Source organism: Bidens hawaiensis, unplaced genomic scaffold (assembly GCF_021521415.1).
Source record: "Bidens hawaiensis isolate Kalapana, Puna unplaced genomic scaffold, B.hawaiensis_p1.1 tig00006397_1, whole genome shotgun sequence".
Lineage (NCBI taxonomy): Eukaryota > Viridiplantae > Streptophyta > Magnoliopsida > Asterales > Asteraceae > Bidens > Bidens hawaiensis.
Genome location: NW_027491434.1, coordinates 1090342 through 1234520, shown reverse-complemented (window position 1 = coordinate 1234520; position 144179 = coordinate 1090342). Strand labels below are relative to the sequence as shown.

At 37.8% G+C, this 144179-nt stretch overlaps 11 protein-coding genes, 1 long non-coding RNA gene and 5 pseudogenes across 14 annotated transcripts; 8 read left to right on the top strand and 9 right to left on the bottom strand.

The window, feature by feature from the left end:
• The first annotated feature begins 19249 nt into the window (after positions 1-19249).
• On the top strand, positions 19250-20290 carry LOC143632543 (uncharacterized). The gene has a single exon (XM_077101032.1). It carries the CDS (start codon positions 19250-19252, stop codon positions 20288-20290), a length of 1041 nt encoding a protein of 346 aa, XP_076957147.1.
• A 6776-nt stretch (positions 20291-27066) lies between these two features.
• On the bottom strand, positions 27067-28127 carry LOC143632542 (transcription factor MYB123 pseudogene; annotated as a pseudogene).
• Positions 28128-29034: 907 nt separating this feature from the next.
• Positions 29035-30552, bottom strand: LOC143632563 (uncharacterized). The gene is made up of 4 exons (XM_077101052.1): positions 30437-30552; positions 29594-29746; positions 29337-29512; positions 29035-29247 (listed from the first exon to the last, which is right to left on the bottom strand). The coding sequence occupies exons 1-4, from the start codon at positions 30503-30505 to the stop codon at positions 29118-29120; spliced, it is 528 nt and encodes a 175-aa protein (XP_076957167.1). The 5' UTR covers positions 30506-30552; the 3' UTR covers positions 29035-29117.
• Positions 30553-37685: 7133 nt separating this feature from the next.
• Positions 37686-40759, top strand: LOC143632562 (subtilisin-like protease SBT1.8). The gene is made up of 3 exons (XM_077101051.1): positions 37686-37874; positions 38952-39983; positions 40050-40759. Exons 1-3 carry the CDS (start codon positions 37739-37741, stop codon positions 40715-40717), a joined length of 1836 nt encoding a protein of 611 aa, XP_076957166.1. The 5' UTR covers positions 37686-37738; the 3' UTR covers positions 40718-40759.
• A 2377-nt stretch (positions 40760-43136) lies between these two features.
• On the top strand, positions 43137-43759 carry LOC143632561 (uncharacterized). The gene has a single exon (XM_077101050.1). The coding sequence runs from the start codon at positions 43151-43153 to the stop codon at positions 43748-43750; it is 600 nt and encodes a 199-aa protein (XP_076957165.1). The 5' UTR covers positions 43137-43150; the 3' UTR covers positions 43751-43759.
• Positions 43760-44317: 558 nt separating this feature from the next.
• LOC143632560 (uncharacterized) lies at positions 44318-45642 on the top strand. The gene is made up of 3 exons (XM_077101049.1): positions 44318-44414; positions 44503-44939; positions 45012-45642. Exons 1-3 carry the CDS (start codon positions 44327-44329, stop codon positions 45624-45626), a joined length of 1140 nt encoding a protein of 379 aa, XP_076957164.1. The 5' UTR covers positions 44318-44326; the 3' UTR covers positions 45627-45642.
• A 170-nt stretch (positions 45643-45812) lies between these two features.
• Positions 45813-47772, bottom strand: LOC143632541 (pollen receptor-like kinase 6 pseudogene; annotated as a pseudogene).
• Positions 47773-49858: 2086 nt separating this feature from the next.
• On the bottom strand, positions 49859-50463 carry LOC143632540 (ethylene-responsive transcription factor ERF017 pseudogene; annotated as a pseudogene).
• Positions 50464-54319: 3856 nt separating this feature from the next.
• Positions 54320-61626, bottom strand: LOC143632539 (auxin response factor 19-like; annotated as a pseudogene). Its single transcript, XR_013153532.1, has 14 exons — positions 61587-61626; positions 61042-61154; positions 60863-60958; positions 60731-60787; positions 60274-60429; positions 60107-60191; positions 57370-57460; positions 57108-57272; positions 56829-57024; positions 56614-56743; positions 55675-56452; positions 54822-55622; positions 54567-54748; positions 54320-54488 (listed from the first exon to the last, which is right to left on the bottom strand). The product of XR_013153532.1 is annotated as an auxin response factor 19-like (transcript).
• A 4618-nt stretch (positions 61627-66244) lies between these two features.
• On the bottom strand, positions 66245-70009 carry LOC143632538 (DEAD-box ATP-dependent RNA helicase 17-like). The gene is made up of 10 exons (XM_077101031.1): positions 69892-70009; positions 68918-68990; positions 68717-68826; positions 68483-68626; positions 68251-68359; positions 67843-68168; positions 67675-67748; positions 66913-67217; positions 66582-66822; positions 66245-66505 (listed from the first exon to the last, which is right to left on the bottom strand). Exons 1-10 carry the CDS (start codon positions 70007-70009, stop codon positions 66245-66247), a joined length of 1761 nt encoding a protein of 586 aa, XP_076957146.1.
• A 967-nt stretch (positions 70010-70976) lies between these two features.
• LOC143632559 (uncharacterized) lies at positions 70977-73397 on the top strand. Its single transcript, XM_077101048.1, has 6 exons — positions 70977-71195; positions 72035-72128; positions 72207-72325; positions 72981-73058; positions 73143-73205; positions 73283-73397. The coding sequence occupies exons 1-6, from the start codon at positions 70986-70988 to the stop codon at positions 73337-73339; spliced, it is 621 nt and encodes a 206-aa protein (XP_076957163.1). The 5' UTR covers positions 70977-70985; the 3' UTR covers positions 73340-73397.
• A 4264-nt stretch (positions 73398-77661) lies between these two features.
• Positions 77662-80648, top strand: LOC143632537 (putative flavin-containing monooxygenase 1). Its single transcript, XM_077101030.1, has 5 exons — positions 77662-78054; positions 78148-78388; positions 79452-79630; positions 79723-80075; positions 80300-80648. The coding sequence occupies exons 1-5, from the start codon at positions 77662-77664 to the stop codon at positions 80646-80648; spliced, it is 1515 nt and encodes a 504-aa protein (XP_076957145.1).
• A 6043-nt stretch (positions 80649-86691) lies between these two features.
• LOC143632558 (kinesin-like protein NACK2) lies at positions 86692-91918 on the top strand. Of its 2 annotated transcripts, XM_077101047.1 has the most exons (14): positions 86692-86944; positions 87158-87247; positions 87890-87990; positions 88073-88186; positions 88326-88407; positions 88483-88550; positions 88974-89033; positions 89114-89238; positions 89334-89532; positions 89696-89833; positions 90060-90134; positions 90212-90976; positions 91186-91490; positions 91591-91918. In XM_077101047.1, exons 1-14 carry the CDS (start codon positions 86698-86700, stop codon positions 91916-91918), a joined length of 2697 nt encoding a protein of 898 aa, XP_076957162.1. In that variant the 5' UTR covers positions 86692-86697. The 2 variants fall into 2 exon arrangements, with proteins under 2 accessions (XP_076957162.1, XP_076957161.1); XM_077101046.1 differs by lacking the exon at positions 86692-86944 and having other exon boundaries at positions 87164-87247; positions 88087-88186.
• A 315-nt stretch (positions 91919-92233) lies between these two features.
• LOC143632557 (uncharacterized) lies at positions 92234-94698 on the bottom strand. The gene is made up of 4 exons (XR_013153534.1): positions 94670-94698; positions 92582-92717; positions 92428-92487; positions 92234-92352 (listed from the first exon to the last, which is right to left on the bottom strand). It is a non-coding gene; the product is annotated as an uncharacterized LOC143632557 (long non-coding RNA).
• A 4-nt stretch (positions 94699-94702) lies between these two features.
• Positions 94703-109775, bottom strand: LOC143632536 (phosphoinositide phosphatase SAC4-like; the record flags this gene model as incomplete). The annotated part of the gene is made up of 7 exons (XM_077101029.1): positions 109736-109775; positions 109149-109234; positions 96251-96384; positions 95840-95950; positions 95315-95773; positions 95121-95234; positions 94703-94916 (listed from the first exon to the last, which is right to left on the bottom strand). Coding segments are annotated over exons 1-7 (1158 nt in total), but the record flags the coding sequence as incomplete, so codon positions are not given.
• Positions 109776-115269: 5494 nt separating this feature from the next.
• On the top strand, positions 115270-118100 carry LOC143632535 (uncharacterized; annotated as a pseudogene).
• Positions 118101-118213: 113 nt separating this feature from the next.
• On the bottom strand, positions 118214-128505 carry LOC143632569 (alpha-aminoadipic semialdehyde synthase-like). The gene is made up of 24 exons (XM_077101055.1): positions 128239-128505; positions 127284-127370; positions 127065-127194; positions 126415-126588; positions 125742-125824; positions 125538-125633; positions 125333-125408; positions 125039-125210; positions 124131-124227; positions 123855-124015; positions 123084-123141; positions 122853-122993; positions 121804-122145; positions 121547-121627; positions 120745-120810; positions 120502-120619; positions 120140-120269; positions 119982-120061; positions 119353-119511; positions 118992-119226; positions 118815-118923; positions 118575-118724; positions 118435-118504; positions 118214-118304 (listed from the first exon to the last, which is right to left on the bottom strand). The coding sequence occupies exons 1-24, from the start codon at positions 128488-128490 to the stop codon at positions 118252-118254; spliced, it is 3120 nt and encodes a 1039-aa protein (XP_076957170.1). The 5' UTR covers positions 128491-128505; the 3' UTR covers positions 118214-118251.
• Positions 128506-144179: the final 15674 nt, after the last annotated feature.

Below are 144179 nucleotides of genomic sequence, written 5' to 3'. Positions count from 1 at the left end.
GAAAATATCGTCAAATGAAATATAGATTAGGAACTAGGAGAAGGCCCTAGACATTCTCCTTGGCTTGTTCCAAAATTTTGATAGTTTTGCCCAATACCCGGGTATACGAGCCCAGGCTAAAATCGTCAAACGTCTCAAGCGGGTGAATCGGATCATGAACTTTGATAAGGAGATGTCTGTGGACCATATTAAGACCGTAAGATTGAATAAGAACTAGTAGAAGGCCCTAGACATACTCCTTGGCTCGTTCCAAAAGTTTGATAGTTTTGCCCAATACCCGGGTATACAAGCCCTAGCTAAAATCGTCACATGACTTGGGCGGGTGAATCTGATCATACCTCTAATATCTTCTCAAAGCGTATTAAGCTTTCTCCAAATCACCCCGAATTGACTTCGACCCCCTGATGTTCTGGTCAAAATTGATTTTTGTATAATAGAGTAGTTACTTATTTATATTTTGTCTTTGATAACAGACTGTAAGGTTAAACGTTGGACTTACATGCCATCCGGACTTACATGCCTTACATTCAGGGTGTTTAGGACTTACTTGAATGCCCCACCCCTGTAGTTTCCTTAGTGCCCCTTAAGTCATGAAATCAGATAACTTATATATTTAGATTATACTTTTGATCTTTTTATACTTTTCAATCACTTTCTTTTTCTTTTCTTTTCTGAGAAATTTGCCATATAGCAATAATTTATTTCTGCTCAAATACTTAATAAATATTTTGATAGACTAGAAACACCAACAGGCTCGTGTATGATTGGATAATAACCTTTCTGCCTATCATTCGGAGAGATATGCTAGAGAGCATACCTTATTTTCCAATGTTTCACCACATCATACTTAGCAAAGTTAAGTGTATATCACATATGACAACTATAGACTATGGAATGCTACCATACTTTGCCAATTACTGTACTCAAAGCCCTTTGAACTTATAATCCATGAGTTAGTTGTCTTAAAACAGTTTTTCTATCATTTCCCATTTTAGATTGGATTCGATTTCCACCGCAACAGTTTCTAGCTTCTTCGGAGCTGGGACCTTGGATAATATTATCATGTCTCTTATGAAATATCACCGAAAGCAGTGTTGCTTAGTCAAAAACTTTTACCATTTTAAAAACCATTTCCTTTTGAATGTTCAATTAAGAAATATTGATTTTCAAAAACAGTGTTGTCATTTAAGCATGTTTAACAAGCACACATTATCATATTATCAAAACATATTCATTCAGACAGTAGAAATCACTCAGATAATCACATGAGTCTGTCGAGCATGCTCAGAAGTTCATCGAGCGTACTCAAAAGTCACTCGAGCAAACTTAGCTGAGTGCTCGAGCAGTATACTTGTGCTTGAATTACTTGGAAAGTTTTCCAAAACACATGTCCATGCTTGACCATAAGTAACACATCATTTGTGCTCGAGTTACTTGAGAAACCTCAAGCATGATTTGTTTGTGCTCGAAGAGCATTAAACACAACATGCAACATAGAGTTATGCTCGAAATACTTAGATGAGTTTTCAAGGCCAAATTCTGTGCTCGAGCAGCTGAGCTATGACATCTGTGCTCGAATGACTTAGAATAGTCTTCCAATAGCCTTTGCTTGTGCTCGAGGAGCAACATGCACACTATCAAGCACAGATTCATGCTCGAAGTACTTAGAATCACATAAATACATCATGCAAGAACATATCAAAGTACCAAAAGCTGTAAACAACAACAGCAACATATTTCAACAAGATTTTCACAAAATTCAGTCACATACATGAGTCATGAAATTAGAATAATCATTCAAGCATAGCAATTTATCATGCATAACATTCAAGGTGAGTAACACAGATAATTAGTAAGCACCTCACTTAAGCACACATCCTAAATCAGACTTCATTAGCATTTATCATTCCTAGGCACTTTAACAGAAAATGAAACCTGGTTTTATCTAAAGGTTTGGTGAATAAATCAACCAAATTATCAGATGTATCTACCCTTTTCATTTCTATTAAACCTTTTTCCTGACAGTCCCTAATGAAATGATGTCTAATTTCAATGTGCTTAGTCTTAGAATGTTGGACTGGATTCTTAACAATAAACATAGCAGCAGTATTATCAATTAAAATAAGTGTAACTAAAAAATTCAGACCATAATCCAGCAGTTGATTTTGAATCCACAGAACCTGTGCACAGCAGGCAGAAGCAGCAATGTATTTAGCTTCAGCAGTAGAGATTGACGCTATAGTCTGCTTCTTGCATTGCCACGACACCAGCCTGTTCCCTAGAAACTGGCATCCTCCAGAGGTTGATTTTCTACTCGTGTTGCAACCATCATAGTCACTATCCGTGTAGGCCATCAAATCAAAGGAATGGTTCTTTGGATACCAAATCCCAAAATCTGGCTTTCCCTTTAGATATCTGAAGATCCTCTTGACTGCTAGCATATGTGAAACTTTGGGGTTAGCTTGAAATCTTGCACAGACATACACAACAATCATAATATCTGGCCTAGATGCTGTGAAATACATCAATGATCCTATCTTGGCCCTATATTCATGCTGGTCCACTAGCTCCCCCTTTTCATCAAGTACCATTTTCTCATGTATGTCCATTGGTGTGGACACTGTCTTGAAGTCTTGGCACTTGAATTTGTTAAGAATCTCTTGTACATATTTTGATTGATTTATGAAAATTCCATCTGCTTTCTGTTGCACCTGAAGTCCAAGGAAGAAATTCATTTCCCCCATTCAACTCATTTTGTACTTGGACTTCATCACTTGCTCAAACTCTTTGCATATTTGTTCATTTGTAGAGCCAAAGATAATGTCATCCACATACACTTGCAGCAGCAGCAGATCTTTGTTTCTCCTTTTGTAGAATAGAGTCTTGTCAATTGCTCCTCTGCGGAAACCATTTTCCAACAAATGATTTGAAAGCTCATCATACCAAGCTCTTGGTGCTTGATGCAGTCCATACAATGCTTTGCTGAGCTTGTAAACTTTGTTGGGATGCATTGGATCTTCAAATCCAGGAGGCTGAGTGACATAGACTTCTTCATCAATTTTTCTATTTAAAAATGCAGATTTTACATCAAGTTGATAAACTTTAATGTTCATTGATGCTGCATATGCAAGAAAGATTCTGATAGCCTTTAGCTATGCAACTGGAGTAAAAACTTCTTCAAAGTCCACTACTTCTTCCTGTAAGCATCCTAGGGCCACCAATCTTGCTTTGTTCTTGATTACATTTCCTCTTTCATCCTTCTTGTTTCTGAAAACCCATTTTGTACCTATAGCATACTTGCCTTTGGGCTTGTCAACCAAGTCCCATACATGTAAGTCTCTGAGTTGGGCTAATTCCTCCTGCATAGCTTCTACCCAGCTGTTGTCTTTCAAAGCTTGGATAATGTTCTTTGGTTCAACTTGGGATAAGAAGCAAGCATACATGCAGATGTTTGCCTTTTTAGAAGAACTTCTTGTCACTCTTTCATGCAAGTCTCCTATTATGTTTTCTGCGGGGTGATTTCTTTCAACAGAGGTGGTCTGCACAACTTGTTGTGTAGATACTTCTGTCTCTAGATTTGTCATGTTCAACTCAGCAGATTCATCTTCAATTCTCACTTGAGATTCTTCATTAGCTTGAACTTGATTGATCTCTGATGATGATACTTTAGTTGACCCAAATTGTGGAGAGTCAAACAAAGACTGGAACCTATCTTCAAATGGATTTATTCCTTCAGTCTGAACAGGTTGTTGACCTTGATTGGGTTCACTCTCTACTTCACTTGGTCCTTCATTTGAGACTTCCACTGCATCATCTTGTCCATTCATATCAACTTCAGCAACTTGATTGTTGTTTCTTTCAAAGTTAAATCCATGAGATTCAGGAGCAACAGATGACCATAGCTTGTCCAGATCAACTTGTCTTTGTTTTCTTTTATCTTCAAAGCTGGTTCTGTACATGCTATCATCCATATCTTCATTGTAGATTTTAAAAGATTTTATCATCTTTTCCAAGTCAAACAGCCACTTGGGTCCTTCAACATTGTTAAAATGGTTTTCATTGAATATTATATCTGAAGATTCAATTACCACCATGTGCTCCTTCACATAGACTCTATAAGCCTTTGAATGAGATGAGTAGCCCACAAAGAAACATTCCAGTGATTTTGACTGGAATTTGTTTAGATAGTCCTTTGTATTCAGGAGTGAGAATCTACATCCAAAAGGCTTTAAGAACTTCACATAAGGCTTTCTTTTGAAGATAACCTCATATGGAGTCTTATTTTGAGCCTTGTTTAATAGAACCCTGTTCTGCACATAACATGCAGTGTTGATTGCTTCTGCCCAAAACGTGACTGGCAGATTTGCATCAGCAATCATGGTCCTTGCAGCTTCAATCAATGTTCTGTTTCTTCTTTCTGCAACACCATTCTGTTCAGGAGTTCTTGGTGCACTGTATTGTTGAAAGATTCCCTTATAAGTGCAGAATTCATCCATAATTCCATTCTTGAATTCTGTCCCACTGTCACTTCTAATGACCTTTACTTTCCTTTCAAGCTGATTTTCCACTTTCAGCACATAGGATCTTATCAAATATGAGGTTTCAACTTTGCTGCCTAAAAAGTATACAAGTAAACCTTGAATAATCATCAGTGATCACCAGGCAGTATCTTTTCTTCCCAATACTTGGAACACTTACAGGACCAAATAGATCCATGTGTAACAGTTCCAAGACCTCATCAATGGTGTTTATCATTTTGCTCCTGTGTGAGGATTTGTGTTGTTTTCCTTTTAGGCAAGATGTGCATTTTTCTTCCAATTTGAACTCTCTTGTGGGAAGGCCAACAACATGTTCACCTTTTATAAGTTTATTCATGTTCTTTAAGTTCACATGGCACATCTTCCTATGCCATAGCTTAGTTTCATTTTCAGTTGCTTTGGAAACAAAGCATGAACCACCTCTTGAAGTTGCAGTATTCATTCTTAGTTCATAGAGGTTGCCATTTATTGGAGTCATCATCATTATCATTTTAGTTGGAATCACAAACTCAGGCTTCAAAATCAGGCAATGTTCATCATTGAAGGCTACCTTGTATCCTTTGTCACATACTTGAGAAATGCTCAACAGATTGTATTGAAGTCCTTCAACATGTAGAACATTCTCAAAGGATACCTTGTCATTTGTGAGTGTTCCTCTTCCAACTATCTTCCCTACATTCTCATCACTCCCAAAAGCAACTGGTCCCTCATATTTTATTTCATAATTGTTTAGTGCACTCTTGTCACAGGTCATGTGCCTGGAACATCCACTGTCCATGTACCATAAATCATTGCTGTTCAAGGACTGTTCCTGCACATACACATAAAACAGAATTAGTTGGATTCTGATTTACAAACTGCATCAGTTTGTAATTCAGTGTTAGTAGAAGATTCATCAGGAGCTGGAGCTGGAACTGGAAGTGGATCTTCATACACAACTTCACATTCTTCTTCTGTGTCTGAATCTGACCCATTCTTCACAACTTGTGATTTGATTAATTCTTCAGTTTGCTCAATCACATAGATCTTCTTTTCAGTCACCTCCTGCTTTGTCTTCCATTGGAACTCTTTTGGTTCAAACCCCTGTTTTAACAAAAACTTTTCTTCACTGTTAAGAACTCCTGGTCTTATCTTTGCTTTTCCCTTATCAGTTGACCTTTTGTTCTTCTCAGCTTTTTGTGACTCTTTCTCATTTTTTTGATTTTCAAAATGGTCTTGAGTTTCTTTTCAAGGATCTGCTTTTTTTCCTTACTACCAAATGGTTTTCTATTTCCACTCAGATATTTCTCATACATTTCTTTGTAACTCTTCATATCAAATCCACTCACCACATCAGGAATTTCAAAGGTGTCCTCAAGAATCCAGCAAGAATCAGTGTGATGTCCATAGGCATCACATTTCTTGCACCAGACCTTGGCAAAACTTCCCATATCTTCAAGCAATTTTTGGTCTTTGATTTTGTCACTGGGTTTTAGAAAGTCAAAGCCTAAAGAGGTCTTTGGACACAAAGTGTTGGAAAAATCCATCTTGATTGGCTCACTGATGTCAATTGTTTGTGGATACTTTTCTTTGACAAAAACAATTTTCTTCAGCTTGGATGGAGTTCTTAATGAGCTTCCTTCTTCTTCTCTTGAGTGTCTTCTTATTGGCACATAATCAACATCCCCAATATCAAATAACTCATGGTTAGAGAAAACCGGATAAATTGGTGGATGTGACTGTTCATAAGAAGATTTCACAGTTTCTTCTGTTCTTTTCTAGATATCATGCTTTGGTCTTGCACAGATGTCGAACACCACATGTTCTATTCTCATCTTCTCATAGTTCTTTTTCATCTTTGGAGTCATCCTTGGCAGAAGAGGAATCTTTTCTCTTTTCTTTTTGCTTGATCCTTTCTTCTTCTTGCCCTTAGATGACTTATAGCTTCCATTGCTGCAGTTACTTTCTTCACTGGAGTACTCACTCCATTTCTTCTTTTCACCTTCTATCTTTTCATTTTTCTCAATCTCTGGCTCCTCACTCTGCTTCACTGCAAACTCTCCATTCTTGTCTACAAATACATCAGAATATTGCTTCATAAACTCATCCTTATTATCAAAGACATTTTTGAATTGCTTAAGATATTCATTTCTGCTCTCCTTGTCTACTTTCAGTGGGTAGCTATTACAAAAAGGTGGTGGCACCTTTTTATACTTCTCTTCCTCAGTCATTTTATCAACATAACCCACTAAATTTCTCGTAGAAACAAGGTTCTTCAAGAATTCCATTTGAATCACTAATTCAGCATTCTTCATTTTCTCTTCTGCATACATCTTCTTCAACCCTTCAATTTCAATTGTCATTCTGGATTGGGTTTGGTATGCCATCATACAATCCTCTTCAAGCCCCTTGATTTGACTTTCATAGGTTGCCTCACTTGCTTCATAGACATTCAAGAAGACTTCCTTTCTCCCACACTCAGTTTTCCACTTACCAATCTCCTGATTTAATTCATCAATGGTAATAAGAAGATCAGAAATTGAGATATCAGATTGTACCTGAGCATTTGAGGATTCAGCCTTGTCATGCACTTTGGCCATAAATGCAACATTTTCCTTCTCTATTTCAGCTACATGATTGCTCCAATCAAATTCCCCATCCTGTGGCACCTTGGTTACAGCAACATTTCCCTGGTCTCTCTGTTGATTCACATTGTTCTGATTACTTCTGTTTTGATTTGTGTGAACCTGCATTTGATTGTTTCTTTGAGGTTGAAATGTTTGTTGACGGAGTCTGTTTGGATTCTGATAGGGGTTTTGGTTGGTGATCTGATTTCTTTGTTGCTGGAAATTCTGATTCTGGCTATGGTAGAATTGATTTTGGTTTACTTGATTGCCAGGCTGCTTTGGCATGTTACATTGTCTAGCAAAATGTTTTGGTTGTTGACAATTATAGAAGATAGCCTTTGATTTGTCAAAGCCGATTCTTTTGTTTGGTCCATTGAAACTTGTTCTACCAGTCCTATTATACAACCTTTTGCTTCTTACTGCTAGCATGGCTGCTTGCCACTTTATGTCCATGTCCTCTAATTCATCAGCATCTATTTGTTCTAGATCTTCTTGCACAATGCTTGTGTTTATCAGATTCTTGGCCACAAAGGCATGATATGACTCGGTAAACATGGAGAACAAGGCTTGGTAGTCTGCCTTTTAGGCTATTGGGCAACATTTATGCCTTTTAGGCTCCGTTTATGCCTTTTGGCCACAATTTATGCCTTTTAGGCTCCGTTTATGCCATTTCAGCACCAATTATGCCTTTCACTCTCCGTTTATGCCTTTTGGGCACCACTTATGCCTTTTGGGCTCCGTTTATGCCCAATGGGCATCATTTATGCCATTTAGGGTCCGTTTATGCCTTTTTGGCTCCGTTTATGCCTTTTCGGCACCGTTTATGCCATTTAGGCACCATTTATGCCTTTTAGGCTCCGTTTATGCCTTTTGGCCACCATTTAGGCCTTTTAGGCTCCGTTTATGCCTGTTGGCCACCATTTATGCATGTTTGGCTCCGTTTATGCCTTTTCGGAACCATTTATTCCTTTTAGGTTCCGTTTATGCCTTTTGGGCATCATTTATGCCTTTTATGCTCCGTTTATGCCTTTTGGCCACCATTTATGCCTTTTAGGCTCTGTTTATACCTTTTAGCCACCATTTATGCCTTTTAAGCTCCGTTTATGCCTTTTGGCTTCATTTATGCCTTTTAGGCTCCGTTTATGCCTTTTGGGCACCAATTATGCCTTCTATGCTCCGTTTATGCCTTTTGGGCACCGTTTATGCATTTTTGGCACCATTTATGCCTTTTAGGCTCCGTTTATGCCTTTCGGGCACCATTTATTCCTTTTGGGCTCCTTTTATACCTTTTGGGCACCATTTATGCCTTTTAGTCTTCGTTTATGCCTTTTGGCCACCATTTATGCCTTTTAGGCTCTGTTTAAGCCTTATGGCCTCCATTTATGCCTTTTAAGCTCCGTTTATGCCTTTTGGGCTTCATTTATGCCTTTAAGGCTCCGTTTATGCCATTTGGGCTCCGTTTGTTCCTTTTGGCCACCATTTATGCCTTTTAAGCTCTGTTTATGCCTTTTGGCCTCCATTTATGCCTTTTAAGCTCCGTTTATGCCTATTGGGCATCATTTTGGCCTTTTAGGCTCCGTTTAAGCCTTTTGGGCTCCATTTATGCCTTTTAGGCTCCGTTTATGCCTTTTGGCCAATTTTATGCCTTTTGGGCTCTGTTTATGCCTTTTGGCCTCCATTTATGTCTTTTAAGCTCCGTTTATGCCTTTTGAGCTTCATTTATGCCTTTTAGGCTCCGTTTATGCCATTTGGGCATTGTTTGTTCCTTTTGGCCATCATTTATGCCTTTTAAGCTTTGTTTATGCCTTTTGGCCTCCATTTATGCCTTTTAATCTCCTTTAATACCTATTGGGCATCATTTATGCCTTTTAGGCTCCGTTTAAGCCTTTTGGGCTCCGTTTATGCCTATTGGGCACCATTTATGCCTTTCAGGCTCCGTTTATACCTTTTCGGCTCCGTTTATGCCTATTGGGCACCATTTATGCCTTTCAGGCTCCGTTTAAGCCTATTAGGCATCATTTATGCCTTTTAGGCTCCGTTTATGCCTTTTGGGCACCGTTTATGCCTTTTAGGCTCCGTTTATGCCTTTTCGGCTCCGTTTATGCCTTTTGGACACCATTTATGCCTTTTGGCCACCGTTTATGCCTTCTGGGCACCAATTATGCCTTTGGGCACCGTTTATGCCTTTTGGCACCGTTTAAGGCTTTTTTGGCACCAATTATGCCTTTTGGGCACCGTTTATGCCTTTTGGCCACCGTTTATGCCTTTTGAGCACCAATTATGCTTTTGGGGCACCGTTAATGCCTTTTAGGCACCATTTATGCCTTTTGGCCACCGTTCATGCCTTTTGGGCACCAATTATGCCTTTTGGGCACCGTTTATGCCTTTTGGACAACGTTTATGCCTTTTGGGCACCAATTAGGCCTTTTAGGCTTCGTTTATGCCTTTTGGGCACCAATTATGCATTTTACGCTCTGTTTATGCCTTTTGGGCACCAATTATACCTTTTAGGCTCCGTTTATGCCTTTTGGCCACCATTTATGCCTTTTAGGCTTCGTTTATGCCTTTTGGGCACCAATTATGCCTTTTACGCTCTGTTTATGCCTTTTGGGCACCAATTATACCTTTTAGGCTCCGTTTATGCCTTTTGGCCACCATTTATGCCTTTTAGGCTTCATTTATGCCTTTTGGGCACCAATTATGCCTTTTACGCTCTGTTTATGCATTTTTGGAACCATTTATGCCTTTTAGGCTCCGTTTATGCCTTTTGGCCTCCATTTATGCCTTTTAGGCTCTGTTTATGCCTTTTGGCCACCATTTATGCCTGTTAGGCTCCGTTTATGCCTATTGGGCATCATTTATGCCTTTTAGGCTCCGTTTATGCCTTTTGTGCACCATTTATGCCTTTTAGGCTCCGTTTATGCCTTTTGGCCACCATTTATGCCTTTTAGGCTCTGGTTATGCCTTTTGGCCTCCATTTATGCCTTTTAAGCTCCGTTTATGCCTTTTGGGCTTCATTTATGCCTTTTAGGCTCCGTTTATGCCTTTTGGGCACCAATTATGCTTTCTACGCTCCGTTTATGCCTTTTGGGCATCGTTTATGCCTTTTGGGCACCACTTATGCCTTTTAGGCTCCGTTTATACCTTTTAGGCTCCGTTTATGCCTATTGGGCACCATTTATACCTTTTAGGCTCCGTTTATTTCTTTTGGCCACCATTTAAGCCTTTTGGCTCCGTTTATGCCTGTTGGCCACCATTTATGCCTTTTAGGCTCTGTTTATGACTATTGGCCTCCATTTAAGCCTTTTAAGCTCCGTTTAAGCCTTTTGGGCTTCATTTATGCCTTTTAGGCTCCGTTTATGCCTTTTGGGCACCAATTATGACTTCTACGCTCATTTTATGCCTTTTGGGCACCATTTATGCCTTTTGGGCACCACTTATGCCTTTTAGGCTCCGTTTATACCTATTAGGGTTCGTTTATGCCTATTGTGCACCATTTATGCCTTTTAGGCTCCGTTAATGCCTTTTGGGCTACATTTATGCCTTTTAGGCTCCGTTTATGCCTTTTGGGCACCAATTATGCCTTCTATGCTTCGTTTATGCCTTTTGGGCACCTTTTATGCCTTTTGGGCACCATTTATGCCTTTTGGGCGTCAATTATGCCTTCTATGCTCCGTTTATGCCGTTTGGGCACCATTTATGAATTTTGGGCTCCGTTTATGCCTTTTGGGCACCATTTATGCCTTTTTGGCTCCGTTTATGACTTTTTGGCACCAATTATTCCTTTTACGCTCCGTTTATGCCTTTTTGGCTTAATTATGCCATTTAGGCTCCGTTTATTCCTTTTGGGCACCATTTATGCCTTTTAGGCTCCATTTATGCCTTTTGCGCACCATTTGTGCCTTTTTGGGCACCACTTTTGCCTTTTACGCTCCGTTTATGCCTTCTTGGCACCATTTATGCCTTTTTGGCTCCGTTTATGCTTATTAGGCATCATTTATGCCTTTTAGGCTCCGTTTATGCCTTTTGGACACCATTTATGCCTTTTTAATTTCCGTTTATGCCTTTTGGGCACCTATTATGCCTTTTAGGCTCCGTCTATGACTTTTTGGCACCAATTATGCCTTTTAGGCTCCGTTTATGCCTTTTGGGCACCATTTATGCCTTTTACGCTCTGTTTATGTCTTTTGTGCTTCCTTTATGCCTTTTAGGCTTTGTTTATGCCTTTTCGTCTCCGTTTATGCCTTTTGGGCTCCGTTTATGCCTTTTGGGCTCCGTTTATGCCTTTTGGGCACCACTTATACCTTTTTGGCTCCGTTTATGCATTTTTGGGAACAATTTATACCTTTTAGTCTCCGTTTATGCCTTTTGGACACCAATTATGCCTTTTACGCTCCGTTTATGCCTTTTGGGCACCACTTATTCATTTTTGGCACCATTTATGCCTTTTAAGCTCCGTTTATGCCTTTTGGGCATCATTTATGCCTTTTACGCTCCGTTTCTGCCTTTTAGGGACAATTTATGTCTTTTAGGCTCCGTTTATGCCTTTTAGGCACCAATTATGCCTTTTACAATCCGTTTAAGCTTTTTTGGCACCATTTATGCCTTTTGGGCTCCGTTTATGCCTATTGGGCATCATTTATGCCTTTTAGGCTTCGTTTATGAATTTTAGGGACCAATTATGCCTTTTAGGCTCCGTTCATGCCTTTTGGGCACCAATTATGCCTTTTACGCTCTGTTTATTCCTTTTGGGCACAAATTATACCTTTTAGGCTCCGTTTATGCCTTTTTGGCACCATTTATGCCTTTTAGGCTCCGTTTATGCCTTTTGGGCCCCATTTATGCCTTTTAGGCTTCGTTTATGCCTTTTTGCCACCATTTATGTCTTTTATGCTCCGTTAATGCCTTTTAGGCACCACTTATGCCTTTTTGGCTCCGTTTATGCTTATTAGGCATCACTTATGCCTTTTTGGCTCCGTCGGAAATGCAAGAGTTATCAAACCAACTCGAAAAACTTTCCGACAAAGGATTTATTCGTCCAAGCTCCTCTCCTTGGGGCGCTCCCGTCCTCTTCGTGAAAAAGAAAGATGGCTCATTTCGCATGTGCATCGATTATCGTGAACTCAATAAACTTACTATCAAAAATCGTTATCCTTTGCCACGAATCGACGACCTCTTCGATCAACTCCAAGGCGCAACGTGTTTCTCCAAAATCGATCTTAGATCGGGATATCATCAGTTGCGTGTTCGCGAAGAAGACGTTCCAAAAACCGCATTCCGTACTCGATATGGACATTTCGAATTTTTGGTCATGCCCTTCGGGTTAACCAATGCACCCGCGGTATTTATGGATCTCATGAACCGCGTTTGCAAACCGTTTCTAGATAAATTCGTTATTGTCTTTATTGATGACATTCTCATTTTCTCTAAATCCAAAGCCGAGCATGAGCATCACTTGCATTCCATTCTCGAAGTCTTAAGAAAAGAACGACTTTACGCCAAATTCTCAAAATGTGAATTTTGGCTAGAGGAAGTTCAATTTTTGGGACACATCGTAAACGACAAGGGTATTCATGTTGATCCCGCAAAAATCGAAGCCGTCAAAGATTGGAAGACTCCGACTACACCCACGGAAATTCGATCTTTCCTCGGTTTGGCCGGATATTATCGGCGTTTCATCCAAAATTTTTCCAATATCTCTTTACCCCTCACTTCCCTAACTCGCAAAGGACAGCCTTATGAATGGGGATCCAAACAAGAAGAAGCATTTAATACTCTTAAACACATGCTTTGCAATGCTCCCGTTCTAACCCTTCCCGATGAAAACGACGACTTTGTTGTATTTTGCGATGCTTCTCATCAAGGTCTCGGTTGCGTTCTCATGCAACGAGGTCAAGTTATCGCGTATGCTTCAAGGCAACTCAAGGTCAACGAGAAGAACTACACGACTCACGATCTTGAACTTGGTGCCGTCGTTTTCGCACTCAAAATTTGGAGACATTACCTTTACGGAACGAAATGTGTGGTTTTTACCGATCACAAAAGCCTTCAACACATTTTTGACCAAAAAGATCTCAACATGAGACAACGAAGATGGGCTGAGTTACTTGGTGACTACGATTGCGAAATTCGCTACCATCCCGGTAAAGCAAATGTCATGGCCGATGCCCTTAGTCGGAAGGTTAATGTCAAATCCGTCTTGCTTCTTAGCGTCACCGTTCAAACCGATCTCCAAGCCCAAATCTATCAAGCCCAACGTACCTCTGTTGACGAAGGCAACATGTACGACGAAATGTCATGTGGAGCCGAGCTTAAACTCGAAACAAAACCCGATGGCTTATTGTATTATCTCAATCATTTATGGGTTCCCGATCGCGATGGCCTTCGTACTTGCATACTCGATGAAGCTCACAAGTCAAGATATTCTGTTCATCCCGGTGCGGATAAAATGTATTTCGATCTTCGTTCTACCTTTTGGTGGCCGGGTATGAAGAAAGACGTAGCAACGTACGTTTCGAAATGTCTTACTTGCTCTAAAGTCAAAGCCGAACATCAAAAACCCTTTGGGTTACTCGAGCAACCACCAATCCCCATATGGAAATGGGAAGACATTGCTATGGACTGTATAATGAAACTACCCACTACACAAAAAGGCAACGATAGCATTTGGGTGATTATTGACCGATTAACCAAGTCCGCTCACTTTATTCCAATTCGAGAAAAATACTCCGTTGAGCAACTTGCCCAAATCTACGTTCGCGAAATCGTGTGTCGCCACGGTTTACCTTTGACTATCATCTCCGATCGCGATGCTCGATTCACATCTCATTTTTGGCGATCACTTCAAGAAACCTTGGGAACTCGTCTTGATCTTAGCACCGCTTATCATCCTCAAACGGATGGACAATCCGAACGTACGATTCAAACACTTGAGGACATGCTTCGAGCGTGTGTACTTGATTTCGGTGGGAATTAGGATTCTCACATTCCTTACATTGAATTCTCTTACAATAACAGTTTCCATTGTAGCATCGGTATGCCTCCTTTCGAAGCTCTCTACGGTCGCAAATGTCATTCCCCGATTAGTTGGAACGAAATCGGGGAAGCTCAAATTACCGGACCCGAAATGGTCCAAGAAGCCACCGACTGTATCGACCAAATTCGCAAGAACCTACTTGCCGCTAGAAGTCGACAAAAGAGCTACGCCGACAAACGGCGAAACCGATCGAATTCAATGTCGACGATCTCGTCCTTCTCAAGGTATCCCCTTGGAAAGGAGTTGTTCGTTTTGGAAAGAAAGGAAAACTAGCTCCCCGTTTCGTAGGCCCATTCAAGATTCTTGAGCGAGTCGGAAAAGTAGCCTACCGACTCGAACTACCGGAAGAACTCACCGGTGTTCATCCGACCTTTCATGTTTCAAATCTCAAGAAGTGCTTAGCCGAAGGTAGTCTCCATATACCTCTTGACGAAGTACAAGTCAATGAATCAATGATTATGGTTGAACGACCCGTTGAAATCATGGACCGCAATGAAAAGAAAACCAAGCGAAGTCGCATTAAGTTAGTTAAAGTTCGATGGGAATCACGGCGTGGCGCGGAGTTTACATGGTAACGAGAAGACTCGATGAAGGAGAAATATCCATATTTATTTACATCATCTTAATTTCGGGACGAAATTTTCTAAAGTAGGGGATACTGTGACATTTGTCAATTTCGGGTTATTTTATACTTGTATTCTTAATGTAAACCCGACCCGTTTTGTATCCCGAACCTTTCGATATTATCAAAATGATGAATTGTATGTTAAATATTTGTTTTATAGTTGTTGGATAAAAAAAACACCCTTTTCGGTTCTTAAAATTCCCCGAAAACGTTTAAAATGAACTCCAGGGACTAAAACTACCAAAATGGAGACTTGAAGGACCCATTTGTAGTTTGTGCTTTCTTGGGTCTATAACCAACCCATTTTCATGAAACACCCTTTATGAAAGACCCATTCAACTTACCCTATATATACACACCCATCTTCTTCATTTGTGCTTGCTCATTTCTTCATTTCTCTCTCAAATTCTTGAATTCTAAGGTTGTTCTTCATAAGCTAATCTTTCATTTTAACTAACTTCTCAATACTTAAAGCTTGATGTTACAACATATATATAATATACACTCCTTGTTTACCTTCGGTCTTTCATTTCTCCGGTCTCGGCCGGTTGAAATGTCGGACTAGTAAGGCAAGGTTACATGGAGGACTTTGTAGTCCTTGTTTATATATTTAACAAATCTAACCATATAACTTGTTATACTTGCTTAAATTCTACATATTTTAGTTTATTTTTCATATTTGTCAAGTTCCATGGTATTGGGTATGTGGTGACTAGCCTCGGTTTCATCCCGAGTTGAGAACCGAACCAAAAACCGAACTTTTGTTTAAAAGCATTATTGTTAACTTTTTGAATGTAAAACTTGAGTATTATTATTTATAAGTTATTTTACAAGTTCCATGGTAATTGGGTATGTGGTAACCATCCTCGGTCTTATTCCGAGTCAAGGACCGAACCAAAAACCGAACTTTTGTTTAAAAGCTTTATTGTTAACTTTTTGAATGTAAAACTTGAGTATTATTATTTATAAGTTATTTTACAAGTTCCATGGTAATTGGGTATGTAGTAACCATCCTCGGTCTTATTCCGAGTCAAGGACCGAACTAAACCGAGTTCACTCGCTTAAGACACACAAGTGTGTTTTTAGCCACCAAAATCATATTTTTCTTCAAGATTATATTTTAAATCAATTTTAGATAATTTCTAAACATACTTGGCATGTCGGTAACCAACTTGATCTTATAACAAGTTCGAACCGATAAGGTCGTTTACTCGCTTAACGAACGTTAAGGTTCTTCACAATAGAACTACATACTTGGTTAAGTCTATTTTGATTTTATTGAGTTATCTCATAACATTTATTATTTTGGGAAGTTAACTGTGAGCTTGGTCAATTATCAAGTCTCGAACCGACAAACCCGAACACTCGATTAAACCTCGTTTTGGTATTCTTATAACCAAAGGTTTTGCAATATCGCATTTTAACCCACATTATTACTTAACATAGGTTGAGTAAAAAAAAAAGAAAAAAACTAATGAATAGAATACCGAGACCCGGTTTCGAGTAAACTTATTTTACAAAACTCGTTTCTTTAATTTCTCAAATATTTACTTTTTAAATCCTAAACTTTATTTATTTACTTTATTTGTCATGTATTTTATTTTAAACCCTTCCAAGACTACCTACTAACACAAGACCCGTTTAATATAGGTCTTGCTCGTTAAACCGATCTCTCCGATTATTCACGACACTATCTTTCAAGTTACTTGTTAATGTGAGTACTTTTTCATCCCCCGTTCTCCATCTTTCGTTTTGGGGGTGGCATTGCATACTTATTCAAATTCAAATGATTTATACTTGAGTCTTAAACCACAACACGTATTGTATATGTTTACTTAAATAAATGCTCGATTTGGTGTTATATGCTTTACATGATTATGTGCAAATTCTTGAATGCTAAGGCGGGTAGCCTCTTGAATGCTAAGGCGGGTAGCCTCATCAAAGTATGATCATACGTTAATTCCGAGTATATATGGTATCCCCATATAGAAAGGTGTCATTAATGTATTCTTATTGACGATTTCATTATTGTCGTCAATGTATTCTTATTGACGGTTTGTCAATGTATTCTTATTGACGGTTTCATTTATCTAAATTGTTGCTATTATTTATTGTTTTCATATAATAGTTGTGGATTTCATACTATATACTTATTGTCCAAAACTTTGAAAATTGCTCACCAATCTTCGTGTTGACAAACTCTATTTTATGCAATGTTACAGATCTGATGTTAGCTTGATTGGATTACTTGAAGAAACTTATTATCTTGGCTTTAGGATATTAGAAAATAAAAGAACAAGTTATTTGTGTATCTATCTATTTGGCATTTTGTATGAACAATTGTTGTGTTATTTATGATGATATGGATTTAAATGAGTGGTTTAAATATTCTAACTTTATAGTGTCATTGTGCAATGAGCAATAATGTCGCGCCTCGACGTTTCCGCCTTCATTGGTCGGGGTGTGACAAAAATGCATCAAGCTTTTGCCACTTTCATGCCGCCTTTAACATCTGACCACACACCCATCCTTCTTACGGTTCCAAGCATTAAGAAGAAGTGGAGATCCCAGAGTTTTAAGTTTATGAATTTTCTGACACGCAAGACAGAGTTTAAGGAAATTATTAAGAATGGTTGGCAGAAATAGATTCAGGGGTATGCCATGTTCCAAGTGGTAAACAAGCATAAAGACCTGAAATCACCGATCAGGAAGTTTAGTAAAGAGAAGGGTAATTTGGGAAAGAAAATAGAAAGCATTAAACATGAACTTGGAAAGATCCAATTGGAGGCTGAGACTGACTTGGGTAATAAAGAGTTGCAAGACGAAGAACAACTCTGCCTGGAGGCTCTAAAACAAACACTGATTGATGAGGAACTCCTACTAAAGCAAATTAAGAGAGGGAGACCATAACTCTAGGTATTTTCATGCTTCCGTTAAATCTATGCATAATAGGAGCAGAATTTCGTCGCTTGTGGGTAGTGATGGGAAGTATTACCAGGGGGATGAGATTAATACTCAGTTTGTTAATTATTATATGGATTTGCTGGGAAAAAGGATACCAACTACTCCTATACAACAGCCCCAATCCCTTTTTATAAACAAATTGACTCAGGAGATGGCTAATAACATGGTCCGTGAGGTTACAAATGAGGAAATTAAAAGAGCTATGTTTGGCATTGAAAATGATAAAGTTCCGAGTCCAGATGGGTACACATCCAAATTCTTCAAATCAACATGGGACCTGGTGGGGGAAGATGTTTGTAGGGCGATAAAGGAATTCTTTCTTAATGGGAAACTTTTGACACAGGTATATGCGGCTATTATAACCTTAGTCCCAAAGAAGTTAGACCCTAAGTATGTGGGGGACTTTAGACCGATAGCATGTTGCAATGTGCTTTATAAATACATCTCTAAAATCATTTGTGAGAGGATGAAGGAAGGGTTGGGAACCATTGTTGATGAATGCCAAAGTGCTTTTGTGCCTGGTCGAATGATCTGTGATAATATCCTATTGACTCAAGAGTTGGTGAGGAATTACCAAAGAAAGAGAGGGGAACGAAGGGTGGCCTTAAAGATTGACCTCCAAAAGGCTTATGATTCTGTTGACCATGAGTTTGTGAAACAATGCCTTGTTAGGTTTGGGTTCCATGAAAGAATGATTCAATGGGTTATGACATGCATCACCACTGCTTCCTATTCCACAAAAATCAATGGGGAGACACATGGCTATTTCCAGGGGCTTAGAGGATTAAGGCAAGGTGACCCAATATCACCATACCTGTTTACTCTTGTGATGGAGGTGTTAAACCTGATAATCAAGAGGAACGTTGCATAAGCACATAGGTTCAAATACCATTGGAGATGTAGTGAAATGAGAATTACCCATTTGTGTTTTGCCGATGATTTATTGGTCTTCTCCCATGCTGATAAGCACTCCTTAATGGTCATAAAAAACGCCTTAGAAGAGTTTAAGAACTGTTCAGGGTTAATTCCTAACCTGAGCAAAAGTACGATGTATTTTGGGAACGTTCCTAATCGAATTCAAGAAGAGCTAAAGACCATACTCCCATCTAGGGTGGGATAACTACCAGTTCGTTACCTTAGGGTACCTTTACTATTTAAACAACTGTATTCAAAAGATTGTAAACACCTCATTGATAAGGTAAAAACAAGGATTGGAGATTGGAAGAACAACTTCCTGTCGTTTGCTGGTAGATTGCAATTGATTAACTCAGTACTTGCCTCCTTGCAAGTGTACTGGGCCTCGGTGTTCAGCCTCCCAGATAATATAATAAATGAAATTGAGGGGTTAATGAGGAATTTTCTCTGGATCCAAACGGAGCAAGCCAAAGGCAAAGTTAGAGTAAGTTGGGTTGAAGCTTGTAAACCAAAATGCCAAGGTGGGCTGGGAATCAAATCGCTGAAAGATCGAAATACGGCCTTGATGACGAAGCATATATGGAACATTATTAATAAAAAAGAATCCATTTGGGTCCGTTGGATTAACAGATACAAGCTACAAGGCAATAACTTTTGGGACATAAGAGCTGAAAGTGGTGCTAGCTGGAGTTGGAGTAATATTTTGAAGAACCGGGAAACCATAAGACACCACTGCTGGTCTACAATTGGAGATGGTACGCAAACATCGGTTTGGTTTGATATGTGGCACCCTCTGAGCCCTTTGGGTGAAATTGTCACCAAAAGAGAGATACATAGAGCAGGGCTGGATTTAGAAACGAAAGTGGCGGACATTATAAAAGAGGGAAGATGGAAGTGGCCGGTGGAATGGAGGGAAAGATTTGCTTGCCTCTATGATTTTGAACCTCCAAGATTATGGGTTGACAAACAAGATGCAACTGAATGGAAAGCTAATAATGGGCAGTTGGTTGTGTTCTCCACGAGCCAAGCTTTTGTTGACATCTGTGGTGCATCGCCTGAGATGAGTTGGCACAAAATGATATGGTTCACACAAAACATCCCAAGACATGCTTTCATCCTATGGTTGGCTGTCAAGGAAAGATTATTAACTCAAGATAGGTTGTGGAGGTGGGAAAGGAATACGGATAATCTAAAATGTGCCTTCTGTGATAGCCAGCGGGACAGCCATGCACACCTCTTTTTTGAGTGTGAGTTTCCTAACAGGATATGGTCAGAGGTGAAGAAGATTGCTGATTTAGGACGCCCGCCAGCTGTGTGGTCTGAATGTGTACACTATCTTGGTGCTCTCCCCACAAATCCGTCCATCAAGAGCATCATTTGGAGATTACTTCTGGGAGCAACGGTGTACTTCATTTGGCAAGAAAAAAATCTAAGGTTATTCCAGAATGGTAAAAGGAAATGGGAGGAGGTTTTTGAGCTGATTAAAGAGGAGGTAAAACTAAGATTGTGGGGGCTGAAAATTCGAGACACTAAAGGGTCTATTGAGGCGAGCAAGATATGGGGTTTCGAGGTGATTCGGAAGCCAGCAACAACCATTCAGCAATGACACAACGCTATATGGATATCGAGCTCGGGGAAATGCATGGAAAGCTCGGGTATAAGGGGCTGATGCGTGCGGCTGTCTCACTTGATAAGTATGGTTCGGATGGGTCGGTGGGCTTATCACTAACCTGGTGGGGGAGGGTAATGGGTTGGAAGTGTATTTGGTTGCAGGTTACAAAGGATACCATACAACACAGGAAGGGCCAACATGGATCTGCTCAAGGAGAATTAGTAAGACTGGGGGTGGGGGTATTTTGGGATTTTGCATAAATAAGGTGGACAAAAAAACGTTTATGGCTAGAAATCCGCCTAATAAGGCTCCGGAGTGTCTCCAAACTTGCAAAAATGAGTCAGTATTTTACTTTTTCTAATCTATTAACCCGCACAAACATCAGTGTGGTTGGGGTTAACTCTGCGGGTATGGTAGGAGATTTAGGTAATGAAGAGCCTGGAGGTAGGCTTAGCCCCAAGGTGGTATGGCAGGATCACAATATTGTGCTTAGGAATTCTTTATCTACTTATCAAATTTTTTTTGTACCTTTCTAGATCTGCACAATATTGAGAAACCCTTGTTGTGTGTCTTCAAAATAGCCTTTTATTGCTTTACTTTCATTGAGTCTTCTAGCTCACTTGAGCTGATGAGATCCACTTGGATCTGGGGGGACGAGACACTTTGGGTACCAGGTGGAATAAGGAGAGAAAATAGCCTTCGGGTTGTCATCTTACTAAACATCCCTTGCCATAGAAAACATATATTTTTTGGTCTTTTTTTTCATCCTTTTTTAGGAAATTTAAACCCTGTTTTATTTTTAGTGATCAACTGTCCCGGTACATTAACCCGGTTGATTGCTTCTGCGTTACGGAATTGGTGGTTAGGATGGAGAGGGCTGAGGGGAAGCCTACAAACAAAGGTGCAATGGAAGGATCACATCATAGTGGCTAGGACATTTGCTTCCACCCTAAATATTGTTTATACGTTTCTAGAACCTGACTATGATGTGAAAACCCTATCTAGGATTAGAAACCTTTTTATTTTTCACATCCTTGAGTCAGTTGTGTCTACCTCACTTGAGGTGGGATGGTTCGGATATGGGTTGGGAATACTATATACTAAAGAAGGAAGGGACATGTATGTTTCAGGTAATATGAGTTGGGTGGATCAGAAGCTTATTAATCGAGCAAGCTGTTGCATAAGGAAAGATCCAAATATGGGAGAGATGCAAAATAAAGGGGCTGTTTTAATTGCTAAGAAAGAAGAGGTAAGGATCATGGTAGAGGAAACAAGGAACAAGGTGTGGAATGCTCATGTTGGGAGGGCTAAAGGTAAGGAACCACGGAGGAAAGAAGAGGTTTGTGGACGTGCAAAGGATATGTTCCTTGAACATGCTCAGAGTAACATTTATCATGGGATCGAGCATGCTCGTGATCGGTTTAGAACTGAAAGGAATAAGGGTGCTTAGTATGTTCGAGGATCAACTAGAATGCTACGGGTTGGATGGGTCAGGAAATGGGTTAGCTTAGCCGGTAATTTTTGGGCTAAAGTTAATTGGATCAGGACCTGGGCAGCGGCCATGAGGGAAAAATGGGCTGAAGGAAACGTTTATCAGCAGTGGGATGGGCTTGATCCAAAACTTGGGTCCAAGAAAGAGATGGGTAAACTTGAGTTGGGCTGCAGCTTAGTCGATATGGATTGTGTGACGGGTCCGGAAAGATGGGCTGGAAAGAACAAGGGAAAGATGGGCTGGGATAAAAGAAATGGTCAGTGTTTCCGTTTATGGACTGGGCCGAAGAAAGAAACCACAATAGAAGGACGGCTTATGTTCACGATTGGGTTTGGTATAGATGAACAAAAGGATTTGAAGACAAGAACTGGGCCGAGTTATGAAAGGGTGATGAGTTTACTTGTTGGGTTACAAAGGAGGACACAAGAAAGGATCCTTAATCTGGACTACATACGGATTGGGCTTCGGTGCAACCGGATTCATGTAATGAGATGGCCAAATGCGTACCTAGATCAAAAAGCAAGCTCGTCGATCACTTGGTTATATTATGGGTATTGTATGTATTTTATTTGGTTATGTTATGTTACAACTATGGACGTTACGTGATTAGTTGTAGGTTTTCTTTTACGGGACTTAGTGGTTTCTAGTTGAGGGCATGTCCTCTTCTAGCTCTAAGTTACCTTTCTTTTTGTCATTTCTCTTTATTTTAATGTTAATTTTACCAAGGGCACTGCCCTTTTACCCAAAAAAAAAACCCTAGACCCTAAACCCTAAAGTTGGTGTTTTTTTTAGGATTTTTCTACATTTTTAGTAAGTGTGAAAGATTTGGCTAAGAAGATTGAAAACCTGTTGTCGATCCATAGACCATAGCAATGCCCTAATCATTATTTAGTGTTTTGGTTAGCAATTTGTGGTAAGAAATCATGTTTTAATGTGACTTTCATAAGTAACGAGTTTTGATTATGATTAGGTTCTCAAAACCTTGTAAGAATCACGAGTGAATAACAAAAACGATTTACAAAAAGTTTTGGTATGCTAAAGATGAATGGCCAAAGAAAGAAAATAGATTTGAAGCTTAAACCCAAAGAGTTTGATAGTCCGGCGGATGATTAAAAAGGTCGTCTAATCGTTCTGATGGTTCATCTAAAAGTTACTTCAAATGAAAATTTATGTAAGTATTAGACATTTCGTCTAATGCTATTTAAACCCTAATTTTAAAATAAAATATCTAGTCGATGATTTATACAAGATTTAAGCCTACAAAACTAGACCATTTAAATGCCTAAATGATTTATACGAAATCTATGGTTACACTTAGGGATAGCAGCGGGTCAGGTATTGCTAATCTCATACCCGTACCCGGTTATAAAATTCAGTCCTATACCTGACCCATTACCTGTCGGGTATCAGGTATACCCTCGGGTATTGGGTATACCCATTAGATTATTAAAAAAAAATTCGTTAGGATTTTTAAGTATATTTTTTTTACCATTATAGTTATCGCATATATTTTATTTATATATGAACTGTTACAAACAAAAATATGACACATTACGTCTATATAAACGTTATCATAAATAAATAATAGTACCATAACTTTTGTAAAACTTTATATAAGCAAGATGCCTTTTCGGGTAATCGGGCCGGGTATCACCAAATCTCATACCCAGCCCGTGCCCGCAAAAAAATTTCAAAACTAATCCCATACTCGAACCAATACCCGCCGGGCTTCGGGTATGCCCGTCCCTAATGCATCGGGTTTCGGATATACCCGTCGGGGTTCGGGTTATTTTACCATCCCTAGACTTACACTATAGGTTAAGAAACATAAACAATTGCTACGAGGCAATATCATTCAATCTCTACTATCAGGTAAATACGTTTAATTTATCCAAAACTTGAAAAAAGGATTTATACCTTTCAGTGAATTAAAGGATTTTAAAATCATTTTATTAGGAAAACAATGGTTTAAACTTTAATCAACTTTAATGTTTTAATAATGACTTTTAGTACTTATTCATATGGATCTTTTTGGTCCTTCACCTGCTACGCCTTAAAATCGTTAACTTAACAGCGGAAGACTTAATTATGCTAATATAAGTGGTGACAAACGCTGTTTAGCCAATAATATTCACCCAGTTATCGAAACAATAACTTTGTTTAATTTACTTTTATTATGATTATTATCAATTTTTAAAAGTAAAAGTTTATATAACTCTTCGTTTTTTAGTACTTGTCTGGATCATCCGAAATCTCAAATACAGATTGATATTAATGTAATATGATATGAAAAATTAATTAGAGGAGTTGTAATGCTATTTTAATTTTTAAATTATAATCAATTCATGTGGTTAGAGGAGTTGTAATGCTATTTATTTAAATTATAATCAATTCAAGTGGACATATGTATATCAATTATTCAATTTGTTGTCACAAAATTGGTATCAAGATAAATATAGAAAGTTTATTTGATGTGTTCTTTTTAAAAAAATGATAACCACCATAAACTACTTTAATTATATATACATCTTTTCTAATTAATTCTCCCAACCTCCATCTACCTTCTTTAAATAAATGTAAATTACACGGATGATGCTTCAGGAATATATGTTTTAACTTTTGGTTTTGTTTAAATGATGTGTTAACTTTCTTTAACGAGTATGACATATCCTAAATACTCCTTAACAATAGAAAATGATAACAAAATTCCACCAATGTCATATGAAACTGACATGAGCGCCACCCTCTCCTTGAATAGAGCCACCATCAACTCCGACGCCGAGAGAGAGATACACCTTAGACGAGTCCACATTTTTCTGTTATGTTTATTCACAGAAGAGATATTGGGTTCATAAAAATGTCCGCCTCAAGTATCACTAACGAGTTTTGTACTAATTAATTATAGAGGACTGAGAAGAACTCCATAGTTAAGCATGCTCAGCTGAGAATAATCATATAATGGATGATATATAACATCCGGCTCCTCTACCACAAAAATTGTCAGTTTTGCCCTGATGGACTAGCCATCCAAGATCTTGCTCTTGCACATTTATTTTTGGTTGTCCTGATGGAGAATCTCTCAAGGCCAAAACCTATTTGGAATTCGCAAAAGGTGTTACAATGGACCATGCTCATCTTCTTTGTATTGTTATACATGTTTTCCATCCTGAATCCGTACCATGCACATTGATTTGATTTAATTGTGAAAGAAACAAAGATAGAAAGAAAGAGCATGGTTAGTAAAAGTTCACTGTTCCCACATGAAGCAAAACAAACATGTGTAATAGACTAATAGCAAACACCTATTTCTTCCCATTGACTTACTATGATGCCTGTGTTTTGTCACACTCTTTTATGTAAATGCACACTATATATCATAATTAAGGGCCCACCTATAGAAACCAATCAACCATGAATATTGAATATATGAGCATCTCCTACATCATACTCCCTCCGTCCTATTAAAAGTGTACATGTTTCCTTTTTTATTTGTCTCATTACAAATGATACTTTCAAAATTTATTAGTCAATTTCCAAGTTTACCCTTAAGCACACACAACTAGCATTAATAAACAATATGGTGGACCCATTTTCCAAGGGCATTATTGTCATTTGGTTAGCAAAAAAGGTAATCATTCAATCCACCTTAAACTTTATGTTTTTCAAACTAAAACACTTTGGCTGGGACGGAGGGGGTATATATATATATATATATATATATATATATATATATATATATATATATATATATATATAACCATCATATTCCATATTTTGATGTGCCCACCCTAGACCAAAGAAAGATGGGTAGAAGCCCATGTTGTACAACTATGGGGCTGAATAGAGGTTAGATGGTTGCATGTTTGGTACGTCCAAGCAAGAGTTCATATAGCCTAAGTCGAAAGGGCAGGATTAAATGGGGTTGTGCCACATTATGGGCTAAGTATAAAATTGTAAAATACCATTAAATGTGACATCTTTTACAAAGTAAAGAAGCACGGATCCGAGCTGGATTAGGGTTAGATCTATGCTCCAACTGGGTGAGGGTTTAGAGATATAATTAGGTTTACTGGATTGAGAAGAGACTGAGATCCAGATCTGAATCTTGGCCGTGAGCTCGTTAAGAGAAGGACAAGATGGGAGGTCTTCTTGTAACCACCTTCATGCGTGAGGATAAGTATTGTTCTTCTAGACACAGAAAGTAATATAAGTGATTGATGTAATATGGAATTTGCGAATGAATACCTCATGTTCATTGAGAAAGTATTCATAGCCGAGGGTGGGAGAGAATGATTGGTGGAGTTGTCGCTATCCAAAAGAGGCTTCCTTGTACCTGGAGGGACACGCGACTGGTTTTGATAGGGCGCAATAACTGGCCATGTGCTAGACCGTCAGGGAATATCTAGCTGCCTCTTCCTTACTAGTTAAACCATTACGTGCTCTCTATGAAGGAGGTAAACGTCGATATTAAGGAATATTTTGGTTATTAAATGTTTTTCCTTACAAGTGTGAAGTCATTCTTCTTTCTGCCTGCGGGTGCCTCCCGTGGGCTTCTAGAAGAATGTTCTTGTATTCACTTGTTATTCCGTCTGCGGGTGCCTCCTGTGGTTTATTTGATTCTATTCATTCATTCGCTTGTGGGTATCTCCCGCATGCTTCTAGAAGGATTGATTGAACTTCTACTTTTTGGCGGATGATTTACGCAGGTATTACTTTTGTAAAAATGACCCGTGGAAGCATCTAACGGGTTAAGAGCTTCAGGGCCTTTTTTCCTTGTTTTATGGCCCTACCTCTATACAAAACAACCCAATTACACTTGCTTTTCAAATTAGAGTCTTATATATGCATCAATTTTTCCCTATCATAGTAAAGTTTAATATGGATTTTATTTAATCTATAAAATTGCTAAATGTTAATGCAATGGCGAATTGCTTATGGCAAAATAAATTGTTATCAATACAATTTGATATTTTTTATTTTTGACAAGCAAAGTTTTTCGAAGAAGCTAACTCATGGGTGTCTTCAAAGGGCCTGATAGTAGCCCGTTAGTTAGCCTTTTTAATGGTGACACAAGCCCAAAACATCTTGGGGTCGTACTCATAAGACCCAATCACATGAAATGACAGTTTACTCGTAGTTAAAATCTGTATGTCCAATATGTTATAGAAAATAATTTTGGTTTGCTATATATAAGTATAAAACTACAATATGTCAATACGTAATAAAATGGATATATGCATGATACAAACATAATTCATAATCATAATCATAATCATAATCAAGGCATCCATTCTCCGCCAATTGAAGTGAAATAGTCCATAATTTCTTTCGAATACATGTGTGTTGCATCCGTAGTAGCACCACCACCAGCAGCAGCAGCAGCAGTTGAAGAACCCGATATCATATCATCTCCTTTCACCATTTGATCATTTAAGTTGAACGAATCTACGAAATCCAAATTATAAAGACCGGTTAAAGAACCCCCACCCACATTCACATCAAGACCGAAACTTGATTGATTATTATCGTTATTATTGCTGTCGTGACAAAACGTAAATGCATCTGGTTGTATAAGTTCAGAGTCAGGGTTAGCCGCATCTTGAATCCCAATAGTTGCATTGGATCTTGGTGGCTCAGATATTTGTCGTGGGTGTGGGCTAAAATGTTTCCTAGAGCATCTCGCTGCCTTGGTTCTAACCACATTCGACTCGTTCACACATTCTTTCTCTTTCCCTTTTTTATAGTTTTGTTCGTGAGCCTGTCCCGACACAGGAACAGTTTCGTGATTATGATGAAGATCGTGCCCTTTTGGCTAGTGTGGTGTTCCAGTAGTTTTTATTTCATTATCTGTTCGTCCAGGAAGCCTCCCAGCAATAAGCGACCATCTAAACACACACAAGAAACCTCAAAATGTTAATTTCTTGACATTTAAAACACACAATGTGGGCGTATATTAATTAATGAAACAAACAAAACCTGTTTCCCAAGAGTTTATGAAGCCTGATGATAAGATCTTCTTCATCATAGGAAATGTTTCCCCTTTTAATATCCGGTCTCAAGTAATTCAACCATCTCAATCTACAACTCTTTCCGCACCTCTTTAAACCTGCAAAGAAAACACACACATGCACTCAGTGTGGTGTATATGTATATGTACGCATGTGCCCACATTGGTAGTTAAGTACTAGATAGATAGATAGATAGATAGATAGATAGATAGATAGATAGATAGATAGATAGATATGTACCTGCTTTCGCAGGTGGCTGTCTCCATTTGCCTTCACCATGAAGCTTAATGTAGTCACTGAGAATCTTGTCTTCTGAAGCTAATAATTTCATGAAAACAGTTTGGGCTATTTAACCATTTCAGTTAAAAATGAATCTTCTATTACATAGCCTGTATGCTTTTAAATAACGTTACGTGACTGTAAATAAAATATTAACGGTGATCGTAAAATTTGTTCAGGAAGAAAGTATTATCTGTATGCTGTTAAATAATGTTACGTGACTGTAATTGCTAACTTAACGCAGTTAGTTGTTACGTGAGATAGTTGTAGACTTGTATCAAATGCTTTCTATACTAGAGTCGTGTCGACAAGATATAGGGATCAGGGAATAGAAATTTATTAATGAACGGCAAACTAGCATACTCCTAATTAAGCGTCATCTCCTTAGGTCAACGGGTTTCCATGAAGAAAGCCCTAATGTATGCGAGTCGTAGATCAGTTTGATTCTGAATAGCCGCTTGAATTGTAAGCCAATAAAATTAGACCAAGTAGTCTCACATTTATTGTTGTTTTGACAGCTTGCAAACATTCATGGCTTGTAGAAGGGAGAAAGTATTTTAAAAGCATGTCAAATGACTGTTTTATCCTTCCTGATATGGAGCATTGTGCATCTATGGTTGATCTTCTCGGTCGCGATTGTAGATTGTCGGAAGCTTATGCGTTTAATAAGAATATGTGGTTTAGATGTATGGGGAGCTTTACATAGTGCCTGCAGAATCCATGGGAATGTTGGACTAGCGGAACGTGTCGCGCAAAAGCTTTGCCAACATTAGTTTTGTGCAATCTTTTGGTACAGTAGTTGTGCAGCTATGTTATTCATGTCTGGTATTTAAAAACATTTAACTAATATTATTTATTAAACTAAACTAATTCCAGTTTAATATTCATGGCTAAAAATAAAAAAATAAAAATCTGATAATAAACTAATAAATCATTTTGGCTAACTGCAGAGGCAAACATATGGTTAAAATAATCACCCTTGAAAAATCAATAGTTTATCTTCATCCAAACATACAGAAGCTATACAGAAACTAAATAGCACTTAAGGAGATACATCCTCCAGCTTTGGTGACCGATCGCTCGTATGGGTTAAAATGGTCTCGATTCTGTCAAGCGACGCTTCTAATCGACCAGAGTTCATGTTAAACAATGCTTCACTAGTCCCCACAGCCCTGCAAATAACTTCAAATTCTAAGCCACCAATACGAAATACAAAAACCATCATGCATGTATAATATTAACATTAATAATAATAATGTACCCTGTAAATTCCGGAAGAACATAGTCAGCCCGCCATCCAAAACGAAGATCTACACCCGGGCACACACCAACAGACGTTTTGTTACGGATTCTAGATACACCATCTCCACCTAAGCAACTTGTAAGCTTCCATTTCCAACCGGTTGCGTGTGACTCAAAGCTATGGCCTATCCCAACCTGCAAACCGACAGATAAGTCATATATCATTTACGATATGTATGTATATTGTACAGTTGTTGACTAAACGAACAGACCGACCTGAAGGTTTAGGAATTTGGTTATTGGGATCTTCTTGGAAACAAGGCGCACATCATGATGTAACGGCTCGTACATAAATTTCCATCTTCGATCGTATGATAAAGGCTTCAAAACCAGCTTTCCCACAAACTCGTTGATTGGGGAATTGTAAAACTGGACCAGAATCATTATACACAGCTTTAAAACATTATGTTATTAAAACAAAACCTAAGTTTCATAAATAAATTTGAAATCAGGAACAAACCCTTCACTACTACTGGCTACTGCTAATTCATCACCATTTTCAATAATAATAAGTCCAAATCTTGGTGATCCGCTCGTGAGCTACTCGAGCCTCAAATAAAGCCCATTTAGTTATCGAGCCCGGTCTCGACCTTGTACGGGAAGCTCATTTAGGCTCGTTGCCTTAGCAAGCCTTGTGTATATTAAAGATTTGCCACCATTGGACTTCGTTGCATTAATTTCACACAACACAACCAAGCTTTGACTAACTTTTAAGGCACCAAACACTACGCAGTCGATACATCGTACATATATTGGTAAAATATTAGTGTAAAATATTGATCATAATCTCGGTCCCGATTTTGTTAGCGTTAAATTGCTACATATATTAAATATATATTAATATATGTAGCAATAACAAAATAACCTTTTGCAACTTGCAAAACACTAACATCCCACCGTGATAACTAATATCTTAAATATTGGTCATATCCGCTATTTTTCCGCATTAAGGTTTTTTCTCAAAATAATTAAAAGCGTATATAAATTAATTAATTAATAAACAATAAACAAGCCGCTCTAGTCGAGCTCGTTTCGGCCCCTAACTTTCAGTATTTTTACCTCCAAATTAAGGCCAACTCGAAAGCCTTGAATTTCTTCCCTGAGCTTCAAGAACAACTCTGAAGGCATTAAATCTATGGTGTATAACTCATCCCATGATTTGGGTTCTTGTCCAGCTTCCATCTACCAAAACAATAATAATAATATATTCACTAATTCTAAAACAAGGGTTTAATTTTCAATTGGAAACAGATCAAGACTCTTAATTGAACATCAAAGTTGATACCTTTTGAGTTTGCAGCGAAGAGCAGTTCTAGGAAATTGATGCTTGATTTCTTTATCAAGATGGATTTTCTTCACGTGGGCTGGGCTTCTTTTTATGATATGGGCTCACTATTTGTATCCGCATACTGGATTAGAGGGGCACAAATCGTGCTTTTTATGATATGGAACCGGGTTCGTGTATAACATGGTATTGGAAAATCAGGTATTGGTCATACCCAATTCGGGTCCAAGTATTCTCTATATGCCATACCATATGCACCGAGTCCGGGTATTTGAATACCCAATTTCTAGGTATTGAAAAATCAAATTTTCGGGTTTTTTTGGATATGGATTGGTTTTTAATGGTCCCACTTTTTGGGGGTATTTTACGGGTAATTTCTGGTTTTTAAAAACCCAGTTTCAGGTATTGAAAAAACCAGGTTCCGGGAATGGAATCGGTTCCGGTTTTCAGGTATTACTAGACACAAATTCGGTCCGGTTCCGAGTACAGATTTTTGTACTGAAATGCATACCCTATCCATACCATACGGGTAGGCTCCGGTAGTAAGAACCCGAGTATAAAAACACCCGGTTCCAGATTCGGGTTTTTTATGCACCTGTATACTGAATTATAACATTTAAAAAATAACTTGTATTTAACTCGCGTGATGAAAATCCGCTAAAAAATATGTTTCAAAAGTTATAAAATAAAAACAAAACCTTTATGAACAAACCCTTAGCGTTGCATCGAGAGCAATGAGTCGATTTTGACAACTCTACCGACGTGTACATAGGCGCTTAGCTAACTTGTATATTATCACGTGCAACTCCATTTTAAACGAAGCTTACATTGAAATGCAGATAAATAAAAGCACGTCGAAACGCTATATTCGAAATTTTGTAAAGCATCATATATTAGAAGTTCTAAAACAAGAGAGAGAAAGAGAAACTTACAACTGAGATACGTGTCAATTTGTAATAAGCAAAAATGAAAAACTAGTGTTGAAATGGTAAGTTTAAATAAGTTGAAGGAGGGCTTATTGTAACCTTTTTTAATGGCCATACCCTAAAATTTCAAGCCAATGCATTAGTTGAACGTATCATATGCTTTTCATTGTTGCAAATGATTGTGGGAAAAACTTAGCACAATAAGTCACATGGTGGAACAGTGACATGCATTAGCCAATATAACATGTTTTAGTGTGTGTAACCAACCCATCTATAGTTGACTTTTTGTGAAAGTAGGCATTTTTCATGAATAATAATCAGTATTTCATGTTAGTGGTAGGAGTGGTAAGGAAGAGACTTGGTGTTTTATATGTCTCGGGTTTGATTCTTACCTTCAGCATTTAGTTTCAGAAGCACCAAGATGATGATAGAAGACTAGGCGAGTAGTTTGCTTTCACTGATTGGATCATTGAACTGAACGAGTTTCATCTTACTGCATTGTCGTGCTTTCGAGCGGGGCGTTGGCCTTAGCTAAGGGGTTTTCCCGGATCAAAAGACGAGTACATCCCAATGTGATGAATTTAGCCAGTAGCTCATTTGAATAATTCGTTGGTCATTAAGAAAAGAGAGGATTCGCATTTCTTCCTCCAGTTTCTACCTAACAATTTAACTAAAAATTATATTTTTCAAAATTTATCTTTCATTCTAAAAATATTCCACGTCTCATCTACCTTTTTTATTTATCTTATACATAAACTTTTATTTTATTATTTTTCGTGTTTTTATACACTCATCATAATTTGATGGAAGATGAATATTGTAGTGATTTTTCAAAATGTAAGGGTGAGTAGAGAAATGATGGATGTGATGTAGTGATTTTTAGTAGATCTTTTAAAAAATAATTGAAAGGTGGGAGAAGAGTTTATGGAAGGGATGTGAATTTTTTAATCAAATTTATCTAGTAATACGTATTTGATTTAAATCAACTAATAAAAAAGAAATATTTATATAAAGTTAAGTAATAAAACCTCAATGATTTTTATAGTTATAATAAAATGACTTAATTGATATATTGTTAAATTTGGTATATTTCTAAATTTTATTTTTTATTTTTTACTTAAAAATCTTGGTATAATAACATTGCTCAAAAGTCTGACATATCTTATGGTTCATATGATATATAATGAAAAATAATTAAACATATCATATGACACCATTATGGATCAACTAACTTTTTGACAGTTAAAAAATCATATGAACCGTATAATTTTGCCATCATACAATCCATATGACCAATTACTCAGTTTTACTTGTCATATTAATCAATGATCATACGACATTTTTGTCTATCATATATCCTACGGGACAAGTCAATAAGGTCTTGATAAAGTGTTGGTGTTTTTTTATATAATTAGCTCTCGACTTAGGGATATTCTCTTATGAAATTCTATGTTTGTGTACTAGAGAAGTTTGTTCAGGTTAGCTGATCTAGGTGGTCAAGACCAACCTGTAAAATACCTTTTTAGCAATTAATTGTAATAATTTTTTATTGGTATTAGGGTGGCCGAGGGAGCAACCTGGCCACACCTGTTAGAAAACCAATCAATTTCCGTCAACTTAACCACTGTCCTTGAGGCTTGAACCCGTTGGAACCCGCTCAATTTACCCATGAACCGTCATGCTCCCTCTACCTCTACGCACACAAACATCTCACTCTCTCCTTTCTTTTCTCCCGATTTTTGTACCCACCCGGAAAGGAATTTGGGTGGGGTGGCGGCGGTGTCCCGAGCCTACCCGCACCCAACTACTCTCTCCCACCCCATCACCACTAGTTAAGAATATTAAAGAAGTTGTTACTTATGTCGTTTTTATAGTACAATACAGTGAATAGTTAAAACGTATCAAGCATTAATTGGGTTGTTTATATTCTCTCTTCTATTTGAATCAAGAATTAAACCGGTCAAATGCAAATATCTTTAACTTTTTTTTAGAACGGCGACTTTCTTATATTTAGGCTACCGTGTTCTCCAAATTTTGAGAGCCCCGATGCCCCACTCTGGCCAGACTATGTTGTCTTAACCGGGCACACGCTGGCTTCAAAGTTTGGCTTGGGCGTTCCCCCGGGAAACCATACCGCCGACTGGCACTTGACAGCCGTTGTGCCACCACAAAAGCAAAACTCTCTGGCGTAACACACGGTGGGACGAAAACCCGGGTGGGCTCAGGATTCAAACTGACAATCTTTGAACAAGGCCTACCTCAAATCCTTCATAGGCAATATCCACCCAAATATGACACAAGTGGGATTCGAACTTGAGTCTCCACTGGAGAACCCAAGCCTCTTACCACTAGGCCACAAGCGGGGGATGCAAATATCTTTTAACTAACAAACAAAAATTTAACAAACACACTATCGAACGTTTAAGAACTTTATTGAACAAATACGACATTTGTTTGTGTTTGTTTAATTTAGTTAATCAAATGAAATTCCATGTTCATGTTCGCTTATTTATTAAACGAATGAACATCGACGAATCTCCCCCAGAACAATTCAGAAACAGTTTGTCCAACGTTAAAATCGTTTACAGCCATAACTAGAATTTTAAAGACTTAAGAATAAAATAAATAAAAAAATTTTTGAATATTGTGTTGTGCACTCGCTTGAATGTTCTCTAGCTTATCGATATTGAAGATGCATGAAGTATCAACATCAAGAAAATAATAACTGTTGCCTGTATATGTTTTTCTACAAAAATAAAAGGGAAAAAGGATAAAAATAGAGATTCCTATCATGTGACCCAACACTCTTATGTATAATGAACAAATTTGGCTTATTTAACTTCTAGAGTAAAATACAAATACAAAACCTTTTGTCATGGTCAGCAATAATTGTAACCACATTGACCAGATTTCACCTTCACTTTAATTAACTACGATTTTTTTCTTATTTTTTTGAGTTAATTACCGTTTTTTTATAAGGATGGTGGGAGAGCCTAAAAGATGATAGATTTGGATGTTTACCACGTCAACAAATTTGTGAAAAATAATAATAATAATTTCGAGAGATTCAGTGTGGTCGATCACCTTCGTCGGAATATAAAAAGAAGAACTCGTAAAAATGAGAATATGAAAAGCAGGAACACCGTCCCTTCCCATGCGGTCTCGAGCGAGAGGACGCCCCTCTTCTATTTCCAATCCAAATTTGCTTCCTGATTGAAGCTCCCGAAAGCATTCTATGTGCTATTTCTTTTTTGTGTTTTAACCCATTCAATATATTCATTTTACCTATAAAATATTTGAAAATAAATTGTAATTGTGTTAGTAATGATATTTTGTTCTGTACTTAAAAAGACATATTTTTATCACAAGAATCAACCATCCTCGAGACTAGCGTCAAGTATTTGCAGACCATGTCTTGCACGTCAACTTAAAATAACATATTAACAATAAAGATAAAATTAGTCACATACCTTGTAATATATTGTGTCTGTATTTTATATAAGGAATGGAGTAAACTTCTAAATCATTTTTCTAGCATTATTGAAGAGTTGAAGCAATCGATGTATTCAAAAGAATGGAAAAATTAATAAAAATACGTTAGTTTATGTTGAATGATGATAATTTGTTATATTCTATAATATCTTGAATACCTGATAAAAATATCCGTCTGTCATTATATCATTACAACTAATTACCTACGATTCATCTACTTTTGAGTTACTTTATATAAAATATATTAACGGCCTTACTTGATTTTTGATAGTTTGAATTCTTCATACTTTTGTTAATAAGCAAGGGTGTGGAGAGACGGGTAATATCCAGGCTGATCCTAATCGAACCTATATCAGATTGTATCTAAGAGAGCTACAATATCAAACCTGTTACCCGGACCATGATGAACGGGTCGGTGCAAGTCACATGGCTTCATAGGAATGACGGCTTAAACCATACAAGATTGCATATTTGATATTCAGTTGAAGCATAAAGCATTATGACATCCAATAAATTAATTCAAGTTTTGTAGAACATAAGGTGGTGTTTGTTTTTTTCTTTTCTGAAAATCTTCCTGGTTTCTTATGTCTGCGCTGCGCAGACTACGCGCAGACCTTTAAGCTTGCAGACTGTTTGTTTTTCTGAAGACATTTCATTAAAAAAACGTCTTCACGTCATCTTATCCTAGAAGACATGGACCTTTCTCTTTTTAAGTCTTCTGCATCTTCTATCCCATTCAAAACCGGCGCCTCACCACCGACGACCTCCACCTCCAGCGCCGAAATATCCGTCGCCGCCGCTGCTCCTCCACCTAACCCAGCCGACCGCCACTGCTCCTCCACCTACCCCAGCCGATCACCGTTCCTTTCTCCCCACATCACCGCCACCGCACGCTGCTCCACCACCTCCAGCCCTAGCTGCCACCTCCACCACCATCTACCTTGACATACTTATTTCTTCAAGATTTGATAGTCGATTCACCATTATTGTAATTGTTCTATTATTACTAGTTTGTTGTTGAATAAAGTTTGTAGAAGGTTTAGATTTATGAATGTGTTGTTTGATTTTTTGTTAAAATTGTACAATTATTACTAGTTTGTTGTTGATTAAAGTTTGTAGGAGGTTTATGAATGTTTATTGTTTGATTATTGTTAAAATTGTACAATTATTACTAGTTTGTTGTTGAATAAAGTTAAAAAAAATCGGTTTATTTAATTTTCCGTTTATTATAGCAGTCTGCAGACATTAAAAAACAAACAGCCTTCTTTTTGCAGACTGCAGTGGTTTGGTCCACTTCTTCTGCTACATATACTTGCAGATATGGTTCACAGACTGCAAACATTTTACCTCTTAAAAAACAAACAATACGTCAAATAGCAAGAGATATCGCACCTAATTCAAGTTTATATGGGTTCACAGTTTTCATTGTGATCAACTGTTTAATACCCAGAACGACCTCTTAACCTGGAAATTTACAAAATGAAAAACTAAAACCGATCCTTATTACAATTACAGGTCCCATATGCTGCTTTTGTTCACGGGTTAAACTAGGGGTGCAAACGAGCCGAGCTGAGCCGGAGCTCGACTAGGCTCAAGCTCGGCTTGTTTCGAGCTCTATTTTCAAAACTCGAGCTCGACTCGGACTCAGCTCATTTACTATTTTCCAATTATTTTTATGTAACTATAATTATTTATATATATTGTTTTCCAATACAATTTTATGTATAAAATAATATATGTTATTTAGTTATTTTTATTTATTTTTTCATATCATTATATATATTAAATAATAATTGTTAAATATATATTCAAAAAAATTATATAAATGACATGCTCGTTTAGGCTCACGCTCGATAAGGTGAAGCTCGGGCTTGTTTATTAAACAAGCTTACTTTTAGGCTTGAGTTCGGGCTCGATTAAGCTGGCTAGTTTGCACCCCAATGTTAAACCCATAAGCAACTCACCTTATTAATAATTAATATTAATAAATATCACCCAAAAAGAAGTTTATAAAACATTAATATTAAAGGTGTGAATTTTGTTAATTAATGATTAACATTATTATTTATTACTACAGGAGTCAAAAAAGGAGATCGTAATTTCCGGAAACCGACAAACACCACCTCACAAATCTCATTTCATCTTTGTTTTTTTTTTCTTAATTATTTTTTATCTTCTTCATTATATTATATATCCCACCATCTCACCTCTCAACAACAACATAATATGACGTTTTTATTAATCCTTTGGTGTCTAGCAACATCAACAATATTGATCCAACCATCCACATGCAAATTACAAACCTACATTGTCCAAATGAAACACAACACAACATCATCACACCTCACTCACCTCCAATCCCTCACATCCGCCTCCCCACACGCGCTCTTGTACTCCTACACGACCGTCTACAACGGCTTCGCAGCCGTGTTAGACCCCCATCAAGCCCAATCCCTACGTGAATCAGACTCTGTCCTCGGGGTTTACGAGGACAAGGCTTACCACCTGCATACAACCCGGACTCCAGAGTTTCTAGGAATCCAAAAAGAGGTAGGTTTATTGTCAAGTGATCAATTTGATCATGTTGCTAGCAATGATGTGATCATTGGTGTGCTTGATACGGGCGTGTGGCCCGAACTCAAGAGCTTTGAGGATAGCATGATGCCGGACGTGCCGGCAAGGTGGCGTGGCGAGTGTGAAGAAGATGAGGATTTTAAGGCGAGTGCATGCAATAAGAAACTCATTGGTGCAAGGAAATTTTACAATGGGTTTCAAATGGCGGTGGAACACTCCGGTAAGGTTTCGCTTTTTTTTACTGGCTAAATGTTACACTCTATACCCATTGAACTATTCCATTGATATTTATTTTGTTAATCAACTTATCATCCCCACAAAGTGAACTCTAATTTTGCTTTTATTTTTTTTGATGTTAAAGAATTTAATTGGGAACCAGTTTTATTTGGGTCAGCAAATCAGCATATCTATACATAGCATTAATTAATGTCTTTTAACTTTTTCATTTCGTTTTTATTTATTTTAAAAACAATGGTTTTTTAATTAATATAAGCTCAAATTGGATAATCAGTTTTCTTCTATTATTAATCTTGCAGCACATCTGTATATACTTTTAGTTTTTAAAACTAAAATATTTAGAGTTGTATTTAATTTCTTCCTTATTTTTTCATTTTTGTGATATATTACTTTTTAACTAATCCATTATATTCTTTAAGCAAATAGTTACACTTATTTTTCTTTATTATTATTTTTTTTTTCTTCACATTTTCAGCAAATTAATTACCTTTAACGAAAGTCATTCCAGGACTTTTAGATTTGTGTGCCTTTTACACGAATACACAATACTTTACATGTGTGTCACCCATATTGATTTTCATAAAAATAATGTAACATGCTTTTTTGCTTTTTTATGTTTTGTCTGTATTAATTATTTTACTTTCAAATAAAATTATTATAGTATTAAACATGTTTATTAATTATGTTGCTAATTAATTATTTTATATGTTTCAATAGGGTGCTAAAATTTATTATTATTATTATTATTATTATTATTATTATTTAATGAGTTTATATCTTGGAATTAAATTTTTTGTGCTTTAGCTATTCATTACTAAATCGTTGAATCTATATTATTAATTTTTTTTTTGCAAAAAGAACTTAGTTATTGGTATCAACTTTAACTAATAATTTACATGTGATAAGCTTAATTTAATTCTAATGTTATCTTTTATTAATTTTAATCTTGAAATATAACAAGCATCCTACTCTTTGCATTTGTAACAATCCATATTATTTTTCTTAATTTTTTGTCTTTTTATCATTTATAAATTTGTATTTATTTTGTACGTACATGCAGGAGGCATACTGAATGAAACGTTGTCACCCCGTGACCACGAAGGTCACGGCACACACACATCAACAACCGCAGCGGGTAGCCAAGCGGCTAACGTCAGTCTGTTCGGGTACGCTAGCGGTACGGCCCGTGGGATGGCTGTCCATGCACGTGTGGCCAGTTACAAAGTCTGTTGGAAACTAGGCTGTTTTGGCTCAGACATCCTTGCAGCAATGGACAAGGCCATTTCAGATGGCGTTGATGTGTTATCCATGTCTCTCGGTGGCGGTTCGGGTCCGTATTATCAGGACCCAGTCGCGGTTGGTGCGTTTAAGGCCATCGAGAAAGGCGTGTTCGTTTCGTGTTCGGCTGGGAACTCTGGGCCGGCTAGGTCGTCAATTGCGAATGTGGCTCCGTGGATTATGACGGTCGGTGCTGGGACGCTGGACCGCGATTTTCCAGCGTTCGCGGTTCTCGGGAATGGGAAACGGGTTCGGGGTGTTTCGTTGTATGGCGGGGCGGGTATGGGAGATAAGCAAGTGGAGTTGGTTTATCATAGCGGTTTACGAAATATTACTAGTTCGGGTAGTTTGTGTTTACCCGGGTCGCTTGAACCGGACCGGGTACGTGGGAAGGTTGTTTTGTGTGATAGAGGGGTGAACGCGCGGGTTGAGAAGGGTATGGTGGTGAAGGAAGCGGGTGGGGTCGGGATGATATTAGCGAACACGGCGGGGAGTGGAGAAGAATTGGTGGCGGATAGTCATTTGTTGCCCGCGCTGGCAGTAGGGAGAAAGGTCGGTGACGAGATTAGAGAGTACTTGAAATCTGAGGCGAAGCCGACGGCCGTGCTGAGCTTTGGTGGGACTGTGTTGGGGGTGAAGCCGTCGCCGGTAGTGGCAGCGTTTAGCTCAAGGGGACCTAATAAGGTGACCCCACAGATATTGAAGCCCGATGTGATTGGGCCTGGTGTCAATATCTTGGCTGGATGGTCTGGTGTTGCTGGGCCCACCGGGTTAGAAGGCGACACCCGGAGAACTCAATACAACATATTGTCAGGTACATATAGTTTTTTCAACTTAAAAGAATAAGTTCATATGTATCCTTACAAACTTTTTATAACAGGTACATCCATGTCGTGCCCACATATTAGTGGGCTAGCGGCGCTGCTCAAAGGCGCGCATCCAAAATGGAGCCCAAGTGCGATCAAGTCGGCCCTCATGACCACTGCCTACACTATGGACAGCACCAACTCCATGCTACACGACGCATCCGAAGGCCAATTATCAACCCCTTGGGCCCACGGAGCAGGTCACGTGGACCCAAACAAGGCGGTCTCACCCGGGCTTGTCTATGACATATCAACTAAAGAGTACATTGCTTTTGTATGCTCTTTGGGCTACACTGTGAAGCAAGTTAAAGCGATTGTGAACCGCCCAAACGTGAACTGTACTAGGAAATTTCGTGACCCGGGTCAATTGAACTACCCTTCGTTCGCTATTGTGTTTGGGGAATCCCGAGTGGTTAGATACACCCGTAGGTTGACTAATGTCGGGTTAGCTGGATCCGTGTATGATGTTGAGGTGGAAGCGCCTGAAGATGTTGCGGTAGATGTGAAACCGAAAAGGCTTGTGTTCAAGAAAGAGGGCGATAGGATGCGATATACGGTTACTTTTGTGTCAAAGAAGGGTGTTAGTTTCAGCAGGGATGATGCATTTGGACATATAACTTGGAAAAATGGTGAAAACCAAGTTAGAAGCCCTGTTGCTTTTTGTTGGGTACAACAATTATAAGTTAATTTGTAACTTGTATGCATATCCATCCTTGGTTGGTAAACTTAATTAGTGAATATGAAAATGATTAAGGTAATTTCCTTTTATCTTTCTTTATATAATTACTAGGTTAAATACCCATGTCATACATAAGCTTGACAACTTAAATTTTGTAAATGATAACTTTTGATAAATAAAGTTGAGTAATACATTAATAAGTATGAAGTAAAATTACAACTACTATTCACAATCTTAAAAATAAATCATAATCTCTAAATACTTCTTTCGATACAACAGTAGACGATATACTAAATATGGTAACAACTAAAGTAAAATAGAATTACGAGAGCATAAACAGTACAATTGGAAAAATACAAACCGGTCATAATAGAAGAAAGCTTTCAGTCAGTCGAAATGTGTATCAAAGAGAATCAATAAGGTTTTGATTGACAATATACTTATAGAAAGAAAGAGATTACGGTTATAGGGGAAAAGAAGGCGGGCTGGTTAGTTAAAGACCCACGTATTTTTAACAATGAACCCGCTAAGTAAGTTTTAGGAGTTAAGATTTTTCATATGCATGTAAATGTTTTCTTACATATAAAAACGATATAATTTACATAAGACAAATTAAATAATGAAAATGTTCAGTTTATAAAAATGTTTTATAAGCAAACCTAACGATTTTAAGAAATAAAATATGTTTTGTAAAAACAATTAGATAAATCATTAAACAAAAAATATATAAAAAGAACTTTAAAAATGTATAATTAATAGGAGAGAGAGGCGGGAAAAAATAGTAAGAAATGCATAAAGAAATGACATGTAACATTTAAGAAATAAAATATGTTTTGTAAAAGCAATTAGAGAAATCATTAAACAAAAAATATATAAAAAAAACTTTAAAAATGTATAATTAATAGGAGAGAGACGGGAAAATATAGTAAGAAATGCATAAGGGATTGACATGTGGCATGAGGAAACTCTTATTTATTATATAGTATAATGTGATATTTGGACACAAATTTTTACTAGCAATGACCCTATAATGCAGCGGTTACACCCCAACTATAATATACATTCACAAAGCGTGTCGTTTCACTGCAACCATTATAATGGTTCGATCCCTATATAAAGGGACCGTTTGGTCTAATTTCAATATCAAAATTCATAGTTTAATTTCGCATAAAAGAACTTCTTGTTCTTTGAAGAATCACTTTCGTTACCATCCGACTATATATGGATTTCGTTAAGCGTAAGATACTTTCATCTGAAAGTGGACTCATTATAAAAAGTTACAATGAATGATGCCTATATGTGAGACTAAGTCAAATGGCCGGTCATTATAAAAAAGATGCCTCAATAGCACAAAGTTATGTTGCAGAAGAGTATGTAATGCATGTACAAAAACTTTGTTATTATCATAAATGTGGATTAATTAATCAAAGTGAGTATATGCATTATTTAATCTTGATGATCAAGCCTCTAGTTTAAGAACTATACATATTAACAAGCTAGACGTAGCGCTAGGAAGGTACGAAAAAAAGCAACAAATGAAGATGACATGCTCTAGAGAAGAATGCATATGCTCATGCCCATATCCATCACATGTTTTTGTGCCAAGTTTTGTGACGGTGAAACTAAGCGGCAAGGACAAGTACAGCGTGTGGAAAACGCAGATGTTATGTCTATTAGAGAGTCATGATATGCTTCCGTTCATTAATCCACTTGCACAAATTAACAACACGACAAAGGAGTGGAGAAGATCGGATGCACTTGTCAAAGGTTGGATACTTGGTTCTCTATCTGAACAAGCGCTCATGAATGTTGTCGATACAAACACTGCAAAAGATATATGGGAGAAATTGAAGATTATCTATGATCCTCCTGATCCCATTCTTCAACAAACAGCGGCAGGTGCATATATATCATCGATCACTTCTTCACCGTCTTTAAATATTATTTGAGAATTTTTTTAATGAAACATACATGCATCTTGATCTTGTCATGCATCATATATTTCTCACATTCTTAGTTTTAAAAAGCGAGAAGCGAAGAAAAGCGACGGGGTTTAAAACCAGGCGCAAAAGCGAGAACTTTTTGTATGCAAGGCGAACATATTTATATAATTTTTATATTTGTATATATCTTGGGTGTTTAGCATTCAGACCCATAATATAGCTACATTTAAGCATTATAAATGATTTAATATATAAATTACCTACACATACCAACCTAAAAAGCATATTGTACAACATTTAGATGCTCAAAAACCACTTGCGTACAAAAGGTGGGAAACTCAACTTCGCTTTAGGTTGCTTTTTCCTGAAAATCTCGCATTGCTCGCCTTGACTAGCCTAAAATGAAAAGGCCCTCGCCTTAGGTCGCCTCTCGCCTCAGACGCGCTTTTTTAAACCAAGTTCACATTCATAACAAATTGTAAACTAATCAGATATGGAAGAAGGAATAACAAGAGAAGCAACATCAATAATACTCGAGAATTCAATATCCGAGGACACAAAATTAAACACCGAAGCGAAGAAAGAAGCAGATGAAAGAGCAAAAGTTCACCAAAGTTTGTATGAAGCTACTCTAAGCCAAAGTTTTGGAAAGACTCATTCCATTTTGAAGGATGGAAAAGTAAAAGTGATAGACAAAATCACCATTAATGGCAACACGGCACTCCACGTGGCGGTTGGCACTACCAAGAATATGGAATTCATTGAGCAGATGTTAAATTTAGGTGCACAAGAGAACCCACAATTGGATATGCAAAATTCGGAAGGAAGAACTCTACTTCATGTTGCGGCTATTGTTGGCAACCTGGATGCTGCTATGATCTTGGTTGAAAAAAACCATGAGTTGTTGTTTGCCAAGGACAACAAGGGCCACACGCCACTAGCCCGAGCCTTAACCAATATGCATACCGACACTTGCTTGTTTTTGTTAAACCACACCAATACTCGTGATGTGGAGATGGGTACGTTGCTTGACGGTACTAGTGGTGATGAGCTTCTGGTTAATGCTATTTCTTCTAAAGATTACCGTAAGTAAACAACGTTTTTTTTTATATATATATCAAGGATAGTGTTGTCCATTTATTCTGTATAAACTATCTTGCAGATTCAGCATGGGTTTTGAGTAAGCATTATCGTAACTTGATACCGACGCTGTGCTGATGGCTATAGCTCAAAACTTTCCACATAAACTCAACATTTGGGAAAGAACATTTTATACATGTTTGTTGATATCTTTCTAAATTTAGCATTTTTTTTAAATCAATTTATCACTGATGAATTTCTTGGCCAATTTTATTCTTGAAGTGGTTAGGGATTCCAAGTCTGAAGCCAAAATAGCTTTTAGCGCCTTCATATTAGGTGGATTTACCGCATTTTATTTTATCCCTCGTATGCTTCACTGGATTAAGCCCGGTAAATCTTTCCTTTTGGGAATGAAATATGTTCTTATCCTCGCGGGAGTATGGTTACTGACCATTTTCGGTAGGTGAAACAGCTCATAGCCTCATAGTGAATATGCATTGATAAAAATCGGACTTCTGACAAACTTCCCATGTATGATCTTGTACAGCTTTCCTGTGGATTTCTTTTTTTTCTCCTTAAAATCATCAAGATGTTACATAGGATGAGTCAGAGCTTACCATCTTGTGCAGCTATCTCCGGGATTCATAAGCCTGTCCAACATATCATTAAGATATTACGTACGCAATATGCATTGATAAGCCTGTCCAAATTTTAGTATTAGCTTCAGTTAATTAAGACTTCTTTCTTTCGGTCAAATTGTTGCAGGAACGCAGTTCAAGTGTGTCGAAAAGGGAGCTCAAATGCATTATGACGCTACCGACCTGCTAAAATCAATATGCAGCTTGATAAAAGATTTGAAAGACTCCACCTCTCACCATTACTATTACACCAATCCAGTTCTTGAAGCCACAAGACAAAATGCATATGAGGTTGTAGTAACGATTGTATCATTTTTCCCTGACGCAATTTGGAGCGTCAATGAAGACGGTCACAACATAATTCAATACGCTGTCGTAAATCGTTCTGAAAAGGTTTACAACCTACTATATCAAATGAGTGAACACAAAAATATTTATAGAACAATCAAAGACCCTTTTGGTAACAACCTCTTGCATTTGGCTGCAAGATTGGCACCTACCAACAAACTGAATCTTATATCAGACGCAGCTTTGCAAATACAACGCGAATTACAATGGTTTAAGGTAAGATTAATTCGGTCCAAGTGTAAACTTTATTTAGCATTAAGTTATTCATATATTGTAATATTCTTGTAGGAAGTTGAAGGATTTGTATGCCCTCTAAACATCATGCAAAAAAACTCTTTTGGAGAAACGCCTCAAATGGTGTTTACAAGAGAGCACAAGAAGTTTGTGATCGAGGGAGAAAAATGGATGAAAGCGACCGCAGAGTCATACACGATCACAGCTGCGTTAATCACCACCATTGTGTTTGCAGCTGCGATTACAGTACCAGGAGGAAACAATCAAGAGACTGGGATACCGGTGTTTACCAACAAAACTGCCTTCAAAGTATTTGCAGTATCAGATGCCATATCATTGTTCACATCCGTTACATCATTGCTAATGTTTCTGTCGGTCCTCACTGCACGTTTTGCGGAGCAAGACTTCCTGTTCAAGTTGCCTACAAAGTTGATAATCGGTCTGGCCATGTTGTTCGTCTCGACAACAGCCATGATCATAGCTTTCGGTGCAGCATTGTTCCTTGTGTTTGGCCAAAGCAACTCATGGATTCTTGTTCCCATAGCTGCATTGACTTTCCTACCCATTACTTCTTTTGTGACCTTACAGTTTCCTCTAATTGCTGACTTGATTAGTTCTACGTATGGCCGTACTATTTTTGGCAAGAAACGAGATGACCCATTCTATTGAATTCTTTAATGTCCAACCCGTAACGTATGTTATACTGTTGAACATACTCTCATGATATAGATGTATTGATTGAATATCTTGCAATTTGTCTTTCTAAGTTGAACATTGAGTTAATACATAATTAGCAACCTAACTATTAACCTGTCAAATGATCAAGTATTCTATCAACATTAACTAATCAAACAATTACACATCCTCTATCCTTGTTATGGCTTCCGTCATGTCGAGTCTTCTATCATCCTCGCGTTCGGTACAATCAGCTCCAATGCGTAGAAGCTCTTCTATCTGCCCACCACACTCCTCTGCACCCGATTCTAGTACCTCCGGGTCTATCAACTCACCTTCCCTGTTTTCATCAAGAGCCGACCGCACCCATTGAACCACATCCGTCCCACTCTCACCCTTTTGGCTATTTAGTATATACTGAGACGGATACCTGCCAGTAACCACCTCAAGTATGATGATTCCAAGACAATACACATCCGTTTTTTGGGAAACTTGTTGGTAAAGCATAGCTTCCAGAGTTCTATATGCAAACAAGGATTCTGTGGTGGGTGTGTTATTGATCAAGGGGTGAAGTGCATAATCGGTGACAAGCGGTTCGTAGTCTTGTCCGATAAGCACATTGCTTGACTTTAAATTCCCATGAGGCAACTCATATGATGCAAGCTCGGAATGAAGATATCCCATCGCTCTGGCAACTCCTTTTATCGTCTTTAGTCGATTAGCCCAGCTTAACCCCCAATCACCTACATGCACATATATTGAATCACAACTAGTTAGCAAATTAAATTGGATAATATTTATAAATATTATTCAACAAGCAGCCAGAAAGCGTCCTCCTGGCTAGGTTGGTGGTCCAGTGGCAAAGATAGGACCTGTTAAACACCTAAAGGTCTTTAAGTATGAAATTTGCATTGAATAAATTGGTACCATGCAAAACATTGTGCAGGCTGCCATTTGGGACATATTCAGACACCAAAAACTTATCTTCTTTCCTAAAATGATATGCCAATGGAGTGAGTATATTTTGATGTTTAAGTTTCCCTAGCTTCTTCATTTCTGTATCAAACACATCTTTACTCATTTTATTCATCTCCTTCATCCTCTTCAGCACAACCAGCATACCATTCCCCAATTTCGCCTTATAAGCGGACCCCAGGCCGCCATTTCCAAGAACCTCGGCTGACGCCTTCATCAAGTCTTGTGAATCAAAAACACCCTTGTCTTCATTCACCATCACCACCTCGCCCACAGGCTGGGATGTCCCGCGTTTAGGACTGTTCTTGCTCCTGCTCTTGTTGAGGCCCGCGTACCCTTTCCGGCCCGAGCTGCTCTTCCTAGTAATGCTTGGATTAATAGTAACCACAGCCTCATTCATTTGTTCATTACATATTATTCTCACTTTTTCCTCTTTTCTTTTATCCTTAATGGATATGATCAATAACAACAAGGTCACAGCAATAGCTGCTATGATGAGTTTCTTGAACAAAATGGATTGCGGATCAGGCAAGGGGCATTCTTTCGAAGCTTTCAACCCGCACAAATCCGGGTTGTTTTCAAAATCCTCTTTATCAAATCTATTCAAGGGTCCAGGAATAGGTCCAGAAAACTTATTGTTCTCCAAATGTAGCTCCTTGAGATGCATTAACTCCGCGAGGGACTTCGGAATGGAACCCGAGAATTTGTTATCCGAGAGCCAGAGTCTTTTTAAGGACACGAAGGCCTGGAAATAGCTATGCGGTATGGCACCCGAAAACTGGTTTTTGGAGGCGTAAATGGCTTTTAAACTGGGAACAGAATTGAAAGCCGGGATGGGGCCAACGAGGGAGTTGTTTTGGAGGCTGATGGCTTCAAGATCTTCAAGGGGCGCGAATGCAGCGACATTGGGGCGGCCTTGGAGGCCCATGCTGGCTAGGTTGATGCTGCTAACCATGTCCCTGGTGCAGACGATTCCGATCCAGATGTTATCGCGGTCGCAAGGGGAGGATGACTCTTTCCAGTTGGTTAAAGAATCAGAATTGGATAAAGAGTTTTTAAATTTTAAGAGGGCATTGGAGGAGGAGTTTTGGGAGAGAGAATGGGAGGAGAGTAACATGAGGAGGAGGAGGGAGATGAATGTGTGGTGGCGACCGACAACGGCCATGGCGGAAGGCGGTGGCCGGTGGTCGGAGAGGAGGGATTTTGGATGATGAAAGGTTGAAGTTGATAATATTGGATTTGGATTTGCATGGCATGGCAATTGGCAACATTCTGTTCCTTGATTTCTTGACTTCATGTGGTGGTTAATTAATATCTCATGACTACAGATTTTATACAATATTTTGATCTAGAGTTTTTTTTTTCATGCTGTCTGAATATAACAACATTCTAATATGCAAACATATATTAAACCAAAATAATTTCTAGACTTAATAGTTGATAAACTTTATATATCTTGATCCTACTAACCTATAACATAATTCATATATTTTACACACCAACCGTCAAGCTAGGCACAATCATCTAACGTGTTATAAAACATTTGTTTTCAATCACACTAGGAGGATTAAAGTCAAATGTAGGGCTGGTTTTCAAGGAGGGAGGTTGACGGATCCTGGCCCAACACCTCGTCAGGTCTGAAATTATATTTTTTTCAATATATATATATATATATATATATATGTGTGTGTGTTTTTATGAAAAAAAAAAGTATGTGTTTTTCATGTTGAAACTCATTTATGCCTATTTTATACAATTTCATTTGCACAACCCAAATAGTAAGCCAATTTAAATAGTTAGTTGTTTAAACTTTATACCCAACAAAAAATCCTTTAGTCAAGGCCCAAAAAAGTTTTCGTTTTTGGCCCAAAATTATTTAACAGTTTTTGGAAACAACCCCGGTCAAACGTACGTATATGATTATTGATTAACACCTGTTTAAATGTTTAAGCAGAGTTACCAGTCGGTACGTGAGGCTACAACTTGTTAACTCGAGTTCAATACAAAATATTTTATTGATTGCATGGACATAACTATTGATTGATTAATTCTAGACACCACATGAATTATAGCAAAACATACCAACGAGGCATCTACTACACATCCCGAATGATAGCCCAATGCAAGAGGTTGCTTTAGCTCACCTTTAGTTTGATTGTTGGTAAACAAATTTAATTAGCTCCTAAGTACCCTTTACAACGCTCCCTTGTGAGAAGGAAAATTGTAGACCATTTACTTTACAACGCTCCCTTGTGAGAAGGAAAATTGTAGACCCCACACCCAAAGCATGTTAGAAGGGCACGTTTAGCGACACATTTTTTTAGTAACTTTGATCTTTAGTTTCGTTTTTCATGTCTTTATCTTGTTTTAGTTTAATTACGTAGTTTTAACTCGTTTAATATGTGACCTACAAATTACAAAAAACTAATAATAGTCATATATTTCGTAGTTACATTCATTAAGGAATTAACATAAGTTAAAATGTATATAAAAATGCTCTAATCAATGACCAAGGGCGACCCATTGCACCATGCATTGTCGTGACTTATTCGACTAAGCTTTTTTTTTTTAGTTGAACATAAATGCCATTATGTGGAACCGATGTTGAATGAACTTGAATTTTGATTAGACTTTTTTAGTGATTATAATAATGGAGATTAAAATTTGAAACTTCCATAACAACTATTGATATGTTTTTCTTCAATAAAGCATGTAATGACGGAATAACTTAATCGTATGTGTGATTATATTATGAACTATTGTTGCATTTCTCATATTCAAAAAACTTTTTTTTGTGCGTTTCTATTGAAGATGTAATGGATCATTTCCAAAGGATAAAAACTCGGAAGTAGGTTATTGAATGTATTATATATTTTTCATATATATTGACAGGCAGGATCTAACAAGCTGAAAGTAGTACCCATAGCCAAAAAAAAAAAAAAAAAAAAAAATCTTTGCTAGCAATAAATATATATGGTACTATTGCATGGAAAAAAGATGGCATTATTCACATACATAATTGCTTAATTAGCTTGATGGATCCAAATTAATACAAGAGTATCATATATAATTAATATTAATTGAAGATGGAGGAAATAAAAAAAGATGGTGGCCAGAAGCTAAAAAGAAGAATGAAGACATATCATATATATATATATATATGCTCCATCTCCATGCATATATATGAGCAACTTCAGAACCTAAAAAATTCCCTTCAACTTCTACAAACTATATGTTTATATATTTATATATATTAAAAGTTCCATAAGTAGCATGGATCGTGTGAATAAACCCCATCATAAGCCTGATCTTCTCCGTAGTCAACCGCTAATGGCGCCTCAACCTGCATGAAGTAATCATCAAATCCCGGATATATCCCATAATCCGGGATAGTGTTCATATTACTATTAATATTAATATTATCCTCCTCCATGTAAAATGAGGGTTCGTGCGTTGAAATATGAAAATCCATGTTAGTGGAAGTACTCTGGGACACATTGGGATCTTGAAACACGTGAGACGACGTGGACGCTGATGGTGACGCTGACGATGAGGCTGCGTAGTACGAGTTTGCAAAGTGAGCAGCGACGGCTTGTATCTGGGACGGGTGGAGGTCGGTCCCACCAGGAATCTCGGGTGGTTGGTCAGGGAAGTTAAAGTTAGCAGTGTTGCCACGTAGACAGTAGAGCGCGGCATCAAAGGCACGGGCAGCCTTTTCGGGGGAGTCATAGGAGCCTAACCAGATCCTTTCGCGGCTGTTGGGTAGCCTGATCTCGGACACCCATTTTCCCCATTTCCTCTTGCGAACACCTCGGTATTTCGCCTCGTCGGACTTGTTAGAAGCAGTAGGTCTCATGGTCATAAGAGTTTAAGATATATGTATGACAATTAGTGTAGTAGTATTAATTGTTGTTGTTTTGTTTGTGAATTGTGATGTTATGAGGGTGTGACTGGTATTTATAGTTTGAATAAGAATTGGCGGCTGGGGTTAAATAATAAGATTAGAGAAGTCAACTGAGACGCGTTGATTTTGAATGATAGCATATAGATTCTAGAAAGCAAGTCATTTGACAGTCAGTGTCAATCAAACTATCAATTAAATTAAAAATAAACTTATGATTACTAAAAAAGCCCACCACGGTTTGTTTTTTTTATCCACAGCTACCATGTTTCACATGTAATAAATTAATAAAACAAATTCATTTCTATCTCATTTTATATATATATATACTTTTCCATTTAAATTATATAAATACTATCTATAAGTATGTTATTCAATTTAAAATAATACATATATAACCAATATAAATATTTAATAATAAGTTTACTATTAACCACCTTACTATTTGGGGAAAAGTGGAAGGAAACAAAAAAAAAAAAAAGAAAATTGGAAAAAGCTAATATTACATGGCAAGATTAAATTGAGAAAACGGAAGGACTCTGTGTGCTTCGATGCGAATTAATTATCAAATGCTTATGATATGAAATGCATGTGTATTTAATCGAGTCACTCACACAGAATTAAATTCATAAAATTTAACATGACACAATGGATAACGTCACATATGACAATATTTGGATTGTTTTGTTAAATCACTTAGTGTTTAAAATGGATTTTGGACTTTTGTAATGTGGTCCATTTCCTTCCCTCTCTTATGCTCAAATGCATATATATATATATATATATATATATATATATATATATATATATATATATATATATATATATATAGGGTAAGGTTAAAATGAAAACCCATTTGAGTTGTGAAAACCCGCGAAAACCCTATGTAACATCGTTTTTTTTTACATGTAATATATGTTGTAACATTTAATACAAAACATCGAAACATAAAAAAATTGTTTTGCTATTTTTTAACATTTTTTACTAATTTTTATATATGTTTTCAGTAGAGAGAAAAAGTTATATTTATATTTACATTTTTTATTCACTTTAATTGTGGACCATAAGATTTAAACATTAATTAAAAATATGTGATTGAGAATGAGTTTCTAGAGTTTTCACAACTCAAATGAGTTTTTATTTTATACTTAGCCTAACATCATAATTATATGTATCAACAAACACTTATACTATGCCTTGTAGGCTATGTTTAGTTAGATTTATGGTATAGTTTGTCTCCTCGATTCTGGTTAGGTTGTAATGGGAATCAGGGTTGTGTGTGAACATGATTACACCTAATCGTGCCAATGATATTTAAGGTGTGTACAAACGTGTAGGAAGGAACGATTTTGAGGCAGTAGTGGTTAGGCTTTGCACTGACATGCGAATACGACTATTCCATTTGCATACCAATAGTGGTTAGGCTGTGAACATGCATGCAGGAAGTCACCACTATGTCAGCTGTGTTAGTGGTAATTAAGTTATGCACATACATGCTTGAAGGCAAGGTCTTGCCAATTGGATGCTCGTAGTATCTAAACTATGCATACATGTATGTATAATGTAAAGCCATAGTCTAGGTCAAAATTGAATTGTGGACCTAAAACAAAGGTAAAATCACTATTTACTACAAAGGTATTGATGAATGAAATTGTGACCATGCTAGGATGTCTTGGTTATAGGCTTATAGAACATTAGGATAGGGTAGGTGTGAGATTGGCTAGTCAAGTGCTTAGCAGAGGCTAAGGAGAGTTTCATGATACCTCATTTTACTATAATTTGGGCTAGAATGCATAATCATAAATGTGATTATAATGTTTTACAATACTTGTATTTATTTATTAGAAATAATGGTTGTTTGAAAGTTGTTGTGTGAACATGTGGCATATTGAAAGGAGGGAAAATTCTCAAAATAGACATATTTTAAAAAGAGATTCCATTTTTCTCCTCAAACTTAATAATTTCAAAAATGTCTCCCCTCTAACACATGGTTAAAGATGAGTTAGGCCTCCAAACACATGGTCAACAACGTGTTAGCATCAAACACATAGTCAAATGCATGCTAGCCTTTTGCTTGTTTTTTTTTTAATATTATATTACTATTACTAGTTTTACTTATATTTGTTTTTCTTTTATAACTTTTATTATATAAAGTTTTATGTTATTTTGAATATACCGATGAGGCATGTTTATTATTATCTACGAACCGACATAAACTTACTTAAACTAGAGCCGTGCCAAATTAATATCGGAATGTGCAATAAAATTTGACCCCGCATGGTTTTAAATAAAAATTATGCCAGCGTATAGATAAAAATGCACATGTCTCCTCGGTATATTTGAAATAATATAAAACTTTATATATTTAAAGTTATAAAAGAAAAACCAAATATAAGTAAAACTAGTTATAATAATATAATATTAAAAACAAACAAACAAAGAAAAGACTAGCATGTCTTTGACTATGTGTTTGATGCTAACACGTCGTTGACTATGTATTTGGAGGCCTAGATCATCCTTGACCATGTGTCAGGAAATCTAACATGTCTTTGACAACGTGCTAGCATAACACGTCGTCAAAGACGTGTTAGATTTCCAAGCACATGGTCAAAGATAAGTTAGAGGGGGGACATTTTTAGAATGTAAAGTTTTAGTGATAAAAATGAAATCTCTTTCAAAATAGGTCAATTTTTAAATTTTCCCTTGAAAGGAATGGTTTTGATATGTTTTGGGTGGCATTTAGAGGCTATGAGTTTTGTGCGGTAAATGACTATGGTATATTAATGTCATTCGAAACAAACAAATGGCATCTGAAACGAACAAATGGCATCCAAAATGAATAAATGACATCCAACGCGAACAAATGCTATCAGAAACGAACAAATGCCGTCCGAAAGGACTGAAACGAACAAATGCCATCCGAAACTAACAAACGACATCTGAAACGAACAATGTCATCCGAAACAAACAAATCACATCCGAAACGAAATGTCATCCGAAACGAACAAGTAAATTTGTACACGGTCTGAAGCGTTACCCTTTCAATGCTTGGGACCATTTGGATTTGGATGGGAGTTTTTTAATTTAATTTTTTATTAAGTTGTTTTTCTTTTCTTTTTAGTAATGTATAGTATAGTACTGTTTTGAGTTCCATGATGTTTTAAGGACGGAGCTTGTCCTTCAAGTTCATCATAATAAACTCACATGCTTTACTTCATAATTCAAGGAAAAAATGATAAAAAGATCATTTGCATATCTTTTCTTTTACAACAATGATAGGTATAGGCTTATAGCAATGTGTAAATATTAAATAAAAAAAAGGTCAACACTTTTTAACGTGATGGAGAGAGGCATGATGTGATACCAACACAAACTCTAATCTTCTTGTTCTTGTTTTAAGTTTTAACTTCATTTAGACGTGTCATTAAACTATAATAATAATCTACAATACAACAAAAGCTTGAATAAAGAATAGAGTTTGTAAGGAAGAAAATAATAATAATTATAGTGGCCCACAACCATTGACTAAACTTAACCACATGTTTAGACTTCATATAAAAAACAAATACAAAAATAATAATGATGATAATATTAAGGGTCAACCAAAGTGTTTGTATTAATATTAATATAAAGAAAGAATGTCAACACACTGCAAGTACGCGATTCCTACACTTGCTTTGAATTATACAACATTCTTCTTCTTTCAAAAACAATCAGTTATATATATATATACCTACTCCATCTACCTATTCTATGTATACACACAACTATATATGCATATACACACAACTATATATACATTGCATGATGATCATTTGAAAGATGCAGCCGAGTTATCATCGTACGCTGCCCGCCATGTACCAGTCCCGCTGGAACCTTGATTAGGCACCGCTGCGTTACCTAAATCGCCATCCAACCTCATCTTCTGTACTTCTGAATACGACAGAATCTTTATGCTTTGCACACAGCTCACAAACTCCCTGTAAAACCCGAAACCGAAACTCCATCAGTAACAACACAAACATATACATATGTATGCTAAAGAAAACACTACTTACTCCCATGGGTCGTCACCGACTAACAATATGTCATTCTCGTGATCAACATAAACAAGTTTCCACTGTGCGTCTTCTAGTTCACCTTCGATACCAAACATCCGAGCCAGATCATGTCTCAGCTCTTCATACCCCTTGTAGCGTGTCACGTCAATCGTTCTTCCCACTGACCCGCGTTTTTGAACCTATAAAAAATAATATAATTATGTACCATATTATATTCATTTATTCAAACATGTATTATAACATATATGTTACCTTTGTGTATGTTCTCACACGCTGCTGCTGCTGCTGCTGCTGCTGAATCTGATTATTATTCCATAGCCCATTTCCTATACTACTAGTATCTTTCGCAATACTTTCATTTGGTTTGAAATTGGACATATCAGGCATCCCAAATGACGGTGGACTTATGTCAGCAGCTGACAGCTCCGTCTCAATATTTCTAGACACGCCGTTAACAAAACTGGACATCATGTTATGAGAATCGAAACCCCTTGACAATAAAGCGTCAGGCGGCAGGCTATCCATATTAGCTCCAAAAGAGAGATCACTCCTAGTTTGCGAGTGAACAGCTACATCGCCCTCCGGACACAAGTTTGGGATGTTGTAATTGTGTGCATCCAAGCAGTATGATGTCACGGACGTGGTGGGTTCGGTAGCAACGGCTTTGTCTTTACTTTGATCTGGTAATTTCAAGTTCGGTAACTCATGTTTGACTTTCATATCAGACGTGCTTTGACCTTGAAGTTCGTGAAGATATTTAGAAGGCATGAAATCGTCACCTAGGAAAGACGGTCCTTGCTGGTTCTTGATCCGGAAGTTTGATGCGGTTAGTTGACAGTTATTTGTGGACGGAGACGTGGAGCACGAAGGGACGTCACCATCGCTTTGAGGAAAAACTCTTGGTGGTTTGTATTGACTCTGTTGTTGTTGGTTTGATTGCATAAGTGTTGATGTCGAAAAGCTGCTGTTACTGCTAAATAGCTGTTGCTTCAGTTGCTGGATTCCCTGTTGTTGTAGAGGCTCTACTGGCGAGAATAGATGTTGTTGCTGTTGCTGCAAATTTTGAAGGATCGCCCTCCGGACAGCTACATCGCCCTCCGGACACAAGTTTGGGATGTTGTTGTTGTTGTTGTTGTTGATGCTGTTGCTGGTTCCCTGTTGCTGTTGCTGTTGCTGTTGCTGCGTTTGTAGTTGTTGTTGTTGTTGTTGATGCTGTTGTTGTAGCATGTGTGATGGTGATTGTTGCAACTGCGTTTGTTGTTGTTGTTGATGCTGTTGTTGTAGCATGTGTGATGGTGATTGTTGCAACTGCGTTTGTTGTTGTTGTAGCAAGTGTGATGGTGATTGCTGCAAATGCATTTGCTTTTGTTGTTGTAGCGCGTTTGATGGTGATTGTTGCAAATGCGTCTGTTGTTGATGTTGTTCCATTTGATGATGCCGGATGGATAGCGGCTGCTGCAATGACGTGGTCCTATTGGCTAAACCGCTAATTTGCTGGTGAGGTTGTGATATTTGTTGTGATTGTGATTTCTGTTGTTGCTGTAGCTGATTGAATGCATAACTTTGCTGTTGATGAAACAATTGATGTTGGTTCCTTTGGTTTGGTTTGTTGGAGTGTGATAGGTTAGGGTTATGAGGGGATTGAAAGCTTAATAGCTTCGAGGGATCTTCGAAGCTTAAAGAAGTAATGGCAGCTGGTTGTATATTAGACGTATGCTGATTCTGCTGTTGTTGCTGTTGCTGCATGCTCATCCACTGGACCAAACTCAACCTGGGAAAGATTGAACCAGACCCGTCTTTCATGCCCATGTCGTCAAGCCAGGACATAGGCATAGGCATGGTCATCCCTCTTTTATAAGCATTCTCGATTTCTGTATCAATGTCTGCCAAATGTATGAGAAAAACATTTTAGTTTTTTTTTTTTTTTACTTTTTTCGCTTTTTTAAGGGTTTTTTTTTTGTGGCCACAAATCCTTCTCATTTTTTTGTAACTTGACCCTAATATTCAAATTCTTTGTCCAATGCAAGATGAAAAGAATATTCACCTGTTTGTTGATGGTACTTTTGTCTGAAAAACAGAGGTGGACACATGTAAAAAGGAGTCACAACGGGCTCAATTTCCCATATTGAAACACGACTCGGCCGCTCACCAGCAGCTGATTCATCCCATCCCACCTGTACCATAACAACTTAATGAAAAGGCTATCGCTTTGCATTGCACCTTATTGAAAATTTGAAATGAATTAATGACCAACAATACCTGAAGACTACGCCATTGTGAATTCTTCCACCTGACTGGATCCAAATCGCTGATACCGGTTACAGTTCCCATGTATCTACGCACCCCTGACTCTTCGGTCTCAAACATCATTCGGAAGCGCATGCCCAATGAAACTTGACAATACATTGCTTTGTTGTACTTGGCTAGTGGTACCACAAACTCAGCAGGACTCGCCCTGTCAAACTTATTTGCTATTTAATAAAATCACTATTGCTAAATGTAAAAACATTCCAGAATATATGTATATATTTGTATTACCTAGGATTGTAATAAATTGTGAAGGGGCTGTTATTTGCAGCAGCATGAGCCGCAGCAGCGAGGATTCCAATATGCATGCTGTCACTGGATATAACTGATGACGACAGAGCAGACTGCTGTCTGTTAGCACGTCTAATTCCCAACAGAAGCTGTGATTTCTCATCTCTATGAATCATTAGTTGATTAGGTGACAACTCAACAAAAAAAATGAAAAAATAATAAATAATAATAATAATAATAATAATAATAATAATAAACGCACCTTACGAAAAGGACACCATCGCCAGCAAGAAGCCTTTTAGAGCTCACAAAAACACTCCATCCAGTGGTCAGTAGATGCCTCTTCGGCTGCCCTAAAATCAAGATAAAAAAATTATTAGGGCTGTAAACGAACCAAACGTTCAGCAAGCAGTTGGTGAACCGTTCGGCAGAAAGTTCCTTTATGTTTGTTCGTTTAATAGATAAACAAGCATGAACAAGAAATTTCGTTCGATTAGTTAAACAAACGAAAATGAACAGAGCCCCCGCTCGTTCAATCGTGTCCATGAATGATGAATGTCGTTCATGTTCGTTTGTATATGATGTTCATGAAAGTTTTTTGGACATTTGTTTATTTAATCTAAACATTTTATGCAACATATTCTCAAATTGATGAATTCATCGATCTCAATTTCTAGGCTCCGCCGATTTTATTAGTGTTCGTGAACCGTTCGCGAACACATTCTGTAACATCCCGAAATTTCAAAGGTAATATTAATTATATTACTTATTATTAGATGGAAAGTTTACTCGGGTTATCAGGAAATAAATAAAAGAATAGGAGTTGGTATGGGTCTTGGACTTGGATTAATTCCCGTAGTATATAATCGAGAACCAAGACTCTTCCACCATTTTTCACCAACTCCCTTTCACACCCACACCCAAACACTCTCAATTCTAGAGAGAGAAACTAGAGAGAGAAAGTTCTCAAATCACAAATCCGAGTTCACAATCTTGTTCCTAGTCGTTTTTGGTAAGTCCCTCTCGAAAATCATCCGTTTTCATAACCATTTCGGCCTCAAATCGAGCAAAAACGTAACTTGAGTTTTCGGGTCAAAAACCGCCTTGTTTTGGTGTCAAAATGCAAGCTTTTGTGTTTAAAAGTACTAGGAATCGATAGCCCTTTCAATCCCGAGCATTTCCATGTCAAAAACTTCGATTTTGGGTCAAAAATCTGGAAAATCTGGAAAACCCGTAGTTTTCTCCGTCGCCCAGCTTGAAGGAGTCGAATCAGACTCATTCGATCGAACCAGTCGATCGAATCAGTCCATTCGATCGAATGTGTAGATCGAACAAGTCCAGTCGACCGAATAGGGAAGCAACCGAATGGTCTCCAACTCATTCGATCGAATGAGTTTTGTATTCGATCGAATGAGTGTTGTATTTGATCGAACGTGTGTCTATTCGATCGAACGTGTTCCTATTCGATCGAACGTGTTCCTATTCGATCGAACGTGTTCCTATTCGATCGAATCAAGCCAGAACCCAGTTGTTTCCAAGATTCGCCTGAAGTGAAGTTCGTTTATGAAATAAATTAAAAACCTAATGGAAAATGTGTTAAGGCGGTTATCGAAAATGAGTAGTAGTAATAGTAGTAGTAGTAATTGATATGTGTAAATATTATACAGTTAGCCGAGCCCAGTTAAAGAAAGGAATTACGATCAACGGCGAGCGTAACAGGATCCAGGTGAGTTTCTAGCCCCATTTCCTTGTTATGTTTTCGGGGCTGTGTGCATACTCGATGTGAAGTGTGAATACACTTACCTTAAGTGGTAAGTGTATGCTATAGATGTCATATGAGGTATATATTTTATAATGCTTGTCGGTACGTGAACGATCTTCGGATATTGCACGTATCGCCAAGGATAGTAAATTCCAAGTGGTTGATAGTGTGTATGAATGTTATGATGTGACTTGATTATTACGTAAATACTGAACTGATATGAAGTGTGATATAGGCAAGTAGAGGTAGAGTGTGTTAGAAGTGGCAAGAGTCTAGTAAGGGTGTTAGTGGCATAACGTGAGCGCGTGATAGGGAAAGCCTGTACGTGCCATCGTTATTATGTGTGTATGATTGTTGATGTTACTTGCTTAGTATGTAAATAATGTGCTGATAGGAAGTGGGTTATAGACAAGTAGAAGTATAGTGTGATAGAAGTGGATAGGGGTCTAGTAATAGAGTTAGGGGCATAACGTGAGCACGTGGTAGAGTGAGTCTATGCGTGTCTTCGTTATTAAAGTGGCACAAGTGGCACAAGTGGCATAAGTGGCATAAAGTGGCACAAGTGGCATAAGTGGCATAAAGTGGCACAAGTGGCATAAAGTGGCATAAGTGGCTAAGCTGTAGGGGTAATTAAGAGGCTAAGCTATAGGGGTAATTAAGTGGTTAAACAGTGGCATGTTAGACAGTGGACTATGTGTCTTCGGATACGTATATATATATTGTATGAAGTGGTTGTATGTTAAGTTGCTTGATTAACTAGAACTCACTCAGCGTAGCTGACTTTTAGTATGCACGCAGGTGAGCGGATTATAGAGTTAGCATGAGGATGACACACGGCATGGATTGAACGACTGGCATCTGAAGAAAGAAGTGAAGATGTTTAAAATATAAAGTTTTGTGTTATGGTATCAAAGAAAAGATTTAATGTTTTGTAACAAATGATTGACGTTTTATATTCCGCGAAAAGTTTTAATAAACTCTGATTTGAAGAACTGTGTTTATGAGTAAATCCGACGCTAAAGTAGGGCTACCGGGTTCGGGGCCTTACACATTCATTTCTTAAGTGAACGAGCACGAGCATAATCTCGTTCGGTAAGCGTTCGTGAGCACATTATTTCCTTAACAAACGAACATGAACAAGGCCTTATTCGTGTCTAATCTGTTCATTTGCAGCCCTACATATTATTACTTATGGAACGCAGTAATATGTATGCTAAAGTTTTGGAAATAAAGAAACCTCGATATATATGTCTGAAAGTCCAAGACTGGTCATGCAAATCTCTAGCGGCCAACTCCTGAGCTGGAGGTTGCATTGAGAAATCCTACAAAAAAAATACATGTATTCTAGTGAAAAAGAAGCACAAATTAATTATATCTTATCTATGCAATAAGCATTGGGCATACCAGAGGTGGGAATATCTTTTCAGCAGCTCGACGGGGGACAGAGAATCCACCGTGGGTGCTGGTGTCGCTAGCTGTAAGAGTTTTGCAGAAGAACTCACCGGGCTGCTTGTTTTGTTTAAGACCCATATCAGATATAAGTAATGCTTCCTGGTCATACTGCAACCACAATCATATTTCATTAAAAAAAAAAAAAAAACCTAAATCAAAATATCCACCTGATGTAACCTATGCAGTCGATGTCGCCGATATGTCACTGATATATCGGCGGCTATCGGTACCGATATTCATGATATCAGTGTCTTAAGTCTTAATTATCAATGTTTAGTATTAATTTGTTAATGGTAAGAGAGTATACTGAATTATTTGTGTTTAATCGCTATATACATGAATTATACATGATATTAAAATTACCGATATCTGATATTTTTCCGCATTAACTGCTTAGTTTGTAACTTACTTTATTAACCGGTTGAAGAGTCATCTGCGCATACACCTCATCGGTTTCGGAATCAGCCTGAAACGATCAGAAGAATAAAAGTCAGTGACAAGTATGTTTTCTGTAATGTGACAACTTGACAAGTATACATACATGTAATGTGACATTATGAAGCAGGCAGACGAGCTTAGACGGAAGATTGGGATAGCCAGGTATGTTATGTGTATCTTTGTGAATAGATGCTGCAACCTAAGTAAGTGAAGTGATTATTAATAAGTTCAGTTTCCAACCAAGCAAACAGTAAAGAAAGTCAAGGTTGTTGTTGCTGTTACTTGCTCGCTGTGGCCTTGCGGAAAGTAGACGACGAGACTGCCAACGGGAGGCAATGAGACCAGCGGGCCGGCACACGCGTGCCATAACTCTGAGTTCATTACTTTCCTTGCACCTGGGAATAATAATCAGACACCTAGCTTAGCTTCAAAAGTAATTAGGATTGATTAGAATAAAATTATTAGCACAATATATGATCTTGACTATGCCTAATGAATGATCTTGACAAAAAAGAATAAAAAAATTAGTATGGGAATCTAATATAAGAAAGGCAGACCAGTGTTGGAAACTGAATGATCAGTGTAAAGATCCAAACTTTTTTTTTTTTTTTTTTTTGTTTTAGCAGTGAAAAAGCTGATGAATTAGTAAGAAAGAAAATAAAAAAGAAAGAAAGAAGATGGATTGATGATACCTTCAGCTGGTTTTTGGGGAGGTTTCATTGTGTGTGTGTCTCAAGTAGACATGATGAATGAGAGTGCCGGAATACAGGGGAAAAAATATATAATTTATAATAATAATAATAATAATCAAAGCCCATCTTGTTTGCTTGCTTTCTTTATATTAGCAGCTGCAGCAGCACTATTCATAATTATCACTCCATACATTCTTTTCTTTTCTACTAAAGTCAGTCACTCCATTTAATTAATTAATTAAAGAGAATCATTCAAGTTAGTAGTGTTCTTTTGGTGGTGTGACATGATCCAATTATTATTATTATTATTTTCTCTAAGAAATCCACCATTATACATGTACAATGTTTAGTCAAAACCCGTTTAGGCCAAACTGAATCCGGTTGGGAAGGCAAGAGTGTTCAACAAATTCGGACCGCTTTGAGTGAATGAGGCTACAAGCTGTTTCACAAACTGGTGGGTTAGGTTGGGTCAAGTCCAAACTGGTTTGGGTAAAAATAGTTTCTTGATAAAGTGAGTTAAGTTATAAGTGGAAACGGCGGGCCCAAACTAGGCCAACCTGAACAAGTCAGTTTAGAAACCCAAATTGCTTCGGGTTAGTAACAGGTTCAGGTTGGTCAAAACCCGTTTAGGCCAAACCGAATCATGTTGGGAACCCATTTCGAGGCAAGTGTGTTCAACAGATTCGGACCTCTTTGAGTGAACGAGGATATGAACTGTTGGTTCATGTCGGGTCCAAACTAATTTCTTGGTGAAGTGGTTAGGTTATAAGTGGGGTGGTTGGTGGGCCTAAACCGGTTTTTTGTACACCTTTGCTAACAGTAATGCAGGAGCATTCATGGACTTTCATTTGATTTTACTGTATAGTGGGTCTTTAAACCGGGTATTGGGTTAATTAATAGCCAGATTGGGCTCAGGGAGTAGCAATGTAAGCGGAACTTCAAAGGAAAATGATAGTAACGATGTGGGCCGACAGAAGGATCAAGATGGAGATGGAAGCCGGAGTAAGAGATATCTACTCTTATCTCTTATTTTAATCCATTCTTTTATTATTTTGTGTTTATCTTGTTTAGTAGTTTATCTTTTTGTTTGTTTTGTATAAGTTAGGGCTAGATAGTTTTTTAGTTGATTACGTTTTAATAAAGAATTTATAAGCTTTTAACTTGCTAACTAAAGCATACAATTCGAATCATTTGAATGCACTACCCTATGTGTATTAGACTGTCTTATTGGGCAAACCAGCCTTTCTAAATTAAAAACCAAATGATATCATAAATAACTTATAAAATACAATATAAGCATATATGAATCTAAATAAAATATAATATGTTTTGCATGGAGATTCTAGGAGTTTTGCTATAGAAGTTCTTGTTAAATCATCACTAATTCACTTGTTTGAAACAAATCACTAACTATGTGTTAACTCTCTGTATGTATATTTATTTTGATTTTGTATATCTAAGTGATGCCCACCAAAATATCCAAACTTCAGATCATCATATCTAACTAGTTTTAAGCAAATCTTTAGCGTAGGACCAGTGGAGCAAGTGCAATCCTTATCATCATAATTAATATCATAATTTCAATTATTATTCCCCTCTTCATGTATAAAAGATGCTTTTCATAACCCAACACTTTTTTTCTATTATTATTATTATTAATACCATTACTATTATATTATAGTATCATATAACTTACTAACATGATTACTGCAACCGCAATATGTAAATTATTGAATATATAAAATAGATAACTAAAATAATTGGCTGTTAAACCCATTTGAAAGTTCTGAAATGAATTATACATACATATATATTAATTTTTGTATTCTTTTCCAAAGCTTTATCTTTTCAAATGGTGAGATCAAATCTCATAAAATTAAATGTCCATAAAATATTTTTTTAAAAGACGGGTATTATTAAAAACAAGCGACTAGCAAGCCGCTACCCGTCCAAACAATTACACCAATTCGTACGATCTAAAATCTTGTATTTTAATCTTGATTTTATTCATAAGAAACTCACCATTCTGATCTCCTCCATCACTTTGCCAATATTATATCTTGAATTGAATGAGCCGCAACCCAAATATTATAAAGTGTACTTGCATCATAGCTTACCCTTCTTTTAGCATTTCTTTTAATATAAAATTTGATCTTAGATGTAAAAGATAAAGCAGAGTGACAACTGACAAGTCTATTATTAATACAACAAAGGGATATTCATTTATGAGTAGAATTTGAGTTTTAGATGTAAAAGATGATAGATAAAGCCAATCTGTTTGGATTTGATGACACTTAAATATAATACACAAGTTAAGTGCTAATTTAGTACCTGTGGTTTGTTCAATAACGCAACTTTAGTATCATTTTTGAATTTATTGCAAATGACTACCTCATTTTTCTAAAACTTGCAATTTTAGTACTTTTTATCTAACCCCGTTTATTTTGTCTGTTAAGTCAGTGGCAAATTAGTAATTTCGATTATTTTATTTGTTTTCTCTTTTAGCTAAGTGTCATTTTCATATCTATGGTTTGTTCAATTACGCAACTTTAGTACCTTTTTTTGAATTTATTGCAACTAGATACTTTAATGAGTTTTAAATAGACAGACAAACCAAAAGAGACATTACATGTTACATATTACAATTAAAAGATAATTAAATACATGATAAGATGAAAAAGAACCATGAAATGTATAATATATTTTTACCCTTTTGTTCTTGATTGCCAATTTGTTTCTAGTAGCTCAAGATTCGAGTTCATCTTAGTCATTTTTCTTGCATTTTCTTTATGCGCATTGATTTTTTTTTAATATGTAACATGCAATGTCTCTCTTGGTTTGTCAATTGATGTATTTATTTGTAAAAAACAACTTCGAACCTCTTAGTATAACATCAATTGAACTTGTAGATGAATGACGGTTGACGAATCACATGGACAAAACAATATATCGTAATTCATTGACCTTGAAGATGAACAATGGTTGGGGTTTGAAGGATCAATGAGTGCGGAAGGGGGGGGGGGATTCATTTAGGGTTAGAGATGATATATAATTGTAATATATAATGTCTTTTTTGGTTTGCATGTCTATCCAAAACTAATCAAAGTATCTAGTTGCAATAAATTCAAAAAAAGGTACTAAAGTTGCGTAATTGAACAAACCACAGATATAAAAATGACACTAAGCTAAAAGAGAAAACAAATAAACTAATTAAAATTACTAATTTGCCACTGACTTAACGGACAAAATAAACAGGGTTAGATAAAAAGTACTAAAATTGCAAGTTTTAAAAAAGTGAGATAGTTCTTTGCAATAAATTCAAAAATGATACTAAAGTTGCATAGTTGGACAAACCTCATATACTAAATTGGCACTTAACTCTGTAATACAGGTATATTTGTTTCATTTGGTTAATTATGAGCAGAAAGCAAACATAATTAAAAAAAGGACCAAATTAAAGAAATCATTGACATAATGAATAATGATGATGATCAACATCAATACCATAATATATATACCTATGCAAAGGGCATTGCTAACATAAGTTGTATTTATTTGTTTTTTTATTTTATTTTTTTTGAATGACATAAGTTGTGTTGATAATACAATCCATCTGTATTCTGGTCCACCACACGTCTTCTCCTTCCTTTCCACAAACAATAAACACTAAAATAAAAACAAAACTCAATTATTAAGCAAATAAATATGACATCCCCACCAGTTGACAATCCGTTCGTACGGAACCACAGACCGACACACTTGAAACTCAGAATGCATAGAAACATGTAGCGAAATCCATAGATCTGTATGGTAAGGCTGAGGGGTGTGGGGGGCTCTAATGAGGGCGCGAGTGGGGGCTCCAGCCAATAATATTATGACGTGTGGCAGAGAGAGAAACTGGATAAGGGGGTGTTGGAGCCCCCGTTGGAGCCCCTGGCCCTGGTGTGGAGGGGCTCCAGCAGGGGCTCCAGCGGATTTTTTTTTTATTTTTTTATAAATATATTCAAAAAACGTATTATTAAAAAAACTCATAAATTATTAAAAAAAAAGTTTGGGTTTTATAAATATATTTGGGTACCAATTTCCAGCCATGTTTTTAAAAAAAAGTTTGAAAGATGGGTTGATTTTGGGTTTTTTTTTGAAGTTGTGGTAATTGTTTTATGTGAAATGGGTTATATATAGGAAGAAAAAACTTTTTTTTTTTATTAAATAAGAGCCCAACGGCTCATTTTAAATGTCCAACGGCTAGATCACACATTCCCATGCATCTTTACGCCCATCCTCAGCCGCTAAGGGGCTTGCGCCTGCTTTGTTTTTCGTGCTCGCGCCCCTCTCGCGCCCCTCTCGCGCCCCGGGGGTGTGGTGCTCTAGCGCCCCCGTTAAAGCCCCACACCCCTCAGCCTAATAACCAACCAGCTAAACAATTAAAGCGACAGCAGTGTACCGGGCCATCAAGGGCCACATTAGGCCTCAGGATCATCATCATCAGCAAATCATTCACGCACAGGATAGCAGCCAGCCAAGACTGGACCGTGACATAAAGTTGCTACAATTAAATAATAATATGTTTGACATCCATCATCTCTATCATATTAATCAGGTAATGTAATAAATAATAATCATCTACTCCACACTTCTCCTTGCTTGCAATTTGCACCTCACCATCAATCATCTTTCACTTAACATGTCTTTTTTCTTGCCAACTCATTCTCCCTGTCATAACATTTCTCAACCATTTTTATATATATATTTTTATTTTATTTATTCAAAAAACAAAAATATACATCATAGTATCATTCCTCCTCATAGTTTACCATCTTTCTCTTCTTTTTCAAACCTTCCTTCACTTTGTGTGTTCTTTTCCTCTTTTCCGTATGCTTCTTCTGGACCGATCTCCCCACCAGTGACGGCTGCTCCTTTAGTGCAAAACTTTTAGCCACGTGTCCCAAGTGAAGCTTTTTCACCATGAATATACTCTTCAGCTCCCCACGGTGCGCGCTGTATGCCCTCACCCATGAGCAAAACGCATTCTCTGCTAACTTCTTTACTTTTACCTGTTCGCATACTTTCTTCGCTTACTTAACTTAACTCACAAAATGGCATGAATCAAATATTATAAAAATTACATACCTCACTTAATATGAAGGATTCAAGGGACTTCTGCAGATCAAGTACCCACGGATGCATTTCTACTGTAACAAACTTTTTGAAACGGTTGCGTTTTAACGGGAAACCATCTAAAAGTTTGACAAGTGGGTACTCTGTTAAAACTACACCATGTTTCTTCAGTTCTTCTAAATAATCACCTTCAATTGGTTGCAGAAATAACAAAGAATCCCCCTTTTCACCCAAACGAGCAGTTCTTCCAACTCTGCAAATCTCCACAACTAATAACTGTCAGTTTAACAAAATATGATAATTGAGATAACTGCAAATCCCAAACACAAATGCATGACTATACCTGTGAACATATTCAGTTGCCTCCCCAGGGGAATCATACTGTATAATGCATCTAACTTTTGGAAAATCTAAGCCTCTAGCAGAAACATCGGTGGATAATAAAAGAGCTGATTTGTCAGTTTTAATAGCATTGAAAGTTTTAACGCGGTCCTCGTGCTTCATGTTTCCGTGTAACTTCAAAATGTTGCATTTTACAAATAGTTCCCTTGTTTCTGTATCTGATTGAAAATTTGATAATCCATGAAATTTACTTATGAGTGCATGATGAAAATCTACAGCATCACACGTTGAGAAGAATACCACAATCTGAAACCAAAACAAACAGCATTGTATATCAATTTATCACTTAGCCTCAAATCCAAATCATCATAGTCATTTACCAGATCTATAGTCACTGCTCATTTGCTTAGAAATCTAACATACTTATTGTATCATTTGTTAAAGTTCCAGAAAAAAAATACAGTCTTAGAAGTCCACCCGTGTTACTGGAATAATGTGAATAAAAGAATTTCTTTTACATCAATAGCAAAAGGATAGTGGATTGAAAAGACATTAGCCTTTTCTGAAAACATTACCAAAAAAGGGACAAATAAAAAGGCGTGTAACTGGATAACTAAACATATATATTCAAAAATACAAGCCCATGGGCCACATCCATAAACATTATTTCAGTAAGGCTTGTTAAAAATATGGACTAAAAGGTTGATATTTTAAGAAGGTAGCAAACATAATTAATAAAATAAAATTTAAAAAATGACTTTACCTTTTGGGACGGTTCTCCAGTGAACAGACTCTTTAGAACAGAAAGAAGCACCACAAGGCGAGAACCACACGGCACTGAAGTATAGTATACACCATGAGAAAAATACAAAAAAAAAACACACTATAGTTGAAAAACAATAAAACATGAAACTTATGTCTCCTTTTTTACCTTTAACATATCTTTGGCTCAGTTGAGCTGGAAGTTTATATTCCTCATTTGTCAATGCTTTTCCAGAATTTTGTAATGTTTCAATTGCATTATCTAACAATGTAACTTGCTTATTGGAAGGTTTTATCTTTGTATCATCAAGACCAATCATAACTGGATTGTCCAAACTAATATTTGCAAGATGATTGACTTTCTCATTTAAGGTGGCTGACAAGAGCAAATTTTGCCTCACAAATTCATCATCTTTGCTTTCAGACATGTGCGGTCTTGAACCCAAAATATCAAGTATCTCTTCTATTTCTTTACCAAATCCCAGTTCCAGAATCCTGTTGTAGAACAAATAGATCATTTATGAAAAATGCAGAAATGAAAAAGCGCATATTTTCTGTTGGAGATTGCAAACAAAACCTGTCTGCCTCATCAAATACTATCCAGCGCAAATTCTTATGAACAAATGACGATGTGTGCTTTAAATGATCCAATAAGCGTCCTGGGGTTGCAACAAGTATAGATATTCCTAAACACAAATGGTCAATGCATACAAATGAGTTGCTGTCAAAAGCAATCTTTTCTCGCCTTTAAAATAAAACATATGTTGATGAATGGAGCCTATTGTGATAAATTGATAAAGATGGTGTACCTTTTCGCAGCCTGGCTTTCTCTTTTGACCTGTTTTCCCCACCCATAATATAACCGGGAACAATCCAATGAAAACGGTGCAATAACTTCTGCAAGTTTTCATATACCTGCATGCATAGCTCATGCGTTGGTACAAGAACCAGCGCTGTTATCAAGTTAAAATAAAGTTAGCACTTCTTAACACATAAACTTCTAGGTTTCTATTCAATAAAATAATGACAATATTTACACATACCAAAAGTACCATCACACCGCTGAATTTTTTTATCATACTTCTGCAACTGATGAATGATAGGAGCGAGGTACGTTACAGTTTTACCAGTGCCTGTAGCCGCATTAACAAGCCTATGGTTCAGACAAAAAACATTCAATAAATCAGAAAAATAGCAACAAATAAGTGGCATAAAACAGAAACAAATTGGGAACAAAATATTACACATGTTTTCCTGAAAGAATAACTGGAATCGCTTGTGCTTGAACTAACGTTGGAGCTTCAAATCCCATTCTCTCTGCCAGCACATTCAAATCACATCAGAGATGCAATAAAGAGTATCATTCATCTTTCAAAATTTGCTATTTTTATTCAGTGTTGTAAAAATCCTGATCGATTAATCGCTAATCAGTGAGTTACTAACTAATTTTCACCTAATCGGTAGTCAGTCCAAGTCGGCCCAATTCGAACCTTCCTTTTTATTTTTGTTTTTTTGAACTTTGAAGTATTTATATGAATTTTTATATGTAAGTTTTCAAATTATATATGCATATACTCTACACACACACACACACACACATATATATATATATATAATTTTGAAAAATTACATATAAAAATTCAAATCCGATGAATTGTTGTCGATACCCTACCGGTCGACTAGCTCCTAGCGAGTTCGACAACACTGTATTCATTGTTTGAAATCGTACTTGAGCTCAATCAGGTATCATATGCACTAAATAACAGCAACACAACATGAATTGGATCTTTATTCAGTGTTGTAAAAATCAGAATTAATCGCTAATCGGCGCGTTACTGGTAGTCAGTCCTAGTCGCCCCAATTCAAACCTTCCTTTTCTTTTTTGAACTTTATATATTTGTGTGAATTTTTATATGTATATATCTATACACTCTACATACGCATATATGTATATATAATATAATTCCAATTAATCAGTGTCCGATTAGCGCCTAGCGAGTTCTACGAACAATTTCTAAATTGTTTGAAATGGTACTTGAGTTCAATTAGGTATCATATGCACAGACTAACATCAATACAACACGAATTGGATTTACAAATTGAACTGGACTTCAATCAGAGAGTAACATATTACAAACTCAAGGTGTACGGACTCTAATCCTAATCAATTTGGTTATTGAAATCATAAAACCTAATTACGATATGTGGTCATACATACCTCGGAGTTGGTCGCATAAGGCGGAGTGAAGGCCGAGACTAGCGAAATCACATGAAGCAAATATCTCCTTTTGTGCCACGTCACTCTTCTTCTTCTTCATCGGCTTCAATTCCGCCATTGTTAATTAATAACTTCTGCTAGGGTTTATAGTTTGTTTCATAAATGTTAAAACCCTTTGGGAACTTACTTTTGTTTATTTATTTAAAAGAGTACCAATAACACCCCTCATTTTATAAAATTTATTTACCAACAATTCTTGGTTATCAGTATCTGCATTAAACGGTTCCCGGTTCGGTTATGGGTAAAACCAACGGTTCTAGATGTGGAACCGAAGAACTAGAATACTAAAAACGTTTTAAATAAATTTATCAATCCTTATTTTTTATAGGGTAACTTATTAGCCAGCATCCATTCAATTATTCTCTAATTCAATTTTTCTTTCTTTGCATTCGATACATAGCAGCCAATATCAGTTTTAATTAAAGCTTTCAAGTTAATATAATATAAAATGATATGGTCTTTCTTTAATCTATCGCCACTAATAATTTATTTAACTTCAACAATTAGATTTTAATAAAATACATATATATATATATATATATATATATAACGGATGCTCAAGTTGTAATCTAAATTAATTTTACCGTCATGGAAGACATATGATTATATAAACTTGTTTGCAATTTGCAAAGTTTGCATAACTCGTTTGATAATAAACAATCGAATCGGTTCTAACATAGAACCGATTAACGAGAAGCGACTTTACCGGTTGTGGAACCGAATTTTGTTTAGTGTATCTAACACCCTCCTGATTTTGTTTAGTTATATACTTTTTGAGAAGATAATTGAAGAATATATGTTAAAACAATCATGTATCCCATAACTTTGTAATTTTACGATAATCTCATCTCAAAACTTGATCCATCAAAATCATCGGTAAGCTATACATATCATTTCTTTTCTTGTATTCAAAATTACTGCTTTTTACAACGATTTGTTATTATTGATGATTGCAAAGTTAGGGTTTCAATTTATTATTAATGGGAGGTGAGATTGATCGGTTAGAGGAAGGCCTTCTAGAAGATGAAGATGAGATGTTATTATATTCTGCCAGCTTCCAAGAAGCGGAGGACGATTTCATAAAGCTTAAGACCACCGAGTGGATCCTTTACTCGTTGTTGTTGATGTTGGCTTGGGGCTTCGGGTTGGTTATGTTATTGTATCTACCCGTTCGGCGATACATACTGCGCCGAACGATTCGGTCGAGGAAGCTTTATATCACCCCCAATGCCATTGTCTACAAAGTAAGGCGTATTGGTTTTTACTAATCTCGACTATTAGTTTTTGTTGGCGATCCCACCTTTATTATATTTGTTTCCAACCGCGACTAACAGAACGCTAAGGCCGTTTAAAAATAAGCTCGTTTAATAAACGAGCCCGACTCCGAGCTTGAGCTTCACTAATCAAGCTCGAGCCTGTCATACATATAATTTTAATTGTATATATGCATACATATATAACTATATATGCAATAGTTATTAGTTAATATATGAATATAATGTTATGAATAATAACTAGATAATGTATATTACGTTATATATAAATTAGAAATGAAAACAAATAAATATATAAATAAATATATATATATATATATATATATATATAATTATAAATATATAAAAATTACTTTAAAAATAGTAAATGAGCCAAGCCCGAGCTCGAACTTTAAAAATAGAGATCAAAAGGAGACAAGCTCAAGCTCGAGCTCTGTATATGTTAAACGAGCGGAGCTCGAGCCTAGTCGAGCTCGGGCTCGGCTCGTTTGTACCCCTACTCAAGTGGTGTTGGTGGTGGTGTTCAGGTTGAGTTTCCCAGCAAAAAATGTGAGTTTTCACGCCAAAAACGTTTTTCTGGCAACCTGCAACTAACAATGTTAGCATTCTGTTAGTCGTGGACCGTTGGGACAAATATGATAAAAGGTGGGATCGTTACTAGTCAATTCGTTAGTTGGGACCGGCAACAACCAAAAGATAATAGCTGGGATTAATAAAAACCAATACACCACAAAGTAATTAATTAATTAGCCTGTCTTATTGTTGCAGTTGGTTACTTGTTTATTGAAGTTTATATTTGTTTGTGACAGGTGACTAAGCCTGTTTTGTTTCCGTGTTTTGGAGTGTTGGAGAAGGAGAAACATGTGTTGTTGGCTTGTGTTGCTGATGTTGTCATTGAACAAGGTATGGAATAACATGTGTATGTGTGTGTTGGTAATAACATGTCGGGTATATTTGAAGGCTCTTGGCTTGATGGTGTAGGGTATCTGCAGTCTTGTTATGGCGTGTCTTCCATTAGAATTGAGAATGTTGGTGTCAGAAGGCCTCCAAGTGATGATGTTCAAATTGAAGGCATTTCGAATCCTCAAGCATTCAGAAAGGTATGCTATTATCATGAATGGCGATTGTTATTATGTAGGGGTGTAAACGAGCTAAACTGAGCCCGACTCGTTTTGATTTACGAGAGCTCGAGCCCGACTTGTTTCGACTCTTTTTCTTAAGTTTGAGCCCGGCTTGTGAGTTGTTTTTTCAAGCATGGGCTCGGCTTGCGAGTTGTTTTTTCAAGCTTGGGCTCGGCTTGTGAGTTGTTTTTTCAAGCCCTTATTTTTATATATTTGGAGAAAAACCTTAAACAAGCTGAAGCTCAGCTCGAGCTTGTGTAGTACCTTAAACGAGCCAAAGCTCGGCTCGGGCTCGATAATGCAGTGTAAAATTAATATATAGAAGTCCAAAAGAGGTAAAACTTAAAAATATACAAGACTTGTTAGGGCCCGACGAGCCTAAGCGAGCTTCCCATACAAGGCTCAATAACCAAACGAGCATTATTTGATGCTCGGGTTCGGTTCTAGCTTGAAAAAAACAAGTTTCCCATACAAGACTCGAGCTTGGACTCAGGCTCGATTCGAGCTCGAAAAAGCTTGGCTCGCATAGAGCTTTTTATCGATCTGAGCTCGAGTAGCTCGCGAGCGGCTCGGCTCATTCGCAGCCCTATTATTATTTAGGGTTGAGAGTATAAATATGCAATTTGTGCTTCAGGTTGTTTTGAGGCGCCTTTCAAACATGAGAAGTCAAGCCTTGGGAGATGTTGGCTCTTCTAGAAGTTTGCAGTCGCCGGTCAGTCTAATTTAACCTTCTGTTCATGAACTATTTACGAACCATTTACTAGTGACTGTGTGCGTGATTGTTGGTAACTGGCAGACGTCTAATGTTGGTGAGCTAGCAATACTACAAAAGCTAGAGGAAGTTGGGAATTCTCTTAAGGTTAGCAAGTGCGAGTTTATGTGATTGTAAGTCATTTTTGTCTTGTGTTACATACTGAGGTTTGAAAGCATGTGCAGCGAGTCCAGTCATTGATTGAGGAGCAACAACCGAAAACATGTGATTGTAAAGACTGACCACTACAATCTAGCGTTGTTGGCTGGCTGGCTGGCTGGCTTTAAGCAGGAAGAAGCTATAATTAGTGTCCAGGAGGAGCCCTGGCCTTTCGGTATGATACGAGGGTGACAGGAGGTTATGAAATGGTAATTTTGAGTGAGTGGTAATCATTTTGAGTGAGTGGTAATTTTGAGTGAGTGGTAATCATTTTGAGTGAGTGGTAATCATTTTGAGTGAGTGGTAATTTTTGAATGAAAGTGGTAATTTTGAGCCCTGGTCTTGGTAATCATTTGCTTTCTATAACTACATTTATTGTTTAGGGTCATCCTATGAAATTATGCTCGAGTATAGTTGAAACTTGAAAACGTTAAGATGATTGTGTGTCCAAAACACTCATAATATGCTGAATGGATTGTGTGCTTGTTAAATGGGCCGTATAGATGTCAAACGGCTGTTGTTTACGCATTTGAAAGAACTTAAAACCCCTTGCATCCATGAAAAGTATACTTGAATTTATGATCTAATGGCCCATGATTATGACTTGTGTTCAATGAGAATGATATGTGATGTATGAATGCAATTTAGGCATAATATGTGAAAGCATGGCCGCATTGTAGAATAGAAGCTCATAAGAGCACTCACATTGTAATCTCCGTCAAAATTTAGAAAATAGTTTAAAGAATGATAAGAAAGCGCCTAAATCATTCATGCGCCTAATACATGTTTGTGGGTGAATGCGAGTATAAGAAAGAAAAAAAACAATATATAAAAAAATAAAGAAGTATTATTTACTTTAATACAGTCTGTTTATAAAACAATTCAAACATAAAACATAAATTGGTTGTTTTTTTCTATTAAATTTTTTGGTCATCCATGTTTGTGAGACCAGACAACGTAGGAGCTTGTTTGTCAAAGGACACAAAACACCTTTTTGGAAAAAGCTAAAATACTTTGGCTGCAAAGCTACTTTAGGTTTGACCGACAAACATAAAGTGAGGTGGATGTTAGGTTTGACCGACGCCTACTTTAACTAATCTCGTATTAGTTGTATGTGTTTCTTACCATTTGAGTAAATTAAACATAATTAGTCAATGTAGTTTGTCAAAATAGTTAGTGTTAGAACACATACTTGTTAAAAAAAATAATAAAAAATAAAAAAACGCCACTCGAATTTGCAACATTTAAAACTTAGATCTAAAGATGGGTGAGGCGTTCTACTTGGACCCCTTCCAAGTAGGCGAGTATGCTCTAGCACACCGCCCTGGGTCATGCGAGTAGGAGGAGCGAGTTGAGGTGGTGAGTACTAGAGCTCGGAAATGGGAAGAAGAAATTGACAGTTTGCCAACGGGTGGGTATATAACGATTGCTGTATTTAAATTAAAATAAAAGATAGAACATTTTTTTCTAGAATTGTAGTATAAATACTAATTAAAAACAATTCACACCATTTCCTACAATCTTTCTCTTTAATTTAAAAAACGCACTTCTAACCATGAATCCAAACAATCCCATGAACAAGAGCGGACTTGCGCAACGGTTCATGCGAACTATGGACGACCGAGGAGGAAGTAGCGTTGTCGATGGTGTGGGTCGATACCATCAATGATCCAAAAACGAGTCACAATCAAAACATTTATGGCAAATTTCCATTGACCAAATATCGGTGAAATGGATGTAGATCCATGAGAGAGTCGGAAACTTGAACATGATCTACCGACGCGCCATGATGAATCGACCCAGTAACTGGATGAAGAAGAAGTTAAAAATTTTGCACTTGCTCATTTTATCGGTTGCATTACAATTCACGGTTTCACAATTGTTAATTGTTGGATTATTTTAAGACACTAAGTTTAGTCCTCTTGTAGGTTTATGATTATGATTATGATTAATTAATAAAATAATTATCTTTTATTTATGATTTAACATAACTAACTAATTTTTCATTCATATTATCAAGTGTCATGGTCTGGCTTACCTCTTAACATGCCCTACATTAACTTGGAAGTGTGGTTAATTGATTATAATACAAATATCAAGATAAACTTTGTGATATTTGGTTAATTAAATCCTTAGCGAATTACAAGATTATTATATATCTATATCTATATCTATACATATTCTTGACTAATCTCGTTATGCTACAGAATTGAAACTAGTGACTAGTTAGTCATTCATTTGCCTCTAGGTTGGCTGCAACTAATTGATCTGTAGGTATCATGCATATAACTACAAATTAGAAGAGAAACATATATGTATATGCACACATCAATCAATCAATCAATCAATCAATAAAGGAATGGAAGAGGTGCAATGGATCTAGCGCAGTCGAACGTTTCTAGAAGTAGACGTTGATCGAATGCACGCATATTTCCAATATAGTTTTAATAAGTTTGACCTTCATGAATAGAATAGAATAGAAATAAAGGTGAAGATGTGGAAATTAAAATGGAGGTAGTTGCTAGGAAGTGTGAATGATCAAGACTTTCCTTGATACTTCTAAGTAGTTACTTAGTTTTTAATTAGCAAGCTGATTAAATATAAAGAATCAATGTCATGCAGTCAGCGGTTGAGTTTACTTGTTTAATTAACTAATTACTAACTAACTTGGTTCTCTTATATTTTATATCGTGTTGTAAGTCTAACCAAGAAACTTAATGCCACAATATTAATTAATTATAATTATAATCTAGCTCTCCATTTCTTATAATATTCCAAACCATCTTTTCTTTTTCTTCTCATTTCTAGCTTTAAATATTGATGAGGTTATCCTAAGATTATATATTAACTCATTGGTCGATAATAATCTATACAGACAATTTAACTACTCAGACCCGTAACGTCAATAATATTGACAATGTTAACCTTACTCTTACGAAGAAGTAATTAGCTCTTTGAGATGTAATGACTTATCTCGTTCGTTTTTTATAAACAAAAAAAAAATAAAAGAAAACTAAGCGAAGAAGTATATATATAAGTAAATTTGGAACAATACATATATCAATGTCATTGATGAGAAGAATTCCATGCAAAGAAAGAAATTAAAAATAAAACAAGATAACAATTACGATAGCTAGGTGATATGAGTTATAGTCTTGGAAGGAATGAAGAGTCGTACACTATTATTAATTGTTGAATCTTGATTGATTATTGGTTTCCTCGAGCTTTCCTAAACTTTTCTATATCTCCAGCTTTTATAGAAGCCCAACCTGGATCACTCTTGGCCCTGATACCAATTCAAGAACTGAAGTGGTAACACGAATTGTTGGCAAATATCCAAATGTTTATTGTATTAGGAGACTAACTCAAACCTTAATTCCAATATAATGAAACCCTATACAGTTTATATATACCGAACCTAGACGCATTTGTATCTAAGTATGATTCCTAAATAATACGTTAACTAATTAAAATACTTACATGAACCTAACATCCTAAACCGACTTTTATTAGTAAGTATTAGCATCTTTATATTCTTTCAACTTGTGCTTCACACGCTAAATTAACTCGCCTTTGCACTCCAATTGCCATTGTCGGAAATTGCCAACACATTGTGTCATCATGGATACATACATGTTTTGTCATCAAGCAAAAATAAACTCAGTTTTATAGATACACATACATGTTCTATTCGGTAATTAATTTTTCTAAAACGTATTTCCCAACTATTAATATGTGTATTGTCATCAAGGATACTCACATGTGATGTCATCAAGAAAAGGAAATAAAATCAGTTTTATTGATATGTTTAAAACTATTAATATGTGTGTTTTGTCATCAAGGAAAAGCAATGTTAGTTTTATTGATAAACATGCTACATTGGCTTTTCTGAAACATATATATTTCCCAAACAATAATTAATATCATGTGTTGTGTGATAATTAAGGATACACACATGTTTTGTTTACTTGTTCAATTCTGGATTATAATTATATATACTAACATGAAACGGACTTGAAGATGCCATGAAACTAACAATGAATTAATTAGAAAGGTTACAACCTTAATTATTTTATTAATGAGAATCTTAACGAATCAACAATATAACACATTATTATTTTTCCTGGTAAAAACATAGCTTTTGAATTCAAGAAGCATGCATGTGTCTATGTTAGAAAATGCATCAATTTGAGTTAACTCAAGTATGAACACACCTGTTCAATTCAAAGATTTGTTAAAAGTCAATGAACATGCCTTTAAAACTTCCTATAAATACCACAACGCCCTCCACCTTTAAGTGCACCACAATTTCAAAACACACACATAAATACATATACATACATACCTTATCACCTTCATTCACTAACAAGTTGGTAAAACATATATATCTTAAAGTAACTAACTAATGGCTGTCATCTTCTCCAAGATAGGCATTATCGGGGGTGGTATAAGTGGGCTAGCTGCTGCGAAAGAGCTAGCCCAGTACCACCCTGTTGTACTGGAGGCCACTGACTCCATTGGTGGTGTTTGGAAGCACTGTTCCTTCCGCACCACCAAGCTTCAGACGCCTCGTTGTGACTACGAGTTCTCTGATTTCCCTTGGCCTCTTAGGGATAACTCAAGTTTCCCGTCTCATACCGAGATACTCGAGTATCTCAACTCTTATGCTACCCATTTTGACTTGTTCAAGTTCATCAAATTTAACTCTAGGGTAATCGAAATCAGGTTAGCCAACGATCAACCTGAAAAACCAGTTTGGGAGGTTGCGGTCCAGACGAATGGTTCTGGAGATATTCAGGTTTAACTTGATCATCAATATTATCTATCATATGTATCTTTGAAAGCCATAGTTAATCAATTATATATATAATATGTACATGTATGCATGCAGTGGTATGGTTTTGAGTTTATTGTGATGTGTATGGGGAAATATGGAGACGTGCCGGTCATACCGAAGTTCGGGAAGAACAAAGGACCAGAAGTGTTTGAAGGGAAGGTGATGCATTCTCAAGAATACAGCAAACACAACTCAGATGAATCTTCACAGCTTCTTAAAGGAAAGAAGGTGGTGGTGGTGGGTTACAAGAAATCAGCTATTGATCTTGCTGTTGAATGTGCTCAAGCCAACCAAGGTATATACATACATACATATATATATATATATTGTTTATAATCATGCATGCATGTTAACTGTGTGCAAATTATACAAAACAAACAAATGATCTATATGATTGATGGATGAATTAGCTAGCTATATTGTGAATTCAGTAAGTGGGAAAATAATCCATCTATACAACTATTTTTAACCTCTATAAACCTACTCTTAATCAATGACAGAACTTGAACTTTGAAACAAGAGGGGCCGAAAATATTAGAAATTAATATTAATTTCTTACACATAAAAAAACCAATATTTTTCACAAAATAAAGATTATAAAGCCTAAAGAAAATAACCAGCTATTTTAGTTGGTTTGTTTTGGGTTATCAAAATCACATATTACCACTTCTGAGACTAAAAATATTATTTGAAGTATAAAAGCTATATTTATCGAAAATATATTGGCTATATATTTAGAAGTTCTAAGTCAAAAGATAAGAGGGACGAAAACTCTTCTCGCCCCTTTAAAGTTCCGCCTATGCTCTTAATTATACTCCATTATCGTGTGGCTACAACCTATGTCTAGATTTTATTTTTAAAGTTAGATTAAAAGATATGTCTAATAATTTGCGGGAGAGAGGAAAAAAATTATGACTTCTAGGAGAATCGTCTAAGTCACCAGACAAGTGTTGACATGAACTACAAATATTAGATTCTGTCATTTTTAATGACTGATCACCTAAAATCCAAAATATATTTTTCTCGCTCCCATAAGCTATTAACACATGTATCCCATTTTGAGAGAAAAAAAAAAGACATATCTTAGACTATCTGTGTACGTGGCCTTATTGTCAAACATGATTGTCTATAGTCTAAATTGATTAATGTGACCTTTTGGTATTAAGTGAGAATCTATATATATGAAAAGGTGAGGCTAATAAAATTCAAACTTCCACAATATGTTATTGACTAGTTGACTAGTTGCATGCAGTATATATAATATCCTTAAATTTTCTTAATTAAGCCATTTGACCACCTTTCAATCATTTGTTTCTATTTTGGTACTTAACACATTTAATTAATATTTAATTAATTAGGTGATGAAGGGAAATCATGCACCATGGTTGTTAGGACCTCACACTGGATAGTTCCACACTACTCAATATGGGGCTTGCCATTTTACTTGTTCTATTCAACCAGGTTTTCACAGTTCCTACACCAAAGACCAAATCAAGGCGCTCTCCGGACCCTCCTGTGTCAACTTTTATCGCCCGCGGTATAACTTTTTATTATTTTCATTTTGTCACCGCCTTTCTAATTAATATATATTGTACTAATACATTATAATTGATTTGTTAATATGTATAGAGAAAAGCAACTTCAAAGATCATTGAGTCTTATATACTATGGAAGCTACCATTGGCGAAGTATGGACTTAAACCTGACCACCCTTTTGAGGAAGACTATGCATCATGTCAGATGGCCATCTTGCCTGAAAGCTTCTTCCCAGAGGTAGGTAAGGGCAAAATCAACTTCAAAAGGACATCAGGTGACTGGTGGTTTTATGAAGGCGGACTAGAGTTTGACGACAAGACGAAGTTAGAAGCCGACCTTGTGATTCTTGCCACTGGTTACGACGGCAAGAAGAAGCTTAGATCCGTCCTGCCCCGACCCTTTTCTAATTTCTTGGAATTTCCCTCTGGCATGATGCCTTTATACAGGTATCACGTAATCGCATGCATTGCATGGGTTAGTAATATTTATTAAAACGTCTTCTACATGTATTTATATGCAAAAGTAAAAAAAAAAGTATGTAAACATAAATGTTTTATTAACTTTTTACATATAAAAAGACATGGCTCCCTGGTCCCCTGTTATATACTTATATAGTATATATACGATTGATCAACTTTTAATAATTATATACAATTTTGATGATGATTAGGGGTACGATTAATCCATACATACCGAACATGGCGTTCATGGGTTACGTGGAGAGTGTTTCAAACTTGCATACCTCAGAGATACGATGCAAATGGTTAGCGAGGTTGATAGGCGGTAAGTTTAAGCTTCCAAGCATGGAGAAAATGGTGGAGCATATAACCGCAGAAACAGAAATAATGAAGAAGGCGACGCGGTTTTACAAGAGGAGTTGCATTTCAACATTCAGTATTAATCATAGTGATGAAATATGTGAAGAGATGGGGTGGACTAGTTGGAGGAAGAAGAGTTGGCTGGCTGAAGCATTTAGCCCTTACAACAGTAGAGACTATGAAGACAAATGCATTAACTAATTATTATTAATTAAGATTCATATCTTAAATATATATGTGCTGTTCTACGTATAATTAATGTGTAATTTGTTATTAATTACCATTATATATGTAAAACTAAATAAACCAACCACCTAAATAAATTAGTGGTTGATCATGATATATTGGGGATGCCACTATGCATGGTTTATACTTTATATATATATAAGCATAAATTTGATGGACATCTTTGGGTTGTAGCTCTATTAATTGTGGTTAAAAGACTCAAGAAACTTTAAGGTGTCACCAAATGTTGTAAATTATATTTCTAGAGTTTCCAACTTAAAACTTCTAAAAAAATCAAAAGGAGTGATAACTGAAAATTGGTGGAAACTCTCTGCGAAACTTGATAAATGGAAGCAGTGACGGGTTTAGAAAAAAAGTTGAGGGATAGCGATGCATATTACAAAGAAGAAGAATTTGCGTTAAAGATGTACTTCGTAAGAAAGTTGAGGGGCAAGATGGCTCCCCCTCAACCTACGCTAGATCCGCTGGTAGATTTCAAAAGAACTACTTTTTAGCATGCTCATATTTATGTTAGTTCATTTCATCTATTTCTTTTCATAATTAAAAAAAGTTCGTTTTTTTATTTATTTCGTGATTGAAAAAGGGTTACGCGTTACACCACGAGTTTGAATACAAACTTTATAATTGACTTGTCATCTTGAATTTTAAGACAATGGCCAGCATCATCGGGCACGAACCTTTGACCATCGATCCTTATGGGCACCACTACGGCTTTCTTGTTCCTCCTGGAGAGGTGTTTGTTCCAACTGTCTTGTCCTATAGATTTCTAACAAACGTGATGTTGAAAATGGTGTGTAATTGTATTATTGCTAGGATATTGTGTTGTAGTTTAGTGCCATTCAATACATATAGTTATGCTTTATTATTATATTTTGTACTTGTTTTTTAATAAATATATATAGGAGGAAGTTAACGCAAAAATAAAATTAACGTGTTAATTGTGAAAATTAAGTAAAGTAATCATATATACAAGAAGAGTAATTACATAATTACTATATGTTATAATTACATAATTACTCTATTTGTATATATAATTATTTTATTTGATTCTCACAATTAGCACGTTAATTTTATTTGTATTTGATCCAAATCCTATATTTTATATTGATGGCGCTATAGAATTGGAGTAAAATTATAAAAATCTTAGCTTTATTTGACTGTTCTCTCTCTAGAAAAAGCCATCCAACAACTAAAGAACTCAATATGACTTATGAGTCCATGAGAGACGGTTATTTACAAAGTGTAGCTAGTGATATTTAACTGATTGATGATATATAAACAGTTTTATAGTTATAAATATTTCAACGCCATCCATCCACATCCATTTACAGTATCTCATGTTGACTCCCTAGCTTACCTTCCGTTTATATAATATTAAACCATCACTAATCCAAATTCCAAACCCTTTAAATTTATAAACTCATCATTTAAAAATATGTATTATCTTACTAACCTTATTATGTATAGCACGACTCGTCTAACGACAATCAAATTTTCGATAACTTTATAAAAATCTATTTTCTCTATAACCCTCGAAGGTCCTTAAAGATATGTATGTTTTCCACACCATCGTTAATACTGTTTACATTTTCTTATAATCAAAGTGTTTTATACAAAATCAAACTATCTATAAAAAAAGTTATGCAACTTATATAAATTAAAGTATTGGATAAAAGATATAAAGACATTGTAATTATACAAATGAATGGTTTTAAAGTAAAAAATAAAAAATGACATTCTTCATGTACTCAATTTACTACTTTAAAATGTTTTAAAAATAAAAATAAAATGCAGTGTACAAGTCAATAACACATAAGCTATACAAGTTAATAATAGACTCCATATAATTCGTTTTAAATTTCATAATTGAATTTCTAGTAAACAAGTTCAGATTAGTTAATTAGTCGATAATGTGGTTGTTAAGAGGGTTGATGTGAAATGGTATACTGACAGATCATGTGTCCATATGTAACCAATCTCATATATGCCCTCAAATCAAATAGTTATTAATTACTAGTTATAATTATTATATATAATATTTGCATCGTTCTGTAGACCTTCTATGATCAACCCGGCCTAGACAAAGTCAAAGCCTCAAGACCATATCTTATTATTAATATTAATATGAGAGAGCTGACAAACGAATTTCTACACTAAATATTTTTATCAAGCACACACAACTCAATTTAGTTAATTTATCTAAAGATTAATGAGTTGGGAAAAAACAATAATTGTGTTGGTTTTGTGCTACAAATTTATCTTTTATTTTCATTTGTTTACCATAACCATCAAACCAAGTCTGATTCGTCTGATAGTAAAAATTTAGAAGTGCAAAGCAGAGGTGGACAAATAAACCTGTTAATCGAACTGGTTTGAAACCGAATATGTACAAATCGGTTTGGAATCAACTGAAACTGTAGGTTTGGAACCAGGTTATAATTTTCTCCACCAAACCGGTTAACCGAACCGAAACAGATCAAAAGCATAACTGAAACTATAGGTGATCAAATCGGGTTGGTCAAAGGAACCGGAACCGGTTCAGAACCGGTTCCATTAGTCAACATCACTGTTTAAACCGGTTCCATGTTCGAACCGGTTAGGGAACCGAACCGGTTCCCCAACCCTCGGACCCGGAACCGGTAGAACCGGTTCTGACCGGTTCCTAAACCGGTTCTTACACTGTAACCGGTTCCAACCGGTTACAGTGTAAAAAATATTTTTTTTTTCGTTTTTCGTTTCCGCTGCTCGTATTTGTATAACATGTTAAATAAAAAAAAAAATTAACATAAAATTCATTTTATTTACTTTAAGAAGTTCAAAAAAAAAAGGTTACATGTTTTAAAATATTCAAAAACAAACTAACAAAACATTAAACTTATAAATATAAAGTTGTGACATATTATTTCTATAAAAGCCTTCTTGATTACGATTATGAGGTACAATACGAACGAAACTTGGTCCGGCGGTGGAACCTTGACCAACCGATGATTGTGAGGCAGCCATAACAACAAATATGAATATAGAAGAAGAGAAAACAAGAGATTAGAGAACTCAGAACGTTGTAATAGCGTTTTTTTGTATTTTTTTGCGTTCGGGTTTGCGTTTTGAGTGTTGTGATGAACCCATTACACCAAATACCTATTTATACTAGTAGTGGGGTGTTTGGGGAGCCAAAAAACGGCCATTTTTGACCCCAACGGTCAAAAAACGGCCATAAAACCGTTTCCCAACGGCTAGAACCACTCCAACGGCTATAACCGGTTCCGAACCGGTTCCGGTCGAACCGGTTCCAGAACCGGTTCCGGTTCGGTTCCGGTTCCTACCCGGTCCACCTCCAAACATGTCAAACCGGTTCCGGATCGTCGGGTTGAAACGGAACCGAACCGGTTCCTACGAAAAACGGGTAGGAACCGGTTCGGTTCCGGTTCGGTTCCACCGAACCGGTTCCAGGAACCGGTTTTGTTGTCCACCTCTAACTGAAACTGATCGTCACCTCATCAAGAAACCGGTTTCAACCTGAACCGAAACCGATTTTGGTTTTTGTTGACCAACCCAAACGGGTTTCAAACCAAACCGGGTATTTTCAAGCGGTCATGGTCAACAAAAGTCAAAACCGTGTCAAAGTCGGGATTTTTGTAGGTTTGACCAGATATTTCCAGTTGGGATATTATATTGAAAAAAGCCCATAACGAAATGTGTGTGTGTCAATGGAACAAGGCATCATCTTCGGACCTCCTAGACCGCCCAGGTAAGTCAACCCGGTGATCCTTATTTCAATTCAAATCATCATCAATTCTACTATCTTATATTTGTGTTTGTTTGTTTGTTTGTTGTAGGCGAGCTGTGTCGGTGTTGACTTGCTTTGTGGCCGGTGTTGTTGTTGGATTCACCCTTAAACGCAGATGGGCTGCTAAGGAGAATCAAGGATGACTGACTGTATTTCCCATTTGATAATTTGCCTATGTTACTGTTATTCTTTGTTTTTCGGTTGACTAAGACGGGTTCAAATCAAAATGAGTTTGTTACAAGTATTACTATTTTAGTTGTTTAAAACACTTCAGCTTTTAACAAACAACAAACATTTCACATGCGTTCTTGGCTTTAGCTTCAAAATGATTCATCGTAACTTAACTTATAGCTTATGTTTTGGGTGTTTAGATCTCCATAACTAATGGGTTTAAGTTACTAATATGCAATAATCTCACCGGTTAAAGTCTTAGGCCTGTTGGCGAAGAGCTGTCATAAATCGTTACAATGATCTCTAGCCAAGCTGTAGATGCATCAATGGTCCATGTTATCTGGCTAATGCCTTAACCCCACTATGCAGATGTTCATACATATACATATACCAACTTTTACACGTATAGTGCATACATACGGACTGAAACAAAAGAATGTTATGTGATGGATGATGGGAAACTAGCAAAGAATGGTGGAGTGGTGGCGGTGACGGTGGAGGTGACAACAACGAGTAGATAGTGAAGACAAATAATAGTCATAGATGGTGTTAAACCATTTGAACCCATTTTAAGTTAACAAGTTTTATAAAGCAGACCGAATTGACAATTTGACAAATTTGAGGTGATTTAATCATTTAAATGAATTTACTTTTTCTGCAAATCAACTCATTTATTCTTTTGATACATAATTTGATTAACAAATTTAAAACGAGTCAAAAGAGAGTACTCTTATATTGCGTTTGCTGTTTTTATGGTTACTTTAGGTGTTGATAAATTGATTGTTTACTTGATTTTGATTGTTTGTGTTATTGCGTGTTTGCAAAAGATAAGATGTAGAATACAAGATTTATTTTGACCCGATTCATATTTTACCCGTTATTGATTTTTGTATACAATATAAGTTTGTTGGACTCTATTTATTATTTAAAGAGAAAAGTGAAGCGTTGAAAACTATTAGTTTATAATAGAGACACACAAACTAGTTTAAAACTATGTTCGGCTTGGTCATCAAAAGTCAAAAACGGTTTCTAATCAGTTTCAGTTCGGATTGAAACCAATTTATTGACCATGTGAAGATCGGTTTCATTTCGGGTTTCAGTTTGGTTAATCGATTTTGCTGAAAAGAATTATAAACCAGTTTATACATAATCGGTTTCAAACTGGTTTGATTTTAAGGTCAGTTCGGTTAATCGGTCTATGTCCCCACCTCTAGTTTATAATAATACTTAGGGGTGCAAACGAGCGGAGCCGAGTCGTTTCGAGCTTTATTTTCAAAGCTCGGGTTTGGTTCGTGAGCTTCTTTCAAAGCTCGGGCTCGGCTCGTTTACTATATATTAATTATTTTTTATATATTTATTATTATTTGTATATATTTTTTTCAATTTTAATATAATGCATAAAATAATATATATTATATAGTTAGTTTTAGTTAGTTTTTGTAAAATTATGTGTATATTAATTAATAACTGTTAAATGCATTAGTAAAAGATTATATAAATGTCAGGCTCGTGAACCGGCTCGAGCTCAATAAGTGAAGCTCGGGCTCGGGCTCGTTTATTAAACGAACTTACTTTTTGGCTCGAGCTCAGAGTCGGGCTCGATTTAGCTCGGCTTGATTGAGCTTTTTCATGAGTCGATCTCGAGTAGGTCGGCTCGCTTACACCTAATAATAATAATAATAGGGATATGTTATTCGTACATCCTGTCAAAACTCACACACCCCACATACGATCGTATAGGGGCTATACGAACGTATGGAACCCCACTTGAAAGAGTGTGTGAACAAGTCAAAGAGTGTGTGGATAACCGACCCTAATAATATTCATCACGGGTGGGTAATTGCAAGGAGCGTTACTATGGCAAATAAAATAAAAATGGTCCCACCAAATTTGAAAACAACGGAACTCAAGTTATGAAGCCGGTACAATTCTTATTTCTTCTTCTTCTTCTTCTTCTTCTTCATTTCATAATAATAATAATACTAATCTGAATTCCAACAACTAATAATCTGGATTCAACAACAACAACAACTGATTTCAATTCCAATGGCGATAAGTGCACCGGTGACACCTGCATCCAAGATCCGAACCACCACCACACCTTCTTCTTCTTCTACTCCACGAACCACCACCACTCGCCTCGAGGAGAAGATTCTCGTCACCGTCAGAGTCCGTCCGTTGACGCCTAGAGAACTCGCCAACTACGACCTCTTCGCTTGGGACTGCACCGATCACAACACCGTCGCCTCCACCAATCTCAATCACGATCGCCATAACTCTACCTACACTTTCGGTATTATTATTATTATTATTCCTACATTACATTTACATTTACATTATGTTACTGATTTTGACTTAGTAATAATTTGTGCATCTACATTATCTTACTGATTTTGACCTAATCATTTGCCTTCTGTTTCGATTTAATCACTACTGATTCTTAATAGAAATTTACACATTTACATATACATAATGTTACTGATGATTTTGACCTAATTTGTTACAGATAGAGTGTTTGATCCTTCGTGCCCTAACCGCAGTGTATATGAACAAGGTGCTAGAGATGTTGCCCTCTCTGCTATCAAAGGAATCAACGGTATACAATTATGGATAGTTAGATAGATATATGTTACTAGTAGTAGGGGTGTGCGTGGTGCGGTTCGTTTTCGGTTTTTAGAATTTTAAAACTGTTCGGTTTCGGTTTTCGTTTTTGTTCTGGTTCGGTTTCGGTTTTTGCAATTTGAGCCTTGAAAATTTAGGCTGAAAAGAAAGTTTGTCGAAAATAAGAATGTAACTATTTTGGCAAAAACCAAAACTTCGGTTTTTAGAATTTTAAAACCGTTCAGTTTTGGTTTTCGTTTTTGTTTGGGTTTTTGGCATTTGAGACTTGAAAAATTTAGGGGGTAAAGAAAGTTTGTCTAAAATAATGAATTTAGGTAGAAATAATTTTGTTAACCGTTAACTATTATACATTTGGCTAAAAGTATTTGAGCTACATATTTATTAAATTCTTCTAAATTGCTTCAAATAAAAACTAAAATAAATATAAATCTAGAGATTCGGTTCGGTTTTTGTTACAGAAACGTAAAACCAAACAGTTGGTTTTTGTTTTGGTTCTGTTTTTCGGTTTCGGATCGGTTTATTTGGTTGTTGCACACCCCTAGTTACTAGCCTCTTTGTTTTCGTAATTATAGAATTTAGTTTCTAATTATGACTTGTCTGTTGTAAATTACTGTAGCTACAATATTTGCGTATGGTCAGACGAGCAGTGGCAAGACGTACACGATAAAAGGAATAGCAGAGAATTGCATCAATGACATATATGCACATATTAACAATGTAACCTATATTCATATTCATTATTAATGAAATTGTAGCGAATTTGGATCGGATATTAACAATTGATGATTAATATTTGTAGGCAACTGGAAGTAGGTTTGTTTTGAAGTTTTCTGCTATTGAAATCTATAATGAGACTGTGGTAGACCTCTTGAACCGTGATTCTGGTGCCCTTCGTCTCTTGGATGATCCTGAGGTATTATTATCATCATCATCATCATCATCATCATCATCATCATCATCATCATCATCATCATTATTATTATTATTATTATTCGTCGATATGTTTGTGTTTCTGTAATTTAAATTTGCACTGTTTTGTTTCTTGAATTCAGAAAGGTACAATTGTGGAGAAGCTGAGTGAGGAGGTCATCAAAGATAGTATGCATCTTAGGTGCTTGATTGCTACTTGTGAAGGTAATTGACAGCTTCATCAGTACATCTTTGTACATGTGTATATTCTTAGCTTAATGCGCTTCTGCTTGCTTGCAGATCAAAGGCAAGTCGGTGAAACCTCTTTAAATGATCGAAGCTCAAGATCACATCAGATAATCAGACTGGTAATCCTAATATTACCAGCTTTTGCTTACTCTTTTGTGTAGGGTACCCTGACATTTTGTTGTGATTCCCGAATGCGTTACCAAATGATGTTAAACCAATGTTTGTTAATGCTGATCAAACTTCAATTTTATTTGGATTTCTTATCTGATGTGAGCATATCTGTAAATATGTAATAAATTGGTTCAAAATTTCCTCCTTTCTTGCTTTTTGCTAGCAAAGTTTAATCTCCCCATGCATCTGTTATTTTATAGAAGAGTCTTAAAGTCTTGTGTTACAATAGTCAATGTGAGGGAAATGGAACTTTCAGTGTATGATGTATGCTTACTTGATATGGATGGGGATGTAATACTTGTGCAAGTTGAGTCTCATTATTACACTTGACTTCTTTATTTCGTCGTTTAACTAAGACCTTTACTTTTCAGACTATTGAGAGCAGTCTTCAAGATGAATCAGGACGTGTAAAATCTCTATTGGCAAGTTTGGTATGCTATTTAAATTTCTCTTTGTTATTTATTATTATCAAAATCCAAAAGTTGTTTTCAACCTCGTTCTATTCCTGCAGAGTCTTGTGGATCTTGCTGGCAGTGAACGTGCATCTCAAACAAATGTGGCTGGCGCCCGACTGAAGGAAGGCAGCCACATAAACAAAAGCCTACTCACATTGACCAATGTCATTAGGAAGTTGAGGTAATGGATGAAATGAATTAAAAAATTGTGAAATGTTACTCGGTGAAATACACATTTTAAACATAATGTTATAAATAACTTATCTTATTATGCAGTAGCGGGAAGAAAACTGGTCACATACCTTACAGGGACTCTAAACTGACACGCATATTGCAGTCCTCATTAGGAGGGAATGCACGGACTGCAATAATATGCACCATGAGTCCTGCTTTGAGCCATGTGGACCAATCACGAAACACCTTGGCTTTCGCAACTAGCGCGAAGGAAGTCACAAACACTGCTAAAATTAATATGGTATGATATTGTTCTTTTTCTCATATCTGCATTATACAACTGTTGTTCATCTCATAGTAGTTATGTACTACATATAATTTGATATATGTGGTACATAAATCATGTTTTCTTCGCCAGTTGTCTGGCTCCAATATGAAATAATGCATATTTTTTTTACCATTAGGTTGTTGATGAGAAGCAGTTGACAAGAAATTTACAAAAGGAAGTTAACAGACTTAAAGCAAAGATGTTGAGTCCGGAGCCTTCTTCCTGCGATCGTTTAAAGTCTTTGCTGTTGGAGAAGGAGCAGAAAATTCAGCAGGTCTGATCCTATTTTGCACTTTGCTTTAATTCTTAACACAGTTTGCATTCACTCTTGGGAAAGCCAGTTGTTGGGATTAGATATGTTGATCTCTCACATTAGCCTCTTGTCTAGTAGCCTCATCTATCACTGAAAGCAAGCATGATAATTCGAAAAAGATAATTGAAAGTGAACTAATTAGAGTTATAATATGGTGTTAATGGACAAATCTTGAATCCTAATGCAGATGGAGAGAGAAATGGACGAGGTAAAGCGGGAGAGAGACCTTGCACTATCACAACTTGAAGTGAGCAAACTACAGGTTGGCTATCTACCAATTAATGCTCCTCTATCTACCAATTAATACATATACATACTCACTTAAGTATTTTGTACCAGGAACCCTCCTCTCGTCAACCAGCCAAACGGTTATCTTTTGGTAATGAGAATGTAGAAAGAAAGACACAGAGAAGAGGGAGGCAGTCAATAGAGCAGTGCATGCTGGTGCATGAAATAAGAAAGATTGGGATGATGCAGAAGCGGTTTGGTGAAGAAGCAAACCGTACACTTGAGTTACTTTCGTCTCACAGAGTGGAGAATGATCAAAGTATAGTTAAACTGGTGTCTGATATTAAGAGTATGACTGCAAGTCTCAAGGATGATATTAGTGATAAAGAAGGCGGCGGTGGCAGTCTTAAGGAAGAGATAGGCAGGTTGAAATGTGAAGAAATAGCATCTCTGGAAGAGAAGCTTGAATATGTGCAGAAATCCTTATATAGGCTAGTTAGCAGCGGTGAAGAGGATTCAAGAACTCCATTAAAGAATAAGAAGAGAAACAACAATAATAATATTCCAAATTTTATACGCTCTCCATGTTTACCAAATCTTCAGGGTACCGAGAACAGGGATCCAGAGACTTATAATTCACCTGCTACTTCTTCTGTTGTTACACCTAATCAAAAGCAGGCCACTCCTGCTGATGACAAGAAAATCACTCCTAAATCTGCATCTAAGCAGCCACAAGGTTCCGTTAATGTCAAAAAGATCCAGATGATGTTTAAGACAGCAGCTGAAGATAACATCCAAAGTATCAAGGCTTATGTCACAGATCTCAAAGAACGTGTGGCGAAACTTCAATACCAGAAACAGCTGCTAGTCTGTCAGGTTAGAATTATCACTCTTCTTCCACATGGTAAACAGGACAATGCATGAAATGGTTTTTTTTGCGCATTTTTTGTCATGTAAATAATTTTTCTATGTTAAAACTATGTTATTATAACATAAATATAACATTTCTTTAAATAAAAAGATTTAGGATGTTATAAAACAAATACAACTTGAAGTATAAATGGATTCAAATTGACTCTTAAAAGGTCTTGGAGCTAGAGGAGGAACACAATGATGACAAGACTGAGGATTTGGGAGAACAATCTCCAATGCCACGACATCTAGCGTTTGAGGATCATAGGAAACAAATAATAATGTTGTGGCATTTGTGCCACGTGTCTGTTATACACAGGACGCAGTTTTATATGTTATTCAGAGGAGAGCCTGCTGATGATATATACATACAAGTTGAACTCAGAAGGTTAACATGGTTAGAGCAACAACTATCTGATCTTGGAAATGCTAGTCCAGCTCTATTGGGTGATGAACCAGCAGGGTATGTCACATCAAGGTGAGTGGTTCGTTCGTTCGTTTGTTCTCCTGTTATCTGTTGTATGCTTGCATGTTTTGATGAGTCATGATATATTAAATCTATATTTTGAATGTGACAGTATTAAGGCTCTAAAGCAAGAGAGGGAATATCTGGCAAAAAGGGTGAGCATGAAACTAAGTGCGGAAGAAAGGGAGATGTTGTACAGAAAATGGGACGTCCCGATGGAAGGAGGCAAGCAGAGGAGGCGGCTGCAACTCGTTAACCGATTGTGGACGGACCCGCTCAACATGTCACATGTTAAAGAGAGTGCTGAGCTAGTGGCAAAACTTGTTGGATTTTGTGAATCAGGCTCCAAGGAGATGTTTGCACTCAATTTTGTAAACCCATCTGATCAAAAGTCTTGGATGGGTGGTTGGAACATGATATCCAATCTCTTGCATCTCTAGGTTATGGTATGATCTTGTCAATATAGACCAAGTTTCTGTAATTTGTTGAAATTGATAGTGCGCCGTTGTTTCAATCCGATATGGTGTTAATTTCAAACAAACTTATTCAGCATAAGAAACAATTTGTTGTTAAAACATATAAGATTATAAAGAATCAACTGCTAGATACATATAGGGGCTCCTATAGCTAACATATAATATATATATATATATATATATAGTATGTATACAAAAACCAATCACTGCTTTGACTAGTTAACACAAGAAGATTTAACTATTTATAAGTAACTAATTCCTCAAATTCCAGGTCGTTGTCATCAGTGACATAGAGCCTCTCCATGGTTAACCCAGCTCAGAAAACTATCCGAATATTCCTCAAATTCCAGGTCGTTTTCATCCGTTGCAGCAGTAAGTTTGCTCCCGCTACCGCTCCCCTAAAATACAAAACGCAAGAGCGTGTGCGTTAGAAGAAATTCAACAGAAAACAAAACCATTTATTGCAAACGGACCTTGATACTGGATTCGCTGGTGGATGGAGTTGTCTCTTCTACGATTTCGTTGGTAACTTTCTCAGAGGAGTATTTGAATGACCTGCAAAAGACAGAGAAAACACGGTTTAATAGCTAAATTGATGTTTATGTAAATATTGGTAAAGCAATCTACTATAGAAGCTTACCTCCCTAGGGACTCTTCGTCGCATGAAGAAAGCCAATCCAGGTCAACAAAATTGGAGTAATCAAGGAAATCACTTTGATCATTATTATCAAACGATCCATCCTCCTCAAAACGCTCCCTCCACCTGATTCACAAAACCATAATATAACACACAAATACATGCTGTATAATGAATGTATATACGACATATATGCAGTATATGTATATACTGCATATGTAGTATGGAGTTCCCTAGTTCTCTCACAAAGAATGATACAAAATGGTCTTTCAACTCTTTATGCATGCCGGGTGTCACATAAAATTTAGAGAGAACTTTGGTTTCGGTCCCTGTGGTTTCTTAAAACTATCAATTTTTGTCCAATAGTTTAATTTAGGCTTTTATGGTACAATACTTTCATTTAACTATTAATTTTAGTCCAACCTGTTAACGACATCCGCCAACCATTAGTTAAAACAACTTTGAGGGGCCTTTTTTGTGTTTTTCACATACTTTGAATCCTATGAATTTTGTTTTTCTATTAAATATAACTTTTATACTTTTTATTATTTTTTAGCATTATGGTTTCTTATATTCGTTTATCTATAAATATCCATGCACTTTTTTTTCTTTGAACTAATGCATTTATGCAAGTGTACATTTATTTAATTATATTCAAATGTTTTATTTTTTACTTTTTATAGCTGTAATAGTATCTAGGTTTCAATAAACAAATTTAGTTTTATTTTAAAGTACAATTTTAATTCTAGACATTTACTAACTACAAGTGATTTAGAAAAATTAACTGTTCTACTTTAATTTCTCGATGGTAAAAGGCACATATATTTATTTTATATTGTTTTTTTTAATTAAAGGAGGATGTTTGAAAACCATTTTATTAATTTTGATTCTTGGTTTGTATTTAGTAGTGGTACATAATTGACTTAATTAAATTTAGTTTTTGTTAACTGTGATTGGAAAATAGAGTAAGCGCATTTAAAAAAATCCTTGGAATTATCAATGTCGTTTACTTAAGTGTAAATGAAAGATACATCATCTTTATAAAAACCAAATAAAATTAAGTTAATTAACCATTACTAAATACAAACCAAGAAACCATTCCCACTTTGGTGGGGTGGTAAGGTGATTAAGGTGTGAAATAATAGATTCAAACCCTATATAGTACAAAAGATTTAGTCCAGAAGAAAAAAAACACAAACCAAGAATTAAAATTAATAAACTGGTTTTCAAAAACCCTTCACTAATTGAAAAAAAAAAAGAATATAAAATAAATATATTTTCTTTTTACTGCTGAATAATAAAAGCAGAAAAGTTGATTTTTTCTATATCATTTGTAGTTAGTAAAAGTGTAGAATTAAAATCGAAGTTCCAAATAAAACTAAATATTCTGTTTTTTAAAACCTAGATACTATTACAACTTTTATGCACAAGAGTGCCAGTTTCAAAAAAAAAAAATTTTAACATAAATAGTGTATAGATATTTATATATAAACAATATAAGAAACCAGATTTAGTAGAAAAAACAAAAGGTCATGAAAGTATGGGAAAATACAAAAAAGCCCCTTAAAGGTGTATTAACTAACGATTGGTGGATGGCGTTAATGAGTTGGACCAAAATTGATAGTCAAGTGAAACTATTGTACCATAAAAGCCTAAAATAAACTATTGGACCAAAATTGATAATTTTAGGAAACCACAAGAACCAAAACCAAAGTTCTCTCTAAAATTTATTCTCCAGCTTAAAAATACTCAAATCAAGTTTTGGCTACGATTTTATAATTTCAAGTGTCACATCATGCCATTTAATGGACAACATATAAGAAACATTTCCCCGGAAAAAAAAATTAGTCACACTGTTCTCAATTTAGAAAACAAAATTTTTATAGGAAAAGTATGGCATGAGCTAAGAAACCACTTTATTGTTATTGTGTTAACTGTAAAGCTAAATAGAGACAGTTTATTGAGAATTATTTTCTATAATATATAAACAAAGTAAAACCCTAATCCTGATGGGTTAAGCTAATGGGCCTAACCTTAACGACAGCTAGCCCTAAATTATTTTAACATTAAAAAACTACCTTGAGCATGGTTCACAGACTACTGATATTTGAGCATGGTTCACAGACTACTGATATATCTGGTGTAGACTCGGAAATCATTTTGTTTCCTTCAACTCCAGCTCCGAGTGATGATCGACTCACCATTGAAGAGCATGCAAAGCTTTTTCCAGCATTGGAGCTAGATGATGATGATGCTGCAGTAGTAGCATGTGACTTGCTCTCACGAATGATGTTGCCATCCGATAATGATTTCTTGTGTAACGACCTACACCAACCAATATGACATCAAACTTATATCACACCAGATGTAAATGCAATGAAGCTCAGCAATAATAACCAACAAAAATATTTTACAAAAAGAACTCAAAACACTTTACAGTTGCGGAGCATAAAATCTGACAATAAATCAGTTGTCCGGATTTAGTAATGCTGCATTTTATAATAGCAAAAAATAAAAAAATCATTATACCTCTTATCGTCATCCGCCATTGACTGCCCGTTCCTGTTTAAACTCAAATTCTGATCTGAATCCAACTCCCACACTTCGGGTCTACCGTCCTGTGGCTGAAAATGGCCCAGAAATCTGCATATACAAAGTCATCTCACTGTATTAAGTCTCAAAAAAAAAAACAACAAATGACGGTTCGAAGTAAGAAAACTTACACGTTAATTGCATTTTGTTTCTTTGCATCCATGTAAGCATTGTTGTAGTACCTTTGAAGGGTTCTGAAAAACTCCTGTGACTGTGTTGCAGCTTTCCACTGACCCCTTTTCTCAGAAAACACCTTGTTATGTGCAGCAGAACCGCCATATTGGTAAGCAAGCGTGTCACCCATTCGCTCATAAAAGCCCATTAATTCTTGGGCCAAAGGATCATCGAGGTCAATCTTGGAGGAACTAATGGCTCCTAAAGCATGCAGCTGATGTCCTAAAGCAGACAAATATGCATATTGTGCAACGTTTGTACGATCCAAACAATCTATGCAATTTGTCCTCAATACTCCTTGCTGAAACATTGCTGCACAATGCTTATCCGCCACACATTTATCACCGCTTAAGTCTTCCTTGCTATTTTCATCACCATCATTCATGTTCAAAGGTCCAGAGCTAGCAGCATTATTCCTGTCACCATCCATTTTCATTAAAGTTGGAAAACAGTTTTTTATGACCTTGAATGAAATTACTTACTCAAAGTGAGGCCATCTCTCGGATAGCATAACCTGGCAGTAGAAGAAACCCGTCAGCGTCAACGCATATGAAGTCAATCTGCTTAAAAATAGCAGCGCATTTGTGCCTTTGCTGGAAAAAAGATAGAAATCTATGTCAAGCCACAACTTATTACATGCTAAAAACAGTTGCTGTGCTTTATCTTAAAATAAAATAATCTAGCTAAAAGGGTGATCTGTTTTAACTGTTTCACTGTGACTCAAAATCTATTTTTTTAATGCTGCAGCCTCATTTAATTCAAAGTTTTACATTAGTATTGTTATTATATGAAAATTACCACATTAAATATATACATAAAATTTCAAATAAATTTTGTTTGCAGATCAACTCAGCCTGACCCTGCACATTTAACTGTGAAAAAAAATGACTAACCTTCGAGAATGCTTGTGCAGATCCCAGTGAAGAAATTTAAGACGGTTTTCCTCTGACAAATCTTCATTAATACGTTTAATTGCGTTAGCAAACTCGGTACGAAGAATAGACTCTCGAGGTCTTTTTTCAGTCGTCTGTTGAAAAGACAAACATATGTCAATTCATTAAAAAAAAAAAACTATATAATGGCAACTACATTCATACCCAAGGATATTTATTTGTTCTTTACATTTAATATATGTGATGGATTAAGTGAAGAGGTAGGTCCCAGCAGAGCCCAGTTGGTCCCGCAAGACTCACCTTGAACAGGGACGTCTGCGCAAAGGCCATCTGCTTCCGCAGGACCCACCATGCTCAGAGAACCTTACGCGCAGTACGCAAGCTGTACACGCAGGGAAAGCCTCCCAATGGTGAAGTACCCCGCCTGTTCCCGCAGTTGCGGATACAAGCCATCAGGGAAGGCTACCCGCAGACAGCAGGGCTACACGCACAAGACAATAGATACTTCAGTAGTCACATGAAAGAATGAGCAAGACGGGAACAATCCCGCCAAAATGAGCCAGTCCGTATGATTCTGAAAGATCTGTACTATACCTACCAAGGTATGGATAGGACAGACAATCTGACCAGAACAGCCCATGAGCCAATCACAGGGTGACAGCTCACCGACAACAGTACGAGGAGGAGCACCCTCTAGTACTGTTTGTCACTATTAGCCGCTGCCTACTCACCAACCCTTACTGCAGGGCATGCGCAGCCTACAGTTGGTGAAATAGTGTTACTGTGGGCCGTAACCTATTCACCAACCAGCATGGCCTGCGTATAATCCACAGTAGGTAGGACGTGCATAATCTACAGTTGGAGGAATAGTGCAGCCGACATAGTTACTGTTGGCCGTAACCTATCCACCAACCAGTATGGCCTGTGCATAGTCCACTGTTGGTAGAACAGGAATACTATTCAGCCGGCTATACCTTCTAACCTACCTTCGGCTATAAATACTCCAACATCTTGGAATGGTAAGATCATCTGCTACCCAGTTATCTAGCAATCTCTTAATATACACTTATATTCAGAGCAATCTAGTCTGATTCTCACGCCGGAGGGTGGTCACAAGGAGGAACCCCCCCCCTTCTCAGTGACGAGCTTACGGTGTTTGTTTTGCAGGTCTCCTGAAGAACAGCCTTCTCAGTTAGACCTCATCCGTGGGAAACATTACTTAATCCCCAGATTATCTATAATCTGTCCAGATTATCTATAATCTGTCCAGGGTTCACTTAGTGTTTCTTCATTGGCGCCATCCGTGCATAAAAGCTAGAACTATTTTAGTTTTTTCACAATTTCTGAAGAAATGGTTAACGTTACTCCGGTCGAAAGGCCAGTAACCGACCAAGAAACCCCGGTAACAACCCCAGCAACTGGGGGGAACAACGGCGGTTATACAATCCTTACGAACACTACTCCGACCACCAAGGCCGGAGCAAGTGCAGTAAATATTCCACTGGGGTTCACCGACACCCAGTTGGAAAAACGAACAAGGGCCCCTCGCCAAACACTAGATCAAATGAAGGCGTGGGCCGAAGCACGACAAAGAGAATTCCAAGCCGAATTGGATGAAAGCTTGCGTTCAGCTCAACAGGCTGACAAATTCGGCAGTACTCGCCAACACCTCAATATGAGCAGTGACTGCGAGTACTCAGACGAGTTGGAGTCCGATACCGACGCGAACCCTCGCCATAAGGCGAAAGGGAAGCGTAAGGAAACGGACGTCCAACCAAAAAGGAATTTTGGGGAAGCTTTTCAACCAATCGCGGAGAGAAACCCGCGTGACTTCTCCAAAACCTTTAGACCAACTGCTACAAATGCAGGAAAATCAAAATTCGCAAGGGACATTGCGGAAGCAATCGCCCCGAGAAGTGCCAAACAGATGTCCAACATTGGCACTTATGATGGTCTATCCGACCCAGACGACCATTTGAACAGGTTCATTGCGGGGGCTACCGTCAGCAACTGGACGGAACCCACGTGGTGCTACATGTTCCAGATGACTCTGGTCGGAGCGGCCAGGGCATGGTTCGATCGTTTACCGATCCACCACATATATGACTGGGCGGACTTTCAGAACAAGTTCAGCCAGCACTTTAGCCAACAGAGGAAGTACACTGAAGAGCAGTGGACGATCCTCAACTGCGTGAGAGAGGAGGATGAATCTTTACTGGACTTCATCACCCGCTTCAACTCCAAGAAACTGAGTCTGGGCAACGTAAGTGAAGATCTCGTTCGCGCCGCTTTCATCCAGGGCGCTGAGTACCCAGAGCTTATCCGCACATTAACGGGTAAGGACGGCATGCCATCCACATGGGATGCCATCATGACGGCAGCCAAGCGCTTTGCCGAGACAGAGAAGCAGCTGGGAAGAGATCTTCCCCAGAGTACTCACCTCTACACACAGAGGACAAGGGAGAACAACGTTAGGATCGCCCGGCAGAACAAAAAGAGGCGGCTAGGTATTTGGCAGTCAAGGGTAAACTTTGACACCTCATCCAGCTCTCGCCCTCTTGTTGGCGGAAGGGACAACACACACCCTTCTAACCAAAAAAACCGGTGGACGCCACTCACCAAGAGCGTCACGGAGATATATGCCATGGAAAAATTGCCATGGCCAAAAGCCCCATTGATCCGGCAGAAACCTAATGCGGATCAAAGCAAGTCCTGTGATTTCCACGGGACGAAGGGTCATGGTACTGAAGAGTGCACATCCTTGAAAGACATTGTTGAAGCATTTGTGAAGGATGGAAGACTTGCACATCTCGTGGCATCAATCAGGAAGGGAGGAAGAAATGACAACCGGTACAGAGGTAACGGACGAAAGCCCGTCGACATCAGCATCAACATGGTCCATGGCAAAGTCGCAGGAAGAAAAAGACGAGCGACAGAACCATGCGCGTGGAAGGAAGCTGAGGTGCGCTTCCTGCGAGTGCCAGGAGGCCCCAGCAAAGAAGGCCCCATCGTCATCAAAAGCCAGCTGGGGCATTACATCACTTCCCGCACTCTTGTTGACAACGGCGCTTCGTCAACAGTGATGTACAGGAAGTTCTTTGACAAGCTGGATGATGAAGACAAAGAACGCCTGGAAACGGTCTACGCTTCAATGGAAGGGTTTGACGGCAGTACAGAAACCCCCCTGGGTATCCTATCTTTCCCCGTCACTCTTACAGATGGAAAACACTCCCGCACAGAGGATGTGGACTTCGTCGTGATGAGGAAGCCACACCACACATACGACATCCTCTTCGGGAGAGACGGGATGGCAAGATTCAACGCCGTGGTATCTTCAGTCCACGGCATGATGGGATGGCCAACAGCTGAGGGTGTGGCGATGATCACTGGCATTCCCCAGGTATGCATCGCATCTGTCTCATCTAAACCCAAACCAAAGATGGCTAAACCAACCATCACCGAACCGGAAAAATGGGCCTTCAATGGCAAATACCCCGACCAGGCCGTTACCATTGGACCAACAATCGTTGATCCCACCCGCACCTTACTCAAACGCCTACTGCAGAAAAACGCTGACATCTTTGCGTGGACACCAGCGGATATGACTGGTGTACCCCGAAGTAAGGCGGAGCATAAGCTCAAGTGCGATCAGGCTGTTACGCCAGTCGTACAAAAGCGCAGAGTAATGGGGCCTGAACAAACTAACGCGTGTAGAACCCAAGTCAAGGAACTCCTTGATGCAGGCATCATACGCGTTAGTAGATATCAAACATGGGTTGCAAATCCCGTAATGGTACCGAAGAATGACAAACAATGGCGCATGTGCATAGATTTCAAATATTTGAACAAAGCATGCCCCAAAGATTGTTATCCGTTACCAGAAATTGATCTTAAGGTGGATTCGTTGGCACCATTTCGCCTTAAATGCTTCTTGGATGCGTATAAGGGGTACCATCAAATCCACATGGCCGTAGATGACCAGGACAAAACCGCGTTTCGGACGCCCGATGGTACATTTTGTTATAAAATGATGCCCTTCGGACTTAAGAATGCAGGGTCCACGTACCAACGCCTGATGGACAAAGAGTTTCATGCCCAAATCGGGAGAAACTTGGAAGTCTATATGGATGATTTGGTCATCAAAAGCCCCGAGCCAGAAGCGATGTTGAAAGACATTGAAGAAACCTTCAACACGCCCAGAAAGATAAACATGAAGCTCAACCCGAGCAAGTGTTCATTTGGGATGGAAGAAGGGAAGTTCTTGGGAGTCATTGTTACTAAAGATGGCTTCAGAGCGAACCCTGAAAAGGTCGAAGCCATTGTTAAAATGGAATCACCTACCACCATCAAACAGGCTCAGACACTGAATGGACGACTAGTCGCACTTAATCGCTTTTTGGCAAACCATGCAGATAAGTCGTTTCCTTTCGTGTCAACATTAAGAAACTGCTTAAAGAAAACGCACTTCCGCTGGACACCAGAAGCGGAAGCAGCTTTTCAGGAGATTCGGTCACGCCTGATCGAACTCCCAACACTTACCGCACCACAAGCGGGAGAGGAGTTAATCCTATACCTTTCCGCAACAGATAGAGCAACCGGGGCAGTACTGCTAACAGAACGAAAAGGCATCCAGATGCCAATCTATTATGTTAGCCGTGTACTAACAGACGTAGAAACCCGGTACTCTACCCTCGAAAAATTAGTCTTAGCACTTATACACGCTTCACGCAGGTTAAGACGATATTTCCAGGGCCACCCAATCACCATTCTCACCAACTTCAAACTCTCAAACGTTCTAGGCAAACCCGAATTATCGGGACGTCTAGCCAAATGGGCAATTGAATTGGGAGAATATGCAATTAAGTACAAGCCAAGACCAGCCATAAAAGGCCAGGTCCTGGCCGATTTTATTGCAGAAATCCCCGCTACGCGGGAGAAAGAGTGCCAGGAGGAGGCTCAACCCTCCCCAGCACAGGACATCAACGATATCTGGCGACTCTATACTGATGGAGCAGCCAACAGCGAGGGTTCAGGCGCAGGGTTAAAATTAACCAACCCAGCGGGCCAAGAATATACTTACGCTATTCGGTTGGATTTCCCAAGTACGAATAACGAAGCCGAATACGAAGCATTCTTGGCCGGATTGAGAATTGCGCGTAAAATGGGAGTGAAAAACTTGGAAGCCCATGTGGATTCCATGCTGGTGGCCAACCAAATAAATGGGACGTACACGGCTGTGAACGACATAATGGCCCTGTACCTCGCCCAGGCAAAAACCCTTATGCGTGATTTTAATGATTGTAAAGTCATACACGTTAAGCGCAGCGAAAACAAATCTGCGGATGCGTTAAGCAAGCTTGCATCACTGGCCTTCACCCACTTGGGAAAGGACATCCGCATTGAACTCCTCGAAGCACCATCAGTCCCGCACAAGGAAATTTGTGTCATCCAAACCGGTACAGAAACGTGGATGACACCAATAATAAATTACCTTGCAGCAGGAACACTACCAGAATCAAAAACACAGGCAAGAAAACTACGCTGTAAAGCACTAAATTATCAACTCATCAATGATAACCTTTACAGACGTAACTTTCTTGGCCCACTTTTAAGATGCGTGGACAACCAAGATGCTGACTACCTCTTAAGGGAAGTACACGAGGGCATCTGTGGAGTTCACGCAGGTCCCCGCGCTGTTGTGGCTAAGCTGAACAATGCGGGATACTTTTGGCCGGGGATGCATATGGATGCACTGGCATACACTAGAAAATGCAGGTCTTGCCAGCTTTACGCACCCAACACGCATCGCCCGAAGAACGAACTTGTTCCAGTCACTTCTTCGTGGCCATTTCAGAAGTGGGCCATCGATGTGACAGGCCCATTTCCCACAGCAGCAGGAAATGTTCAGTTCCTAGTGGTAGCCATCGATTACTTCACCAAGTGGATAGAAGCAAAACCTTTAGCCCAAACAACCGCAAAACATATTAAAAAATTTATTTGGGAATTTATTATCTGTCGTTTTGGACTTCCACAGAATCTGGTGAGCGATAACGGCACCAACTTTGCTGACAAGAAGCTACAGCAGTGGCTGAAAGAACTTCAAATCACCCACACCTTTACCTCAGTGGCACACCCGCAAGGTAATGGTGAGGTGGAAAGAGCAAACAAGAGCATCGTCGATGGCATAAAGAAAAGACTCTTGAAACACAGATCCGGCTGGGTGGACGAGCTCCCGCACGTCCTTTGGGCAAACAGAACGCTGAAAAAGGCCAGTACGGGGGAAACCCCGTTCAGTCTCACTTATGGCACTGAAGCCATGATCCCAGTCGAAATTGGTTTACCCTCACCAAGGGTATTGATCCAGCCAGAGGACAATGATGCGGAAAGACGGTTAGACCTTATGCTAACCGAGGAACGCAGAGACTTAGCCGCAGTGCGTGAAGAAAATTACAAACGACAAATGCAAAAGTACTACAACACGCGGGTAAAACTCTGCAACTTCAATGAAGGAGACTACATACTGCGTAACAACGAGGCTTCAAACCAAGAGCGCCCAGGAAAGCTGGCCCCAGTCTGGGAAGGGCCATACATTATCAAAGAAGTCCTGGGAAAAGGCGCATACCGGCTTGAAAGGCTCGATGGCACTCCTATCCCAAGAACATGGAATTGAGCTCAATTACGCAAATGTTATATGTAGATCAATTCCAAACTTGTAAAGAAAAGGCCTAGAGCCACTTCTAATGGAAATGATTCTCCTTACACAATGTATTGATAGCCTAACCTTTAACTTATGAACTTCCCATGTGCCGGTATTCACCGCACCAATGCGTGAAGAAGTAAGTAATTGCGTGTGGAAGGCGGCAAAACCCGCATAAACACAAAGCTAAAAATGTTAAAAAGTTCTAAGGAAAACCTACACGCAGGTCAGATGTAAGTAAAGTTTAGCCATCCTTGTAAGTGCAAATGACGGTCTTACCCGCACAATCACAAACAAGGAAGCAAAACTTCAACCTATCATCTACCACGTTCAAAGGTTAACTTATTCTGAACACTTAGAAAATTTCAAGGAAAAGATAAGGAAAACCTACACGCAGGTCAGATGTAAGTAAAGTTTAGCCATCCTTGTAAGTGCAAGTGACGGTCTTACCCGCACAATCACAAACAAGGAAGCAAAACTTCAACCTATCATCTACCACGTTCAAAGGTTAACTTATTCTGAACACTTAGAAAATTTCAAGGAAAAGATAAGGAAAACTTCCGCGCAGGATAAATGTAAGTTTAGCCATCCTACTAAGTGCAAGTGACGGTCCCACCCGCACAATCATGAAAGAGGAAGCAAAAATAAACTTATAATTTACCATGTCAAAAAGTTAACTTATCTAAGTACTAAAGAAATTGCTAAGTGTAAACATGCGTAAAATAAACAAAGAAAAGGACATTCTTTATTTCATCAACTTGAATATTACAAACATTGCTGGGTATATACCCGCATACAAAAGTACAAGAGCAAATATCTACGCTAGTGGCGGAAAGGGATCTTTTGGATCATGCTTCAGGACCACTCCCACTTGGACCCGCACCATCAGCAGAGGGTGACGGTTCAAGGAAAGCTCTAAGGACAGCAAGCCCATCATCAGCAGCAGCAATTTCATTTACCTTCTCCACCACCGGATGCGGGAAGGCAGCATACTGGTTCACTGCTTGGTCATAAATAGTTTCGGTATCCGCGCCATACAAAGGGAAGTTGGAAGGCGGGACGCCTTTCTCAGCAAACCCTAGACCAAGCAGGAAGCCGGTCCGTTCCCCATCCTCATGAGAAGCGTTGAGGGCTGCGCTCATAGCATCGTCGTAAGATGTCTCTGAAAAGACCCGATGCACAACCTACAAAAAATGTACAAGTATAAGAACTTCTATTCTACAAAGGAAAGCGTGACGACATAAAGCTAAAATACCTGAGGCAACGCTTCTCGAAGAAGCCATTCCTTGGCAGCCAGAGCTTGGGTGCACGCGCGTTCAGCTTCGTTCTTATTAAGATTGGCGAGAAGCACATCCTTTGCAGCGGCCTCTTCAACGCCCTTAAGCTTCCGTTCGGTATGCGCAAGCACACCCCTCTGGTCCAGGATCTCTTGAAGCTTCTTCGCATCCTCCATAGCCAAGGCATCATGAGCCTGTTGAAGAGCCTCTAACTTAGCTTTAAGTTCTTCATTCTCCAGGCGGAGAGGCTCAGCAACAGCTTCAGCCTTGGTGGCCCTCTCGGTCGCGTTCCTCGTAGTCTCCTTAGCTAGCCGAAGCTGTTCGTTAACAGCTTGGGCAGCCTTGGAGCGGGCCTCGAGTCGCGCTTGAACCTCAACCTCGAGGGCCTTGAAGGCCTTCTCCTTCTCCGCAGATACTGCGGTCAGTCTTTGGTTCTCCTCCCGGAGAGCACGCGCCTGAGATACTTCTTTAACGCGAGCTGCTTTCAACTTGTCGTTTTCACGACAAAGCAGCTCGACGCGTGGCTGCATCCGGGCCAGGAGAACCCGAAGCTCGTTGGTTAGCCTACCCTCCTGGTAGCTAACCATGGCTTCCCCCAACGCACCATGGGGAGCAGCGTGGCGAGCCCAGTCCACGCACTCCACAGGTGTGCGAAGGGTTGTTCCTCGGCGTATGTTCCATCTTGGAACATACACTTCATTGGAATCCGACACTGCAAAAGAAACAAAGCAGTTAGGAAAAGATGATAAAAATTACATAAAGGACAAAAGAACCCTACGCACCTGTAGGGTCGATCACAGGCCGATAGCCACCGAACTCATCACCTGAGCCTAAGGGAAATCCATCCAAAAGGTCAGGCAGATGGGAAGGTAACAAAGATCGGCGAGAAGCCCCGCGCGTACCTGAAGGTCCAGCCGTCGAGGCCGATGGCGGAGGCGGCATGGTTTCCGCCGCAGTCGATGGCGGAGGCATGGTGTCCGCCGCAGACGCCGCCGAAGAGTCAGCAGCAACAGTTACCGCCGGCTCGGTGAACGATGCTGTAAAAATTGCACTCACCGCCGGCGGTGACGTCTTCTCGGCTGGAACAGTTGGCTCAAAGGATTGAGCAACTGGACCAGCGGAAGCAGGCAAAGGTGCCTGGGTCGACGCCTCAGGTAGGCTGACCGAGCCTACCGTCATTGGCGGAGAGGTACTCCCCTGCGCTCCACCCTGGAATGCGTCAACATCCACGCCTGCACAAGAAGATAAGTGTTAATAAATTTATGAAGTGAAATCTACAAAAAAAAAATGTTTGTACTTACGGGTTTTCTTGAGCCTGAACGTACGGAGGGGCGGGGACAAGCCCGATGGGGCCGGTCTCTTGATGCCGGTCACCGTCGTCGTCGGTTCTCCGGAGGTAACAGTCGTAGCCTCCGGAGCAGTGGTCTTCTCACCACCGGGGTTCCCCACCACCTCTTCATTATCTGACTCGGTGTCAGATAGAAGCACCGGATCAGCTTTGGAGGCCACCTTCTCCTTCCCTTTCCCGCCGGCAGCCTTCCTCTTCCGCACTAGCGGAGGACCATCTGCGGATTCCTCAGAAGAAGAAAGGACGTAAGGAATTCCAGCAGCGGGTACAGCATTGAGGGGTTGAGGATAGAATATCGCCTTACCTGGCCGCCGGTGGCTCAGGATCTCTTGGCCCGGCGGATAGACCTCCACAAACCGATCCGCCATTTGTTCCAGGATGGGCAACTCGTTCTCGTCTAGAGCACGAGTACCCATCCGCGCGGGACCGTCAGCTTCCCGCGGGTACAGGAGCGACTCCAAGTTGTTCCCCTCTGAAAGAAAATAAACAGTTAGAAGATAAACTCATATAAGCAAAGAGAAACGGAGCATACCGTAAGGGATAGAGTTCGAACCGTATTCGAGGACGATTGGAACCTTTTGCGCGTCAGCCTCTTTCCACACTCGGCTCATCCCCAACATCACCATCCCGGACTCCGGAAACCGGAAAACCGGAGATTGGACCAGGGATATCTTTGCAAACCATTCCGCCTCCTGGTAGTTTGTGGCGTGGTGGCTCGGAATGGCTTGGCCATTTTTAAACTTCATGGCAATGGGGACGGCGCGAGCAGAAATGTAGAAGAACTCTCGCTTCCACGATCGGAGACTGCGCTCTGTCGCGCAAATCTTCAAACCCTTGATTCGGGTTGTCAGGGTGTACCACCCCTGGATGCACCTCCAAGTATAGAAGGTCATCAGGCGGTCCACGTAGGGCTCAACACCCAATATCCGGCACACCCACTCGAAGTGGCGAATCTTCGCGATCGCCATTGGGTGCAGCTCGGTCAGATGAACACCGTGCCTTTCGAGGACACGGTAAACAAACTTTGTTAATGGGAACCTAAGGTTCCCATAAACAAAGAATGCAGCATATACCCCGATCTTGCCACTGGGGGCATCGTACACGGTCTGATGGGGTTCAGGAAACTCAGGCTCGAGAGGATCGAGCATGAACTTCCTAACAACATACCGGTACTGATCGCCGGGCAGAGCACACTGGCACTCACCAGCAGCACTCTTGTCATCGGCCGAAGACTCAAGATCACGAGAAGACATTGTGCAGAAAAAAGAAAGCGATTTCGGGAAAATGCTAGCCTGAAAAGGGGAGTATTTGCCGGAAATCGCTAAAGAAGAAGAAGAGAAGGGTGAAAGTGTGGATTGCAAACAGCCCTCTCCCCCTTTATATACTAATCGCAATTAATGCGATGAATTTAATGCGGAGGAGAGAGAAATCGAAGGTGCAATGAAACTATGACACGTGGCATAAAGCAGGCTGGCAACAGCTGTTGACAGGACGTGTGCCAGCAATTTCGCGGCCACGCGCCCGAAAAATCGCTCCCACGCGCCTGAAAAAGAGACTGGAATGACCATATAATGTCACGTCACCATAACTTCCTGCACGTCCTGACACAGTCAGAAGAAACCGTCGCACGACGTTTCAGACGTTTGGACTGTTCCTATCTTTCTACCAACTCTTCGAATTTTGAAATTCAAAATTCAAAAAAGATTCAAAAGTAAGCGGGAAAACACCCCTTACCTTGGCAAACAAGTAACCATAAGACAGGTGCGGGTACAGTGTTAAGGCAAAACCCTTCACATACCTAGCACCCGCAGGGAATTGAAGCCAAGAATACCTTGGCAACCAAGTAACTATAAGACAGGTGCGGGTACAGTGTTAAGGCAAAACCCTTCACATACCTAGCACCCGCAGGGAATTGAAGCCAAGAATACCTTGGCAACCAAGTAACTATAAGACAGGTGCGGGTACAGTGTTAAGGCAAAACCCTTCACATACCTAGCACCCGCAGAGAATTGAAACCAAGAAGGATCTTCTAGGCAATGCTTGCGGATAGAGGAATAACATCCCCGCATAACGGGAACGTCGAGAATTATATTGTTTGAAACTCCGTAATGGAATTGGTGGTCTTAGCATAATTGATCACTATGTTGAAAACCACCAGAACCTCATGGAGACTATATACAAGTAAGACTCAACGCTCCTGCCTTGCGAGAAGGTTACATACCTACCCGCATCATACCCAAAGATCAAGCAAAAAAAATCGGGAATTTTTGCAAGTGACACTAGGAAACCCGCGGGAAGAATCCCCACGGAGAACCTTAAAACTAAAAAGCCTTTTCAAAACCCCTTGCTCAAAGTCCAAAAGTTCACCTCACTTTATTAAACATTCATGAGAAGAACATTGGACTGGGGGGACTTGAAGAGGTAGGTCCCAGCAGAGCCCAGTTGGTCCCGCAAGACTCACCTTGAACAGGGACGTCTGCGCAAAGGCCATCTGCTTCCGCAGGACCCACCATGCTCAGAGAACCTTACGCGCAGTACGCAAGCTGTACACGCAGGGAAAGCCTCCCAATGGTGAAGTACCCCGCCTGTTCCCGCAGTTGCGGATACAAGCCATCAGGGAAGGCTACCCGCAGACAGCAGGGCTACACGCACAAGACAATAGATACTTCAGTAGTCACATGAAGGAATGAGCAAGACGGGAACAATCCCGCCAAAATGAGCCAGTCCGTATGATTCTGAAAGATCTGTACTATACCTACCAAGGTATGGATAGGACAGACAATCTGACCAGAACAGCCCATGAGCCAATCATAGGGTGACAGCTCACCGACAATAGTACGAGGAGGAGCACCCTCTAGTACTGTTTGTCACTATTAGCCGCTGCCTACTCACCAACCCTTACTGTAGGGCATGCGCAGCCTACAGTTGGTGAAATAGTGTTACTGTGGGCCGTAACCTATTCACCAACCAGCATGGCCTGCGTATAATCCACAGTAGGTAGGACGTGCATAATCTACAGTTGGAGGAATAGTGCAGCCGACATAGTTACTGTTGGCCGTAACCTATCCACCAACCAGTATGGCCTGTGCATAGTCCACTGTTGGTAGAACAGGAATACTATTCAGCCGGCTATACCTTCTAACCTACCTTCGGCTATAAATACTCCAACATCTTGGAATGGTAAGATCATCTGCTACCCAGTTATCTAGCAATCTCTTAATATACACTTATATTCAGAGCAATCTAGTCTGATTCTCACGCCGGAGGGTGGTCACAAGGAGGAACCCTCCCCCTTCTCAGTGACGAGCTTACGGTGTTTGTTTTGCAGGTCTCCTGAAGAACAGCCTTCTCAGTTAGACCTCATCCGTGGGAAACATTACTTAATCCCCAGATTATCTATAATCTGTCCAGATTATCTATAATCTGTCCAGGGTTCACTTAGTGTTTCTTCATTAAGATAACTATTTTTTTAATCCATATACACACTTTTTTTTATTTTCTTTCACTTGAGAAGGAAGAATAAAGTCCTCTTAATCTGGCTCAAAAGGATTATACGAAAACATAATTTAACATTACCTTTATCAAATTTAGTATAATGATAGGGTTTCCATATCTCTTGACAAGATTCTGAAAATGAAGTCTGGTAGCTTCATAGTTTTGGTCTCGGTATAATGCGAAAATTGTAATTAAATAACAAGGCTTGAGTTTTAAGGTCTCGGTATCTTAAGTTATAAATCTTGAAACTAACAGATTTTAAACAATTGAATAGAACGAATAAGACTAAAAGAAATCGATTCTTGATGTTTGTTGTCACACCTCGACTATGGGCCTGGGCGGACTCCCGTTATTTGATATCTGTTTTGTAAATATATCAGAGTTGTGGGTTTGTTTTAGTGGAAGTCTTTAATATAATATTCTTTTTATAAAATGTCAGGTTAGAATACCCATTGAATATTATATGATAAAACATGAGCGGAAGTCTTTTCGAATAAAATATTATTCTATTGAAAACTCGGGATTTGAATTCACGTTTGATAATTCAAATAACTGTCTTTTGAAAATATAATTCTTTATAATTTTCTGAATAAAATATCTGAGCCATCAGATAACCTTTAATGATTATATCTCCAATCTTCTAATCTGTCTTGCTTGTTTGTTCTAACCTTTACTGTTTCCCTGAAATGTTGGGGGAAAATACGTCATCACACAGCCGGTAAATGACGTTAACTCTGTTGTAAAATCTTTTCAATACCATTGTGTAATTAACAATAATACCTTTGTGACAACTCATTAGGAATCCAACTATATTGGGGTGCAATTACCCTAAACGCATGTACAATTAAAATATATACACAATATCATTTCTATGATGCTTTGTTGTCTTGGGTTGATTTAAATGTTTGTTTATGAGCATATGTTGCAAGCAAGTCGATCTCATGCAAGTAAAAAAGTTGGCCGAAAACAAAAGCAGAATACTATATCACATGAAAAGTGTTAAAAGTGTATATCAGAAATATAGAGTGCACGTATAGCTTGAACAACAAAAAAGATATATGTAAAGAACTAATAATATAACATTATAAGCTACCAATACGAAAATGATAATAAAGGCTATAATAGTAACTGATAAAACATTATAGAAAGATGACAAGAAAAGGAAGGTAACATGCAAATACAACAAAAGTATAATGTAAAGCTAAGTCCTTAGAAGGCAAAACTAAGACAAACTTGTCCCCCCCCCCCATAAAAAAAAACAAAAAAGAAAAAGAAAATGTATCTAACCCTTCTCTAGAGATCGTTAATGTAAATCCTACGTCTCTATGAACTCCTATCTCCAGCCATGTCCTGAGTCCGCTCGTCACATGATAGTTTGGGTTGCCTTACTCCTCATCCCTCCATGGTGAGGGTGTTTACGGCTAGCCTCCATAAAAAGTTGAAGACAACAATAACTTGGACCAAGATCATCTAATGCCAAATCTATACAAACCGTCACATCAAATTCAAATTTTTCTCAAAAACCATACTTTTTTCACATCATCAAACATCCACAAACCCCATTAAAAAAATTATTAGAATTGTGTGTGTGTGTATTGTGTTTGTGTGTGTGAGAGAGATGCCCCCCCCCCCCCTCCTCCCCATTCATCAAACATCCACAAATCCCATTAAAAAAATTATTAGAATTGTGTGTGTGTGTGTGAGAGAGAGAGAGAGAGAGAGAGAGAGAGATGCCCCCTCCCCCCATTCATCTACTCGTTTGCAGGCTCAAACCTCCCCTAAACTTCGCCAAAAAATAACCCCCACAAAACTATCGTTTGCCACCTCCTCATCCATCCTTGCCACCTCACACAAATGAAGCGTTGCGGAAGCTTTAACTCCCCTTCCAATAAAATCAAAAGGTTGCCATCACTAAGACTCACGCCATAAGACTTTATATATGCAAAAAAAACCCACTAGCATTAAATCCGACCATATCATAAAACACATCGTCCACCACCATTAAACACAACCAAAAAACCACCATTAAGTTTTCTTCTTCTTCATTAGGAGTCGCATGTATCCTCCTCTTAAAATCACCATCAGTCGAAGTAACAAAAAGTACCCCCTTGATGGTGTCTTCCAACTTCTTCACGTATCATGTTCAAACAAATAAAGACCCGCCAACACTAGAATCTATTATAGATAATCTTTATTGGATATTCTATTTAGTTTTCTTTTTTTTTTAATAATTCAAGGTTATTTTAGTCATTACACATACACTTAACTAGACGGCTACCCACACTAGAATCTGTTATAGATAATAACTTTTTCTTAATAGCAACCATCCAATAAACAAACCAACCCTAAAGGCAACTAGCTGTTCAGAATAAGGATCCAACTAGTGAAGATTACCCACTTGCATAGTTTCTCATTATCAACTCTGAAATTAAATGCCGGGGTAGGAATTGAACATGGGCCACATGAAACACCAAGTCTCTCCGTTACTACTCCATGTAACATTTCGGAAATACCCTGATCAATTTTGGGCTAAAAATGCAAATTTTGAAAGTTAAAGGACTAAAAATGCCAGATCTGGAAGTGGAAGGACTGAAAATGAAATTTCTGAAACTTATGCATCTTTGCGTATCGCGAAGATGCAGAGCAAAACATCTTCACGTATCGCGAAGTTGTTGGCACACATTTCAAAGCTTATCCAATGACATGGCGACACGTGGCAGCACGGGGTTGACATGCAAAATTGCGACGCCGACTAAGCAAGTTCGCGTATCGCGAACCGCCATAGCTTGCATCTTCGCGATACGCGAAGACGCATAATTCGAGGTTATAAATAGGCAGTTACGGGTTTGAACTCCGTTCATCCCACATTCACCATCACAAACACACACTTAGTGTTGGGAAACGTGCTAGCTTTGCCGAGAAGTCCAGAAGTCCGTTTTCGTGAAGTTTGTGCAAGTATTGAAGGGTTAGCAAGCCGTAGAGCAGTTAAGCGAGTTAGGAACGAAGTTCTGCCAACTAAGCAATCGTTCTGCCTTAGCATAAGTATTTCAAGCATCCACTAAAGTAGAATCTAAGTCTAAGTTATTGTCAATTATATTATATTAAGCTTAGACTCGGTCAAGGCTATGGCCTTTAACCTTGAAAGTATTTTCAAAAGCATTTACGAACAGATTTCAATCAAACATTATTTTTATAAATATAATGTTATACAAAACTATATTTTGACGGGCATGTAGTAACTGAAAGGGGGATATCATTGGTAGACTCTTCTTGCCTAAGGTAAGTAATTCGTACACATCCCAATCAACCGCGGGACCCGTTTACTTACCTGGAGAAGTTTGCCAACGTGATAAAGCCTATTAGGCCAAAGCATGCTATACCAAACGTCACACTAATACAATCATAATTTCAAAACATTCACAAACCTAATCAAGGTTAAAAACCAGACTTAAAGTCTGCAGTCTAATTAAGAAACACCATCAAGGTGATCATTCAAACCTATTTGTTTATAGGTTAACAATCAGTCGCAATCAAGAAAGGTTTTCAAACAATCACATCATCAATACAGGTGAATACGTTAAACCTTTATAAACAGTCAAACATATTTATACTCTATAAGATAGACAGGTTGTTTATCTTATTGAGTCAGTCAAATACTTGCATAAGATTACGTGATCTCTAAAACATTGTAATACAAATTAGAGAATAAACCAACTCAGACGAATACACATGTGTCTGGATCCAAACATAACCGTTAACCTAAACAGTCAAAGGCTATGTGGTCGCGGGCTAATGGTCATATATAGTTTCTCCGGTATGGGCTACGTGGCTCGGAGACTTGTGTGTGTGTGTAGGCAGTGTTACATATACCAGGTATAGCAATATATCTGCTGAGCTTGTCAAGAAAACTATATTTGTATTATGATTGTTATTTAATATTTTTAGAGTCATAACGATTAACCAGCACATAGCTGACGTATTTTAATCCCACTTGCAGGTAATTAAGTTTGTTGATTACTAGACACAAGGATTAGAGTCATCCCGGAGATAGAAGTCTGCTTACTTGATGGCTCAGTTTTAATATACAAATCGTTATAATATTTAATAATAATATTTTGTAAACTTCCAACTGGGTATTTAAGTCCCAAGTAAATTTTCAATGTAAATTAATATTATATTAAACCTTTAAGTCTTCCGCTAAAATTAACCCATAACTTTGATATATTTACAAAACAGGTACCAACTATTGGTCACACTCCTAGGCCCTAAGTTGGGGTGTGACAGGTTGGTATCAGAGCCATTGGTTTTAGCGAATTAGGTATTATAATAATAGTACCTAAGCTTTAACCATAAGATTGTTATTACTCTTATTATGTAGGGATAAGATAGGATTGGTAATCTTTTCTATCCATAAGACTAATTAAGTGCAGATGTCGTATATTAATTATCTTGGTCATAAGCATCGAGTCGCTAGAAGAACTAATCCCACACCTATTCCTTATCCGCCAGATATGGCATGCAGCAACAATAATAGTTATTATACTAGCTTTTTCGGCCGGGAGCAGCCGATAGTTCCGAATTTGCCATACGGAGATCAACCAGTATACTTGCCTGGTAGCCAACAAATGTCGATTGAGATATCGGATGACATAACTGAGAACAATCCACAGTATCACCCGATAGAGGAAGTAGAAGTTCAGAGTAGATTTAAGCAGGAAATATATACCGATTCCTCTGGCTGGATGAATTGTCACTCGGACCCAAGCAGATGGCATTTCGGATCACCACCTCCGAATGCCCAAATCATTGCAGAACCCAGTCGCCGTATTCCAGCACAACCCCAAATACCAATGGATGATTCCTCTGAACCCGAGGAGGAAGAAGAAAATGAACAAGATAATCGTCAATTTCCACCTTACGTAGGTCCCATCCCAACAATTTCGGAACAAGCTAACGCGATAAGAGAAGAAGGACGTTTGATTGAGGAATTTTACACCAACAACATAACTGATGAGGAAATGCAGGCATACATAGCTAATCCCCACTTGTATCCTAGAGAAAATGCATATTTATTCCCTACCGCATCAGCACCCACAGGTTATCCAAATCCGCCCAACGCGGTGATGGATGAACTTAGGAATGGAAGAGTAGATAAAAAGAAAATAGGGAAGAAAATAATAAAGAAGTGTGATAAGATGAAAAATCTTGTCAAAAAGTGGGTCAAAGATTAGAATGAGTTGTATGTTATGTTGTTGTTGTATTTCCCTTTCTATGTATCATAAATCAAATGAAATGGAAAGTGTTGTATTACTATTTCCTAAGTTATTGTTACTTTTAATTTTACAGAATGTCAGAAAAAGAAAACGCCGATAGTAATCCAACTGTCCAAGATAACAACAGTGAAAGGACAGTGGATGAAAATATCCGAGCAATACCTCCTGAGTATGTATGTGGTATTCGTGACTTGATTAAAGAGGCTGTTAATCCATTAGTTGAACTAATGAAAATTAATCCAAGTAGAACTGCTTCTCGTTCTAAAAGACCAAGCCAAAGCAAAAACGAAACTGTCCAATCTAAAAGGGAAACTAAGAAGGAGACTGAAAAGAAAGAAACCGAAAAGAAGGAAACAGAAAAGAAAGAATCGGGAAAGAAAGAAGAAGTGAGTGTTAATAGCTCGACTGCAAAGAACGAGCTACCAAATAAAACAAAGAAACCGAAATTTCAAGAAGGTTGTGATTTTAAGGTGTTCAAAGTTTATAGCCCCAAAGAATTTCATGGAGATAAGGGAGCGATTGTGATCCTCCGATGGTTGGAGGAGATGGAATCAATAGTGATCATCAGCAAGTGCTCAGAAACAGAAAAAGTTCAGTATACATCCCAGATGTTTAAGGGAGAGGCATTAGAGTGGTGGAATAAGCTCATCGAAGTTAAAGGTAGAGAGAATTTATACAATTTGGAGTGGAAGGTGTTTAAAGAAATGATCTTGAAAAGGTTCTGCCCAATTAACGAAATAGACCAAATTCAAACGAAGTTGTGGAATCATCGGGTTATTAGAACCAATTTAAAGGAATATACCACCAAGTTTTTGGAGTATTGTCGCATTGTTCCACATTTGGTCACCCCCGAGTTTAACAAAGTGACTAGATACATTTACGGATTACCAATCGAAATCCGTGATTTAGTTCGTTCGCACATGCCAGCGATGATTGAGTCAGCAATGGAATTAGTTGGATATTTGATGGATGGAATGATCCGGAATCGTGATGAGAAGAAAAAGAATGAGGAGAAAACGCCTATTGGAGGAAAGATAAGGAAGGTCGAGAAGAGGAAGGAAGGGACATTTATGTACACTCGTCCCATTTGTAAGTCATGTGGTAGGAGGCACTATGGTAAATGTTTACGACCAGCCAACACTGTTACCTGTAATTTTTGTAAGAAGCCTGGTCACGTGGAAGCTGATTGCAAAAGGAAAACGGTTGTATGTTTTGATTGTGGAGAGAAAGGGCACTTTAGCACAGAATGTCCAAAGAAGAAGCCAACGGTCACCACGGCTGGAGCAAGTGGAAGTGGTGCAAAAACTAGTGAACGCCGATATGTAACATGTTAATTTTTTCTAATTGAAAAAAAACTATAGTAATACCATACCCAAATTAAAATTAAAGACAATAAAAAGTTCATTTTTAGGTTGCAATTTTTATAAAAATATATTAGCATATGAAGAAGTTACGACTGTTGAAAATCGTTGGTGGAAAGTTGGTTACAATTAAAATCAAAAGGTAAAGATTAAGGTTAAAAGTTGTAACTATTTGAAAAGTTAATATAGATGAGTAATGGCAGTTATTTATTTATATCATCCAGCCGGATAGGATAAAAGTTGAATTTAGAAGTGAGAATGATATTGTTGAGTAGCCGGAGGGTAATTTCTAAAACCCATCATCACCAGCCGGCATTTTCATTTTGTTTGGTTAACAAAAAAAGAAGACACAACAACAAGGCCTTGACATTAAGTGGAAGATGATTATCAAGTTCTTAGCGCCATCAACACTGACATTTTAATCCTCGCTCACGAGTGCTCCTCCTAGACCACACTCGTACCTTACCTACTCACTCTATCCATCTCATTAATATTAATTACTTCACTTGTTTTTAATCCAGTATTATTATTATTATTATTATATCTGCGGATAACGTTCACAGCATTTTTGTCAAAGGACAACCATGGACTGATTCCTATTGGGTATGTATTATATTAGAGTTAGAGGTGGCAAATGGGTTGGGTCAGAACCGCTCAATTAAAAAAAAGTCTTAGTTTTGGATTGGAGTTAGGGTTGGAACGGGTCAGAACAAGTTTCAGGTTTTTTTTTTAACGAGGATAACGACTAACATTTTGGTTTTTTTAGATTTTTTGTTTTTTATTTATATTTTGAGTTTTGATTTTTTTATTATTTTTTAAGGGGTTTTATACTAAGTTCAACAACCCCTCAAAAAAATATTCAAAAATAATAATAAAAAAATCATAACTCAAAATATAAATCATAAACAAAAAAGGTAAAAAAAACTAAAATGTTTCCTCCGTTGTTCGCGTTCCATAAAAAAATAAAAAACCCACCGAGAAATCGAACCAAAACCGAAAAAACCGACGAAAATGAAGCAAAAAGCTAAAACCAAACCAAATCAATCGAATTCGAAAAAAATGATCAAAACGAAACAAAAAAAATTGAAACCGAACAAAAACGAAACTGAAAAAACAGACAAAAACGAGTCCGGAATCGACCAAAAAGAAACATAAGAAACTAAAACCCAAGCCGTCCCGTGTCGAAACTCGTGTTGGCTTGAAACCTGAACCATTTATACAATACAACAATTCATTCCTCATTGACTGTCGTCTACCTACAGGATGAATTTGCCAGCTTACCTCCTATAGTTCCACAAGGCCCTATTGCAATTTTTGGACTGGTAATATTATATTTACTTGCCCTGTGCTAAGTTATCGAGCTGCGGCTGCTGCTAATGAAGTTGCTTGAATGACTTCAGGGTGGAGGAACAGCTGCACATTTGATGCTTACCTTGTGGCCTTCACTGCACCTACACGGATGGGAGATTGACGAGATTGTAATCAATCCCTCCCTACCCCGAAATCGACTACTCTTTGTTAAGGATATTCTGATTTTGAATATAGTTTAGTTTTTCTCTCTCAGTTGATTGATAAAGCAAGAGAACACCTTGGCTTGTCTCATCTCGAGAACCATAAGAAGGCGGCGTTCTTAATGTTCATATCGGTGATGCACTTTCTGCATCAACTACTGTTTCTGGAGGATATGCTGGTAGTAATTAGTAAACTCACACTTTTTCTTTCATTTTTTTTACTGTTTTGTTTATGTAATTTGTTACTACTACTGTTTCAGGTATTGTCGTTGACTTGTTTTCCGGTGGAGAGGTTTTGCCTCAATTGCAAGAGGTGGGTATTCGCATAACCAAATACGCTTATACGCACACATAGCCAATGGATTTTATAGTTATACCGCCTCATTTGTCTATTCGGACAGGTAGAAACCTGGTTAGAACTCGGCAACAAGTTGATGCCAAATGGTCGGATCATGGTGAATTGCGGTGGCAGCACTAGCGTTACTGGATCAACGGATTGGGAGAAAAACAACACACTGATAACCTTGTGCAAGGCATTTCCTGGTCAAGTGAGTATCTTCTTCATTTATGTTATTGCTGCGCGTTTTTGGTACGACATAATGATTTCATTTTTTCAATCTGGTAGGTGAATTGGAAAAGGATGGGTAAAAGGGAGAGTGAAAATTATCTTGCGCTTACAGGACCTTTGCCAGACTTGACTCGGTGGACTGCGGCTCTACCCGATAGGCTCGGCTCAAGTGTTGTACAGTGGGCCTCTTGTTTCCCTTGATAGCATCAGCTAATGTGTCAGTTATGTGTCAATCATGACAAACAGCATATGTTTCATTGTTACTTCAATTAGTTAACACTATTTTTAAATGCTTTCTACATAAAGTTCATGTGCCTTGCTTGAGTTGATAAAATTAAAGGATTCATGTACAGAAAGAAAGCAATATATTGACCATTTCGCTGAAGCAATAGCAAGTAAACATTCATTCATTTATTGAGCACTGTTTGAAGATAGAAAAACAGTTAATTACATGAAAGAACGCAACGCATGTTAATCAATCTTCTCCAGTATGTTGAAACCGTAAGCGTGCAAGATTTCCAGTGCTGCAGACCACAAGCAGAAGATAAACAATCAGTTTCCATCATCTAAAAAGATTCAGTAGCAAAATAACCAACTTTGTATTTTCGTTCGACTATCAAAATATTAACCGACAAATAGCTGATCAATATTTACCTGGCTCATAAACTTCTGGCTCAATAGGCCTTAAGATGCCAGTACTTGTAATTTTCTTGGCAAGTAAAAGCTGTATATTCAAAGCACCTCAGTGAGTCTTTCTTGATGAAAATGAGAATACAAGAATATTAATTGCATACCAGAGTTCCAATGGCTACAGGAATCCCGACGGTGGATGCCATGGCGCTTGTCTCACCCTTTCCAAATTCCAAAAAGGTAGCCTGTTGACGCTCCGTAGGGCGCCCATTTGAGAACTCTACCACTGTTTCATGATACAAAAGAACCATATCCTGACAATTTTTTCATTATTATTAAGTTCCTCTAATACCATTTTACCTATAACATTTCAAATCTTATTTATATGATAACTGACCAACTACCTGTTCCATGCTGGTATAGGCTAATCTTTCTTCCATGCGGAGGCATGTCACATCAAATGCAGTTTGGCATGACGAGGGTATCTCTGTTTGCTCGTAAAATCCCAAAAATCTAAGCAAGATAACTGCTAGTCAGTAGTGGTTATAAACATACTCTGCAACAAAGACAATTGCGCTTACATAATTGCTTTAGCTGTCCTGATTGCAGCTTCGTTCTCTTTGCAGATTCCACATGCTAGCAGCCTTTCTGTTATTAGCTTTTCTGCCTTGACTAATTCATCAGAGTTTATGACCTCCAAAAGCTCAAACAGGAATGTTCTATATGTAGCAGGTCTATCTTTATTTGTAAGAATTGGACGAACTTCGCTGTTGAAGAAACCGATTCTTGCTAGTGAACCCATTATTTCACCAAACCCTGTGCATAAGATACTAATTTTTTTAGTCCCTTCCAATTAATATAAAATTCCTACCACTAAAAGAGGAAAGGAACACCCAAAAGAGGTTTACGCAATGCGGCTAAACCAGAAACACATAGCAGTACCTTCATATCGCAGCGTCCCACGAAAGATTCTCAATGCTTCTTTTGCTACACCATACAAATCTCCATAAATTAAAGAGTCTCGGTTGGGTAGGACCTCCAGTGCAAAAGCTGGAAAATCATGTAGCCGGAATTTGGTGGCTGACTTGTAGATATCACCCCCTGAAAGTTCATTCCTAAAATAAAAAATCGATAACATCACAAGTGTCAACTCATGCACAATCTAGTCCTCAGACCATGCTGAATAAATGCCCGTATTTCATAACCACTAAGATGAACAACTTGCAGTTAGTAAACATATCTAGAAACAGTTGCACTGATATCAAGGTGTTCATGCATCTTATACACACACAGCCTATACCGTATATATTTGAAAAACAAATAACCTCCAACTTACATATCAAAAGATAAATATCAAGTTAATGCACACAACAGGTTACAGTAAACAATGAATAGCATACAAATAATTCATTATAAGTAGTAACGGGTTTAAAACCATCGGGTGATGCATACACACTATATCTACCCATACAACAGTGTAAAAGTCACATGTATACAAAAAAAAATGTGCACTTTATAGTATACCGGATGGTGAAAATATGAGCCTAATATGAACTTGTTCAGTGGCATACCATCAACATGCACAGTTTGTCCATCAAGTCTGTAGGTGGCAGGATTGTGCCCAGCTCTTATAGCCCCCGCTGGATTCCAGCTGAAAGAGTTTTGTAACAATAAATACCATTTAGCATCTACTTTCCATGCTGTAAACAATACAACTTGTTAAAAATACCTGAACTTGTAAGCTAATGGGTTATTCGCTGCTGCCGGAGACGGAATACCCCCACAGTTGGATACAAAGGACTTGATTTTCCCACCTTGAGCATGTGCTTGGTTGATCATCTTCATTGCCATCATATGATCTGAACCATAAAAACTTCTGCATTCATAAAACATGCCTACACAATTCCTAACAAACTAGTGCTCGAGAGGGTGAAACCAGCTTGAAGAGTCGAAAAGAAAATCAAATGAACTCATTTTACAAAGGCTGCTGGAACTTTCTCAAAAATCAATGCATCCTTTTGGTTTTTTAGCAATGCTAGCTGAAACTATAAGTAAACATATGCTCAAAGGAAAAACTAAGGCGGAAAATACCTATTCCCGGATCCAAGCCCATTTCACCAAGAATTGTAATGCCACAGCCTTCGGCTGCATCATGTAGCTTGAGCATTGAGTCATTAATGTAGCTAGCAGTGACAAGATGTTTTTTAAGCTGCATTAAGAACATAAAAGCTTTAATAAAACAAGAGAGAGCCTCCTCGCACTTAGGCACGCTTTTTAAAACCAAGATAATGAGAATACTAGAAACCTTTCCATGTTTAAGGAAGAGTGCAATACCTCAATGCAAACATTAGCTATGGTACAATGAAAACTTGGAGGCAATAGGCTGACAACAATATCAACCTGCGTGCATAAAAGTACATTCACAATTAACACGAGTCCAATAAAAAAAACAAAGCAAATAGTATCACTACTTTACAAAAGATAATCGCATATGAATTTGCACTTCATTAACTTAAAACACAAGTATCGTGTATACATGCTTATAGATGTATGTGTATGTGTGCATATACGCATGTGTATATATGCAATACGCATGTGTATATGTATATACACATATGTGGTGGGTTACGCTAAAATGGGTTCAAGTCCTAAAAGTGTGAGAAGCTACCATGAATCAATTCAGCACACTTAAATTACTTTTGTTTCTTTAATATAGCAATACTATACTCAAATAAAAGATCAAAAAATAATCGTTTTATGGTATAATCTTTTTAATAAAAATAATGACCTATAAAAACTTATTTGCGCCTTAAAAAATGATGGAACTAATAAAAGTCCACAGTGGTGAGTTTTTCCTATTTTGCCCCTCCTAGCCTTGTATCTCATTCAAACTGTGTCCAAGTAGCATCAATTTCATCCTAGCCTTCAATTGCCCTTGATCAATGGTATACAATCTTTCTCAACACTTTTTAGGACTTGAAGCCTTTTAGCATAACTTTATGCCATATATATGTGTTTTATGTGTTTTTGTGTGTGTATATACACACACACACACACACATACACATGTATATTTGTCTCATAGAAACAACAGAAGCATTTTCAATACTAATAAAGTAATAGCGAGGAGTACCAACCTGACTGGTGTACTTATAGAGACTATCATGATCCATCACGTCCAGCTCAACCGCAATTGCATCTGGAATGCCTTTGATTGTCTGCATCCAATAAACAATGAGAATGATAACATCATAATAACAAAACTAGTGAATATAAAACAGTTGTCACTGCTCAACGAGCACATCAGCAGTTTATAGTCAAGTACAAGATTTAAACTATGCAAACAAAGTCGTATTTCAATCACAAAAGCCAGAGTAGATATAGTTGAGGGTACCTCCTCTGCATCCTTGAGAAAAAGGGATGCAACTATAACTTGAACGTAGTTGTGCTCCTCGAATTCTGCTGCTATCTTACATGATTTTTTCCACTCTGATGGTGAATTGCTTCCAATTGATGACAAGAATTCAACAGCAGGTTGACAAACCCGCCCCGCGCCTAAAATAAGAACCGTGTTCCTTTTTTTTGAACCATAACCCATGCTGACAGAAGTATCCTTGACTTCGCCAACCTTGAGAGCAAACAAATTTGTTTTTCCCTTGTCATCTTCTTTTGGATTTGCTATAGATGTTAAGGTATCAACTATTTTATCAAGGACCGCACTATCATCCACACCAACCTAGTAACACACACAGACTAAAATAAGGGCACAGTAGTAGAAAGAAACTGCATGTCTTCTAGTACCATAGGAAGCACAATGTGTTTCTAATATTGCAATTCCATCGGTTTTCGGTCTCAAACATGCAAACAATAGCCTATATAGCAATTTTGTTATTTACTGTCCTCAACTATGGAGTCTATATAAGTATGGCTAAGTTGGTAATCAGAGAAATAACTGAACTTTACATATACTTCATTGAAAAGAACAAAGAAGCAATCACCACTTATACACATAGTAACCCTATCTTAATCATGACACGACATATGATATGACTATTATGCCCCTGACCCTAAACTCGGAAAACAATAACAATGAAGAAGAAAAAATGTACGCATTTTGAAGATATGGCTTGTCATGTATCTCTTCTACTTTGGTATTCCACATATAGAAAATCCTTGACAACATAAATATAAATATGAGGGAATATTAAAATTTAAAATTACTACTGTTTACATTTTAACTATGCAACGCTCAAAATGAGAGAAAGATCTGAAGGCTTATATTTGGATTGTCCTCTATTTGCATTTTAATCTTTTAAGTGACAAGAGATATTGCTATAGTTTATGCACAGATGGATGGTTGTTTATGGTATAATTCAACATCATCCATAAAACATTTAAACTGATATGTAGAACTAGATAAGGATGTTAACTGAAAAAACTTACTTCTAGTTCTGAGTAAGACAATGAGTCTGTGCATTGGCCCACTTGACATTTGACAAGATGAAAGGAGCCACCAGCAGCCTCAATGATATCCAAGGCCTCGTTGATCAGAAATTGGTCAAAAAGATGACCACTAATAGAAACCTGTAAAATTCAAGACTATCAATACATACATAAAAGGCATGCATTATGTTAGGATAAAGTGATAATGAAGCATGAAAGTTAGAAGCTAACCAACATAGTGTATCTCTTCTTATTAGAGAGGCCATTGATAACGTTCTCTGGTATTTCCCTGAAAATGAGTAGTTGGTAAACTTCCATTAGTTGATATAATCAAAATTATAAAGCAGAGTTACACACAAAAAAACCCTAGGAAAGAATCCAGCGGGCCAGGGCTGACATATCGTGTTTAACAGGTTAGAGATGAAAAGATTAACACAAGTATCAAACATGAAAATGACTCGTTAACCACTTGGCTATGGTGGTTTGAGCGTGGCAATTATATGTTTGTGTCAAGAAGGAGAAATGATGAACCCTAACCTCCTAATTTTAATTACTTTTAAAAAGGTATAAAATTGCATAGCGTACTTGTTTTTGTTAAACATGTCTTATCGTGTCTAAACATGTATCCAATTTGCCAGCCCTTCAGCTGCCAATGGACCATAAACTAATAAAGTAATAACTAATACATATAAAACTCCTCAAGTTGAAGCATAGATGTTAATTATGCCCAAGTTGTTACAAATCAAATTTATCTTGTTATCCGGAGAGGTTTAGTGAGGATATATGCAAGTTAAAAGTCTGTCTTAGTGTGAATAGGTTTAGGGAGGATGTATGCAAGTTTTATTTGTAACAAGTACGGCATGAATAACATCGTGCTGCAACTTGAGGATGGGTGTTAAATATGTGTGTGTATGCATTTGTATGTGTATATATACATACATGGATACCATGTAAAGAAGAGGAACAAGATACGATATTATCAAGTTAAATAAGAATGCGTACTGTGAATTGCGCATTCGAGGAATATATTCATATAAGTGGGTAAGAGTCCCTCCATGTGCTATACAAGCTCTCCTTAAGTGAAGAGGTAGGTCTTCAATATCCTTAGTAGAAACCAAGTTCCCAATAAAATTGGAAAGAACATCACCAAAATGTTGTGAAGCCTTTATCATCAATGCTAGCATGTTAGACACCATAAATATAATACAAGAGCAATGATAGCTGATAAAAATAACTTTGGAGAGAACATCTAATTAGAGATACTGATATTTATCGCACCTCTTTGGCAAATTCAGTTGGCAGAATGTCAACAGCTAAACATATAATACCATCGCCCTCGATGTCTTCATGATACGAGTCAGCAAATGGGTCATATCTACCAAATTATTTGTCAAGATCGAAAAAGAATGTAGTAAGTATTTGAACATCGTAATAAGATAACATGTGCTAGGTAAGGTGCTTTCTAAAAGGAAAGCGAAGAGAGCGAGATGTAAAACCAACCTAGTAATAGTGTACCTATTTTCTATATGCTTAAACAGTTATACTAGAACAAGAAAATAAATAAATAGAACTATATCAATAAGAAAGGCACACATACATGGAAAGCATCAAGCATGGCTATGTGCTAAATAAATTTGCCTATGTCATGTCACCAATATTGAAGTACAATTCTTATGGGACTCACCTATGCGCTATCATTGTGTATTAGTAAATTAGTAAATTCAAATATGTAATAAAAATACATATACTTAACAAAAGTATGTGTCAGAACAGTCCTAAAATGTAATATGAAGATGCATGGCTACCTATTAATACAATTACAAGTACCATAACACAATCAAAACCACCAATTAAGCCTACATCATATGCATGGTAAAGGCATCAAGCTTGGGCAATCATTTCCAAGACTAAAGTTGTTTGAATTAATAGAACAATGAAAGGGAAAATTTAATGCTGGGTGTTTAAAGCCATGGTCATACGGTAAATAAAAATGCTATAAGAGTACCTCTTTAACAGGTTTGAATTAATATTTTTTACTAAACATGTACGGAAAGAATACAGGAAATGGCCTTGTGACGAAGAACAAAGAACAACTACTAAGACTTGAAAGCTAACTGTAAAAATTACAATGTCATAATATGTAATAGTGTGGAGCTTCAAAAAATAAGATGAAGAGCTAGATATACCTGAAAAAAGGCGAGTCAATTAATGTGGTTCTATTCACAAATTCTATAGATCCTCCTATATCACAAGTTATATCACAAATTCCAACAAGCGGACAGCCTCCATGCACAAGATCCTGTAGCTGCTGGTAACTCAACAAACGAGGATATCTTCTCTCCCAGTACATGCAATTAACTGCATACCATTTGATTAGTAAACAGGTCAAGAACCAAAGTACAATTGTAACTATAGCCAACACCTAAAACACATAAGGGAGATGAGAGAAAACAACTGGACATGAAATAAATTTTACAAACCTATAACGGATGCATAGGGAGCAACCTTCTTGTGAAAAATTGGCTTGTACCGTTCAGGATGTGCGTAATAATCAACCTGGAATTAAACATGTTAGTTTAGTTTTCAATTCTACTATTTAAAAGTTCTCCTGTCATATTTCTGAAAAGAGTACATAAGAAACCACAAAGTTACTCGGCAAAGAAATGGGAACTTATTATTTCATACTTTATTAAAAACTTCAACAGGATCACTATGTTCAACCATGTCTTCATAACTCACAACACAGCCATACACTTGGAAAGCTCTTCTGGATTTAGAAGCCTAAAAGCAACACTACCACAATAAGTGTAACGTGGTGCAAAAGAAAATGCAGCAAAGAAGTTGTATTCTTTCTCATGCTGAAATATATAGGAGAGCTAATAAAGGTACCGTGTCAAATAATTCTGGAAGTCTACTTGGATCCACAAACGTATGAGGAAGAAGCTTGAATATTTCTTGTGCTCCAAGAGAAACTAAGATGTAGACCAAAACAGATCAACAAAGCATACAATATTTCAATGACACAAGGAAGCTATGACAGTGTAGATAGAATATCAAAATAAAAACATAAAATGGTAATGACAAAAGGTATATTGGGGTTTGCTAATCACCTAGACCCAAAATATCATGGGTATTTTTGTACATGGACCCCCGGGTACACCTTAGTGTATGTTCAAAAGGAATAATAACAACCCGCTAAAGGAATCCCCAGGAAGAGCACAAAGAGAAATCTAATTCTCTGTCAACTGCAGCTTCCCTCTTTGACAGTTTCAAACTAGCCATGACAACACTCTCCATTCCTTTATAAGCTAAAAAACTAGAGTATCAAAAGGGAAAGGGAGGGGGGGGGGGGCAGCGTTTATTTCTTTACTAAAATACTGATTTCAACAAACACATTGCCGATTCATCCCCTCTTTGTTTTTGTTAGGACATGGATATATGCATATGTATGACATGTTTGACATGAAATATTCATGGTAAAACTACAAAGACAAACCATACCGAAAGCAGACTACTTATCACGTAAGTTTTATAGACATGGAATTATTTTAAGTACACATACCATTTCCAGAACCAGTGAAAACAAAAACTAGAGGACATATGCTTGAGGGCAATCCCGTAGTAGCTATCTCTTCACCCACAGAAACAACTGCAGCCTTGGCAGCAGCCAGTGATGGATACATATAAGATGAGCCTAGTGACAGGAACGGAGTGGTATATCCAAGACTCAGATATCCTGAAAACAATAAATCATTATATTCAGTCCAATATGACAAAGTGAAGACTATGTAGCAACTTTAAGGCTGTTCATAAATTGAGTTGTCCATTTGGTAATCATCACCATCTCTGTTTTTAGCCATCCTAAAATGAAGTGTCTTAATTTCTACAGGGATGGGGCAATCTGAGTAAAGGGTAAACACTGATCTTATTATTTGGCTTCTTGGGATAACATAACACTTCCTAGACAAGGGATGAACATATAAGCACGACATGAGGCAGATTTCAGTTTTAAAACTGATAACTACAGGAAAGGGCAATGCAGAGAAACAGCTCTTTTAGTCTAAAGTGATATGAGAGAAGAAGTAAAAGAGGAATGTTTTCAGAAGAAAACAGCTCTGTTAGTTTAAAACAAGAGGATCTTTGTTGGTCATGAAACAAGAAGAAGATTCAATTCCAGTAAAATACAAAAGGATATAGGAAAAAAGGATTTACTTCTTCCCAATCCACTTAAGAAGTCGACAAGTCCAGCCCTGCCAGCAAATTTGCCAAATGCAAGCAATCTTTTGCCCTCATCTCCAACTATGAGCTCATAATCAAACAAAGATGCCCTTTCAGCCAAGATCTAAGAAATAATATTAATCAATCAATTAGTACAATATGATACTGTTGAATGAGAAAGAAAGAAATCAAAATATGTGTATATATAGTTACTTTATCTAGCAAGGGCATATTTTCTTTCTGTGCCTTGTGTGTATGGGAGAAAAATGCATATGCTCTGTCAGGAAGAATCATCTCCAACTGCACCAAACAATAAGGGGTAAGAAATAACCGAACCAAAAACCGACGAAACCGAACCGAAATTAACCGAAAACGGTTATTGGTTATTTTTTGTACCCTCTGTTAACCGAACTGAACCAAAAACCAACGAAACTGAACCGAATATAACCGAAATGGTTCTTGGTTATTTTTTGTACTTGCAGTTAACCAAAATTAATCGAACCGAACCATTCATATTTTTTATATATCTCTAGCTTTTATATCTCTCCATTTCATGTATTTATAAGCACAAATTTTAGCCCGAGTTTGGTTTTTATAATCAGAAATTAACCAAACCGAACGAAAAACCGACAAACTATCCAAATAAACCGAACCGAAATCATTCCTTCATTTCATTTATCTATATCTCCATTTCATGTACTAATGCATCCATTTAATGTATTTCTAAGTTAACATTTTAGCCCAAATTTGATTTTGGTTAATAACCGAACCGAAAACCAAAAAATTAACCAAATAAACCAAACCGATTGGTTAACTTGGCTGAGTCTAATAATCGAACCGAACCGAACCATGCACACCACAACCAAACATTATTATTGAGTAATGTGAATTAACAAATGCATAATAATAATAATAATAATAATAATTCATGCATTTATGTCTCCATTTCATGTAATTCTAAGTAAAAAATTTAGTCAGAATTCGATTTCAGTTAATAACCGAACCAAAAACCGAAAAATTAACAGAATAAACCGAACTGGTTGATCAATTTGGTTGAGCTAATAACCGAAGCGAAGCGTTCACACCACAACCAAACATTATTTATCATTGAGTAGCATGAATTAACTAAGAATTGCATAGTACTAATAATAATAACAACAACAAGTACCTTGGGTTGCTTGATCCCCAATATAAGACCACAGTCGGATAAATCCTGAGAAACCTGACATCCAACATCCCCATAGAGATCATCATGATGTATTCGCTTCGTCGACGGCTGCACAATAATGCGTGTAACTTCCTCCTTACCGAGCTTGCCGCTGTGCAGAAGGCGAGCACAGTGAGCTGGTGTCAATGGCGCCCTTCGCTCCCACTTGTTTGTAGTCTCCGATAGAATGCCGATAACTCCATTGCCAAGCATGATGATATTGATACCTGTATAACGGTAAGTATCAAATTATTATTAAAATATCAAACTGTAACGCCCTGGAATTTGACTGGTAGACAAAAATCAAGGAATCATCGGAAACTATACACTTTGGGGTTCTGGACGATAAGTTCGGAACCCATATCATTGGAGAAATCTGCTTTTATCATTTGAAATGTTTATTTTATAAAACGACATTTACGCCTGGAAAATATTAATTTTTATGCTTTTGAAAAATAAAATGTTCTTATTTAAAAAAAAAAAAAAAAAAAAAAAAAAAAGATTTTAAATAATTATTCGGAAAATGGTTTATAAAAGTTTTGCTGAAAAAGTTTTAGTTTGTTTAAAAACTTATGAACTCGACTAGTCTTGACCCGTCGGTAGCCTAAACCCGAACCCGAGTCACCCGAGTATTTAAGCGGAAAATCAAGTATTCTTACACCATCTCTTTCATTTCCACCAACACTTCCCACCCAAACACTCCCACTTCTAGAGAGAGAGTAGTGAGAGAAAGTCATCCAATCTAAGATTCGAGTCCACCAATCTGTTTATCGTTGTTGTCGGTAAGATCTTCTTGAAAATCATACGTTTTTACAACCAAAACCCGCCCCGAATCGAGCAAAAACTCCGACTTTTGTGTCAAGTGTGTTCTTGGTCAAAAACCGTCATTTTTGGTGTCAAAATGCAAGCTTTTGTGTTTAAAAGTACTAGGAATCGATACCCCTTTCAATCCCGAGCATTTCCATGTCAAAAACTTCGATTTTTGGGTCAAAAATCTGGAAAATCTGGAAAACCCGTGGGTATCTCCGTCGCCCAGCTTTCAGTCGATCGAATCAGTTCATTCGATCGAACCAGTCGATCGAATCAGTTCATTCGATCGAATGTGTCGATCGAACCAGTCCAGTCGACCGAATAGGAAAGCAACCGAATGGTCTCCAACTCATTCGACCGAATGAGCTTCGTATTCGATCGAACGTCTGTCTATTCGATCGAATGTGTTTCTATTCGATCGAATGTGTGTCTATTCGATCGAATGTGTTCCTATTCGATCGAATGTGTGTCTATTCGATCGAATGTGTTCCTATTCGATCGAATCAGGTCAGAACCAAGCTGTTTCGTCTTTAAAACCTAGTTTTTGCTCGAGATCGTGTAAGGCTTACACTCTTAGACTTAAACTGCGTTGTTAACTTATTATGTCCTTGTCTAGACTTAGAGGATCGACGTTTGACAGCACCCGACCGCCCTAGCAACCACACCTAGTCAACAAGGTGAGTTCATAGCCCCCATTTTTCTTTTAAAGCCTTTCAAATCATTGGGGGTGAAAACATGGTAAATGTACACGTTTTGACAAAACACATTTATTCAAACATTACTTATCATAAACACTTGACAAATCTTTTGCAAACAATGAACATTGGGAAAACAAGTAATCATGGCAGGTTACGCGTACCTTAACTTTCTCGGAAGTTGTGTATGCATAATCAAATATTCAGGAGTAAATATGGGAATCACTCAGCGTTTAGGGAACATTGGACGTTTGGAAATCAAAGTCATGTACCCGTTATACTTTATCATGAAAACACATTATTCATTGGTCAGTCTTGTGATCGTGTGAACAGTGGCAATATAGGTCACAATAGTGCATAGGTTTGATCTCCAAGTGGTCGATTGGTAGACAGGCCGTCACTAGATGTGGGATTCTAAAGTGATCGATTTAGAATACACGTGACCTATGGGGTTCTTAAGTGTTCGATTAAGAATCCGAAGGATCTCTTAAGTGTTCGATTAAGGATCCGAAGGATCTCCTAAGTGATCGATTAGGAATCCAAGAGATACTAAAGTACGCTTTAGAATTCTCTCATGGTACCCAAAGTGATCGATTTGGGTTACCATCAAGGAAATCAAGTAGCATAGTGTGGTCTTGTGTGGGGTCGATGTCAGGTCTTGTGTGATCATTATGCATCATTATCATTTTTCATCATGGCATGGTTACATATGATTCTTGGGTATCTTATACATATATCCTTGATACCGTTCCTCCTGCATGCATGGAAACAATAATTGGAATCTTTATACGAAACTCTTGCAGATTCAGTTGAGATGATAAGCATACCAAGCATAGTAGGATAAGTTGTAGGAGTGGTGGGTTAGCCGATGGTACACCCTATATATAAACCCCTACAACTTAGCCTAGTATGCTTGTGTAGGGCTTATCACTACAGTATTAGTTAACCTATGAATTCACTCATCTACTTTTTGTAGTTGACGTTTTATTACATGTTTTCAGGAAATGAAGCAGGAAGTAGCTAATAGCTGATAGAGGCCTTAGAGAGATGAAGGCTAGGCTAGGAGTTGTTTGGAAACTTGATATTTTGTATTAAAACAATTTGTTTCATGTTACCTGGATGATGTAATATTTGACAGTTTGGTTTTGTTTATGCATTTAGACTTTTATACTATTGTGCTCAATCAATCACGACCTAGTCGCCACGCCTCGGTTTTCCGCCATTACGACCGGGGTGTGACAGATTGGTATCAGAGCCAATGGTTATAGGGAATTAGGAAACCGACCTAGACTATAACCTAGGACCCTTAACTCTAGATAATTCATGCATCACTATCACACGCCCACACTTATGTGCTTGCTATGTGCTTATGTGCTGCATCTTTAATTGTGTCTATCGTAGCGATGTATTCTTTGGCTATTCCTTATCCTGTTATTCTTATTCCCGGTATCATTCTTGCGCGTTCTTTTTCTTTTTCAGAATGCCTCCTCGTCGCTCGTCCGTTAATGCTGACCCTGCTGACCTCGCTGCCATCATAGCGCAGCAAATTGCAGCAGTTCTTCCGGGTCTGGTTAACAACCTAAGGCAAGAAGGAACCTCGGGCGCGCCACAAGCCCCAGAACCGAATCCTACTCTTCAGGCCGACAGGCTCTATAAGGCTTTTACTAACACTGGGCCTACGAGCTTTAATGGATCCGAGGGAGCTGCTGGTCTTCTCCAGTGGTTCGAGAAAGTCGAAGCTTCATTCAACATGTGCTCTTGCCCGGATGAACTCAGGGTCAAATTCGCGGCGAGTATGTTCCACAAACGGGCTCTCACGTGGTGGAATATCGAGATCAGAACCAGGGGGCGAGACGCGGTCTTAGCCTTGCCCTGGGCCGAGTTTGTTGAGCTAGTCACGCAGGAGTTCGTTCCGAGAACCGAACTCCAGAAATTGGAGGCTGAGTTTAGGGCGCACACGATGAAGGGCGCCGATCACATGAAGTACACGGAGAGATTTCATGAACTCTCCCTATTGGTGCCCCACATGGTTACCCCAGCTTCTCGCGCTGTCGAGCAATACATCAGCGGTCTTCCGGACTCTATGAGGGGCATTGCGGTTGCAGTTGACCCCACTACACTTAAGGCAGTGATCGATCTCACTGCCCGTTTGACCAGGGAACAGCTCAGGTCCGGTGTTTTGCATCAGGATAAGGGCAAATCTTCCGATGGGAAAGCGAAAAAGGGGAACAATAGGAAGCGGAAAGCGACCTACTTAACTGCGATCACTGGTGCTACGCCTATCAACTCCATGGCCCCCGTTTCAGCCGCAACAGTCCAGGGAAGACCGAGAAAGGAATATACTGGGCCGCATCCCAAGTGCAACTTATGTTCTTATCATCACCCAACAAGTGAGTTGTGCCGCAAGTGCACAAATTGTGGACGATTCGGACACCTGGTGGAGCGCTGCAGGAGTCCTGGCAACCAATTGGCTGTGGGGAATGCTAACCCTCAGCCTAACCCTGCTCGAGGCTGCTTCGAGTGTGGCGCGATGGACCATTACAGAAATCGATGCCCTCGCGTCACCAACGTTCCTCCGGCTCGCGGGAGGGCCTTCACCATTGGAGCTGCCGAAGCACGCCAAAACCCCGATGTTATTACTGGTACGTTTACTCTTAACAACAATTGGGTGTCTGTCCTATTTGATACAGGAGCTGATAGGAGTTTTGTCTCTTGCGAATTGGTTCCTTTGCTGAAATTAAAAATTTCCGAGTTGGAACCTGCCTTGGTTGTTGAACTTGCTAGTGGAGAGTCCACACAAGTGAGGTCTGTCATTCGATATTGCACCCTTACTCTTGTCACCACATCGTTCAGTATTGACCTTATACCTTTTCGTCTTGGAAGCTTCGATCTAGTTGTGGGAATGGACTGGCTGTCTAGCAATCGCGCGGAAGTAATCTGCGCCGAGAAACTTATTCGTATCCCTCTGTCTTCTGGTGAAATTCTAACCATTCAAGGGGATAGGTCGGGTGGATGCCTAAGAATCGTTTCTTGCTTAAAAGCCAGTCGGTACCTTCAAAAGAAGTATCCCGCATTTCTAGCCCGTGTTACTCTCAAGGAATCCAAAGTCAAGAGACTGCAGGACTTCCCTGTCGTGCGTGAATTTTCTGATGTTTTTCCCGATGAGCTGCCTGGACTTCCTCCTAGCAGGCAGGTGGAATTTCGTATCGATCTTATTCCTGGTGCTCTCCCTGTTGCTAAGTCTCCTTATCGTCTAGCTCCGCTGGAACTTCAAGAATTATCGAATCAGCTTCAAGAACTTCTTGGCAAGGGATTCATTCGCCCTAGCTCGTCTCCATGGGGAGCCCCAGTACTCTTCGTCAAAAAGAAGGATGGGACTTTCCGTATGTGCATTGACTATCGGGAGCTTAATAAACTGACCATCAAAAACCGGTACCCGTTACCGAGAATTGATGATCTCTTTGATCAGCTTCAGGGTGCTACGTTTTTCTCTAAGATCGATCTGCGTTCTGGTTACCATCAATTGCGTGTTCTGGAAGAGGATATCCCGAAAACTGCGTTCCGAACTCGTTACGGTCATTACGAGTTCATGGTCATGCCTTTTGGAATGACCAATGCCCCCGCCATTTTCATGGATCTGATGAATCGCGTTTGCCGTCCATATCTCGACCAGTTTGTCATTGTTTTCATAGACGATATTCTCATTTATTCTCGTTCGAGGACCGATCATGAGCTTCATCTCAGGCTTATTTTGGAGCTTCTCAGGAAGGAACAACTATATGCCAAGTTCTCCAAGTGCGAATTTTGGCTAAAGGAAGTTCAATTCTTGGGACATGTTATCAATGTCGACGGCATACACGTCGACCCTGCCAAGGTAGAAGCCATCAGAAATTGGGTAGCGCCTAAAACACCTACCGAAATCCGTTCATTTCTTGGATTGGCTGGTTACTACCGCCGATTTATCTCAAACTTCTCCAGGATTGCCTTGCCTTTGACCACTCTGACTCAGAAGGGAGAACCCTTCGTGTGGGGACGAGATCAAGAGGAAGCCTTCCAAACTCTGAAGAATAAACTTTGCCGTGCACCGATTCTATCGCTTCCGGAAGGTGACGATGACTTTACCGTTTATTGCGATGCTTCAAATCAAGGCCTCGGTTGCGTTTTAATGCAACGAGGGAAGGTCATCGCTTACGCTTCTCGACAACTCAAGGTGCACGAAAAGAACTACGCCACGCATGACCTCGAGTTGGGTGCTGTGGTGTTTGCCTTAAAAATCTGGAGACACTACCTGTACGGCACGAAGTGTGTCATCTATACCGACCACAAGAGCTTGCAGCACATCCTCCATCAGAAAGAGTTGAACATGAGGCAGCGACGCTGGGTCGAACTTCTCAGCGATTACGATTGTGAAATCCGCTACCACCCGGGAAAGGCTAATGTGGTGGCTGACGCATTGAGTCGTAAAGAAAGGACCCAGCTGCACTCTATTAGAATTCAATCCAATCTTCCCTCCTTAATTCGCGAAGCTCAGAATCAGGCACTTGTGAATGGAGATCTCAAGGGCGTTTTGTCGTGTGGAGCCGAACAGAAATTCGAAACCAAGTTGGACGGCATCCTCTATTTTCTTGATCGAGCATGGATCCCAAACTCTGAGCCTCTTCGAACGCTTATTCTAAGTGAAGCCCACAAGTCCAGATACTCGATTCATCCCGGCAGCAGCAAAATGTATCAAGATCTTAAACCTCATTATTGGTGGCCCGGGATGAAGAAAGACATCGCTTTATACGTGATGAGATGTTTGACTTGTTCGCGAGTCAAGACAGAGCATCGAAGGCCGTCTGGGCTGCTTCAGCAACCTATTATTCCTCAGTGGAAGTGGGAAGAGTTAGCTATGGATTTCATCACCAAGCTACCGCGGACGCCTAGCGGTCATGACTCAATTTGGGTTATTGTGGACATTCTAACTAAATCCGCTCACTTTATCCCGGTTCGTGAGGACTACACTACGGAAAAGTTGGCGCGGATATACATTCGTGAGATCGTTTCCCGTCATGGTGTGCCTAAGGGCATTACGTCTGATCGCGACAGCAGTTTTTCTTCCAGGTTCTGGAAATCTTTGCAAAAGGCCTTTGGGACAAGTGTGAAGCTTAGCTCTTCCTATCATCCAGAAACTGATGGGCAGAGCGAGAGGACCATACAAACCCTAGAGGACATGTTGAGAGCTTGTATCCTTGAATTCGGTAATAGTTGGGAAGCTCATCTGCCGCTGGCAGAATTTTCTTACAACAATAGTTACCACTCTTCTATTAAATGCGCGCCGTTTGAAGCTCTTTACGGTCGCAAGTGTCGCTCACCCTTGTGTTGGTCCGAGACCGGGGATTCACAGATCATCGGCCCGGAACTAATACAGGAAACAACCGATCAAATCGCTATCATTCAACAGCGACTCAAAGACGCCCGTTGTCGGCATAAGTACTACGCAGACAAACGACGCAAGCCACTCGAGTTTCAAGTTGGTGACCGTGTTCTGCTGAAAGTTTCCCCCTGGAAGGGCGTAGTCCGTTTCGGGAAGAAGGGAAAGTTCGCTCCTAGGTATGTTGGACCATTCAAAATCCTTGAAAGGATCGGACCAGTTGCCTATCGTCTTGAGCTGCCGCCGGAACTCGGTAGAGTTCACAATGTTTTTCATGTTTCGCAGTTAAAGAAGTGTCTTGTTGACGAGGCCCTTCTCATTCCCGTCGACGAGGTTCGAATTAACGACAATCTGCTTTTTGTTGAAGAACCCGTCGAAATCTTGGATCGCGAGGTCAAGAAGACCAAGCGTAGCCGCATACCGCTTGTGAATGTTCGATGGAATAACAAACGCGGACCCGAGTTTACATGGGAACGCGAAGATCAAATGAAGGAGAAATACCCTCATCTGTTCTCTTAGTCTCTATTCTTGTAATCTATTGTCTAGAAGTCAATATAACATTTGCAGCATGTATCAAATAATTGTGTTATTCAATGAATATCGTGTTGCCTTATTATGCTTATAAGTATTCTTTTATTTGCATCCACAAATTTGGCTACTCAGGGCTCATGCTGGGAGCACAAGTCATATCTACTCAATCATATGAATTTTGGGGAAATTTATACATTATTTAAGCCAAAAATTTGTCATTCATTCTTGCATTCATGGAGCATGGTTGTGTGTATGTGTGTGGTGTCGTGTCAAATTTTCTAGCCGCACACAATAGAGCTTATACATTGATACAAGGTGAGCTCGTAATTATAGTCCGGAATATAATTACATCAAGGTCACAGGTGTATACGTGTATAAGCAATATGCTATTGTGTAACTAGAAGTCGTGAACTCAAGGTTCGTGTAGAGAAATATTCGACAAAGGTTGAAGAAGTGGTGGGTTAGCCGCTGGTACACCCTATATATAAACCTCTTCGGCACGAGTTGAATATGTCTGAAGCGAAACCTGGAATTAGGGACTTATAGTTAGCGTGGCAGCTGTGAGACATTGAATTCAAGAATTACCGAGGGTAATATTCGCGGAAGATTGAAGGAGTGGTGGGTTAGCCGCTGGTACACCCTATATATAAACCCCTTCAATCCGAAATGAATATGTCTGATGTAAAGCTTGAGGATGATGCCTCGTAGTGGAAAATAGTGTGTCGTCCTGTGTGTCATTGATCTAATAGGAGTCGAAGGAAACACCCAAGTAAGGTTGAAGGAGTGGTGGGTTAGCCGCTGGTACACCCTATATATAAGCCCCTTCGGCTTGATTTGGGTGGTGCCTGAGACGAATATTAGAAGTGGTGGCGCATAGTGGTCATCATGGGATCATGTAATCTTAATCATCGATGCATCAAGTATACTAAAAAGCTAAATTTCGGGACGAAATTCCCCTAAGTTGGGGAGGATGTAACGCCCTGGAATTTGACTGGTAGACAAAAATCAAGGAATCATCGGAAACTATACACTTTGGGGTTCTGGACGATAAGTTCGGAACCCATATCATTGGAGAAATCTGCTTTTATCATTTGAAATGTTTATTTTATAAAACGACATTTACGCCTGGAAAATATTAATTTTTATGCTTTTGAAAAATAAAATGTTCTTATTTAAAAAAAAAAAAAAAAAAAAAAAAAAAAGATTTTAAATAATTATTCGGAAAATGGTTTATAAAAGTTTTGCTGAAAAAGTTTTAGTTTGTTTAAAAACTTATGAACTCGACTAGTCTTGACCCGTCGGTAGCCTAAACCCGAACCCGAGTCACCCGAGTATTTAAGCGGAAAATCAAGTATTCTTACACCATCTCTTTCATTTCCACCAACACTTCCCACCCAAACACTCCCACTTCTAGAGAGAGAGTAGTGAGAGAAAGTCATCCAATCTAAGATTCGAGTCCACCAATCTGTTTATCGTTGTTGTCGGTAAGATCTTCTTGAAAATCATACGTTTTTACAACCAAAACCCGCCCCGAATCGAGCAAAAACTCCGACTTTTGTGTCAAGTGTGTTCTTGGTCAAAAACCGTCATTTTTGGTGTCAAAATGCAAGCTTTTGTGTTTAAAAGTACTAGGAATCGATACCCCTTTCAATCCCGAGCATTTCCATGTCAAAAACTTCGATTTTTGGGTCAAAAATCTGGAAAATCTGGAAAACCCGTGGGTATCTCCGTCGCCCAGCTTTCAGTCGATCGAATCAGTTCATTCGATCGAACCAGTCGATCGAATCAGTTCATTCGATCGAATGTGTCGATCGAACCAGTCCAGTCGACCGAATAGGAAAGCAACCGAATGGTCTCCAACTCATTCGACCGAATGAGCTTCGTATTCGATCGAACGTCTGTCTATTCGATCGAATGTGTTTCTATTCGATCGAATGTGTGTCTATTCGATCGAATGTGTTCCTATTCGATCGAATGTGTGTCTATTCGATCGAATGTGTTCCTATTCGATCGAATCAGGTCAGAACCAAGCTGTTTCGTCTTTAAAACCTAGTTTTTGCTCGAGATCGTGTAAGGCTTACACTCTTAGACTTAAACTGCGTTGTTAACTTATTATGTCCTTGTCTAGACTTAGAGGATCGACGTTTGACAGCACCCGACCGCCCTAGCAACCACACCTAGTCAACAAGGTGAGTTCATAGCCCCCATTTTTCTTTTAAAGCCTTTCAAATCATTGGGGGTGAAAACATGGTAAATGTACACGTTTTGACAAAACACATTTATTCAAACATTACTTATCATAAACACTTGACAAATCTTTTGCAAACAATGAACATTGGGAAAACAAGTAATCATGGCAGGTTACGCGTACCTTAACTTTCTCGGAAGTTGTGTATGCATAATCAAATATTCAGGAGTAAATATGGGAATCACTCAGCGTTTAGGGAACATTGGACGTTTGGAAATCAAAGTCATGTACCCGTTATACTTTATCATGAAAACACATTATTCATTGGTCAGTCTTGTGATCGTGTGAACAGTGGCAATATAGGTCACAATAGTGCATAGGTTTGATCTCCAAGTGGTCGATTGGTAGACAGGCCGTCACTAGATGTGGGATTCTAAAGTGATCGATTTAGAATACACGTGACCTATGGGGTTCTTAAGTGTTCGATTAAGAATCCGAAGGATCTCTTAAGTGTTCGATTAAGGATCCGAAGGATCTCCTAAGTGATCGATTAGGAATCCAAGAGATACTAAAGTACGCTTTAGAATTCTCTCATGGTACCCAAAGTGATCGATTTGGGTTACCATCAAGGAAATCAAGTAGCATAGTGTGGTCTTGTGTGGGGTCGATGTCAGGTCTTGTGTGATCATTATGCATCATTATCATTTTTCATCATGGCATGGTTACATATGATTCTTGGGTATCTTATACATATATCCTTGATACCGTTCCTCCTGCATGCATGGAAACAATAATTGGAATCTTTATACGAAACTCTTGCAGATTCAGTTGAGATGATAAGCATACCAAGCATAGTAGGATAAGTTGTAGGAGTGGTGGGTTAGCCGATGGTACACCCTATATATAAACCCCTACAACTTAGCCTAGTATGCTTGTGTAGGGCTTATCACTACAGTATTAGTTAACCTATGAATTCACTCATCTACTTTTTGTAGTTGACGTTTTATTACATGTTTTCAGGAAATGAAGCAGGAAGTAGCTAATAGCTGATAGAGGCCTTAGAGAGATGAAGGCTAGGCTAGGAGTTGTTTGGAAACTTGATATTTTGTATTAAAACAATTTGTTTCATGTTACCTGGATGATGTAATATTTGACAGTTTGGTTTTGTTTATGCATTTAGACTTTTATACTATTGTGCTCAATCAATCACGACCTAGTCGCCACGCCTCGGTTTTCCGCCATTACGACCGGGGTGTGACACAAACCCTAACCCTACCAGCAAATCAGGCAAACCTGTTTTAATTGAGTAGAAATGTGGTGGTGGTGGTGGTTTAGTAGTAGCAGTCGGTGGTGATTCATGGTGACGTGTGAAGAGACGAATGATAGAGATAGGAAACAAACAAACAAACAAACAAACAGACGAGTACGAACGATAAACATCAATGATGACTCAAGCAAGAAAGAAAGACGTGAGAAAGCTTCTGACGTTAACTATAATATAATAATATGCCTGCTTCCGAAACTCACTTTATATTTATGATTGCCACCTGTCCACTCCTTTTCCTTTTTTTTTCTACTTTGGAAAACGGATCATTTAATTTCGTCTGCGGAGGTCTACGTACTCGAACCTAGAGCTACAAAAACAGCTCAAACCGACTCTATCCGTAGGGTACGCATACATACGTATGCATTTCAGTACCGAATAGTACCCGAAAACTGAAAATGAGTTTCTCATATACCCGATCTATGCCAAAAAAGTATCTGAAAAATACCCCAAAAAAGTGCCACCTCTTAAAAAGCTCAATCTATACCCGAAAAATATTCCAAAAATAGGTTTTTTCAATACTTGAAAATAGAGTATTCAAATACTCCGCGTTAGGGGTGCAAACGAGCCAAGCTACTCAAGATTGGCTCGTTAAAAAGCTTGATCGACCCCAAGCTTCACTTACGAGCTCAAGCTAGCTCGTGAGCCTAAACAAGCCTGTCATTTATATAATTTTTTAATATATATATTTAATAATAATTGATTAATATAGATGATGTTATGAAAAAATAAATAAAAATAACTTTATAATATATATTATTTATACATAAAATTATAATAGAAATAATATATAAAAATAATTATAATTATATAAAAATAGTTGATAAATAATTACGAGCCAAACTTGAACTTGAAAATTTCACGAGCTAAACTCAAGCATTGAAAATAGAGCTCGAGCTCAAACTCTATGTAAGTTAAACGAGCCGAGCTTGAACCTAGTTGAACCCGACCCGGATATAATCAATACGTGATTTCCCAATACCCGATCATACCCGAATCTGATTTCACACCTAAAACCGGCTATTAAAAAACCGGATTTGTACACCTCTACTAGACCTTGAGACAGAGAATTATGGGCTTTGGTACACCCCATCTATCTCAAGTGGAAAATGACACGTAACTTAATCTTAAAATAGACAAAACAACATGTGCTTCATCTCATCTTTGCAACCAACAATAATTATCTATCAATCAATCAAAGGATAAACTAACATATGTTATAATAATCATGTTATATGTCTATTGGTTGATTAAATAAACAAGTTATATTTACTTTTGGTTTGTTTTAGATAAATAATCATTACTCATACATTATATTTTGTATTGCAAATTAAATATCCTATTTCATTTTATTATACCAACTTTAGTTATTTCTTAGCATGTGTAATCAGACTATGTGTAGTGGTTTTAACTAATTGCTTAGTTATAATGTCACCTAGGTACTATGTAAGACAAAAATGAATTTACTAAAGCCATTCTAAATTAAGTATAGTGGTTTTAACTAATTACATTTATTACTTTTGTATCTACTTAAAACTTTATTATTCAATAAACATAATAATTAAATAATCAAACCACACAATAAGATACTAGAAATAAAATATTAAAGATAGAAGCACATAGAAATAAAAAACGATATTTGAAATAAGAAAATAATAACAAAGGATACTTGAAATAAAGAAAAACAAAGAATGCTTGAAATTATTAAAAAAAACATTATGACATTATTATTTAAAGAAAAAACGACTACTCGTTGACACGATATTTGTCACGTATTTCATTATTCCTTTGCTCAAATATAACACGATCTTTGAATGGTAAATGAGATAAGTGTTTTTCAAGGAAAGAAAAAATCAACATCGATTTGTCATTCCTTTTTAAACGAGTAACTAGGGTTTTTTTACCCAACGCGTTGTGTCGGGCAGGTCAGATAACGGGCCGGATATGTCGAATATGTTTATGTCACGTTGTAATTGTGCATTACTTTGGGTTCAGTTGATAAACATATAAAATATTAAAATATAAAAAACGGTTTCGGTCAGTAAAACTCGAGTGTTGTCGGTATCGGGCGCTGCAACAATGAGTCGGTAAAACTCGGGCGCTGGTAAAACCTAAGTGTCCCCGGGCGTTGCAACGGTGAGTCGATGCGAATTTGATCGATTTCGATTACGTTCGTTACGATATCAGAAGTAAACAAAAAGGCCAGTAAAACCCGGGCGTCGGTAAAAACCTAAAGTTGTTCATCCTGAGTGTTTCTTTGGTGACTTAAGACGATTAACCATTTAATTATCAAATTTGAAAAAAAAAACACGAAAACAATATAATGGACTACTTTGGTGCAGCCACTTGGCCCAATAGGGGCATAGCAGCACCAAAGTTATGTATTATATATATGTATAATTAATTAGACGATTTTAGAATCCAAGTTGCGCACGTGAGATCTTTCATCAACCGGTTGTGAGCGTCCATGCGATCCCGTTCTAGTGGTGGTGGTCGTCGAAGTTGTTCCGGTCATGATGTTTGGCCATGCTTGACTAAAAGTTTTACCCCCACTCAAACAATTTCAGTTATTATCGTCTCATCCATCTCCCAAAAAGATAAATTGTTGGGTCATTGATTCATCTTTTTATAAAATATGAGAGAATTAGAAAACGAATTATGAGAAATTAAAAAACGAATTATATGCAATATATAAACATTATATATCATATATAATAAATATATATATAGATAAATCCTTTTTTAGAAAAGGAAATTCCTCCCTCAACGTTCAAAAATTAATTGTCCTAGCAAATTAAAGCCCGCTATGGCTTTGGCGTGCAACTTTTATAGCTAAAAATAAGGAATTGGTGTAGTGGGGTTTAACGAAAATTCGGCAGCCACGTGAGCATTTATAACGCCCAAAATCATCCACTACGTGTAGTCTCATATAATTATCAAATTCTTAACAAAATAGAGTGCTAAAAATACATATTTTGGTTTCCATAAATCCATTTTCTCTGTTTAAAACCAATATTATGAAAATTCGGCTCACCCGAAAAAGTCAAGTTCCAATTTGAAGTGATAGAGTTCAGTATATACCTTACAAAAAAAACGATGATGTCCCTCAGACTGTATGGCCCTAACGATAGAAGTGGATACGCCAAAACAGAAATGATTGGTGGATTCAGCGTCAAAACAGTAGACAGGGAAAGCATCAACTCGAGACAGGACAAAGGTGGTGGTGATTTTCAACAGAAAATAAAAGGAACAGCACAATCAACCATATGTGAATGATAAAAATATCTGTTAACGATGGATTGATAAACAAGAAATCATCACATTATGAGCTTAATACAGAATAGAAGTGCGTATATATGGCAATTACAAAGATGTTTCAATGTTTCACATTGAAGTACCTACCATTCATTTCAAATTTAACGTTTTTAAAGTATTAAAATGAGATTAATATTTACTATAATTTACTAGGCGAATCAATTTTAGTTACTACAATTTTGTTAGTATATTCACTTTCCTTAAGATTTTGATACTACATTTATTAAATACTTTATTTAAAACTCTTACAAAGGTTATTTATCATACATAATTAGAGCATTCACGTCTAAACCATCAAATTTGTGAGTTATGTTTTTATAATTTAGAAAGTCGTTTAGGATGTTGCAAGCATAGGAGAGAGAAAATGTAGTAATTTTTTTATATATTGAAAACTAATGTTCACCCTTTATAATTTTTTAATATTTGTTGAAAATAGTTATGAATGAAAGGGAAGGAAAAAGATAATGATAAATGGATAAAAAAGTTTTATTACATTGAATGCAAAATCTCCATATATAAATGCACCTATCCAAGTTTTTCCTTTTTTGTTTTTTTTTTATTTATTTAATCTCTATTTAGCCTGCAACATGATAGTTCGTGGGTAGAACTCATTTATGTATGTGGCAATGATGTGGCGGGACGTCATCCCCTTTTTAATTACTCCAAAACATATAGTCTCATCAAACTCAACATATTTATTTACAATGGCATACTTTTATATTGTCAATTAAACAATTTAAAATATATAATCAATCTTATTCATTAGGTATTTGTAATAATATATGTTATAACACCATACAATTTTTGTTCTTTTTCTTTTTTTTTTCTTTTTTTGAAAAGCTATTATTATTATTTTTTATCTATTTCACCATATGTTTTAAATGAGACTAAAACCAACAACTATTTGGTTGGATTTTTTTCGAACCCTGACTTTTACAACCATTTGGTTGTTAGCATACACTATACAATTTTTAAGAGAAAAACACTATACAATTTTTAAGAGAAAAACTTGTAGAATACACATAATTTATTTAACTGTAAATAACTATAATATATATTATAACACTATACAATTTCTTATGTTATAAATAATATATTATATGCTGAAATATTTTTCTTAAACCTTTTAAAAACACAACAAAAATAAAACAATGATGCTATAAATTCTCTAGTTATAAATTTCACATAAACTGTTTTTAAAAAATATATTTTTTGCTGCTTATATATCAATATATGTAAAAAAATAAATAAAAAAGATTAAGTAAATACAAAAATTTAGCAAGCTTGAGGTCGGCTCGTGTTTTAAACGTGCCGCGCTCGAGCATGATTTTTTCAGCGTGATGAAGTTATCGAGCTCACTCTGGCTCGGTTCAACTCGATTGCGACCCTAGTTCATCTTCATTTCTCATCAAATCACCATCCAACCCTATAAATACAAAAATAATACAAAATTAATTGTCCATTCAAAAAGATTTGCTTAAAAAGTGCTTAAAATAAGAGATATTATTGATTAGTATGTGTACTTATTCCTAATAAATCATCGATCAAAGCATTTTCGATATAATGGTTTTGTGTGCAAGGAGGTTGTGTCGACATCTTCAACCGATGCTAGAATCCCCGATGTTG

Coding starts and splice junctions, on each gene's coding strand:
- LOC143632561 (XM_077101050.1), top strand. CDS start 43,151: ATGGAAGAAGGAATAACAAGAGAAGCAACATCAATAATACTCGAGAAT.
- LOC143632537 (XM_077101030.1), top strand. CDS start 77,662: ATGGCTGTCATCTTCTCCAAGATAGGCATTATCGGGGGTGGTATAAGT. Junction 78,389..79,451: donor ATGTGCTCAAGCCAACCAAG/GTATATACATAC, acceptor TTAATTAATTAG/GTGATGAAGGGAAATCATGC. Junction 79,631..79,722: donor GTCAACTTTTATCGCCCGCG/GTATAACTTTTT, acceptor TAATATGTATAG/AGAAAAGCAACTTCAAAGAT.
- LOC143632562 (XM_077101051.1), top strand. CDS start 37,739: ATGATGCCGGACGTGCCGGCAAGGTGGCGTGGCGAGTGTGAAGAAGAT. Junction 37,875..38,951: donor AATGGCGGTGGAACACTCCG/GTAAGGTTTCGC, acceptor ACGTACATGCAG/GAGGCATACTGAATGAAACG. Junction 39,984..40,049: donor TCAATACAACATATTGTCAG/GTACATATAGTT, acceptor TTTTTATAACAG/GTACATCCATGTCGTGCCCA.
- LOC143632569 (XM_077101055.1), bottom strand. CDS start 128,490: ATGCTTGGCAATGGAGTTATCGGCATTCTATCGGAGACTACAAACAAG. Junction 123,142..123,854: donor CCTCGAATGCGCAATTCACA/GTACGCATTCTT, acceptor ACTCATTTTCAG/GGAAATACCAGAGAACGTTA. Junction 118,924..118,991: donor AGGACAGCTAAAGCAATTAT/GTAAGCGCAATT, acceptor TATCTTGCTTAG/ATTTTTGGGATTTTACGAGC.
- LOC143632543 (XM_077101032.1), top strand. CDS start 19,250: ATGACGAAGCATATATGGAACATTATTAATAAAAAAGAATCCATTTGG.
- LOC143632563 (XM_077101052.1), bottom strand. CDS start 30,505: ATGCCTTCAGAGTTGTTCTTGAAGCTCAGGGAAGAAATTCAAGGCTTT. Junction 29,747..30,436: donor GAGTTGGCCTTAATTTGGAG/GTAAAAATACTG, acceptor ATTCTGGTCCAG/TTTTACAATTCCCCAATCAA. Junction 29,248..29,336: donor GTTCTTCCGGAATTTACAGG/GTACATTATTAT, acceptor AGTTATTTGCAG/GGCTGTGGGGACTAGTGAAG.
- LOC143632558 (XM_077101047.1), top strand. CDS start 86,698: ATGGCGATAAGTGCACCGGTGACACCTGCATCCAAGATCCGAACCACC. Junction 89,533..89,695: donor ACACTGCTAAAATTAATATG/GTATGATATTGT, acceptor TTTTACCATTAG/GTTGTTGATGAGAAGCAGTT. Junction 90,977..91,185: donor AACAGCTGCTAGTCTGTCAG/GTTAGAATTATC, acceptor GACTCTTAAAAG/GTCTTGGAGCTAGAGGAGGA.
- LOC143632538 (XM_077101031.1), bottom strand. CDS start 70,009: ATGGCGGAATTGAAGCCGATGAAGAAGAAGAAGAGTGACGTGGCACAA. Junction 67,749..67,842: donor GAGCCAAAGATATGTTAAAG/GTAAAAAAGGAG, acceptor ACTATACTTCAG/TGCCGTGTGGTTCTCGCCTT. Junction 67,218..67,674: donor CTGGAGAACCGTCCCAAAAG/GTAAAGTCATTT, acceptor TTTTGGTTTCAG/ATTGTGGTATTCTTCTCAAC.
- LOC143632560 (XM_077101049.1), top strand. CDS start 44,327: ATGTTACATAGGATGAGTCAGAGCTTACCATCTTGTGCAGCTATCTCC. Junction 44,415..44,502: donor ACATATCATTAAGATATTAC/GTACGCAATATG, acceptor AAATTGTTGCAG/GAACGCAGTTCAAGTGTGTC. Junction 44,940..45,011: donor GCGAATTACAATGGTTTAAG/GTAAGATTAATT, acceptor ATATTCTTGTAG/GAAGTTGAAGGATTTGTATG.
- LOC143632559 (XM_077101048.1), top strand. CDS start 70,986: ATGTTATTATATTCTGCCAGCTTCCAAGAAGCGGAGGACGATTTCATA. Junction 71,196..72,034: donor CCAATGCCATTGTCTACAAA/GTAAGGCGTATT, acceptor TGTTTGTGACAG/GTGACTAAGCCTGTTTTGTT. Junction 73,059..73,142: donor CTAGAAGTTTGCAGTCGCCG/GTCAGTCTAATT, acceptor GGTAACTGGCAG/ACGTCTAATGTTGGTGAGCT.